The sequence below is a fragment of the Ostrinia nubilalis genome, chromosome 11 (genome assembly GCF_963855985.1).
Source record: "Ostrinia nubilalis chromosome 11, ilOstNubi1.1, whole genome shotgun sequence".
Lineage (NCBI taxonomy): Eukaryota > Metazoa > Arthropoda > Insecta > Lepidoptera > Crambidae > Ostrinia > Ostrinia nubilalis.
Genome location: NC_087098.1, coordinates 1,530,928 through 1,675,106, shown reverse-complemented (window position 1 = coordinate 1,675,106; position 144,179 = coordinate 1,530,928). Strand labels below are relative to the sequence as shown.

Genomic DNA, 144,179 nt, shown 5'->3' with positions numbered 1-144,179 from the left:
AACTATTAATGAAAATTAATCGCTGTGTTTATTTCAATAACCGTGTTCTACACCTGTCTTTTTAGATTTTAGGATAACGCAGTGCAAGACAATATTTCGCTAAGTAGTGCAGTTTTTGCACGGTAAGCGGCAAACATACGGCGATTAACTTATTTGATATTAGTTAGATCAGAATTTTAACGCTTCATTAGAATATTTTAAAGGCTTGATGTTTTAAAATGGATGCATGTTATTTAAAAAATGATTCCACATTTATAACAGTCATTTTATAATACATTAGCTTAAAAGAATTAAGTAAACCATTTTATTTAAAAAGTCCTTAAAATATGTAACTTGAGTTCAAATACTTATCCCAACGATGGTTCAAACTCTCACGATGGTTAAAGAACCATCGTTGGCAAGGAAGGTTCTATTAAATATTTTCAGATTTAAATGTCTTCGGTAAACGTAGATTTTCAAGACTTATTAGGTACGTAAAATTAAACAATAGGTAGTTTTGAGTCGTCATAACTAGATGGTTCTGAAATCTAGCTTAGTGGAAAGTTTCCAGCTAAACTAGGAGAATGCCGTGGTACGTTTCCACCGCGAGGTGTCGTCGTTGCCACCTTGTAACGTCGCCGTAACATTGTCGCGCGGTATGCGACCACAAGCGAGAATGTTCGTGGTGTGAACGGGAACGTTTATTAAATGTGGTATGAATAACGTTTACAGTACACACGGCGACACAAATCAAGCTTAACAGTGTGGGATCTTATACAGTTGAAAAAGATAGTAATTTGGTAATTAAATACAGTCTGAAGTCTTCTGTACGCTGCAATCCAGGCAGGAATAAAGGCTAAACGTAAAAGTACTTTGAACGTAAAAACCTAAAAGTAACTTTGCTCGCACTACTTTATGCAATGCAGGTTTCATGATTTATTATGAAGTGGACATCTTTTTTTCCGGCAATAGAGGAACCCTAAACGAGACATGTTAAACTATCGAATGTAGAGACGTTTGAAAAATAGAGTTCTTCCTTACATTAGGGACGAGTGATTATGTAAGTATTTACTTACACTACGTTTGCTCGTTTGCCTCCTATCACATAAAAAAAAAAAAAACTATAATTGAACAGTCTAAAACTCTACCACGACCACACTTATATTTATCACCTTAAGGTTGAATTTAAGCTCCACTCCTGTCACCCCTGTACAAAACACGCATTTATCATCAACTCGCATCAGAAAATTACGAAGCAGTGCGAGTATGGCCGCAATCGTAGTGATACTGTATGGCACTGATTGTGCCACACTCACGGGATGAACGTTCGAAAAGCATTTTATCTGACAACTTGCAGTGAAAGTAATATTGTATGTCATTTCTAGAACATGGGAAAGGTTTCTTACTCTACCTACCTAGGATTTTTCAGTCTATAAGGTTGTATATGAATAAAGAAGAGCTTATAATAAACCCCCTTTAAAAAATCCGATAGGTTGTTATAAAGCGCTTATGAGTAAGCCAGTTTTACCACTATCAGTTGCTATAGTTACAACAGTCAATGGAAAATAACCAAACATCAATATTCGCGTGTCCATTACACGTGTGTCGATTTCGACAACCAGTTAGTATCAAAATGGGCACTTGCGAAATGTAATCGACAAACAAATAGCTCTATTATTCGTATGCAAAGCGTTAGTAAACTGACACCCACATTAGCCTAACGGCACAATAATGACAAATGCTCCACTTTCTACGCGAAACGATTCACGTTGCATACATGAATACATCGATTAATCGAACACGCAATGATCTCGCAATAGATTAGCTAGTTCTGCGAGCGGTGACCGCGGCTATATGTCACAGCGGACAGTTTGCGTGCGGAACTGGTCGGCAGTGTGTCACGTAAGCTACCGTGCCTGGACACGGCCACAGCTAAATGAAAACAACCAAGCTGTCTGTTAATAAGTTCATTAAAACTTAAACTACGTGTATATTACTAGTCTAGAGTTTTAAAATAAAACCATCATTCTGAATCTATCTCGTCAAATTTTGATTAATCAACTGTGAACCTTAGCAAATAAAAGGTTTTAGGTTTTGAACTGAAACCCTACTCAATCCAGTACTATGAATAGATAGTACTTATCATGTTTTTGAATCTTGTTGTAGAGCCATCATTATCATCATTTCAGCCACAGTGACAGGACGTCCACTGCTGAATATAGGCCTCCCCTAATGATTTCCATGTTGCAGTCATGTTGCTCTAATTTTAATATCAATTCAAAAGGCCCACCGATTCACGAACTGAGCTGTCTCCTCTCGTTCGACTACTCCTGAACAAAACTTAACGTATATGTCATTAATCACGCTCGTTTTTTATGTGTAAATGCGATTTTTATTGTACGAGTCGTGGATCCATTTGTGTTAATGAGTCGGCAAGGTGGCCTTCCGATTAATTCAGTGTCGTTTCATAATGATACAATGGGACCTCGTGCAGTCAGTCCAGGTGAATGTAAAACAATATCGTCAAAAGGAATACAATGATTCCCTGTCTGCAACCCTTATGATTGCTATCCATCAGGTTACAATGTTACAAAACAAAAGGTAAGATACGTAGATGCATTATCAAGAATTGGAATTGGAAGTTCTTGCAGATATTTTAGCTCATATTTTCTCTTAGGATAAAGGGATGAGAATGAGCAAAATGTATCTTTAAAAAACATAAACCGCTTCAGGCGCAGTTGGGTAAAAATATGAGTTTTGTTGCTTTCAAGTCAAGGATGATTTAAAGCAGCACGGATATGATTAACACCGTGAAAATACCGGGATTATGCTGCAAACCCAACCAAGAATTTAGAAGCTGAGAAATCTTTGATTTTCCCTAGTCTTAAGCTGGAAGTAGACCAAGTGGGGAATAAAATTTTGGATGTGTTTTAAGAAAGAAAAAAAAATAGTCTTAAATCAGATATTTTCAACATTACATGAGCATCAATAGAAGCGCTGTGTACCTACTAATTCCTTGACTGACCTTCACTGATTGGGTTTTTATTGATGGACAAGCTGTAGATCCTGGCTATACATGAGTTGCAGCGGTGAGAACAAGTGGTGGGAATAGTCCCGTACCTACTTTTCCACTCTCTACTGTGATACTCAGTGATCAGGGCCCTCTGTTTTTTGCCACCTCTCACCCCAAACGTTTCGGAAGAGCGTGTGAAATGGACAGTTGCGTCGGAATGCGTTGTTTTAGTTTAATCCGATGTTTTGAGTTACGAAGACGACATATTGAGTCGAATCGAAACGTCTGCTGAAAGGCTATCTTGTTACAGTATTGTTTCAAAGGGCCCTTTGTTTGTTTTTCTTAAAACCTAGAGATTTCTTCTTAACGCGGTTTTGGACAAAATACTTTACGCAAGCACATCACTCTTGAAAGCTTTAAGCTGCTTTTGATTCCAGTAAAAGAAAGCCTTCTTTGACAAATTGAAATCATATTTTATGGGTACAGGCCACAGCATATCAGACTGTAGGTACTTGTTGTAGGTGTTTGTTGTAAAATAACTTACTTTTAAGTTACCACAACCACCGTTCATACATTGATAATTTTAATCATGCTCACTTGCGCATTTTTGTCCAAAGTCGGTATCTATTTTCATCATGAGCAATCTTCCTCATCACAATTAAGTCGTCAACATACACTCGAATTGGACATAACAAGCAAATTCCTATTACCATTCCCGCTATCAACAGTATTGCAAGAAATTACAAAAGTAGCGAATAAGCGACATCTGTCGGTTATCCCGGTGTAATTATAAAACTGCTATCGGACATGAGCGGCGTCACGCGACTGAGCGGAGCAAAAAAAGCGAAAAAAGCAAAAAAGCGAAATAGCGACACGATGTATCGGACGCTTAGCTTAATCGTCCCGGCAATATCTCTAACACGGGGAAATTATACACTGCGGAATTTAAGCACTTACCTTGTGTGTTTTCTTCATTAGGATCCGTTAAACAATCAACTTACTTACCTGGGTACATACAGCCTACATTGTTACAACATGGCTATGTTATTCAGATTAAAAATAATTAAAAGTTTCGCAACTGTAATAATTTTAGGTATCCACTAACATCATACTACATACTTATACTTTTAAATGCTGTTAGATATCCTCAATTACCGCCCAACCGCCCATACTTTTTAGTTATTTTTGCATCTAACTGTCTTCCTCCTACCCATGGGCGTAGCCAGAGAGGGGAGTCGCTTTTAAGGAGCTAAGTCAAACTATCTGACCTAAAAAATCTGACTTGTCTCCCCCTAGGCCAGAATCTGGGTACGCCCATGTTCCTACCTATCCCTATCTGTTCTGTGAGTAACGTTTTATTTCAGGGATATCCAAACAATCCTTCTTTCAAAAGAAGAAATGAAATTGCAGCAGGTACCTATTAATTAGTTTAAGGGGCTCTAGGCACTAAAATATTTTATGAAATATTCTACTTACATCGTCTTGCAGCCGTAACGTCGTATCTTGGTGGATTTGACCACCAAGCATTTTCGTCTGTATCTCAACACATTTACTTCGGCGCCATCGTCGAATCCGCATAGTTCATGGCACCAGATGATAGCAGTGGACGGGGCGTCTCAACGACATAATCACCGCCCGCGCCTGCGCAGCTTCCGTATAATAACCCACCTTTTTGCTGAACAATCTATCCGTCCCACTCACCACAAGCCCGTCCCACTCACACACGTCTAAATCCGACTTTTTGTATCTAACCACCGTGACACTGTCATTGTAGTCAAAGTGGGCGGAAATTCAAAAAATCAGGTGACGAAGGGTTGACTTGCATTTGTCAAGAATGCTTTATTGGTTAATAACACGGGCAAAAAAAGATCCCTTTTGAAAACTTACTTGTGGTTGATCTGTATTCCAAATGGTTTTGAGTATTCAAGAAGTAAGATCTTTTCTGATTAATTCACTAAACAAAATAAAACACCAATAGTGTTAATTGTGCATAGTTCAAAGCACATATGAAACTGTTACCGACTTTCAACTTAAATTATTGTCGACAACAAATAGAAGTCTTGCGTGATCGCAAAATAATTACGATACTTCACCACGTAAATAATCAGTAGAGGGTACTTTACATTATCTATGTAGTATGTATATCCTTCTGTGTAGTGTGTTCTAAACATTCCACTGTTCCACAATGATTTCCGATCAAAAACGAACCGCTTACATATTCAAAAGAAAATAAACCTCCCAAGAAGTCCATAACGGAATACCCATCAATTCTTATCCAATATAGCAACAACTCCGACCCCAAATCGAATCAATACCGGGCCGTCCCCGTCGTCCCCCGGGACGTTGTTTTCAACCCCTGTTATTGTTTCAATCTCAAGAAACTCCGTAATGGCGAATTGAAAAAGTTTGAGCGCCACCTGTCGGTGGGTTGGAGCGATTGTGGTCGGTGATTGCGGGATGTATGATTTTTGGAATCGAAAACACCTTTATCAAACAGACAGTATTTCCATTGAGATGTACGTTTCTATTTAGACGATAAACTATGTTCAATAAGTAAATCAGATCAATAATTTTAAGTAGAGTGATAGATAAGCATTGCGCAAAATTTTGCAACTATGAAAATGATGCTGAAACTGGGTGAAACTCAGATATTGATGGACAAACAGGTAAGTATGTCAGGTATCTTAAGGTACCTCCTTATTGTATTCTATAGAAGTAATATTAGGAATTACTCGCCGCAAGTGTTCTCGAAGCTACTACATACTTACTACTACAAGATTACTTCAGAGATCTGTTTCTGAAATTCAAGCAAAACCGTAGGCAAAAGCTATAGCAGTAGGTACATAGTAAGAAAAAAAAAGAATGGTCTGGTTTATAAGAGCCAATTTAGAATACCAATGGTAAAATGACCGCAAGCGTCGTTCGCACAATAACATTTCATAATGGAGGCCTAAGTTGCAATTACTGTTGCCAAAACCACGGCTCTAGCATAAGAGCGATTACCGGCGACCTTCACGCGATCACAGTTTAAAATATAATCAGCTGGGGGCCGATTCTGTAACAATAATAACCACTTCCATCTAATATTGAACTATATTTGTATATGTTGACATTTACCTATAGAACTCCGCTGAATAGGGCAACAACAACTGCGGACAATTTCTGAAATAAGAAAATTACATTTTCCGTTACAACGGTGAAAAATTCATTCTCAAAACTTGACAAAAATAACAAAACTACGATTCTGGGAACAGAAACCTAGTAAACAACGTTTTAAATAAAACATCTAAAAACTGTGTTCAAACGGCTCTTATTTCTTTAAAATGAAATAATTGTCACTAATCGTCATTCTAAGAAAAATATATTTCTGACATTCTTCTGACCGTACCAAATGGAATATTATGGGTTAGTTACTTACTGGGCATTTATCACAAACAAACCTGCATTGCAGTACGTAGTTAACCGCCTGAAATCTCCATGTAAATGAAGGCTTGAGATGCACACCGGGTCTAATAGCTATAAACGCACAGTTGGCGATAAATCTAGGCTACAATACAAATCCAATCTAGACTAGGCCACACCAGCCCCCCTAGACGAGTGGCAAACGTGACAGTAGGCTAGTTTCCTAAAAAAACTTTTAGGCTGGGTTGCACCATCTTACTTTAACTTTGACAAACGTCAAAAATCTGTCAAACTCCATACAAAAAGCATCGGTTATCGTTATAGTTACGGTCAAAGTTAGGTGGTGCAACTTAGCTTTATTTGTCAATCAAAAAAGTAATTATGAAGTTATGTTGCGTTGAATTTCCGCGTGATGTCACAAAGTTAACCGACGGACTAATTCAAACTCTTGCTTTTTTACCCAGGAAACATTCCTCTTGTAATGTCGAAAGACCTTAGCGCCGGCGTATATTTGTATAGACTTACGTACATCGCTCCGTGAACGGATTCGATTTTCGATTCTATCCAAAAGTGCCACTTGTCTGGATCTACAGGAGGCTTAGTGTGAGTTTACATCAAACATCTTCACTAGCGACTGCGTAAAAAATCTTTGAAGATATATAGTTCTTGAAAGTTTCCGCTAGGGGAGCTGTACAATCCGTCATATACAGTGTGAGTCACGTTAAAGTGTAAATATGAAAATAGATGAAACTAGACCTATTTTTATCGACAAAAAAGAGGTCAAATTTTTTTTGAGATTTTTTTTATTTTTTTTATAGAATTTTTTTCTTCCAATTACTTATTGTAAAGAAAACGTAATAACTTTTAAACTAAGCGGTATATCCTGATAAAATAAAAACAGTAATAATGCTAAATAACAGGCAATACTAAAAAAATACATAAAATACACAAAAAATGCCAACAAATAATAAAAAATTATACTTTTTGGAAAAAATCTGCTTTTAAATTCGTGTTTTTTGGTTATTTGATAAATTTCTTCAAAAAATGCCCCTATAACCGGTGGTTTTTATTACTTTGTATTATTCTCTATCGTATTACCTTCGTAAAACCAAAAATCGCATGTCTCTATCCCTATCACAACATTTGCTATGATCGTTTGAACAAAGGCCTGCCACAACATTATTCTCCGCCACACCTGTGGCAATTGTGGCAAGAGACAATTTTAATTTTAACTAAAATGCTTATTTTACTTCGAAATCTTTTGTTTTTATTTGAAATCTAACTTGTCTTTGTCAAAATTGCAAATCTAGAGCCATTTTCAATTTCGTTGTTAACAAAGCGTTGAATGGCGCGCCCGGAGAGGCTTAGTTCAAACGATCATTGCAAACGTTGTGATAGGGATAGAGACATGCGATTTTTGGTTTTACGAAGGTAATACGATAGAGAATAATACAAAGTAATAAAAACTACCGGTTATAGGGGCATTTTTTGGAGAAATTTATCAAATAACAAAAAAAACACGAATTTAAAAGCAGATTTTTTTCAAAAAGTATCATTTTTTATTATTTGTTAGCTTTTTTGTATATTTTATGTATTTTTTTAGTATCGCCTGTTATTTAGCATTATTACTGTTTTTATTCTATCAGGATATACCTCTTAGTTTAAAAGTTATTACGTTTTCTTTACAATAACTAATTGGAAGAAAAAAAAATTTCTATATTTTTTTTTAAAAAGTCTCAAAAAAATTTTGACCTCTTTTTTGTCGATAAAAATAGGTCTAGTTTCATTTATTTTCATATGTACACTTTAACGTGACTCACACTGTATTTAATGTCACTTTTTTAAGCAGTCGACATCGAATGCGTTTGTCGTAAACTCACAAACGCATTCGATGTGATAGGGTAAAAAGATTATGAGACATGTAGAGGCTCCTTAAGAGCAAAATGACGATTTGTAAGAACTATTTATTAGTCTAAACAAATAAAGAAATTTTGAGTTTTGACTTTGACTTTGACTTTGACACACTACGCCCCGTCTTTGGCGTCAGAATCGCCGCCCAGAGGCGTAATGATCGGGTTCTAATGTGCCCGTGAAGGTTGTTGACATCATTTGGCTCACACACGTCTCACCCTTGACTTTGTTCACTAATTCTGAAACGCATTACTCCAAAACATTCATGAATTGAGGTTTACCGCAAAAAGGTTTTCAATATCATTCTTAATTCTTAGCGATTTTAAATCTTTCGAAAAGCTTTCCAATATGGCTGCACTCGTGGGCATAAGATAAGGTATTACAGTATCCTATTTGGGTTAAGTAATATTGGAAAACAGGTTCATGCTTAAAATGATCATTTTTTGTACGCGAAATGTTAAAAGGTATGGAAACTATGGAAAGTAACTTACATTGTTGAAATTAAATATTCATAAGATTTTTCGGGCATTTCCCAGCTTAGTATGATGAAGATGGAAAATGCCTGATATTTAGAATGTAGGTAAGTACGTCCAACTCATGGAAGAGTCGATTTCACGTTCATTTTGCAACTGTCACTTCAATCTTCAACAAAATATCATCATTTCCAAAGTAACTAATACAGTGACTTCTTTGACGAACTGTAGAAGTTTTATCAGTTCAAATGTCGAACTGGCATTGAAGTACTGGTAGTTCAAATCGATTCGATTCGACTGATCCAGTTGAGGTGTTGCGAGCCGTGATTCGTTTAGAGCCGTGATAGACTGAGCGGGGGTGTCGCCGGAAGCGCGGGCGGCGGAAATGCGCGAGATTGGACAAAAATTGGCGCGCGCGCTGATTCCGTTATGAGCTGCCGGTTTGTTTTCGTTTTTTAGAGTTCCGCGACTGTAGAAAACCCTGGGTAATAAGATTTACTTGGTAAATATGATGTGACTTGGCGCGTGGATTTCAGTCAGCATCTGATGTCCTGCGTTGATAAAATGAATATGACACTGTTTATGTACAAAATCGTGAAATATAGTGCCACGGTTAAAAGGAAATAGGGCATAAGCGACATTTGGGTCAAAAATGAGTTATATATGCCATTTGACTTAATTTTTTTTGCACTTTCGAATGGCATATACAGGTTGTTAGGTTAGGTTAGGTTAGGTTAGGTTAGGTTAGGCCTCCCACAGTTCCTTCCCACTTAAGGCGAATGATGGAGCACCGGGGTCTTTTAGTGGGTATGCCTTGTCCTTCTGACTTGGTGAGCCCCACATAACCTACCCTGTCCCCGTAGGGTAGGTATGCAATTCAATGCATTTTTCCCCGAAAAAAAAAAAAAAAAAAAAAAAAAAAAAGGTTAGGTTAGGCCATGTTAACATGGGCTAGTGTCGGCTCATATACCCATTTACCTAACACCCTGTATAACTCATTTTTGACTCAAATGTCGCTTATGCCTTATTTCCTTTTAACCGTCGAGTGGTATTCAGTGAATATACACACTTTATGTTTAAAGCTTAATAACAAATGTAGGACTATATCGTGTGTGTATTTAAAATTATATAAAATATCCTTGTCCTTAATAACGTAAGTGCGCCTATTAACGACCCCCCAAAATTTGTATTCTATTACCGCCCTATTTTTCTTTCTTTCATAAAATACATAATAACAGGTTCCAGAAAACACGTTACCTAAAAAATATCTAGATATGTTTATTGACTATCTAAGCGATTAAAGTTTGTGTTCGTAAATAACCAGTAAACGGAGTTATTTGACATTAAATGGGACGCGCCCGCAACGGACGCACTTTTCATACTGACGCGCTCCCAGCTACTTAAGGTGCACCTTGTTATTAATTAGCGATTTTAACACATTTAAATTGAGTATACCAACATGTTTTTGCATAACAATATTAATTCGTACTTGAGTTTTCTTAATAAACCCTCAATATAGCCCTCTCGCTGTATTTTTGTGGCTTAAATACAATTTTAAATAAGGGCGGTAATAGAAACACTTTTCATAATTTGGTTCCTAATAACGACCCATGGCGTTGTTAGAATTTTGATTAAGTTTTTTATTTTAGTATTTATATCTTTAATTACGCATTTAACCTCCATTTTGTTGTCTTGATCGATTCATAAGAATATTTCACATAATTAAATCTATTAACGCCATACGTTAATTGTCATAGGTTTGGCATAAAACTGCAATGAACATTAAAGAATATCTCTAAGAATGTATGTGGGAAACGGAACGTTGATGAGTGAGTGAAAGGTTTGAATGAATGAAAGAATGGAATGAATGGATATAAATTCAAATAATCTAAGATGGCGAGACTCTGATTTTTACTGCAAAGACGAGCGTGTGGTTTTTCAAATAAAAGACGATATTTTCCAAAATCAAGTGTTCATATTTCGTTCACAAGATCCCACAACATTTTTGGGGGCTCGTCCGGGATCTCTCAAGAATATTGGCGACGGTATTCCTTGAGCGTGAACGAAAAATACGTGAACAACTTGTGCACGACGACGACGGCCGGCACGTGGCGCGAGTCATCGCGAAATTTTCACCGTGGCGACCAAGAGGACGCTCGATTTTCTGCTGCGACGGGTATCCGGCGACTTCCTTACGATTAAAGACGACGACGACGACGACGAATGCAAGGAGGAACCTGTTTCAAGTCGGAGCAGTGAAACCGACCACGAGGACGACCACGCGCACGACGATTACGACGATTACGACGATCACCAGACGACGATTAGTAAGCAAACGACGACGCCAAGCAAAATGAATTCAGGTGCAGTAAATCTAATGTTCGTGGAAGAAGCCATTCCGAAATTCTGTGGCACCGACAAAACCTACTCTGTCTCAAGATGGGCGCAGGAGATTGAAGACAATACCGAAATATTCGGATTGACGTCAACACAGCAGCTTCTGATTGCTAGAAGGTCGCTCACTGGCACGGCGGCAACGTGGCTACGATCAGAAAAACCCTTCAAAACCTACGATGACCTGAAAACGGCGCTAACCAGAGAGTTTCCAGACACCACGAACACTAAAGAGATCCACGAATTAATGGCGAGTAGAAAGAAGAGGAAGGATGAAAAGTGCTACGATTACATGCTTGACATGAAAGCTATTGGGAAAAAAGGCAAGCTGGCCGATTATGTCGCAATCCAGTACATAATCGAAGGTATAGTAGATTCAGAGTCGAACAAAATCATGCTATACGGAGTCAAGACGTACTCAGAGCTGAAAGAGAAGCTACAGCTGTACGAAGCCTTCAAGGAGAAGTCTCGAAACAACTACGCGGCAAATAGACGTCAAGAAGAGCGAAATAGGAACGCAACACCAAGAAGAGGGCCGAGTGTACGCTGTTTCAACTGTGGCGAGTGGGATCATACATCGAGTGCGTGTCCTCATCGTTCAAAAGGACTCAAGTGTTTCCGTTGTAATTCGTACGGACATATTGCTGCGCAGTGCAATAGCAACGACGTGAACATAAGTGCAAGTGCCAAAGTTAAACGTCCGGCAGGTGGCGCTGATGACGGCGGAAACCGCAGCCATCTTCGTGACGGTCGAGAAATGTCGGCAAAGCAGTATTGCGTATCGACCAATGGCGGCGCGGGCGCGATTGTCTATGACGGAATGACGGCTACATTGACAGATGACAGGAAGATGGCGTCCGGCACCCAAAATTGTGTCGAAAAAGTAAACAACAATTTAAAGACTCTAGTTATTCAAGGTTTAACTTTTAAAAGTTTGGTTGATAGTGGTAGTGATGTAAATTTAATAACATGTAAAGTATTTTTCACTTTAGGAATTACGAAGTTTACCCAAGAAAATGTAATGTTTACTGGGCTCGGAAAGAAACAAGTAAGTTCTTTTGGCAAATTCACTGCACCAATTGAGGTAGACGATCATAAATTTCAATGCTTATTTCACATTATTCCCGATGACGTAATACCCTACGATGTAATTTTAGGGCAAGAGTTCTTGAGAGACGTAATAGTGGTTATGAATAAGGGGTCAATCAAGGTTTTTTCCCCAGCTGAAAGTAACTCTGACGATTGGTTAGGGCAAATATCGTGTGTTGTAGGCTACGAATCCCCATGCTATGCTTCTAACCCACAGGTCAGACAGGAAGTTGATGATTTGGTAAACAGTTATGTCCCAGTGCAATCCAAGGAGGCACCCATCGAGATGAAGATCATACTTAAGGACGACATTCCAGTTGCTCAGCGACCGAGACGATTATCTGTGATGGAGACCAAGGAAGTGGACAACCAAATAGGTGAGTGGCTCAACGATGGGATAATAAGACCTAGTTTTTCAGAATATGCTAGCCCGCTTGTTTTGGTAAAGAAGAAAGATGGTGGGGTAAGAGTTTGCGTAGATTATCGTAAAATTAACAGTAAAATTGTAAAAGATGAATTCCCTTTACCTGTGATAGAGGATCACATCGATAAGTTGGCCCACACTAAAGTATTTAGCAAAATAGATTTAAAAAACGCATTTTTTCATTTGAACATTAGTGAAGACTCAATAAAGTACACATCTTTTGTAACACCATCGGGCCAATACGAATTTTTGAAAGCTCCCTTCGGTTTATCGATATGTCCAAAATATTTCACCCGTTTTATCAATATAATCTTCAGAGACCTCATATCTAAAGGATTTCTTTTAATATTTATCGACGATTTGCTGATTTTATCTGACAGCTATCAGCAGGGATTAGAGCGCTTAAGAGAAGTTTTGAAAGTTGCTAGCGAGTATGGATTGGTAATTAATTGGAAGAAATGTGAGTTACTTACCACTAAAGTCGAGTACTTAGGTCATGTGATTGAGAATGGTCAAGTCACACCAACACCCGACAAGATTAAAGCCGTAGCTAACTACCCCGAACCAAAGACGCTGAAACAATTGCATTCTTTTATAGGACTTACCTCTTATTTCAGGAAGTACATCGAGAACTTCGCATTAATTGCTGCACCACTGACGACGTTACTCCGGAAAGACCAACATTTTGAATTTACTGAAAAGGAAAGAGAAGCATTTCATATCCTGAAACAAAAGTTGTGTGAGAAGCCAGTACTGAAGATCTACAACCCAGAAGCACCAACAGAACTGCATACAGATGCATCAATGCATGCATATGCAGCCATACTAATGCAACTATGCCCAGACGACGGAAAGATGCATCCAGTTTATTATTCCAGCTGCAAGACTACTGACAGTGAGAAGAAGTACACCAGTTACGAGTTGGAAGCATTGGCAGTTGTTCAAGGAGTGAAGAAGTTCCGCAAATACTTGCTTGGGATTCCCTTCAAGATTGTCACCGACTGCGCTGCTTTCGAGATGACCCTAAAGAAGAAAGATCTGGTCACTAGAGTCGCACGCTGGGTACTGCTGCTGCAAGAGTATGATTACACAGTGGAGCACCGACCTGGAACTAAAATGAGGCATGTGGACGCATTGAGTAGAGTGCAGTACTTCACAGGAATGATAACAAGACAACTACACGAGCGAATCAAGAGAGCACAAGAAAATGATGAAGGGCTGAAGGCCATCATTGAAGTATCGAAGAAGGAACCTTACTTAGACTATTTTATAGAGAATGACTTACTCTATAAAACACAACAAAAGCTGCTAGTTATACCAAAAGATATGGAAACTGAAATTATCAGCAAAGCACATAGTATTGGACATTTTGGTAAAAGAAAGATGATTGATTACATAAGCAAAGACTACTACATAAAAGACTTGACAAAAAAGATAGAAGACTTTATTTTAACTTGCATACCATGCATTTTAGCTACGAAGAAGGAAGGTAAACAAGAAGGTTTCCTTAATCCTATCCACAAAGAAGGTATACCATTGTCTACATTGCACATAGATCACATAGGACCGTTCACTGAAACAAAGAAGCAGTACAACTACATTTTGACAGTCATCGACGCTTTCACGAAGTTTGTATGGATCTATCCTGTAAAAAGTACGACAACAAAAGAAACTTTAGACAAGCTCAAGATTCACCAGCAATGTTTTGGCAACCCCTCGAGAATTATAAGCGACAGAGGTACCGCCTTTACGAGCAATGACTTCAAGGACTACTGTGACGCAGAGAACATTCAACATGTGACCATCACAACAGGAGTTCCACGAGGAAATGGGCAAGTAGAGAGGGTACATCGAGTAATTGTGTCTGTACTTACCAAACTGTGCATTGAAGAGCCAGGGCATTGGTACAAGCATGTTAGTAAGTTGCAAAGAGCATTGAACTGTACTTACCAGAGAAGTATTTCCACCACCCCATTTGAACTGATGATTGGCACGAAAATGAAGATGAAAGAAGATGCACAGATAATAGAATTGTTGGAAAAAGAAAATCATGAAGAATTTATCAAGCAAAGAGAAGACTTAAGAGATGCTGCGAAGATACAAATTTTGAAAATTCAGGAAGAAAATATGCGAAGCTACAATAGAAAGAGGAAGCAGAGCAAGAAGTATCAGGTAGGAGACCTAGTTGCTATTAAGAGAACCCAGTTTGGTACGCATTCTAAATTAAAGTCCAAGTTTTTAGGACCTTACAAGGTGGTAAGTATCAAGGGTAGGGATCGTTATGATGTCTCAAAGTTGCATAGCATGGTGGAGGGTCCCCACAACACTTCTAGTTCAGCAGACTTTATGAAACCGTGGCCAGAACCTTGATTGATTCTTTTTTTCATATTCGCAGGTATCTTTTTGATTTAACTTAACTTAAACAAGACTTAAAATTATTTTATGTTAAACTAAAGCGTTATTTATATATTTCTCCATAACAACAGTGGTAAGAGTAAAATATCTATGTTTGTATAATTTAATAAAATAGCATAATGATGTGTCAAGTGATACTTATCTTGTAACATTTCTACATTTGATAAAATGTTGTTGTTTAGTATTGTATACTGAATTAAAGTCGTTTTCGATTTGAAAGATGGTAATTTACCAGAGTTATTGTATGAACTTACTAATTTTAGTTAAATCAAAGTATAATGTAACAGTGCGCAGTAGTAGCACTTGAAAGTAAAGTTTAGTACAATAAGTGTTTAATATTGTATAATTGCATTATAGCTTCATAAGCATTCTGTAATTGTTTTAAGTGTGAAAGACGATGATGAATGACCTGGTATGACTGAGGACAGTCAGCGAGCAGGATGGCCGAATGTGGGAAACGGAACGTTGATGAGTGAGTGAAAGGTTTGAATGAATGAAAGAATGGAATGAATGGATATAAATTCAAATAATCTAAGATGGCGAGACTCTGATTTTTACTGCAAAGACGAGCGTGTGGTTTTTCAAATAAAAGACGATATTTTCCAAAATCAAGTGTTCATATTTCGTTCACAAGATCCCACATGTATGACAATAGATTTTATAAAAACCTGTTAAATTCTAATTAGTACCTATTTGATATAAAATAAAACCTAATAGAAATGATACTTCACTGATCACGTCTTCATTAAAGTAGATATTTTAGCTGGTTACTGTTTTTTTTTACGGTCGGTAATAGAATAAAGTAATTTTCATACTTAATTCTATTACCGCCTCATAACTATAACGCCACCTGCGAAGACTTATAAGCCTGTATTTTGTATATAACTAACATTTATGACATGACACCAAACTAATCATGCGTTATCACAACTACTATGTAACTTTTTAAGATCTTTTGGATTAATAAAAAAATAATTTAAAATAATTATACAGACAGTGTCCAATTGTCCATAGTTTAAATTAAAATACACAATTACACAAATTAAAATCAAAAACATCAGTCAAAAACGAATTAAAAATTATAGTCAAATTAAAAATAAAATATTAAATGAAAATTATTTTTTATTAAAACTCAAATATAGAAAAAAATAATATATAATGACCCCCACTACTCACTAGAAGACCGGGTATCGCGTAATCAAGTAAAATTGAGGAATTTATTATTCTACTATTTCTGCTTGATTATTTATTTATTTTCGAGAAGCGTGCATTTTCTCTTTTAATAATAAAAAATAATAACTTGAAAAAAAAAACAAATTTAACTAAAACTAAAAGCAAAACAAAGGACATCATCCATTTTGGTCCAAAATCAAAAGTGCCGGCCAAAAAATAAAAGTGCTGTATTCTGATAGAATACGTCCGCCTTAGCATTTATTACTATGGCACCAAAGCTGTAGCACCACTGTGCATCGTAGTATTTGAGTTCTAAAAATATATGAAACGACTGACTTTGATCTCAAATACTACGACGCACAGTGGTGCTACAGCTTTGGTGTCATAGTAACAAATGCTAAGGCGGACTTATTCTGTCAGAATACAGCACTTTTTTTTTATTGGCCGACATTTTTGATTTTGAACAAAAAATGTATGAATCGTCGATGAATTTTAGATCTCAAATACTCGACGCACAGTGGTGCTACAGCTTTGGTGTCATAGTAACAAATGCTAAGGCGGACGTATTCTGTCAGAAGACGGCACTTTTTTTTTTTGGCCGACACTTTTGATTTAGAACAAAAAATGTATGAATCGTCGATGAATTTTAGATCTCAAATACTCGACGCATAGTGGTGCTACAGCTTTGGTGCCATAGTAACAAATGCTAAGGCGGACGTATTCTGTCAGAATACAGCACTTTTTTTTTATTGGCCGACACTTTTGATTTTGAACAAAAAATGTATGAATAGTCGATGACTTTTAGATCTCAAATACTCGACGCACAGTGAAGCTACGGCTTTGGTGCCATAGTAACAAATGCTAAGGCAGACGTATTCTGTCAGAATACAGCACTTTTTTTTGTTGGCCGGCACTTTTGATTTTGGACCAAAAATATATGAAACGTGGATGATGTCCTTTAACTTGAAAAAATCAAGTGGTTCCCGAGCCTCTGAGTGGGAATCGAACCCGTGCCTCTTGGAATATACCCAATTGAAGAGCAATATTCTTAGCGGTCGGTAATAGAAACAGAAAAAACGTTAATAGACACACACCTCGTCTATAGGTCGGTAATAGAAACAACTGCTTTTTCAGATAAAATTGCTATTTATTAATTATTGTGTGATTGAATACTCATTGTTACTACTTGAATGCAAAGATTACTTCATCATTGTTATAAATAAATTAAAGTGACTTTTCTATCACCACGTCTTATATCTAATTTTCTAACGTTTATCCGAAGTCAGCTTAAACTGGCGGTAATAGGCGCATTTACGTTAGTCTTCTAGAGCAATAAAGCTGCTCTTGTAGAGTTAGAGAGCGTAAAACCAATTTGTACATATCTAAATAAACTAACTAATATCTAAATAAACTAACTAATTTCAATACAGATTAGCGAAACTTCAACACGGTTAGCGTTTAAACCTTGACATTTGCCAATCAATCAACAACAAAACACTCCGGTCAGTTGGCACCAGCAAAAACCGGACGGAACCGGAGTAGAAACAAAACACCAACACGAAAAGCTTCCAAACAAAAAGCTACAACATTCATCTACATCCAACTATGTCACGATAATAGAGCTTTTTTGAGGCCACATAATTATAGTTTATGGGGGAATTATGCAAAGGTTACCCGATATCCCATAGCTCATTGAATTTAATCATGTTTTTCTATTTATGACTTAATAAGCGAAAACTTACCGACCAATTTTCATATTAACATAAATGTCAAACAAAATAAAGACCAACAATGTTCTACGTGTCTCATTAGTTGGGAACTGATCGTGCAGGTTAATTTTGCGATTAAATAATGTTATTATCTTACTTATTGTGGTGTGTAACTATTTTACTAAACAGACAAGGCTAGGCGTTGAACATTTATGAAAAAGCTAATTATTAAAAATTTATTTAGAGGCAGGATAATTATTGTAATTATCAGCATTTATTTACACCAACAAACGAAAGCTGTAATTAGTATTACACGTACTTTAATATCACGGAACTTAATCCATTTTTATGAAGGAAAAGGTTATATTAATTTGCTTTTACCAAATATAGAAGATATAAGTAGATGAAGGTGAAATTAAAGTGTTGAAGAATCCGTGTTTATAGAATTTTTAAAAGGTCGGTTACATTGACTGAATAAACACCCTTAAGGAATCTATATTATATTAATTGTATCTATTATTTATTATGTAAGTTTATCCATTATCTAGCCCAAACTCAGCTTAATTAGAGGCTAAGTAGGTAATTGGTTTGATCGTTGAAACGAATTACTTATTTAACTTTTAGGAAACCATGTAAAAACGTATCCATAAGAACCATACTCATTGAGTTATCGGCCAATAAAGCAAAATGCCTTCTGTTTGTTCAAATGACCCCATTATAACAAACACTTGAAGTGTTCGGACAGCATATGTAGCTAAACACTGTGGTACTTTATGTAGTTGGAATAGAGGATAGTTTGCAACAAAATTGTAGAGTCTGATGACTGTACATTCCTTACTTTATCAGGAGCCAATCGCCATATTAAAGTCAAACGACCAATAATCTTGCTCATTTTCTCAAGTCCATAACTCAATTGTATTAATAAACTCTATTAATCGTAATATATTCGTCTTCAGCCCATCACTCATATTCATGACAAGGTTCACTCGTATTGGCTGTTGCTGACTGACGATTATGAATTCTATTATCACTTATTATGGCCCTGTATGACAATTTTAACAGGTAGTCCTCCATAATTTAAGTTACATTGTCAGTCTTTATAAGTTCTTAAACTAAACTAAAAAATACTAAGAAAAGGCACATTCACACACAGATTATATTTTCCCCTAATGAGACCTAAAACGCAGAGTTGATTACTTATTTGAACTGTTTATAGAAATAGAACCTCAATTAATACATACAATGAGAAGAAAGACATTTCTTCACACTTAAAAGTATTTGATAACTAACTACAATCATTCCTGAAAGATACTTACCTACTTAAAACAATAACAGATAGCTTAAAAAAATCAACCTCCATTTTTATAGACTGCCCAAATTCACTCATTATACGGCCCCAAATTCCTCCACAATGCGCTCTCAATCAAATTTCCAAGTTCCATTATTGTCACAGAGTATCTCAATATCGTAATATCGCGCAGATGTTAATAAGCGTGATATTAGATGTAGCGGGGGGCAATATCCTGGCGCCCGCGGCTGTGGGCCACGGGGCTCTGTGGGTCAGCTTAGAGGGTCGATTTTCAGTTTTACGAGTAGGTACGCAAGATGAATATGAGTAGGATATGCATGATTTGTTATCTCTCATATTTTTAGACCTTGACATTCGATACAAATTATCCAGTAAATTTCTGTTTTAACAGGTAGGTAGGTATCTCTACATTTGATGTTTCCTGTGCCAAAAACATTATCGTTTAAAATATATGCTTGTATAGGCGCGGGTTATGTAATCATCCATACTTAGTTTAAAAGGAAACAATTTCTTTTGCATTTCAAGATCGACTTCAAAATGTTTTACAGGCCGTCTTAATTTAGACTGAAGAATGATCTTCTCGTATTTCAATTAGTGTAGGCCTATCAAATATTACGTTGCAAGTCTCTACAAAATAATTTCCGAATCCTCCTCATTAAAGAGGCCTCCGTTTTTTCATTCAATTTCGCACGACGCACGTCTCGTCTCACTAATTTGAAATATCCCATAACTTTATATGGTCGCACGCAACTCCATTAGCCTCACAGCACCTATTCATCCAAATAAAATTGCGTTTACATATTTTAACACCGAAAACAATAAAATTGTCATGAAGGCTTATTGTATTACAGTTTAATTTGACATCCCCAAGGGCCCCGACGGAGGAAGTGTCGGCCCTTGCAGCGTCCCTGGAGAAATCCCGTGAACACTTCAATAAGCTGGTACAGTCAGACTCGCAAGCGTCGTGACAAGATTTAGTGACTTTTATGACACGTAATTACTTAAATATTTGAGTAGAATTTTATTGGTATGTCAGATTATAAGTAAAATTTCTTTTCTAAGTAAAAATATGGGTTCATTCGAAATTAATATAAAAGATGTATGAATATCAACACGGCATTTATATCATTCCGCAGATAGATCCGTGGCTATGTGCTACGTATACCGTATCAAATATCGCATGTGGATATTTACACTTTGCAAATCGACGCTTGCAAGCTCTATACAGGGCTAAATAACATTGTGTTAGATCACAAAAACTAATTTAAACTCACCCAAACCCAATCATATTTACAAGTTTCTACGTGGTCACGTAACATTGACCATTTTCATCTTCTTTCTTAAACTTAACTACCTTTTCTCGGCTCATATGATGGAAAGGACGGAATACTTTGTCAGGTAGATCACGAAGTAATTTTCTAATCAGCGACCAAATAAATAAACACCTCTTTTGACAACTCAAACCTTTTATCTTAGTTTACTCATCATCATCATCATCATTACAGCCATATGACGTCCACTGCTGAACATAGGCCTCCCCCAATGCTTTCCATGATAACTAATTTTAAAGTTTTTAATAACACCCAGATTCTATAGCAAAGATACTTTTACATAGCGCAAACTCTCCTTAGTTAGCTAGTTAAAAGCGAAATACTAACCTACTTTTATTGCAGACTCTACAGTAGAGTCTACTCCTCAACAAACGTCGTGGTGTTGGCTGACACTCATAGTCTCTTTTGACAAATAGCGGTTAATTGAAAACGGACCCTGGAGGTCCAAGCGACAGATGTAGAGCGATTGTAAGGCTATAGGGCCTATTTTACACAACACTAGCCCATTATCTACTGCCATTACATGAAATTCAGTAACAACTGACTTACCTCTTTCGCAGTAGCAGCTCTGATAACAGTTATCAAAGATTTGTTATTTTTTTTAGCGACCTACGCTTGGTTATTCTCTACAACAACGTTTTAAATGGAGTCAGAGTATGCTGCCAGTAATCATACGAGTACCTAATATTGGCGTGCACATGACGTTATAATTATTTTGCCTCGACATTGACTACAGCAAAAATAGCCCAATGAATCACGCTGTTAAACATACAAATGTAGGCCCATTACACCGATTTGGAAACGGCCGATTCCTCGTACTAAAAGCCAACCAAACTATCGGCCGATAAAAAAGTTTATAGTCTGAGGAGAATCTAAATGACAGAACAATAAGGCTGTATTGCACCATCTTACTTTAACTATGGCAAACGTCAAAATTCTGTCAAACTTCATACAAAAAGCACCGGTTATTGTCATTGTTACGGTTAAAATAATTTGGTGCAATTTCAGCCTCTTTTCCACTTATTAAAGCCAGCGCTTAAAGCTCGCTCAAATTCTATGCTAAGTTTAACTTTAGTTCTTACTTCTTACATTATAAAAGAGAACAACAAACTCTTGTCACTCAGACCACCCCCTTGAAACCCGCGTTAGAGTGTTGCTTGTAACAACACCGCGCCCCCTAGCGTACAGGCTCGAAGCGCATTTAGCTAAATAGCCCTCTCCACTGACTAAACATTTCCACAACAAAGTGTTGTCATGGAAAATATTGGAAATTAAGGGCTCGATCCACTTGTTGAATTGTAAGGCATTTTGCTATTCAGAATTTGAGGCTACCCAATGCTGGGGTTAGCTAGGTCAAAAGGTCTGGAAAAAATCAGAAATATAAAAAAAAAACTAAAACGGTGCCAAATAGGTCTAGTTGTTTGATCTCCGGAGTCTAGTACTCCTAGCTAAGAGTTTATGATTCGAATCCTGAACGATGAAAATGTCACAACAATGAAATTTTAGAAGGGAGTATTACTAAAATAACAATTCATTCTAAAAAAAATACACTAATATACTTTCCTAGCTCTGTACTGTATATGCAATTTACATACAAATTACAGCTTAATTTTAGGTTAGGTAAATGATGTTATCTAGCCATATTTTCAACCGACTTCAAAAAAGGAGGAGGTTCTCAATTCGACCCGTATGTTTTTTTTTTTATGTTTGTTACGCGATAACTCCGCCAATTACGAACCGATTTGAACAAATCTTTTTTCGGCGTATAGGTAATACCTCAAGGGTGGTCCCATTTAAATTTAATAATAGAAAAAACAACCCCCAAGGGTGGAAAATTGGGGATGAACTTTTTTATACGCAATATCTCCGCCGATTATAAATCAATTTGAACGATTATTTTTTTGTTGAATAGGTATTATCAAAAGGGTGGTTTCATGCGAATTTGAAGAAAATATTTCACCCCCAAGGGTGGAAAATTGGGGATGAACTTTTTTATACGCAATATTTTTAATTTTTAGTTTTTTTTTTGTGTTCACGCATTTGAAGTCGGTTTTATTTTTTTTAAAAGTTAATTATATATCTAAATTATTGGTAAATTGAACCATATAGTGTATGTCTTTAATTCCTCGATTTAGTAGTAAATACGAGTAAATATAACATAGATTACAATAATTATTATTTGCGGGATTGCTACCATGTACCTTAACTTTGAGTTTCCGATATTTCGGCACTGTTGCAAGCACCATGGTAATAGCAATAATATGCACCATAGCAATCCCGTAAATAATACCTAATTATTATGTTAGTGATCATGAAAGTTTAAAACAATATAAATTCCTTAGTTATACAATACAACTTAGATTTACAACAAAGCAGTTAACACACTAGAAAATTAACAATATAGCAACTGCAAGTAACACAAAATAGTAGGTAATTGAATTTGTGCGAAAGTCTTACATTTCTATTCAAAACTTTACAGCTCACTCAAGATATCCAATCATTCATCATACACATAATGACAAACATATCTCCACCGATCATAGAACTAACCCCACAGCTGGGCATTGACGTAAACAACGTCAATTCACGTCAAACACACTCACGTTCATAATTGTAGAGCCGTCAACGGACGTCATTGAGATATTGATCTTAGAGGGAATGAAAGTCCTCCCTCCTTCTTATTTATAAATGTTTCTGTTCTTATAAAGTTGCTAAAGGACTTCATAGTTATGCTGATCTCTAATAACAAAGAATAGTCGCTAAGTATAATTATGCTAGTTATACTTATTACATATCTTGTAAATTGTATTTTGTTAAGAGGCTGTCAAAAGATTTTTTCGTCATTTCTACTTATCACAAGCGATTTGCTATCATGTGGTGGAAGGCTGTATGTCCTGAAAAGGCCCTACGGATCATCGGCCATCAAAATTATCACTCTGGAATATTTTTTTGTTGTAATTGGTGTGATTTTAAATCCATGGTTTGCAGTCCACTGTATCACCCACCCTAGACTGCATCTGCAGTGAACTAGACGAGATTACCGTCTCTACTATTTGCTTATTAATCTAATGGTAGGTAAGTAGGTGAAGTACATATACTTTAAGAGATGGAATAATTCCCGTTTACACCATCAATGCTTAACTTTTAAGTGACCCCTTTGAAAACAAAATTCCTGTAGTGTTACCACAGGGGTCACTTATAAATTAGGGATTGATGGTGAAAACGGGCGTAAGTATCTCACATGGCACAATAGAATCGTGCACGCTTAGGGGCACATTACATTTTAGTAAAATGTGCTAATGTTATTGAAGATACACCTAATAATGTGGGTTTTAAGTGTGTACAAGTTCTTTAATTCTAAATTACTATTTTCATAATTGTTTCATTTGAATATAATCTTAATATGATCATTACATTAAAATCGCCTCATACTTAACGCTTTAACTTAATATTTAAAACTGCAACCAATAAACTATCAGATCCGACACTATGTTACAATGTTAATTGGGAGGGTTAAGTAGATGCAAGTGGGATGATAACGCGGAACAGGTGGATAGTGTGCACGGTTCATTAGGGTTAACCCGTAACTGCCGACTTAACGTGTTAACATTAAAGGCGATTACGAGCCGATTAGTCAACGACGCGATTCTGGGCGCTAAACGCTCACATTGACAGCTATCTATCAAGGAATATCCTCACTTCATTATAGAAATAAAACAGGTAAAATTTTTCCCAAAAAGGATAATTGCTACAAATAACATTTAACCACTTGTCTATGCATGTTGTGATCTTCAATAGATTAATCAAATTAGCTTTTATTTTAAACTAGCTCTCCGCCCGCGGCTTCGCCCGCGTGGAATTTTGTCTGTTACAGAAAAACTTTATGGCACGCGTCCCTGTTTCAAAAACCGGGATAAAAACTATCCTATGTCCTTTCCCGGGACTCAAACTATCTCTATGCCATCGATTCAGTGGTTTAGGCGTGAAAGCAAGACAGACAGAGTTACTTTCGAATTTATAATATTAGTATAGAGTATAAATTGCACGTTACATAATATAACCTAAGTAATATTTACAATAACTTAAAAAATATAGTCAACTAGCGGCCGCCCGCGACTTCGTACGCGTGGATCCCGTTTTATCCCCTTAAAATTTTTCCTGAATTTTCTTTACTATAAACCTTACGGAGCCCGAGACCTTTCCAACGAATGCAAAACCGTGGAAATCGGTTTGTGCGTTCTGGAGTTATAGCGTCAGGGAGGAAAACCCGACTTATTTTTATATAGTAGATGACATCTGTATCATCTTTATTACACAAGATATTTTACAAACAATCTAATTCAGAGCCTCGGAGAGGGAGGGAACCTTTGAGAGTCATACCGTACCTAATTCCATTTGAATATGATGGTATACAAACTGTTCCTTTATCATTCTTACAACTGATATAAAACAAAAAAAACAAATTTAAGAAGCAATTTCCAGTCTTGTCCAACTAATGTCTAAGTTTTAAAACTAAACTATATCATATATAAATGTAACCACATACTGTTACGTGATTTCTGAAAAGCCAAACTACTTGTGAACAATGCGTCCACTTAGCGTCGGCGGTAAATTGTAGAGTCGCGCGGGTTATGAATTTCATGAGAGGACGATTTTGGCGCATTGTCGTTAGTTATTCTTATCGGTACACTGTCGTTGCAAGTTTAAGGTTTTTAGCTGTGAATTTACAATTTAGTTTATACTAGCGCCCCAGCTTCGAACGGGTGCTAAGTGTAAACCTTCCTCTTGAATCACAATTATTTAAAAAAACCGCATCAAAATCTGTTGCGTACTTTTAAAGTTCTAAGCATACATCGGTACAGACAGCGGAAAGCGACTTTATTTTATACTATGTATGTATGTAGTGATTTTAGATATACGAGTTCCATAAAATTAATTTGTTTTCTGAGAGTTGGCCTTTAAAGAGCGCTTTTAAACGTCACAAATGTTTGTAACACTATCACTGCTTCAGGACAATAATGCGGGCCAATACTGAAAAAATAGCGCAAGAAACTCAACAAGCAACACTGTTTTATAACGAAGACAGACGGAAAATCCAGGAAAATTAAGAGGGAAATTTCCTCTACCATGCACAAGCGTCGTTGATATCGGTCACTCAACTAAATAAACGAAAAATCCTAATGTGGTGGAGCAGTGAAACTATCACATAATGTCACCAAGAGTTTGTAAGTTTCTAAAAATGAAAAGTACTAACAAACATTTTGTCACATCAAAAAAGTACGTTTAACTTCTTCAATTCCGCTGTACATTCTCGCTGATATAAACGTCACATGGGCGCATAAACATGGCGCTTTATGGGGGCCGTGACGGGCCATGTGATGCCATGGTGAGCAGCGCGCGATTTACGGTGCGGTTTGACACCACAGGACACGGCAGACAATCGGGGGTATAGACAGAAGGTGAGAGAATCCGTGAAGTGCACCAGGTCATGGTGTAGATAACTATTGCTGCTATTATAATTATTAGTCCACAGAGTTTAAATGAATAAATAAATGGTATAGGCAACAGCACATCAAGCTAATACTTGCATTTTGCCTAATACTTGTTTAATGTTGTCTGCTGGATTACAGATTGTATTGTATGTAGTATACCCACTCCTACGCATGGATATGTTTCGTTAACTTGGAGGGTTTAACAGTGATATTAATATAAGATGATTTCCAATATACTTTGTGATTTGGACGACACAGTCAAAATAACACAATTGAGTTTCTCTGTAAGAAAGAATTTATTCTTTAGTTTACAAATTACACATGAAATGGATAATAATATCTTTAGTAACAGAATTTTAATTCTTACGTACCTGTAAGAAAGAAACGACATTTAATGTTATCAATTACAATGTCGGTTCCAAAACCACAATTAGAATATCCAATGGTAATTGGTATTTCAATTCTATAAAATTAAATATTGTTTTTTCAGAGGTACGAGATGCTTTTAGGTTATGGCCATAGACTTTTCCTCCCATAGATTACAAATTCATTTTTTAAATGTCACGGTCTGGCTTAAAGATGTTTGCCCGCAAGAAACTTGAAATAGTTAAAGAAAATTATATTTTTCTTTACATTAATAATTTGTTTATGGCAAAAATGTTATAATTTTGCAAAAAAAATGTCTAATCTTTTGTCGACTCTATAATGTCTACAGGCGAATACCTATATTTATTAGGACAAAACGTAATTAGTATGCTTTATAATAAAATTAAATTTATTACCTTAACTACTATAGTTGTATTGTATTTATAAATTCTGCTTAACTTTATTAGAAACATTAACGGAGTATTCATACTGAATTTGAAAATACAGAAACTACGCTTTTCGCATGGCGTGTCTAAAATCTTTGTAACCTATGGTCGCAACCTTACGACAATCGGTCCAGTTTGTCCTGATGGACTGTCGGGCGGTTTAGTGTTGTCAGACGTCACCCGAGGAAGGGCTGCGGTTCGATTATTACTTCTTATTAGTCATGTTAGCGAGTGATTTATAGCGCGGTTAGTATTGCAATGTTGTATAGTTGAACATATACTCGTAGTATTCATTTGGAATTATGTTTGAAACCTTTAGTTTACTTGAATAGTTATTCTGTATTAATTTGCTATTTCAACTAACCTAATATGTCGACTTCTCATGACAATCACTGGTCACCTAAAATAATTTCAAATCACTCAGAGAATATAACGTAAATTAGGTCTAATAAAATTTCAGCCACTATTTCACAAAAGATAATATATGATTGTTATCTTGACAATGTCTTGGGATAGCCTCTCTAGTAGTCTAAAAAAAGTCTTTGAATCTAACCGAATTCGTTCCAACCCCCCAACCGCCCCCAGCAATCCAAGAAACAAAACACATGGCTAATTAGAAAAATAATTCACTTGTCATTTTGTTCCCGAATTCGCGCCATGACGGATGGCGGACATCAATCATCCCCGGGCAGGGGCTTAATTTGTTTTTTGAGCTCTAATTGACGGTAATTGTGGAAAATTGAAACGCGTGCTTGTGGGCGGATTGTGGGTAGTAATAGAATATTTTGTGATTAGTATTAGATAATTAATTTTGAGCAAAAAACAGTTTGTGGTCTGTCTTGTCTGTGTTAATTAGTGAAAGATTGAGATTTTTATACTCATAGCTCATTGGATTAAACTCTCTACTCATTCTTAGTGCTTAATATTGATCTACTAAATGCATTTCTTCAGTCTAAAAACATATTATTTACGTTAATAAAGAGAAGAGTGAATTATGTAATGTAGAGTTAGGCTACAGTCTATCATTCTTTGAAACTCATAGAGTTAAATTAAGGTAAAGCAGTAAAGACACCTTATTTATTGGTGTAAAAAATATTAGTGTTTGAAAATAAAATAGAGGATTTTTAAAGTTTGTATGGTTTATTTTGTATTATTCAGAAATACAGGAGAAACTGTACTTTATATGGTAGAGCGGAATTAATTATTACTTAATTCGCCTGGTACTGCAACATCATATTGTTACAAAAACGCTTGTTTTATTATTTTCTATACCTAAATTCAAAACGTTTCAACGTTAACTTAAGCAGTAGCTTGACGAAGAAAGGAAAATCTTCTAGAACGACTGTTATCAAACTTCATTACAGTAACAAGATCCAAATCAAAATTACGATAAACCACTCAACGTTCGAGAGTCCTCCTATCACAACATGTATTGTACGAGTAATTTGTACCCGCATTGATACAGAAGAGTCAAACAACTCGAAGATTTCATCTGGCAGAAAAACAAACATCTAAATCAACAGTCAGCGTCCAAAGAGTTTTGTCAACTAATAAAAATAAAAACGTGGCTGGATAGAATTGTTTAAAATAAGAATCGAAAAAAGTTGAACGGTTACAAGCTGTCAAACTGACAGCCCCGGCGCCGGGAGGAATCCGAGCCGATGGAGACGTCAATAGGGCTAAAAATAAACAATCGAGTTTCCCAATGTTTTTGGTAGGCACGCACATTTGGAGGTTAATTTGTTTGTGTGGATATTTAAGCCACTGTTGCAAGGTAAGGTAATGTTAACTTTGTACTTATCCAGTTATTATAATAAAAAAAATGTCTAACGGTGCAAAAAATATTTACCCGTCTTCAAAGTTACTTTTAGCTAAAAAAAATAAATGTTGCACTAGAAACCCAAGGAATTCAATACTAATTCTAAGCAGGGGTATTACAAGGTGCTATGCAAGAGTGTATGAAAAAATATGTACTCATAATCGTTGTTAGTAAGACTTAAACAAACATGCTAATTGATCTTATTACGTTTGACCAACTAACGTCAAAAAACTATTCCGTGGACGACTTAATAATCCTCGAACAAGATAAGCAGCTGCTCAAAAATGGAGTCCAGACAGTGCGATTATCCTCCACGTACAAACGTCAGCCATCACCCATTCGAGAGTCATTAGCTAACGATATGTCCGTTAATTTGTTTGAGTTGCAATTAACGTGTCTAGCTCGACGGTCGACTCCATTTTTTCCTTATTCCATATTCAAAAAAAGACAACAGAGGTTCGTATTAAAATTTGACAGGCCAGGCTTACTGATTCTTAAAAAAAAGTAAATCTATTCATACGATTTGTAATCTTATTGCCGTGATGTAAGGCTCTTTGTCGTATTAATTGAATGGTTAGTTTCTTTTTAAATTGATATTTATGTTAAGAAAGGTGTTTTGAATTTGAGTCATTGACATAACTAGCAAAGGAATAAGGTTTATAGCAGACAGTTTATTTCATAATGTCTGCGTATTTATGATAAATGGTTTGAAATAATCATCTAAAGACTCAATGGGGATAAATTTAAGTTGTGATTAAACAGTTCTACCGATGCTGTAACAATCTGAAGTGAACGGAGTGTCCGTCATCACAGAATGCAATACCCATTCGTGATAAGTTTTTAGTTTTTTTAAGAGTCATACAATGGCCCGTCGGACTTGTGCCATTACTTAGGTATTTTATTTATACCTTTTAATACTCTACTGAAAATTATTATTTTTACATGTAGAGACAAGCTTAAAATATTTTCTTTTCCATAGCTTTCCGAGGATAAAAGGTAAATCAATAAGAATCCATTCAAGATCAATGGGTTTTTCCAGTCTAAATACGATCGATAGATTTATGTACGTAAGTAATGCGCGATTTTCAATCGATTACCTAAAGCCTTGATTACATGCCTTATTAATTGTCACAAACAGATAATTACACCCGTGTATGTATATGATAGGAATACTGTTGTCATTATCCTGTCAAAATTTGATTTACTGGCATTCTATTGAAGAATAACAAATGGCATTGCACGTAATTAACTGATTCCTATTTAATCGTGGGATCGTAAGTTACAATATCCTATGTCACATAGTACAAATATATTTACAAGTTTATTCTGTAGACAATCATTAAAAGATATAAACATTGCTTCCGATCTCTCATTTATAACTTTTCTAAAACGCAAGCAATGAAGACTTTAATAAGTGACCAATTAAATCAATCTTTCCTAAATTAACAAAACTGTACCTAAGTAAATGTATCGTTTAAATACGAGTAAAAAATAATATTTAATTGCGTACTCGGAAAAAAACAATGCTCCCGTGAAAAGGACCATTTTGGGATAATAACACTTTCGATCAGAGTGTAGTAGTCGAATAATTTTAAATGATTTTTAGCCGACTTCCGATAATAATATGTGTAATTTGTATTTCGAGATAATTATTGTAGCAAGAAAATCATGTCAGAATCGAATATCCTAAGATTTTCCATTGCATTCATTTATAAAAAGAAATATTCATTTCATAAAATGTAAACTGTCATGAATCCAAAATTTATTTCATTATGACTCTACCTTACAATGATGAAACTTGGTACATAACCGTTATCTACATTGATGAATGTATGATAATGAACAGATAAGAAATGGAATTGTGTAAATTAATGCCTTTTGTGGCTTCAAGTGGAAGCCATCTTGCGAGCAAAGTTTCACACTAATCATTATTGGCTTTGTATGTGTTGACTGTAAAAAGCTTTACGTTGCAATAAATAGGGTTTTTTATATCTGTATTAGAAATAAAGAACATTAATTATATATCCTTTAAGAAAATTCCATTAAATTCCTGAGAAAATAGAGCCGGTTTTCATTAATCCCTTTATATTGGTGATGAAATCTTTAAACAAAACTTAAACTTGCGGCCGAAGGTACGTTAACCTAAACAGTCTTTTTTTAATCAAAAAATATTTTTATTAACGATCGACTCTACATAAAACTAACTTTTTGGTTGAAAAAAAGCGTCGTTAATTTATATGAAGTTGTTTACAAGGGTGATAAAGGCAGTAAGTGCGAAAAACTACCGTAAGTGTAAATAATTGATGTCTAACGAGGTTAATCACTGCAGACGCAGTGATCGCGCTGATCCGCGCTGATTAAGTGATTACCGCGCTCCCTATAGCTGCAATTACTAAATGTCTTCGGCTTGTAATTATTTTATTTCCCGTTATAACGGCCTTTTGTATTTAAAACTAGCATAGCATTCGCCTATGGCTCTACCCGACTTGTTGTTATTGACAGACATTTTGTTCAGGATCACACAGTCACACTGACAGTTTCTACATGTACAGAAGATACCTACTGGTATTTCCAGAATTTAAAAACACCATAACTAGTAAAATTGCTTGTAACAAAACTTGAAACCTGTAAAAGAAAATTAACAAGAACAAAAAACGTCTCTATCAAATATTTAATGATTTAATAATGCGTTTACTATCATTAAATTATTATAAAAGTTATGCACTAGGTACCTATTGTTGATCACATCGTTGCAAGATTGTATGTTTGTAATGAATAGGCTCAAAAACCACTGAACGGATTTTGATGAAACTTTACAGTATTATTGTTCATAATCCAGAATAACATATAGGCTATAATTTATGACGATCTGTGACAAACGAAATTTCACGCGTGCGAAGCCGCGGGCGGAAAGCTAGTAGTTGAATAAAGAAGAAAAAGGGTGTTAAATTATGGTTCTAATGTTTCACGATGATTATTCCTGACCTAAATAAACTTCATCACGAAATATGATACTTATTTTAATCTCTGCAAAGGATAGGTAAGCCTTTTGCTTTCTACATTTATTTTCATGACTACTTAAAATGGTTTAAGATAGTTATTCTTAATCTTTTTCTTATCAGTTTAGAGAGATAAGCTTACTTGTGTCTACTGTGGACGTTGACATTTTTTACTCACGAGTATTAATGTTTAATTAAACTCAAACTACTCGTATTTACAACAATATTTTTTCTTTCGGGAGTAACTTTAATATTTCAGCTCAATTGATTTTATTCGTCAATTTCGTTTTAATTTATTTATTTTTTCATTTTCTTCGTGAAATTTGAAGTATTTTTTTTATTTACTATAATATTATTCTCATTTCTACCGTAGCAAGTTCTAAGTGATCATAAAATGAAAACAAACCATTGAATTTTGTGTTAGTCTCAGGGAAAAGATAAACTGTCAATGACAACAATATAAATTAAAAAAAAATTGTTCATATCTGCTGAAAATAAATATTAAGTCCTACCCTAGATATCAAGAAGACTAGAAGTATTCAATATCAGCTATGAAAACATTACAAAACTATTCGTAGCCGTTACCCGAAGATACTGGTTAAAGAACATAAATTAACTACAGTTGTTGATACAAAACTGTGTTTAAAACTCAATTATTGCAGTGTCCGTTACTACTAGGTCATCGGTTCAAGTTTAATTCCCGCTAATCGGCAAGGCGTGACGACAATTTACTTAAATATCCATCTAAATCGTTGTTAACCGCTATTGATGACTCTATTATTAAACTGATTTTGTCATCTACTGCATTTTTTGCATTACGTTGTGTTATACTTGGTATCTCTACATAATAAATCTTAGACCACTCTTATGATGTTCAAAAATACATAAATTGTGCGATTTACAAATTATAAACGAGACGTTATCAGAATTTCATATACAAATCTCCAATTTAGCTGTAACTGACAATTACTTACTAAAAAATTTATTTTAAATTCAATAATAATTTAAATAATTCCGATGCATTTAAGTTATTAAACGTGTAAAATACTAAATTTTGGAGGCACACGGGAAGTAATAATACAAGAAAAATGTTTACGAATATAATTTTATTAACAATTTTAATTTAATGACTGTAATGTAAGTCGATATCATATTTACAATTTGCATTTGTTTATATTATACATTTTTACAATCTCTCCCGCGTCTATACCTATAGCCTACACTACCTAACGTTTTCAAATAACGTTTATTACATATAATGCACAAGATTTTGTAGGTATGAAAACTACTTAAAATACAATTTCAGTAAATTCGCAAATTCTAATTGAAAAAATATGATCTGATCAGATTGCAGAAAGTAGGTACAAGATTAAAGAAATGCTGTAAATACTGTTATATTCATATCAGTAATTAATAGCCTCTTTGAATATTATTATATCGTATGTAACTTTCTATGTTGCCAATATAACATTATTCGCTTAAAATTAATTCAGCCCTAAAAATACTCTAAGAAAGAGGAACAGATTTTTTTTTTGTAGTAACTAAATTGAAGAAATATAATTTTGAAAACAGTCGCATTAAATCAATGCCTAAATTAGGTGATAAGAGTTAAAACAGATAAACATTATAACACGGTTTAAATAATGGACACAAGTAACAAACAAATATCTGCACATTGCAAATTGTACGCGCGGCTCAGTTAGGCCTAAAGGTGCAATGGAGAGCAACATAGAGTTGTTACTGCTAGAAAATGAATAAAACCAATTTTTACAGCATTTCCAAAGTATTTTCTATGGAAACATACCATGTACCGCAATAAATAAATAAAATAGAAATAGTTAAATACAATTTGGTTGCAACAAGTTCTAAATCAGCGAGTGTACGAAGTCGTCCGTGCTCAGGTACAAAACTTCGAATATCATAGTACATATAATTTCTATTCCTCCATCATTATCAATAATTATTTTAATGTTTAACTAAAAATGTATACGATAAATAAAACTATATTTATTGGTAAATTAGTTAGGACAATACTAACCTCAAATATTTAGGTAAGTAAATGCTTGTCGGAAAAAGGCTTAATATGTAGATCTTATAACTTTACCTAAAAGAAAACTAAATAAATAATCGAATATCCTCACTGGATAAGTCAATAGTGATTCGAATAAAACTTTGAAATAAACCCTGTTTAACCGAAATTTAAAATTTTCTCTTGTTGCTAGAAAAATGATGGAATAGCCCGAAAATGCTTAATTTATGAAACCCAAGGCAACACCTACCGAAACTTCACTACAAAGTAGAGAGGTACATACCTGATGCGTAGAAATGCTGATTTTACTTCAAGCACTCGCTTTACACTTTCAACAATAAAATTATGCCCTAATAAACTTGTTTACCATGCCTTAACATCACATACATCACGGACTTTGTGACTCTAACTGGGATAATGAATAACTTTGTCTATATTGCATCGTCCATTTGTCACTGAGAACGTTCGTGCGACGGCCGAGCGGGTCGGTGGAGTCGCGCTTATAAAAATTGTATCACCGTGATTATTTACACTATCAGTCTGTACACGGGCTCGGCCTATTCTTCGTCCACGTTGATCTCGGAGTCGACTGAGTCCTCGTCGTACGTGGAGGAGGAGGCGAAGCCTCGGCCGAGGAGAGCAGATCGGTTCTTGGCCGCCGCAGCGCGGTCCCGCTGCCGTCGGTTTTTGAACCAGTTGCCCACCTGCGTCGGCGTCAGCCCCGTCGCAGCCGCCAGCTCCCTCTTCTTTGTCGGATTTGGATACGGATCTTGCAAATACCACTCCCTGAGGAGAGATCGTGTCCGTTCTTTGAAACAGTGCGTCTTCTGTTCACCATCCCAGATCGTTCGGGGCAAAGGAAACTTCTTGCGGACGCGGTATTTGTCGACGGGCCCGAGCGGGCGCCCTCTCAGCCTCTCTGCTTCCTGGTAATGGGCCTCCAGCCACAGGGCTTGCAACTTTGCATGGCTCGACCGCTGGAAGCGGTGTCTCTCCAGTATGGAATATAGCTCTCGGTGCCGTCCCGCATGGAAAGCCACGACGGCTCGCGCTCGAAGTACGGCCTCGCATCTTTCGAGTTCGGCCACATTTGGATGTGCGACTGGCAAAGACCACAGAAATCTGGCGAGCCGTTCGACGTCTCCGCTTTCTTCGAGGGTTTCGCAGACGGTGGCGACTTGCGCGGCGCTGAAGGAGAGCGTCGGGAGCGGCAGGAGAGGCGTGGGCGCAGCCAGCTCGACGGCGTTGATGGACAGGCCGGGCGGCGGGTCGGCGCAGGGCGCGGGCTCGGCGGCGCGGTCGGCCGCGGGCCCGCGGTGCGCCTCCAGGATGCGCGCGTGCAGCGCCGCCGTCGTGGACTCGTCCCAGGAGCCGCGCATCGGTGCGAGTGCGCGCGGCGGAGTCGCGCGCGGTGTGAGCGCGAGCCGGCCGGCGGCTGGGGGCGTGCTGACGCGGCGCGCGCGATTGGCTATCGGTTACGGTGCGCGCGGCGCGTCGGCCAATCGCGAGCGCCGCCCGCCGGGGGCCGGATAGCTTTCAACCGCGCCGCGGCGCGTATCCGGCGGGCGCGTTTAACGAGGGCGGCGGGGCGCGGCCCCCCCGCGCCGCCATGATCCGTCACGCACACCCGCCGCCCGCGCCGCGCCGCCAGCCGACCGACACTCTATGATCCCTCGATGCACCTCGTGCTCACCTGCAAACGTGCAATTAATAGCCTGCAGCTTCCATATATTCACCCAACAGTGTTTTAACCTCTTAATATCTTAATATCAATTTTTGACAATTTTAATCACTCGCTAAAAACGTCGTTACATTTAATGGATATTACAAAAGCATATCATCAAATTCAATTCAAAAAGGTACCCTACATTATTCATAGAAACAATACGTCAATGTTGTACTTACCAAAACACTCAATGATAGTGTAATTTCCAAAACCACTTCTTTGTAATACCAACACATTTCCAATTTCTTCTATGTCTTCTTTCAAAATTAGTCATGTACATGGATGGCATTATTATATTTTATGGGATTTCTATGAGAACATAATAATTTGCATCCTTGCAATGCGTTCTTATTAAGATTACACTTCGTTAAGAACTCTTAATCATTGATCTGAGCCTTGCTAATATGACAAATCACTATTCTAAGCGCTCTATTTATGCCTGAAAATAGAGATGTTCATTTTTGCTTTTTTACCGAAGATTTAAATCAAAATAATAACTTAAAGTATCAAAACCTCCCATTCCGAGTACACTTCAGCGAGATTTAAGCGTGAAAGCCTTTCCAGAGTATTAAGTTATTGAACGGCAAACCACACCCAGGCGGCTGTAACGCTACACAGGTGCCCCCATCCCCCTACCCCCTCCACCCTCCCGGGATTGTGGGTCGAGTTACTCGTATATTTACAAATTACGTGTCTCGATAGTAATAGGTTTTTTATTACAGGCTTGGTATAGCCGATGCGTTTGTGGAATAGTGATTTTGGAATATTCGGCATTTTAATAATAACAGTGATAAATTAAATGTCAGAGAACGAAATGTAACAGAAAATAAAACATTTTTAATCGTTGAGGTATAATTAATTGTGCTGTTAACCGTATGTGTTGGCAATAATTAGCGTTTAACTTGTGATAAATAACATAATTACTCTACTGGTTTCAATTTAAATTACCATTTACTATACAAATAGACATTTAATTACTGCTCTACATAAGTAAGTAGGTAGGTATATGGTAAAAGTGATGATTTTCTGGATACTTATAACTCTTTTTGATAATTTTATTTGTGACTACTTGCTCCTTTTTGCGGTCTAAAAAGCTAAAGAAATAAATCATCGTCATCTTCTCAGCCATAGGACATCCACTGCTGAACATAGGCCTCCCCCAATGCTTTCCATGTTGCCTGGTTGGTAGCGGTCTGCGTTCAGCGCTTTTCTGCTACATTTATGATGTCGTCAGTCCACCTTGTGGGTGAAAGAAATAAATACAATGTTACCTATAAATGCCAGGAAAAATACATAGCTCTGTAATTTAAGCTCAGTTATGTTATAGAAAGTCAATTAAAATAGATCTGCACAGTTTGAAGAAATATAGAGTTTTGTGAGTATTTTACCTACATATAACCCGAACACGGCCAACATTACACCTATTTCAATGTGTCCGACAAAAAATATTTCAAAACGAAATATAACTCAAGCAACTCTAACAAAATCCATTTGCATTACATGGTGAGCTTGATTTCTATCACGCATATTTAAGGCGATTAGAGTCCTCAATGACCTTGGGCGTTTGACCTTCACGCCGCGAGCAACACCCGCGTACCCCGCACCAAAAACTCCGATTTGACACCGATCAAAAATACACGGGCATAGGTAGATACAGAATAGAAGCTCTTTCTTCATACATTACTGCCTATTATTTTAAACTTAAATTGATGAACCTTGATGTCGGTGTCATTTAACTCAGGCGTAAAGGTATTTAATAAAAATAACAAAATCCATGAACATTTTGTACGGGATAAAATTTTATTTTATTTTTCGTAAATTTTCTAATGCTTTTGTCGGTTCAGTCGTTCTCGAAATTTGAACAAACCCGACTTTATTACAAGCTTTTATTTAGCTTGCAATTTATGATGTATGTAGGTAATTACATAAATGTTTGTTCGGGTGGAATCTTGCAAGCTGAATTAGTTAGACCAACTTCCTGACGACAACTAGGCTAGATGACAAAATTTCAATTATTTGTCCGTCAGACAGATAATTAGAAAATATTAGACTCATATTTTTTATTTTCTTTCATAATTTAATAATAACAGTGCTAAGTACATCGAGTTGAAATGGCGCGATACGCCACGTTTGAGTAGAATTTTTACTCAAATGTGACGTCACGCGACATTTCAACTCAATATAATACTCTAATTATTCGATTATGGAAAAAATTAAAAAACTCATATTTTTTAATTATCTGTCTGACGGACTAAATAGAATTTCGATTTCATTACCCAGTCATCATCCCTATTGGAACGCATTAGTACCTAGTATTGTCTGTGGCCTAAAAAAGCAAATGTTTCTGCTTTTGTCTATTGTCATTCTCTCTGTGTCACTTATGAAGAATAAACTGAAAATGTATTTGTCTTTTTATTAGAAATCCTTCATCAATTGATTGAGTTAAAATTTCGGATATACATGTAATTCGGGTGACAATGCAATATTGTGATGACATGGAGCTGATCTGATGGTAGAGCTGGAATGCCAGTGGCCCCATAGCAACTCCGGGATTAAACGATTCCATCGAGTTTAGGCTCGTTTGATTTGTTATTTATTTATTATTATACCTAAATAATTTCATTACAATTTTCTAAAAATGCACAAAAACTTAAAAATCTTGAAAACGGTGATATTTTTACTGAGGTCAAAATTGGACGTTAGGGAGACCATGGCGAGGCCTATCGATGGTTGAAGGGTTATCCATTGTTTTTGGGACACCCTGTATAAGCAAGTACCTAATGTTATGTAAGTACGCTACTTTGAAAATCATGAGTCTTCAATTCTCTATGGTAAACTGCAGGGTCTGATGATGGAGCTGGAATGTGGCCATAGGAATAGGCTAGTTTCTTAAAAAAATACTTTTGGTCCGTCAATTTTACATTATCAAAAAATATTGGACACAGGATATTTTTATTTGTCAATTAAACAAGTAATTACGAAGATATGATGCGATGAAATTCCGCGTGACGACACAAATCGCCACATTTTAAAGCATGCCTTGACGTCATGTGCCTCATCTTATGTTAATAATTTTCATAAGTTTAAAAAAGTGAAAAATACATTTAGAGTTTTTTTTTTTGGTAAGTTCACCGACGGACTAATTCAAACTCTTGCTACTTTCTTGCTTTATCCACGAAACATCCCTATTCTTCGAAATTATTACGATCTACAAACGGAAAATCTCTGCTACTACGCCGCAGTAAATTCCCCATCATAAATAAAAAGATTTTTTTTAAAACAAGCTCTTGTACCTATGCTAATAATTTTGGTTTCATGACATGCTCCTAAAATTCATCACCTTATAAGAGGATTTCAGTTTTCACCAAAAGGTAGGCTGCCACCGACTCCGAAAATGGCTAATTTTGTAATCAGTATCCAAATTTTTTAATAAGCTCTATAGAACAATTCAATACCACTTTATCTTAATTTTTTTTAATGTGACAGGAGGCAAACGAGCAAACGGATCACCTATTGGTAAATGATTACCGTCGCCTATAGACACCCGCAGACCCAGGGGCGTTACAGGTGTTATTTTTAATTGTGGTATTTTCGCGAAGAAACATATTGAAAATCTAATTCTAATAAGTATAAAAAATATAAATTGTTTTCTTCACGTAAATCGATTAAGTTACAGATTCTGACTAGCTCCTAATTTGGATACTGATTGCAAAGGCCTAGTAAATAAATAACGTAATAATTTTTCTACTTGTATTTATCTAGTGCAGTTGTTTTGGAGTCAATTATAGTTTTTTTACACTAATAGATTCTATTCAGGTAGAAAATAGCGTCTGAGCGCGTCATAATTCAATTGTATCGTCTGACTGCACGTACTCTATGAACAATTCTGACATAAAATCTATTGTCGAACAAAAGCTGGGTTGCACCATCTTACTTCAACTTTGACAAGCGTCAAAAGTCTGTCTAACTCCATACAAAAAACACCGGTTATCGCCAAAGCTACGGTCAAAGTTAGGTCACGTCAGGTGGTGCAACTCAGCCAAAGAAAAAATTCATTTTGATCGCTAATGTCAGTTTGCAGCGAGTGACACAACCTCCCCGTCTGAAGGTCAGCGGCCGACTGCCGCCCGCACCCCGCGAAGGCCCCCTCAACAGCAAAACGTTCGGAATTTATCAAAAGTAAAATTTATGAATGAAAGTAATGTTCGATTGAAAAACGCAACGTGTCATTTAAAGACTAAAGAATTCCTAATCTTTTCGTGCAAAAATCTTTTAAATTAACATAGCCGTTTTGGAGGAGTAGGGAATTGAAGTAAAAAATCGATGTCCCGTATTTATTTTTTTAATCAAAAACAAAGAGACGTAGCGAAAATTCAAACGTCACAAATGTAGTCCTTGAACTGTTGTATAACATATATTTTTTTCAACTATTTCTGTCCAGCAGTAAAAGAGGAGTAGGCTTTACAAAATGCCCATTTGGCGCGGATTGAGGACTCTAATCGCCTTAAGTTACAATGAGTTTGAACAAGCAACGCACACAGTAACACACCCGGCTGTCAACCGCACGGCGTATAATTTCTATGACTACCCGCGCGGGGTACAAAAAAACGGTCCTACATAATTTGATATGTTAAATATAACCTTTCAAATAATAACAATGGACGCATTCGGTTAATCATCATCATCATCATCAACAGCCCTTTACAGTCCACTGCTGGACTATGAGCCTCCTCCACTATAGTGGAGGGTTTTGCCATAATCTCCACGCTAGGCAGGCGGGTTGGAGATCGCAGTTTAAAAGATTGATGTTTTTCAGAGAGCGCTGCTGTCCATTCTCTGTTTGATGTGTAGTCCCTAAGTCGCCTCTTACGACACCCGCGGGAAGAGTAGGGGTTGGTGACAAATGTATTCTACTCTGCCGTCACCACACGGCTTATAATAACAATGGACGCATTCGGTTAATATCTTTTGTAAATATTTAAGACTCGTTAAATAATATTAATACTTGGTTACGCTTTTTATTGAAATTATAATTTTTATTTCAGTAAAGTGATCGAATTTGATTTAATCGGCTTATTATCACTAAAAGGAAGACTGAAGACTTTAACTGTAACTATAAACATAATCGGTGTTTTTATAGAGCTTGACAGATTTGTGACGTTTGTTACAGTTAAAATAAGATGGTGCAGCAACCCAGCCATGATATTACTTTAAGACAAATTGGTAGATATTTTTCGCACTAAAAATAACTTAAAGTTGTTTTTATTAGTTTATGAACATGTCCTTAATTTCAACAAGTACAAAATGAAATATGTTTAGCATTAATAGCCATCCAAACTCTATAGAGCCACAGACACGTAATAAGCCCCGTCCGGGAAAAGTGTTGCCGGGATTGCGTTGTTTCACGGGATTTCGCACAATTTGCATTTTTCGAGTTTGCCGGTTTGGCTTAGACGCCCCGCATTGATCACTGCGCCCGCAAAATCTACTTACAACTTCCACGAATTAATTCCGAAGTGCTCAATAGAATATGCAAACAATAATAAAGAACAATACGAACTTTCGGATGTCGAAGTTTACGCCAGTTTCAGTTTTTTTGTTAAATAGGTACTTATTTAAATATGTAACCTTTAGATTCAATTTGAGATATATTCGTGACTTTTAACGTTAAATAGTAACGGCACAGATAATATGGTACTAGTAACGGCAAACCAAACACATAATTTATAATTTGTTTATCATAAAATTGGTGTTCAATTTGCCATAATTGGCCTTATGAGAAATTAAAAGAACACACGTGCGAAGATATTTATGATAGCATTATGATACGTGAAAATATGTGATCGGTCACACATATTGAGGAAGAGTTTGACAGCTGAAGTCACTCCATATCATAAAATAAATCTACAACACCTTTGTAAAATGAAGATAATTATTCATAGCTGTAAATCTCTGCCAAGGTTCAACACATTCGAGACTGCTTAATTTCCCCAATGCTATTACTTATTTCTATTTTTAGATGACCACACCTCAAAATACTAGTCTACACTTTTAATACAACCAACTAATTATAGTAAGACAGAAAACATTCCAAACATGAGCATCTAACATCAACCTGACGATAATGACAGCAATCATTGATCATTTTCCTGCAGTCACGCGAGTGCCACCGCGCTACCCAGTCTAAATCCAACGCCTGTTTGACACCTGCACTGTCCAGACTGCCTATTTATTTAGCCCATGTTAGTCTAATAGCCCTGTCATTTGTATGTGACACGTCTGCAAGCGTCATGCAAATGATGACAATAATTGGAATTTATTTTGCTTAAGCTGGTTTAAACGACTTCCAAAAAGGTGGCGCTTTTGTATCTAGGACTTTGCATATTTCTTGCACCTGGTTTGTGGTTATTTATGAAGATGGCGTAAGTACTTATCCGATAAAGAAAGTGAGTGTAACTATGATATGCTTGAGTAATTTAACATCAGACTTGTGTAGACAAATGTGCAGCTGCCTTAACCCAAAACGCTGAAACCTCGCCTCCTAACCCCACCGTCTTACCGTTAAAACACCTCCTTGGGTCATATTCATTAACCGACAGTTTGCTAAGTGGCTCGCGTAACATAAATCTCTCCGTAATTCGTACGAACCCCCCCTAGGTGGGGGTTGGCCCGGTCGATAAGGGGGGGCCTCGGCCCCTTTCAGTATCTTTGTTTGATATAAATTCTTCAGGGGGTGGGCCCACAAAGCACGTCATCTCCTGATTGCTGTAGCATTGTGGCGCTCCATTACTATGATTTATCACCGCCCTCTATATATTTTTCTTCCATTGTGCTGCTACATATTATTTGATAGTACGTTTGTTACGTTTTGTCGCAGATGGAATTGGAAACGTGAAAGGGCCGTATTTCAGGCTAATCTAAGTGTATTAGTAAAGAAAATGTATTTGTGTCACGCGCTGAGCGTTTGTGGACAATGCCCGGAGAACTATTTGTCACGGGCTAACGAGCAGTCCGAAAGTAATTTGGTAATGGTTATAATATTACTTCGTATCAATAATATTAGAAAGGCTTGCCTTATCTTTCATATTACGTAATTTATTATTATGGCATACAATTTATTCATACCGCCACATAGGTACAACAGCGGAATAAGCCATTCTAAATAATAAATTCGAAAACAGTTCAACATCATTATTGATACACAATTACTTTATTGATCCCTACCACAATAAAACGAAATATTCAGACAATAGCCTCAAAATTTCCCTCATTCACGAATATGAGCCTATTCACGCAAATCCGGAATCCATTTTGTCCTTTTTCATACTTTCATTGCAATACGAGACCCGCCACAATGTCGACACGTCTCTCCAAACTATGGCATTACGCGGCATAGACGAGCACGGGCTCACAATGGCCTATTGGGACTAAATTTCGCCATAACATTCTGTCCCACGCGAAGAATGAAGAGTTCGATCGTCTCCGACTCTCCGCTGTTAAGCAACGCAAAATAATAAAACTCACTAAAACGACAGCTACCACATCCAATACAATATGCTATTTTGCATTTGTAAATTTGAAAGTAAAGTCTGTGAAGCTACTGTGTCGCAACAGAGTAGAGAACGCGTTTACTGCCCATAAAGAAAACACAAGGAACATTCGACCTTAAATCTAGAGTTTAACACTCCGAATTCCGTAGGAGGTCTCTCCGACCGGAGCGAGTAAGTTTGTAAAAGAGACAATGCGTCATACGTCATGAAACGCAGTTTACGGTCGCAAGGTATCGCTAGCGGTTTGACACATCGCTTAGCGAGAATGATTTGTGAAGGGTTAAGCCCTCGAGAGGCCTGATCGTTTAAATTGAACTGTAGCTAGATGAAAGTGAAAACACCGACGGCTAATTTGAAGGTGTTTGAAGTGCTAAGACTTATTGTCGTTTGGAGAGCTGTGAAATTGTAAAACTCCGACTGAAGCTGGCCCGAAGGATATTATGAACGTTTTACTATCCATACAATTTTAAAAGGTATACCTACCTAGGTAGAGATGAAGACCAAGAATCCAGAAAATACTTTGAACTACAACAATGATAGCTTAAAGATGAGTTATTTTAATGATATTATGTATTCAAATATCAAAAGAAAATTAATTTGAATTTAATCAGAGCAAGCAAATCCAGCAAAAAAATTTTCGTCTTATTTTATTAACTCTGAATTTGGAGTACTTTATTGTCCATTTTGTGTCAATTTAAAACCTATCTGTATCATCATCAGCGAGCCAAATAAAAGCTTCAACCCTCAACCCTTCCAATTGCCGTCGAATGCCGATAGAGCGCGCTCGGCCGAGCAACAAGAATAACAGAAATGAAACTGGCGAGCTGATCACAGGGCCCAGCCCTTCGCACGGTTAGTTACGCGGACCGCGGTCCAAGAGACCCGGATGTCCTGGCAGCCGGTTAAGAAACAACAGTCCATTTTGTGCGAATTTCACTAGTTTCATTTGCTACAAGTTCCCAGGTTTGACTGAATTTATGTAATTCAGTGGTTTGTACTTCTTTTTCTTTTCTCTTATAATCTTTTCCTTTATCATTTGGAGTCGGTTCTTCTCATTTTAAGTTGCCAAGACAGTCTGTCTTCTTATGTGTAGTGGTTCAGTTGTTTATGCGTTGTAAAATACCTAAACCTTTGTTATTGTAATGACTTGCTGTAAGGGTACTGTCATAAGACCCAACTATTAAAAATTCGTTAGTAGTAAACCAATATACATATTACAGTATCATCATCATCATTTATTTACTCAGAAACACGGTACCTAATACAACATGATCAATAAGTCCAACATGTTTTCAAATAAAAGCTTGTAAAACAAAAGCTAATTCCAAAGCTGACTCTAGACAACAGAAAAAGATAAGAGCTTTTAGCTAATGGGATTTCAAATTGGTAAATTTAAATTCAAATTCAAATATTTATTTGCACAATTTTGGGTAAACATAATGGTAAGTTTTGTATTTGGACTGGCTGTTATCGCTACACTAACCTCGACCGCGCCCGCGCATAGGGTTAAGAGTAATCGCACATGAAATTACTGGCATGCACTTAACTGCATTTCAATAAGTCATTTCGCGACATCAAAGTTGAACGGCAAATTAGTTTTTGCTCTTTATTTGTGTTTGGTTTCCTTGATAGTCTTCAGTAAGGTCATTTTTGCTTGAAGTGATAGAGACATCTTAGAGACATGAGTTATTAATGTATTCATTTCTCATGAGGTTAATCCTTTTGTCTTCGCAATTTAATGACTAGGGAATGTCATCATCCTATCTGACCATCTACATAAGCTCGCACGTTGTTTCATTTACCTACTATCCGTCATTCTGTAACCATCTCAGTCGCCGCATCGTCCGAAATAGCCTACGGGCGTATTCATATTCAAACCCACTTCCTGGCGATGGAAATATTCAGTGCTTGAGTGTTACGTGGCCATTGTGAGGACACCCACAAAGGGGCATTCGGGAGTATCCGACAGCCTTCCGTAGTTACGCAGTGTTTTGTTGCCAGGGCTTGTTTAGGGCATGGGATTAAGCGGGGAACTAGGCAAATTCTGATTCTGCAATGGTAAATCCCGTTTTTAGGGTTCCGTACCTCAAAAGGAAAAACCGGAACCCTTATAGGATCACTTTGTTGTCCGTCCGTCCGTCTGTCAAGACCCTTTTTCTCAGGAACGCGTGGAGGTATGAAGCTGAAATTTATATCAATTACTCAAGTCTACTGTCCCTTGAAGCTGTGAAAAAATCAAACTTCTAAGCCAACGCAGTCAAAAGATACAGCCGTTTATGCCGCAAATTTTCGACACTTGCAAGGGAATCAAAACCTACAGGGTGCTTCCCGTGAACTCAGAATCTTGAAATTTGGTACGAAGCAACGTCTTATAGCATAGATAAAGGAAAAATTACGAAAACCATAAATTTTTAGTTACATCACATAATATATATTTTTTTAATAATTTTAAACTTACTACCCATTTCCTCATAAACGCGTAGAGGTATTAAATTGAAATTCATACCAAATACTCAGGTCTATAATACCTTTAAGCTGTAACAAAATCAAACTTCTATGTCAACGCAATCAAAAGAAACAGCAATTTAAGCTGCATATTTTGAAACTCGCAAGTACTCGCAAGGGAATCAAAACCTAAAGGGTACTTCCAGTCGACCTAGAATCTTGAAATTTGGCATGAAGCAACGTTTTATAGCACACATAAAGGAAAAATTCCGAAAACCTTAAATTTTTAGTTACATTACAAAATATATATTTTTTAATAAATATAAACTTATGAATTTCATTTTGCAATAAAAATACCATAGTTATGACTCGATTGTCGTAATGAACGAACTTTGTAAACCTTGCAGGTTTGTACGGAACCCTCGGTGCGCGAGTCCGACTCGCACTTGGCCGGTTTTTTTTTGTTGAAAAACTGCTCAGATGGATGACGTCACATGTTATAAGTAGCTACTTGCATTGACTGCTGCAGCAGCAGAGTATTGCTTAACTTAATGATTGGATGGGTAAACAACATTGTCATTTTTTCATCTTCTTCTTCAATAACTTCATATTGTCAATTTCGTCACGCCACTACAATTAAAGAGCATTTTTTTTGCTGTTTTTTTTTGAAGAATTAATTGCCACGAGATGTCTCTTGTCCGCAGTACTGACGGCTGATGGGGCAGCAAGGTTTTGGGGTGGAGGCCGCGTACCGGAAAACGCAGCGTGGGACGTCCACCCACAAGGTGGACCGACGACATCATAAAGGTAGCAGGAAAGCGCTGGACGCAGGCATGGAAAGCATTGACATGATGATGTCTCTTGTCCTGAAAGCTCATCAATTAGAGGCGTCTGAGCAGCATCTGCTTGCAATATCTCTCTGCATATGTCTCTAGTGCTTACTATGTTATTACCTACATTATGCAGATCTCTTTCTCTTATGACTTGGGCCACTCTTTCGGCTCACCGGCAGCAGCCGTCCTTTGTTCATGCGGCAGTTTAGCGAAAGCAATTTGGTGTTTTACGCGCAGCAACAGATACAAGCGTGGCCTACGTGGGCGATCTAGTGGCTTACTATGTAACCAAGAGACTTGGAGATGAAATTGATTTAAAGCAGCTTCATGTACGATTAATAAAGTCATCCTGAGAAAAAATAGGATCATAAAGACATGATCACCAATACCTTTCTTTAAGATAGAATTTCCATTACAATTTCCAGTATTTTTGGACTACGCAAGATCACTCATACACTTTAAGTGTAACATTATGGAAGAAACTTGACCATAACCTCCAATTGTGATTGCAAGTGCACTTGTGATAGCAATAGGTATACAAAAAAAAACAAGTGCTAAGATCTAACCTATTCTACAACCTATTTGTTTTTGCTCTGCTCATTACGGGACTTTGCTATTAGATGAAAGTAATGCACGAAGAAGTCACAATGTTTCAAATAGAGGACCAAATGTACCTATCGTCCAGTGTGACATCTTCAATTAGATTAATATTAATATAGGCGATGTCACACTGTCGTCGCAAGAGGACGCTATTTATTTGTAAGATTCAAGATAGGAGCAACAGAATCACCTTCTCACCAAAGAAAACTATGCAGAACTTGCAGATCTTAAACGCATCTTGTCTAACCATAAGAACTCCATAAAAACGCACATGTCATAAGGGTCATAATGAGGTCTCTCGCACCGACCGCAGCGCAGTCGTCCTAAATCAGCCCCGATTAGTTTACGCGACCGCGGACCTTGCTGGACTGGTGCAGGTTCTTGTGAACTCCCATCTAAATAATACAACTCAAAGGTGACTGACTGACTGACTGACTGACATAGTGATCTATCAACGCACAGCCCAAACCACTGGACGAATCGGGCTGGAATTTGGCATGCAGGTAGATGTTGTGACGTAGGCATCCGCTAAGAAAGGATTTTACGAAACTCCACCCCTAAAGGGGTAAAACGGGATCCACGCGTACGAAGTTGCGGGCGGCCGCTAGTATGTCGTAAGGCTCGGGCGCAGTCGCCCTAAATCAGCCCCGATTAGTTTACGCGACCGCGGACCTTGCTGGACTGGTGCAGGTTCTTGGGAATTCCCATTTAACAATATAAGCCACTGACCTAGCTAAAAGAAAGAAAGAAAATAACTTTATTTTGGCAACAAACTCAGGCAATAAAGGTAAAATATAGGTATTTTGTTTGTTTGTTTGCCATGTATTAAGAGAATTAAGTAATTCTTCATCAAACTCAAATTCTATATTAGACATTAGTTCTCTTCGCTAACTGTACAGTCAGTTTTCACGCTATCTATACAAAGAGTAAATTGTAGTAACAGAGGTTAAAACTTTAAGATAAACCATCTAAGATTTATTGGGTTCAACTCGAAAAACCATTTTTAGAGGATTTAAGAGTGAATAGGCACTTACAGGGCAGATATGTACCTACCATCCTAGACTCACTGAACAACAGGTGCGATTGCGGTCAAATACCTGCCTTGTCTAGCATAAAAAAAGACACTATTTAAATCAAAGATATAAAAAAATTACAGTTTGCTGATCTTAAACGCATCTCGTCTAACTATAAGACCTCTCCATAAAAACGCATATGTCTCTCGGCACCGACCGAAGCGCGGGCACAGTCGCCCTAAATCAGCCCCGATTAGTTAACGCGACCGCGGACCTTGCTGGACTGGTGCAGGTTCTTGTGAACTCCCATCTAAATAATACAACTCAAAGGTGACTGACTGACTGACATAGTGATCTATCAACGCACAGCCCAAACCACTGGACGGATCGGGCTGGAATTTGGCATGCAGGTAGATGTTATGACGTAGGCATCCGCTAAGAAAGGATTTTACGAAACTCCACCCCTAAGGGGGTAAAACGGGATCCACGCGTACGAAGTTGCGGGCGGCCGCTAGTATGTCATAAGGCTCGGGCGCAGTCGCCCTAAATCAGCCCCGATTAGTTTACGCGACCGCGGACCTTGCTGGACTGGTGCAGGTTCTTGTGAACTCCCTTTATTTAACAATATAAGCCACTGACCTGGCTAAAATATAGGATGATGTCATGTCTTAAGACAATTAAGCAATTCTTCATCAAAGTTCAAACTTAAATTTAGTTTTCTTCGCTACTCTACCACCAGTTTTCATGCTATGTTTGCAAAGAGTAAGTTTTGTAACAGAAATTAAACTTCAAAGCCATCTTAAGATACAATGGGAACGACTCGCGTCCGATTAACATGCTCTTCTCTCCATACGGAATCTTTTTTTCTTAACAAACCTGCAGCCACACAAAACCAACTAATATTAAGCCTCTATTTAGGTTGAGTTGCACCATCTTATTTTGACTTTAACGAACGTCAAAAATCTGTCAAACTCCATACAAAAAGCACTGGTTAATGTTAAAGTTATGAACAAAGTACTCGTAAGTTGGTGCAACTCAGCCTAAGTTTTTAAACAAATGGTTAAATTACTTTTTTTTTGGTAAAAATTATCAAAATAATTTTAATGTAAAGCTTTTAATTCCCACCGAGAGTTAAACGAGCTCCAATTTCCCCCCAAAACACAAACTTACAAAATACGCACTCGCCAATCCCCTTTTTACTTCGCACATTTGCTTGTACAGGGTGTACGGAGCTGTCAACTGTCAATCAAGCGGTAAGCGGATTGAACGCCTCTCGGTGTTGCCACATCCGAGGGATCAGCCGGATCGCGGACTGAGTTGCGTGTTTTTAGCTGAGTATATTATTAATGTGTAAAAACATCGGATTTGATAGGTATTGTTAATGAAAGAAGCGTCAAATTGCATTGCTGTGTGAAGAGTGTAGAGCTAGGTAGTCATATTCAAATTCATTTATTATGATAGTAGGCTTTTAAAAAGCTCTTTATTTACACGTCCCAGTATTGCTTTAATCTTATCACTGCTTCGGGCACAAAAATGGACTGAAAAACAGGATAATTAATGTGAGAATGTACCTATATACCGCTAGTATTATTATTCTGTGCTAAAGCGCTATTTAACATTTCAAATATAGACGATGTAACGGCGATTCAAGATATTCTTGGAGATCTAAACTCTCAACTGACTAAAACCGTTATTAAAGTATCAAACATATAAAAAGTAATAACTAACTATTAAACACATTATTAATGTAGAGTCAGCCTATTCATCAATACTAAAGTATATTTTGCATTTACGTACCTCAAGTACATAATATGACCTCCAGGCGCAGAAAAAATCTCTCCAATACCATAGACAATACCTTATAATAAACTCTATTATTAAAGCTCACAAGCATCTCTACTGCAAGATAATAGGGTTGAATTTAGTAACTTACTACTTATTGGGTTGTTTATTAAAACATGGGGCGAACTAATCGTTTGTGGGAGCGCACTAACTCATCGGGTTACTAAAATAATGTTTGTGTTTACTCGGCTTATACAGCGGGGATTAAAGCTGTATAACTAATAAAATAACAAGCCTAAGTGAAAAAATACCGAGAACGGATTTGCGTGCGTTAATCGGGGCTTTAAATAAATTAAAGTATTACACAGTAAAATGTTGGATAGTTGCTGTAATGTGAAACTTGTTGGTCTAGTTTAATTGAATTCTGTTTTAATTGACACCGGATTCCAAAACGTAGTTCTGTTTTTTCTAGTAAAATTTTCATTTAGAGCATCACATGTTACTTTTAGCGACGCTTACTACATAATAGCCTTGAAAAGTAGCAGAAGGTAGATCATATTACCGTATTTCTTATTCAAATGAAGGTTATTGTTTTCGCGTCATTATTAAGGCACGAATAAATAAAACTGACGAAGGTGAGTCGGACAAATGAGCCGTATCAATGCGCCTTTTGTAAGCTGTGACGTGTCGCCAGCTACGAGCAAAGCTCACCGGACTTAGCACTGGCCCAAGATATAAACGAACGAACAATTTAAACATAGTTAAACAAAATACTAAGGGCCAATTTTTCAATCATCAGATATCTTTTAACTGAAGAATAAGCTTATCAATTTGACATGTTTTCTATACTGAAACGGTCAATGTGCCAAACTTATTCTTCAGATAAAAGTTATCTGAAAAATCAGCCTTTATACAGGCAATTATGTAAAAAAAAAGGTTTTAAGTAGTTTCTTGCAAACATGATCTTGAATTTTCAGTAACTATCCCATGGCATACTCGTATTAGGACCTAACAAAGTTCCTGCCTGTGAATTCAGAGCTTTCACTCTACGACTTCAATTCCTGAAGTACTGAGCCAGGACCTACTTGAGGATCAAGAAAATAAAACCATGTAGGTAGGTAGATAGATATCTCCTTCGTTAAAACATACAATGAATGAGTTTGAATGCAGTGTTTTGACTAAACGCGGTTTAGGTAGGTAGGTATATTACATTAATAGTCACCAAGTTTTTTTTTACAAAAGTTAACAAGTTAGTACATAACCAGTGACTTCGCCGCCCAAAGGCATTCCAAAAGTTTAACCACTACTTAAATCTAAAAATAGACATTTTAAAAACATTTTGATAATTATTCTGATTTGCTTTCAAAACGGTTTCTCACCGGTACCTACACTACTGGAGTACTCTATAAATAAGTATCAGAGTTTATTTAATATCAGAGTAAACTTACTCTGATGCCCGCCCATATTATATGACTCATCCAGTATCAGTATCCGCACGATGCTAAGCGGATTGTGTTGCGGCCATTATCCGCTGCGCGCGCGTCGCTCCGCTAATCTCCGCTTGACAGGTACGCGACCAACACTATCCTGTTTATCTGACTGTCCTATCAATAGATTCATATTAATAGTAATTAGAATGACATTTTTGATCTACGTTGTTGGCTATAAGTACGTCACACTTGTTTACCTACATAAATGTTTTTTATGACTGATGACTGCCATATTACTGTTTTCATATTCATGAGCTTTAGCCTATTTAGTTTCTTTTTAGCCATGTTTACCAAACTGTAGAGGAAAATTTGCGGCGAAGAATTTCAAGAGTAAGTATAAAAACATATCCCCAAACCGTAACTGAAAATTAATTCATTGGAGATAGCAATGCTTTATCCTCTACTTACTTATAAGTTTGGTTAAGCATTGTATTTACAATAAAATCTAAACTCAAAATACAGCTAAATCCGCGTGCAAACTCCAAATTCAGGTGTAGTTTCCACAAAAAACAAATCTATCTGCTCCACTATTATCTGGTTTGGACTGGAATCATCCGGAATTATCCGCTAATGGGCGCAATTGGGCGGAATAACCGCATTAGGTGTAACCCGACCCGCCTTGTTTAGTAACGATCGGCCGCATCGATTCATAATCGACAACTCAATTATCTAATTAAGAGCGTTTTTGGTTACTAATTTTTAATGTGGAATGATGGTGGCTACTGACTTGCCAATATAACGTTTAACGTTAGTATTTCCTTTACCTACATTCTCATCCCGCTAGAATTGAAAGTTAAAATAGGTATCTTACCTGTATTCTTGAAATGCTTAGAGTAGGTAAAATATAGTAACGTTAGAAAGATGGATAGCAGCAAGAGCAAAGGAACTAACATAAGTAGTTCTTACTCTGTCTCTACATTTTTAATTGCGTAAATATTTAAAAAAAAATGCTCCATTCTTGTGACCATTCAAATGTGTCCTACAATTTTGTTAGCAAGACGTAAACTTAGTCGATTTATAGTATCTGAATCAAAGAATAATAGGAATAGGACTTAGGCTGAGTTGCACCATCTTACTTTAACTTTGACAAACGTCAAAAATCTGTCAAACTCCATACAAAAAGCACCGGTTATGGTCATAGTTACCGTTAAAGTTAGGTGGTGCAACTCAGCCTTAGTGTTCGGACACAATCGCAATAAAAGTTCCCCACCTAAAAAACGTCATCGCTACAACTGTGACACCCTGCACAACATGGCCGCCGTACATAGCCACATAATTACGGGCACAATGGCACAATGCAGACGGAGGATTAGGGCGCCAGCTTCCGGATGGAACTGGCTGGAACCAGATATGTAAAGCTCTGTGGGATACGTGGAAGGGCGATTGCGAATAATATAGGAATCGTTACGTTTTAGAAATGGAATATTCATGAATATTGGAAGATCAATTAGGCTGGATTGCACCCACATTGTAACAAACGTTAAAATTCTGTCAAACTCCATACAAAAAACACCGGTTATGGTTACGGTTAAAGTAAGGTGGTGCAAGCAGCACAGTCTTAACTCAAGTCGAATCCTCGTCATTGACAAATGCACAAGGCACAAGCCGTGAAAAAAAGGAAAAATGGAGTGAGCCGAATGCTTTTCAGTGACCGAAAGAGACTCAGCGGTCTTATGTATTTTCAGAATGTTACTCTGGAAATCTAAATGCTGTAATTTACTTCATAGAGCGATGCAAACATTCAAGACTTAAAATTGACACACCGGAAATCGTGAAATAATATTAGGTAGAGACTCTTCTTCAAAGGTTACGTCGAGCAGATCAACCGAATAGATTAAAAGTTACACAAATCTAAATTTACAAAATGACTCCTAATATCACAGTCCATTAATCATTCAACGCTCCGATTTCGTTAAAATAACGATTCGAAGCAGATACAATGAGCATTGTGATAATTGAATTTTATTACACGCAGTCACCCCCGTCGGGGCTGCAGACCCAGGGAGCCCTAGCTGCACCCTCGGAACGGCCAATATGTAACGACATAAATGTAATGTAATTATACTCCACGAATTGTTATGTAATACGAAATCTGGATGGGGGAGGTAATATTCTGCAGGCAAAGTTAATTCTGACAGTTTTTATTTTGAATTGATATTTTCAGAATGTTACGTTAACTGATTCTTGAACTTTCGCTTCCGTCTTCGGCCTGATCATCATTAACCATCAGGTGAGATACAGGCCAAGAGGTTCCTCGTTGTGGATAAAAAAAACTTTAAAACTTTGTTTTTTTTTTAAATAAAAGTAAGCACAAAATAAATGCTTTAAAAAGTTTAAGGGCCAGTCTGAAAATCAGCGCTTAGCTTGTAGCTCAGCATTATGCTGAGACTGGTACCTTTGCTTACCTATAAAAGTGTAACATCATAAGATTCAAATTTTTGTTTATAACTTTTTCTTTTTTTCTTTATTTCTGTGTAGGTACCATTCACATGTAAGTAATTTATTTTTTAGTGTAGCAATAAAAAATTTTCATTTTCATATTCATTTAAACTTGAAATAAAATCGTTGAAATTGAAAATAAAAAATAAAAGCAAGATAGGAAAAACACACTGGCCGAAAATTTTGAACCAGAAAAAAACTTTTTTTAAATCAAAGCCATCAATAGCCATACAGCCACAAAAATCGAGATAGACATTTCGGATAAAATAAAATCTCTGCCAGTAATAATTGGTGGCACATGCAAGCCTCTCATGTTACGACACCCGACACCGCTCGCTGATTCGCTCACAATGCTGCGTGTCCACAGGAATTATATCGAAAAAGGTACAGCAAGATAACATTGAGGTGTTTTGTGGCCGAAAGAAATAGAGGCGATTTGAAAAAAGAGTCTTTATTATATTTCGTGTTATCAGATTTGCAGTGTGTAAGATCTGTCTGCAGATTCAGTATTTTTCAATTTTTAAGTATCTTTAGCATTTTTAGCATCGATACCTTTATGATGTGCTAGATTTAATGTTAGTTCTACAAACAGGCATTAACATTCAAAATCAGAAGGCTAAATAAGCCTAGTGTATCTTTTGGGTGGAAACAAAGTCATTCAAATCATTAATTTTAGGCTTTTTCTTTTACACTTCCGAATATTAAGCTTTATCTCTACCACTGCTTCGGGACAATAAATAGGCCAGAAAAAGAAGAGTTTTTATAAAGCACGTTATAATCGTCGACATTTCCCCACTTTCTACGATTCGGTTGTGTCCCAGTAAGATTCGTGTTACAGTCAGAAGTGATTGTTGTACATTTACATTAATGTTTATGTAACGCGGGAACAAAGGTCTGACAATCAGCGCGCGTGACGCCCATCAGATATGCTGCGATGCTGACTATCACTATTGTCAGAAGTGGTGTGCTTCCCAAACTGTTGGCGATAGCCCCTCCCCAAAATGGACTACGTATACCTAATAATTTAAGCTTATTTAAACGATTCAGGGCTGTTCCTTTACATTATCATTAATTACAATCTTGTAATTACGTAGCCACATTAATCGTTAGAGAAAGAATCAAGAAGTTCGTAGAATTTAAATAAAAATTTCGTAGCTTGTGAAGTCTTTAATATTTTCGAGTAAGTATTCGACATCGGCACTTTTGATGAGACTGAACACCCAGTATTTTAAATAAATAGTCATTTGAGATAATTAATAATGTGGATCTTACCTATGAAATCACCAATCTTTATATACGGTTTGTAAATCGTTGTTAGATAGGAATTTCATTTTGACCGTAAATAAAAAGGTTTCGTACTCAGAGGGCTGAGTGTGAGTTTTTTTCAAACGCGCTCACTAGATTGTACAGCGCCCCTAGCGGGAAACGTTCAAAAACTAAAATTTTCATACACTCACACTCAGCCCACAGTTCATTTTAACGTGTATGTTTTAGAATCACTGTCTCCAATTTCGTATGCTGAATTTATTAAGTGTTTTTGATGGGATTGCATCGATGATAGGTTATGATATGAATGCAAACAATACGTTATTAAAAGCATTTTAAAAGCAATTGAATAAAATAACTCAGAAATAATATATGTAGATTGATAATTTTTTACGTAGGTAGAAATGAGTAGATAGGTATTTCAATAAAACTAACCTTCATTATTTGTGTTCACCTAACTCGTGAGTTGTGGTTGTAGAGTCCCGGACTTCAATGCCGTTCTGCTAGACTCTATGAACAAACTTTGAAACTTCATAAATTATAAATGTTTTATGATATCAATGTTTTAAAGGTCTCTTTTGTTTTTTAAAACCGTAGTCTATTGTGGAATTGAAATGGATAAAAAACAAGCTTTTTGTGTTACACTCGTAACATTGTTGGTAAAACGATCATCTCGCAACATTTTACCATCATCGGCATAAGGTAACTTTGTCCCTAAACAATGAAGAGGGGTCCCATAATATCGCAAATGCAAGACAATGGGGGTTTGCGTAATGCGTTTATGTAGTGAAAGTTGGTGAAAGCTTACGCAGTTGAATAACCATTTGGATGACGTTTCAAATGTTGGTATTTAAATTGACGTGATTTACAGTTAGGTACTTGGGGAGGCCTTTGTCCAGCAGTGGACGTCTTTCGGCTGAAACGAACGAACGAACAGTTACTTATCATCAAGTGATAAAATCGTATCATACCCACCGGTTTTTAAATTATGATATTTTTCGTTCGATCCACGTCATAAAAGTTATAGATGGGTTACTCGAGCAAGGGAAAAGGAATCTTAAAAATGACACGAATTTTTTGCAATCAGGTTTTTACAGGGCACTTTTGCATCTAAAGCTTTAATTTCATTTTACCATAAATCTTAAAAACTTAACTACCTACCATGGTTAACGCAAAACAGAAGCGTGGAAACGACTGGAAACTGCGCAGTCAAAATCTGGAGGCGAAATAAAATAATCACTTTACGTGCCGGTAGCCACGAAAATGAGATAACGTGTCATTGTGCTGGCAACACCGGCTAAAGAGCCATTGTGAGGAAATACTGCTGCCGCAGATTGGACAAGTTCAACAATAGATTTAGTGTCAGTAAGAGCTCTACAAACGGGGAAAACCAGAACCCAGACCATTGCTAGACAAATAGACCCTTATACCAGGCTTTTTTCAGTAGCATCTGTTCAAAACGCCTGATATTTATTAATGAGGTACGGTTAAGTATCAGTTTATTCGTGGAGCTCTAATTACAAGTTAATCTTCAATAAATCCAATAAAAAACCTATAAATAGTCCCTCTTTCTAAGCTTGATAGGTAAAAGCTCCCTACATAAGTACTATTGCAATGTTGAAAATGTGTCTTCAAATGTCTTCCTCAGTCTCGTGTCGATACGCGTACGAGGTAGCCGCTGCATTCGTGCGTTGAGTTGTTTACTAAGCGAGTCGAAATCGTAGGCGCCGTGCGCCGGGCCACGCGAAACCGGTTTGCTACCGAGCGAGGCACAGCGATGTTACTTATCTACGCGCCGGGCTTTCTGTTATTATAATGAGCGAATTCAACGCGCGCAAAGATTCAAGCGATAACTCTTTAGAGAATTCGTGTAACAGCCCTTGTATAGAGTATAATATGTCGAATGTTGAGTTGGAGCAAGTTCAGGAGGATGAAATTATATCTCAAACACAAATGGATAGCGAGATCAATTACTCAGGACAGACCAAAAGAACTAGAGAAGAAGATAATGAATGGACATTAGTAAAAAGAAAGGAAAAAATAGTGAAGATGGAGGCCGATAAAATTGAAGTTTATATCTCAAGTAATGAATTATTACCCAAACAGTTTTCTTTAGCTAAGACGTTTAAAGAACAAGGAATTGCAGACGTAATCAGGGTTAAATACCTAAACCCCTACAAGGTGCGTCTAGATATGACGAATGAATTAAGTGTAGCCAAACTGGAAACATGCGAGGCTTTCATTGATAAAGGATGGCGGATTCAAAGGGCAATGGAGAAAAACCTGTCATATGGAGTTATTCGAGATGTAGACATGGAACTATCAGACAAAGATATCCCATCAAAAACAATACTTGTCAAAAAAACCAAGTCTCGCAACTCAGTTGTTCTACGGTAAAAAGTTGTGAGATCCATGTAATACCAAGTCCAGGCCAGGAAATCTTTAACGTTTTACATAAATATATTGACTTGGCCATCGCACTAAATAATTTAATTTACACGTGTTTTCATGCGATGGCCAAGTCAATATATTTATGTAAAACGTTAAAGATTTCCTGGCCTGGACTTGGTATTACATGGATCTCACAACTTTTTACCGTAGAACAACTGAGTTGCGAGACTTGGTTTTTTTGACAAGTATTGTTTTTGATGGGATCTCATTTCTTTTTGTATTTTGTAGACAGCAGTTATGTATCTAGAAAACTCGACCGAAATTGAAAAATTTTACTCGACTTGGCGGTTGCACTACCGTGCCCCCAAATATCATTTCTTTTGTATTTTGTAGACAGCAGTTATGTATCTAGAAAACTGGACCGAAATTGAAAAATTTTACTCGACTTGGCGGTTGCACTACCGTGCCCCCTAATATTTTAGTTTTTCCTTGATTCATATGTTACTGTAAAAGCTCGAATTGCAGTAAATCCTAAGATATTCCAGTAAAACCTAAGATCTACCAATTTCTAATGGTAAATGTCCCAAAAGGTTTGCGATGCGAACTCTTACCACCATTTCGTTGGTAAATCTTAGGATTTACATTAATAGCACGGTAAATGTTGAAAAACTCAGCGCATCTCATCGTCATCATCATCATCAGAAATTACTTCAATTGGAAAAAATCGAATCAATCTTAATATTGAAGTTGCCCTCTTTGTATTTCTACTTGCTCACTTAGTAATGTAGTCGCACGGACAGAATTTTAATATCTAAAATGGATTAAACATAACCCACTTTTTGTAAGCTCGTTGGTTCTGCATTTGATTATATTAATCAATATTCGTCGTTAGTTAAGTTAATTTTTCGCTTACTCAATTAATTCATACCGCTCAAGTTATTAAAAAAGTAAGTATGCCATCATCAGTCGCTAAGTTATTTTTTAGTCGATCGTGTTATAATTCCCCATTAAGAATTACTCATTGTTTTATTCCTAAAACCAACATCTACCAGCTGACAGAGGTAAAACCTAGCATATACTGAATTCGAATGGTAAAAGCTCGAAAAAATCGTCGTATTTTCAGAAATACTTACATTTACCAACTCATGTCGGTAAATCCTAAGACTTACACTTAAATCTTAAGATTAACCGTAGTTCGAGCTTTTACAGTAACACATACACCAAACACTACTTATATTCCAAATTTGAAGCTTCTAGGTCTGCTAGAAGTGCCTTAGAGTTTTGATGATCGGTGAGTCAGTCAGTGAGTGACAAAATTAAGTAACTTTGACCCGTTATAATTCTTAAACTACTGGTTCAAATTGAATGAAATTTTAAATATACCGTGTCTTTACAATGCCTGCATAGCTAATGAAAATTCAGCCTTCTAGTTTTATCCACAACGAAGTTACAGGCGGTCGAAAATGGGCTGAATTGCTTCGAGAAAAGGATGGTACGGCCGTGCCGCTTTTTAGCTCGACTTGGTGGGGGCACTGCCGTGCCCCCAGATACTGAAAAACATCACCTGTCCTAACAACGCGGAAATTATTTCGATTAATCGTTTACAAAGGAGAAATACAACTGGAAGTGGATGGGTGCCTAGCGAATCAGTACAGCTTTGTTTTAAGGGATCCTTCTTGCCAGCGTATGTATTTGTAGAAGGTTTAAGGATAAAAGTGGATCCATACGTATTTCCGGTTTCACAATGTACACGATGTTGGAAACTAGGTCATACTATAAAAAAATGTCCACATAATAAAATAACTTGCCCAAAATGCGGGGATAATCATGAGAATTGTAATACCAGTACATACAAATGCGTTAACTGTTCAGGTAACCATATGTCCTTACCTACTTAAAATCTGCCCTGTACATAAACGGGAGAAAAGAATTAGAGAACTGATGGCAGAATTTAATTGCACCTATAGAAAAGCACTCACGATTCTAGTGACACCTAGCTCCCCAGTACCAGAAGAGAACAATCCAATCAGAATGACAACAAACTTCACCCCTATAACACCGCAGGGCCAATCTACCCCATACTTACCAAATCAAGAGGATAGCCGTCCTACATTTGCGCAGGTGCTTAAGACAGAGGCAATAATCCACACAGAGGCTGAAGCAAAACGTAACCTTCCTCGGAACAAGAAAACACGTCGCCCGGCTGCCAAGTATACTCCAGCACCTGAGATCCCACCAGAATACGATAATACACCAATTGTCGAACCGACAGACACTAAGCTGCCACAAAAAAGGGAGGTAAAGTTCAGTGAATTGCTCGAGAGACTAAAAGAGATTATATTTCTAAGAAGCGAACCTATACAAGATAAAATTAAAAATGTGATCAAGTGTTGTGTTGAATGGTTGATTTTAGTAGTAGTAGATAATATTTCGGATTGGCCTATGTTAAAACTAATATTGGACTTTATAAATGGACAGTAACAACTGGATTAAGCTAAATATTATCCAATGGAATTGTCAGAGTCTCAAACCCAAATTAGGTACATTTGAACAATTATTATTGCAAGAAAAGATTCACATTGCGGCTCTGACTGAAACCTGGTTGGAACAGGATAGTCCATTATCTATAAGTAATTATAATATACATCGTAGGGATCGTATAGATGCCTATGGTGGAGTAGCAATCATTACACACAAATCAGTCAAATGTAGCGTACAAAATATACATAATACCAACTCCGGCATAGAAGTAATTAATTTAAAACTGTACAATTGTGCTGATATAAAATATATAACGGCAGTTTACTGTCCCTCAAGTGTTCATACCACTATGAGTGACTGGGAATCTCTCCTATCACATAATGATAAACAGTCTCTTATACTCGGGGATTTCAATGCACATCATGTTGCTTGGTCAAGGAAAACTGACTCCAGAGGTAGTCGGATATTTGATAGTCTGATGAGCAATTCACTTATAATACTTAATAATGGATCTTCTACACGTACCAAGCTAGTTAATGGTTGTCTTCAAGAATATTCCCCTGATATCTCTTTTGCGTCAGCAGACATTGCGCTGAAATTTGACTGGCGTACTTTAAATGAAACATTAGGCAGCGACCATCAAGTTATTAAAATATCTTCAAATATCGAAAAACGTAACGTAAAGATGTTAAAACGCAACTTCAAAAAAGCTAATTGGCCTAACTATAAAGAGTCTCTTCAAAATAAGTTTTCTGATATTACATTACCTGCAAATCTGCAAAAAGCTTACGATACATTTATTGAATGTTTAAACGAATCAGCCGATGCACATATCCCCAATATTAAGATAAACCAAGACCCTTGTAGCAGCTTTAAACCCAAACCTTATTGGAATGCCACATTATCCAAAGCAGTAGCCGAACGTCGATTGGCCCTATCTAAATTTAGCCGTAATCCCACCCCGCAAAATTTGAACACACTGAAAGACAAAATTCACTCTGCACATAAACTTATACGAAAAGCGAAAAGCAGCGCATGGCAAGAATTTTGTTCTTCGATAAACTCTACGACCTCACAAAGTGACATGTGGCGTAAAATGAAATGGCTAAAGGGTTATAGAGTACACAACCATATTATTGACAAAAACTTAGCTTCAGACCTAATTAATACTCTAACACCTGATTTTGTTTGTCCTATGAAACCTGTTGCTATATCTAATAACCCAAACCTGGAAATTAATATTTCAATACAGGAGTTAGAGAAAAGTATTCGGTTATCAGACACATCTCCTGGGATAGATAATATATCTTACTCGATGATTAAAAATCTACCAAAAAATTCGAAGTACATATTGCTCGATCTATATAATGGTTTTCTGTTAAATGGTTTCGTCCCGAGTCAGTGGAGAGAAATAATTATTGTACCAATCCTGAAACCGGGGAGAGACCCCAACCTGGTCTCAGCATTGAGACCTATTTCTATGATGTCGTGTGTATGCAAAATATTTCATACTATTATTAAAAATAGATTGGAATGGTTCATCGAGAGAAACAACTTTTTGTCGAATAACACAATAGGCTTCAGAAGGTGTCGTTCAACCCTACAGAACCTTTTAAACTTGGTCTCTGAAATACAATTAGGCTGGACACAAAAGAAAGTTACAATAGGTTGTTTTTTAGATATCCATAATGCTTATAATAATGTGGATATTTTAAGTTTAATTAAAATAATGGATCAATTTGGTATAGGTTCAGTTTTATGCAACTACTTATGGAATTTCCTCAGCCAAAGATTGTTAAAAATACAAGTTGAAGACTCTTTCATTTGCCGTGAAACCAGTCTAGGTTTGGCTCAAGGGGATCCACTGTCACCATTGCTATTTAACATAGTCACTGCACATATATGCAGGAAAATTAATAATGTCCACATATCGCAATACGCTGATGACTTTGCACTATACATAGGTCAAAGAAGTGTGGTAGATGCTGTCAATAACATTCAAGAGGCTCTGAATATAATAAGTAAACTCTTATGGAATATAGGATTAGAACTATCACCTCTCAAAAGCAAGGTATGTGTATTCTCTTCTGGATTTAGACGCGAGGTGGTTGATCTCAAAGTTAATGACTTCCCTTTACAAGTAGAAGACAATATTAAATACTTGGGTTTATGGATAGACCGTGGGCTGAGGTGGGGGAAACACATAAACGAGCTTAAGGATATAACGCTTAAATTTCTAAATATTCTCAGGTGTTTGGCTGGGCCCTCTTGGGGTCTCCATCCATCACATTTGAGACGTTTATACATCACAATTGTACGAAGTCGAATTGATTATGCCGGATTTTTATACGATAGTAGTTGCCTCACTCATCTTAAAAAACTAGATCGCATTCAAAACCAATGTTTACGTATTGTAGGTGGTTTTTTAAAAAGTACACCCATTCACGTAATGGAAAACGAACTTGGCATTGAGCCACTCCAGGTACGAAGATACTATCTTGCAGGAAAGTTTTGGCTCAAGTCAAAATCGATCTTAGACAATAAATTAGTTAATATATTGGAGGATCTGGATGAGTATAATGATACATATCCAACACGCAGGAGAAAGAAACCTTTGTTGCAAGTCGTGCATAGCAATTTCAAACAAGTTCAAGTTCATACTTCCAAACAGCTAGAAATGTTTACTTTGGACACCTGGGTTAGCAATGTGAATCTCTCAGGCATTGTAGTGCCCTATATAGCAAGTATAGAGAAAGCTAAACATAGATATAATAGTTTGGTTTTGAGACAGATGTGTTCAAGATTGATTGATGATCACTATGCACAATGCTATCAGATTTATACAGATGGGTCGAGAGATAAAGATCACATAGGAGCTGCTTTTTTTGACCCTCAGTTAAATTTATCCATGAAATTTCAAATTGCTGCAAAAGTGTCCATAATGTACGTCGAACTTATAGCTATTTCCGAGGCCTTGTGTTATATAGAATCACTCAACTCTCCTCACTATGTGATTTTTACAGACTCTAAGAGTGCCCTACAACATCTGGCTCGATGTACCTCGAATTTTCGAGGAACACCGATAGCCTACACCATATTAAAGTCTATTGATAGACTCACAAAGAAAAATATAAGTGTTGTGTTACAGTGGATCCCTGCTCATGTTGGACTGGTCGGTAATGAAGTGGCGGATGCACTAGCAAAGGAAGCTTCCACTGATGGCATTGAGCTAACTATTAAGCCTTTCTATTCGGACCTACAATATAAAATAAAAGAAAAGTGTACCAGTATGTGGAAAGAATACTTTGACGAAAGATCTTTATCGAAGGGAATATGGTATAAAACTATTCAACCAAGTGTTTCGCGGATTTCATGGATTGATAATGCCGATATGGGCAGGGGTGATATTGTCACAGCCTTGCGCCTTCGATCGGGTCACATACCTTTGAATAGCTTTGCATTTATGATGGGAAAAGTGCCATCTCCTAACTGCGCAGAATGTGATTTACTAGAAGATGTTACACACATTTTGACGGAGTGTGACCGGAACGAGGTCGAAAGGGCTGAGTTCTGTGAAAAATATAATATAAAAAGGACAGATGTTGGATTTTGTAATAGCATTCTCGCTTTTCCATTGACCGGGGAAGCCAGAATGCTTTACAAAATGGTAGTTAAGGGTATAAAACGTAGATAATTTTATTGTATTTAAGTACCTACTTTATGTAACCTACAATGAGGGTGGCATGTTCATTAATTTACAAAACCCTCTATAAATAAATAAAGAGAAAAAAAAAAAAAATGTCTTCCTAAAATAAGCTGTTATTACACCCAAATATCAAAACGATTCTTCTACAAATTCAGATTTTTCTACAAAACCATACCCAAAAAAGCTTTCTCAGAAGTGTCGAGTCGTTAAAACATTACGCTTCGACAAATTTGAGACAATCTCGCCATCTCTATACAAACATCTTCAATTAAACTGCGCAGAGACCTCAACGAAGCTTAGAGAGTTCCAAATGTCTTCGAACGTATAATCCCGAGTACTCACACCTTCGCGGTATCTGAGTGCACTGGTGTAATCAAAACATCGTGAAATCTCCATTGTGGGGCTGGTATCGACCTGACAAATGGCGTGGACGATATTCGCCCATAATACGCTGAACACATTGTCGCTCGACACTAGATCTGTATCGCGGAATAATTTGTCGTATGTCCACGCTTTTGGCTATTGACGGACAAAATGCCATTAATATCAACTTTGTCAATAATTGCGACTGGCGGCATAATCAAATATTATTTATTTTGTAATACTTAGCTTATTGTATTGCAACAACATTAAGCTACATAAAGTACTTAAATGCACATTACGGCTTCGTGGGATGCAAATGAGATGTGATTGCTAATATGTAATGGCAGTTGATCACTTGTTTTGCGAAATCATATAAGGAATGAAATAGCAAATATAATGCATGCAAGCAAATTAAGCAATAAGAATAATACAATTTTATGTTCAACTCAAGTTGTGCCCAAAGGTAGCTCTATAGAAAGCAAACGTCTCCCGATGACGATGTGATGTCCGCTAAATTTCCAGTATTTGGCCACACTCGTCTAACACGTCTGGCGTTAATTTTGACACCAACGGCTCCCAAAAAAACCGTGTATCCATTATTTGTGTATTCACTGTAAGTAAATAGAGTGGGACCGAGCCATGCATTGTCATCGCGCCATTGTCGCTCTTTGTGGGGTGTGATAATGTTTTTATATCGAAAGCTGCCTTGCGGATTAGCGAGTATCGGTCTGTGATTGCTTTGGACAAATATTTGCGGTGATGGAGTGATAGCCGGCTATTATTATAATACAGTAGGCCCTGTTTTTTAGACATCATTAACGTGGAGTGTGTGCTTTCTGCAAATGTTATTACGGAGAGCTAACAGTCGTTCCCAAGTGCTTTAAGCACCCGAGCATCGAGCTGGTATAATAGCATCACGATAAAAGTTTCATCTGATATTGCGACTAATATAATAGTCACGTAGTTACCTATTTCTAAGTAAGTAAGTTGATGAAATAGTAGCCGGCATACTGAGGTCATGCCAGGCTATCATGTTTAAAGTAATAAGTGTAGAGATACTTTTTAAATTCGTATTTTCTTATACATATAGAACATCAAACTATAAGGTATCAATACAAACAGTGCTTAATTTGAACCGATTATTTACATAACTAGTAAAAAAAATACAAATTTCCCGAACCACATTATAGAAATAGATTACAAAATAAAGAAATGTCATCCTCATTTACAACTAAACCGGTCCATCCCGTTCTGATTCATCGCCTTTGAGCTTTATACAATTTTGTATGCCTTCAACGACAAAAGGAATTATTTTGTCCCCGGGATACGTCTATGCAAAAGTCATGGCAAATCTTCCCAGCCGTCAACACGGCCTGCCACAATCTTATCTTCATTAGCCACTAATCCCTCGACGAAAGAAACGTAATGCCGGATAATAACTCCAAATCCCAAGCACAATGCCATTCTTATGAATGAGGTACACTTCGGGTTCGCCTGCTACGTATGCACACAAAACCTTCCAGTCCCCAATAAATGCTACCCGATTTACGACTTACTCCACAAAATTTTAAGGTCTACAAAATGTCCAATAAGCACTAGGTTAAGATCCAATGCAAACAGGAAATTTCTTCGAAAGTTTCTTTGTGACAAATAGCAATGGTAGATAAATACTAAATCCAAGCATATCCGGGATCGATTACTTGCGTATACTGGACAAAGAAAAGTTTTCTTAATTCCAAAAATATGCCAAAACACGCTTTTGTTCAGTCCGGAAGGTCTTTAAATGATTATCGATGGATTAGGCAGATAAAATTTTAATACGCAAAAAACTTGGCTTTGTTTCATTTGAATTTTTATCTTGCACAATATTTTGTTCATTGTGACTCCTTGCTACCTAAACATTTTCTCACAGCTACGAGATAAGACAAGTTTTAGTCACGATGCCTATCTAAATTTCAACGAGATAGGAAAGTAACTAGTGTTTAAAAGCTATCAATTATATCTGACAAATCTTTGAACAGACCGGCTGATAATACGAAAAATTAAATGAACGTGTAGCTAAATGTAAATATGAAGTTTTCTAGGTCTCATTGATAGTAAAGTGCGTTTTTAACTAAAAGCCAAACGCATGTATAATTTTCTCCAACTTCCACACAGTATTGTAACTTGAAACTGTCGTCGACACTCCATAGTATCATTAACGAGAACGTATAATCCGGTAACACTACGGCCGTCGTCTCCAACATCGCATGGATCCGCCATGATTAGTGGCTGCCGTTTCGCGCCATTTCGTAATGGCGACATACACGACACAGATTATACACGAACGCGTTCTGTTACACAGAGGGTGCAATTACCTTTGACAGACGACCCGGGGGTTAAACTAAATACAGCCTTGCTCTGCTCCGCCATTCTACGCTAGATAATGTTACAAGTTATTAACTTGTTAACGTGCCTAATTAGTAAGAAATCTTACGCTTCGACGTTTCGAGTTTGTAAAGCAATTACTGTAAACAAGCTCTAAAGTTTTAAGCAAAGGTAGGTTTACCTACCTACTTAATAACTATAAGGTATGGTGTTTGGTTTGGTTGATGTACCTAACCCGACTTTTTCGTCGCTACGTTTGCTTACATAACTCTAGTCTACCTTATCTAGACGAAAAAATAATACATTAAAGCTGATATTAAGATCTAAGCACTTACCTTTGAAATAAACTGATGTTCCTGGATGAGTCGGTATCGGTGTATCAAGTGGTATCGGTCACTGGATCAGCTGTAACAAAAAAATTATTAATAAACTTATTACAAAATGTATTATGATGCTCTTAATCATAATACATTTTGATGCTACTTAGGATTCGAACCCGTGACTGACTTGGATCGTTCGATGCTTTTTGCTCTACCTCTACAAGTCTACACAGTGCCTCAGCACAGTGCAAACCGTTTGAGACGTATTGAACTTATGTAGGTATACAATATTTTTTTAAGTAAGTAAGTAGGGTTAGGTAAGTAAGTACTTACTTTAGTTACTTGACTGATTGCCCAGTGTTTTAGCAGCCACTTTCCCATTTTTTTTTTGTAGAAAGTAATTCAAATATTATCACTAACTTTTGATGTGACATTACATTTAAAACTAAAAAAAAACCAGTTGTTTTATGAAAAATAAATGCATAGAGAATTATTATTGAGGGTATCCTCAAAAACATATTTTATAAATCGAAACTTTTCACTTCTCTACCAAAACAAAACAGACTATGCCATCTTTTGAATTTTTTTAGAACTAAATTGGTAGCCATTTTGTTTCTAACGTTCCATTGCAAGAAATTATATTTCCTTGCAGAGATATTTATGTCTTAAATTTTACTTTAATTTATATAAACAAAGTAAGATAAAATAAATTTAAATCACACAAAAAAGGCAAACCACATGCATTGTTTCTAAGAAATTATAATCAGAAAATAATTGAAATATGATTCACGTGCAAACCACAAGAGATGCAACGAAACAGACTTGTCAGTGTCACAGATGTTTTGTTGACAGTTTTGACATTTCATGGTGTTTGGTATTTTCGTTTACGTTTTGGTATCGTTTTCTGAATAAAAATAATATTACGCTGCTAAAATGATTGGTGTTAGGCTGAACACGTTTAACGACAACTCGGGAGAACCTGAGCAAGATGCTAATTCAGCTCTGACTGAGCTCGATAAAGGTACGCCGACATAACCTCATGCATAGTCAAACTTATTTGTTTCATTTATTTTTAACTTCCACGTATATTTCAGGTCTGCGTTCTGGCAAAGTCGGAGAACAATGTGAAGCTATCGTGCGCTTCCCTCGGTTGTTCGAGAAATATCCTTTTCCTATACTTATCAACTCTTCGTTCTTGAAGTTGGCTGATGTGTTTCGTATGGGAAACAATTTCCTACGTTTGTGGGTGTTACGCGTCTGCCAGCAAAGTGAGAAGCATCTGGACAAGATACTTAACGTTGATGAGTTCTTACGGAGGGTATTCAGTGTTCTGCATTCTAATGATCCTGTGGCTAGGGCTCTAGCATTGAGAACTCTTGGGGCAGTGGCTGGTATTATACCGGAGAGGCAAAACGTCCACCATGCTATAAGGAGAGGGCTGGACAGCCATGATAATGTTGAGGTGGATGCAGCTATCTATGCTACAACCAGATTTGCTGCTCATTCAAAGTAAGTACTTCATTATTTTTGAATCAGATCTTCTCTCCTGTTCAGATTCTCTTTCTCAGACATTTCTGGGTCCATAAGGTGCTTACCCCATATATGAAATTCATAATATAGGATTTTATTACATGTTTTTACTTATTTTTTTAATATAAATCACATGTATTGCTTTATTTCAGTGCCTTTGCAGTAGCCATGTGCAACAAGCTATCAGATATGGTTGAATGTGAGAGCACCGGAGCCGAGAGACGGGCCAAACTTGTCAGAGCATTGAGGAGTGTCCATGGTGGAGGTATGTATTTGTATTATACTGCAATAAGTAGTTGACTTCAAAATCAATGTAATTATTTAAATATTAGACTGTACATAAGATATTTTCTAGGTACTGACATACCATAAATGAGAAACTTTTTTTACAGCTGTTAGAGCCCAAGGTGTCTTGAAGCTACTTCGATCCCTACTGGAGAGGTTCCCTTCATCAAGCTCAGTCCGAGCAGCTATTACAGCTTTGACTGCCATTGCTGCTGACACAGTGGTGCATGTGCCTGACCAGGTAGAGTGCAATCCTTGATTCATTGTTTAAAGTTAATGTAGTTCGTAACTTCTTGAACACTGAACTTGTTAAAAAAACACTGGAATTGAAGTTTCGATTCTTTTGGCTTTTCATAACTAAAAAGAAGTAGTGATGGAAGCTTGCAAGCTTGTCTAGTTATTGTCAATCACGACAATTGTTTTTATGTTCATATCTGCTTTATATTCCTCATTCCACTCTGAAGGCTCCCATGCTAACTAACAATAACTCTAAGCCAGAAATACCATGATTCTTCTTTTACTGGCATGTTTAAACTTAACTTACATGGACAGCTGCTGTGAATGTCATAATAAGTCTTAACAAGGATATAGTTCCAAAATACTGAACTGTCCTAACGGCCATGACATTGACAGTGGGGCGCCACCGTCAATACCGGATCGCTGCTTCCGATTTTTGCCATGTTGGAAACCATATAGTTGAACGATGGTAGCGCCCCCCTGTCATTGAGTTTGGTGGGACAGTTCAGCATGGGTCATCTATACTTCTATTATTGTCCAGAATACTGTTCACAAAATGTGTTCTATTTACTAAAGCCCGGTCCGTGAGCACGTAGAATTTTGTCCAATGACCCCTAGCTACCCACCCTTATCGCTCGCGCGTAATTATATTGCTGTCGCGACTGTGCGACTGGCACCGGCAGTGAGTGTGCGAGCGCGATAGCAACATAATTACGATAAGGATGGGTAGCTTGGGGTCATTGGACAAAATTCTACGTGCTCACGGACCAGACTATATATGAAAACCTAAAGATCCTACAGCTTATGAGATGACAAAAAAATATGCTCCCAGGTGGAACTGCTCCTAAGCTTGGCCATGAACGACGCGCGCTCCGCCGTGCGCCGCGCCGCGCTGGTAGGGTTGAAGAAGCTGGCCGAGCACGCCGCGCTGTGGCCGCTTCAGTGCATCCAGGACCTCGTGCGAGCCGCCACGGACAGCCAGGATCAGGAGCATACCATGCTCTGCTTGCAGGTTATGGAGGTTAGTAGTGAACAGATTCTTATTAAGCTCACTTCTTTGTTTCTCAACTATGTGATTCCAACAACAACCTATTGCTGAATTACAACGCTAAATTTAGTGAGATAGACATCTTCATACTGTTTAGTATTTCAGTATAACTACTCGTGTTACAAGTAATAAACGTCATCTAGATCTGACAAGACAATAATGTTATCCCTTATTTTGTGGATGTGATTTATTTATTTTGATTCACTGGATCAAAACCCAAAATAAAAAATAACCATTTTGTTTATCACAACAATTTTTTTTAATTTGAAATATCACATCCTTGGGTGACACTGGGTACATAACAGCTTTACCCTTTATGATGCAAAAGGGTATGTTTCACACATTTTTACTTGTCATGCTTTTGTATTAGATCGTTTCATCCACGAAGACGCACCCCACCATTCTTCCGCTAATGTTTGAGTGTTATCGGTACACGCTAAATTATCCATGAGGGCACACACATACTACAATAATGACGCTCGGATTGTTCGGATCAAACTCCCCGCACCACGCGCTTGCCTCGACCAAAAAAATTGGTGGGGCGCGTCTTCGTGGATGAAACGATCTATAAGGCTGGTTTTAGAGTCACGCTAACGTAAGCTGACCGTCAACGCTGACAGCCGAATAGGGATGATGACTGGGTAATGAAATCGAAATTCTATTTAGTCCGTCAGACAGATAATCAAAACAATTTTGAACACATGTTTTTTAATTTTTTTCATAATCGAATAACTACAATATTATATTGAGTTGAAATGTCGCGTGACGTCACTTTTGTGTAAAAATTCTACTCAAGCGTGACGTATCGCGCCATTTCAACTCGATGTAGCACTGTTATTATTAAATTATGAAAGAAAATAAAAAATATGAGTCTAATATTTTCTAATTATCTGTCTGACGGACAAATAATTGAAATTTTGTCATCTAACCTATTGTATGAAGCGTCGGCGCCGAGCGATCAGCGTCACTCATGCGGTCAAATTCTAGTGAACTGTCCTTTTCAAACTTATACTATTAACCTTCCTATCAGATCCTGGTGGAGTGCCCGGCGATCTGCGCAGCAGCAGGGCAGCAAGCGAGCGCACTGCGTCAGTACTGCGCCGACGCAGCGCTCAGCGCGCACTTGCCACAGGCCGCCACCGCGTGCGGCGTGCTCACGCGCATCGTGCTCCACTGGTACTTATCAGGACGTTTGCGCATCATAGACATAGACCGTCTCATTCGCATTTTGTCACAAATTGAAAAATGGTCAAAGTCAAAGTCAAAATTTCTTTATTTGTTTAGACTAATAAATAGTTCTTACAAATCGTCATTTTGCTCTTAAGGAGCCTCTACATGTCTCATAATCTTTTTACCCTACCAGCGCTTCGAGACCAACATTTGGCAAGTGCTGAGAAGAAGCGCCGCAACAAACTCAGTCACCACTGTCTGCCGGTTAATATAAATAAATATAAATAGTAGTAGTAGGTACATTCGATTCAGGAGCAGTTCACTGAATTTACCATGCATTCTTGTATGGTGTATCTTATAAGAATGGGTATACAAGATTGCGTGGTATATTAAACAAGGTAGTGACGTGCTAATATCTAGACTTACATATTAAGATACTAGTAGAAATGACTCGCATACATAAATTTGAATAACTTGGATTGACCAGTCCCCGAAAGCAGCGCCTGTTCACAGACATGACGAGTGAACCAGCCATCGCTTCACTCGACCATATTGGAGGGAATGTAACGACCCGCCTCACTACGCCACCACCCCAGAGACATTTTAGTGAGAATGACCATTCCAAGTTATCTCTTTAAAAAAAAACTAATAATAAAGCTAAGTAACAGTCCAGATTGAGAAGCATGACACTATAACATTTGAGAAATTATTATTAGTTTATACATTACTTTCCATTTTAATTATTTTTAGTGCGAGCATGAGAGGACCATAATCCTACTCCCAGGATGACTTATCATTAAGAAAATCTCGAGTTGTATAATAGGCTTTTTTAAGCATGTGATCTTTAACTATACCTTTAAATTTATTATACGGTAGCTCTTTATATTTATCAGGGACTTTGTTATAAAAATGGATACCTTGTCCCATAAAAGTGGCAAACACTTTATTAAGTCTAAAAGCGGGTATAGCCAATTTATTTTTATTTCTAGTGTTAATTTGGTGAATATCACTTTTCTTTTTGAATTCATTAATATTTTGTTGAATAAATAGAATACAGTTTAAGATGTATTGTGAAGCGGCCGTGAGAATGCCAATTTCTTTAAACAATTCTCTAAGGGACGCTCTTGCTTTCATTTTATACAAGTATCTTATCGCACGTTTTTGCAAAATAAATATTGTTTCAAAATCTGCAGCTTTGCCCCATAGCATGATTCCATATGACATTAGGCTATGAAAGTAGCTAAAGTAAACTAAGCGAGCTGTTGAAACATCGGTTAATGACCGTATCCTTTTTATTGCAAAAGCCGCTGAGCTGAGCTTTCCCGCCAGAGTTTCTATATGGGGGCCCCACTGGAGTTTTGAATCCAGGGTAATTCCCAGAAAAACAGTAGAGTCTACCAGATCGATGGCATTATTATTAAGTTCTATTTGGGTACTAACTGTTTTTACGTTAGGCAAAGAGAATTTTATACATTTTGTTTTCTTTGCATTAAGTTGTAAATTATTTGTAGTGAACCAACTTAAAACTCTTGTTAGTGCATTATTTACATCGTCAAATTTATTTTTACTTCTATCAATATTAAAAATCAAAGATGTGTCATCAGCAAATAACACGATTTCGCAAGAGTCCTTAACAAAATATGGTAGATCATTAATGTATATAAGAAACAAGAATGGACCCAGAATTGACCCCTGCGGAACTCCCATTTTCACAGGTGACCCAGAAGACAAAACACCGTTTATGTCAACTTTTTGAACTCTAAAGTTTAAATAGGATTGTATTAAATCCAAAGCCGAGTCCTTCACCCCATAAAAGTGCAGTTTGCGAATTAGCGTTTGATGTTCTACGCAGTCAAAAGCTTTTGAGAGATCACAGAAGACCCCTAGTGCATTTTGAGAATTCTCCCAAGCCTCGAAGATATGTTTAAGTAGTGCAACCCCGGCATCGGTGGTGGAACGACCCTTGGTAAAACCATATTGTTCACTATGAAATAGTTTATTAGAGCCAAAGTGAATCATAAGTTGCTCCTGTATGATTTTTTCAAAAATCTTGCTCAGAGCGGGCAAGATAGAAATGGGTCTATAATTGCCAGGGTCGGTTTTACTACCAGACTTAAATAATGGCATTAGTCTACTATGTTTCATGAGGTCGGGGAAGATTCCCTTCTCTATGCAATTATTGAATATTATCGCTAACTGTGGGGAAATTATATCAATAATGTGTTTGACTATCTTGACAGAGATGCCCCAGATATCAGTTGTACTCTTTACATTTAAAAGATTAAAAGTTTTAGTGATATCTAAAGGAGTAATATGTTTAAAAGAGAAGTGCGAGTCACAGGGTGTCACGTGGGTTTTCAATATTTCTTCAGCCTCGGAGGGAGATGACTTTAAGTTGGCAGTTGTTGCTGAAGCTATATTACCAAAAAATTTATCAAAAGCTTCCGCTACATCTTTATCTGCAGATATCAAATTATCGTGAACTTTGAGAGAAAAGTCATTATCTCTTGGTTTTAGTTTACCAGTCTCTCGGTTGATAACATTCCAAGTTTCTTTTATTTTATTACTGGCGTTCCCTATCTTGTCCCGAATATAAAAAGACTTAGCCATGAAGCAAACTTTCTTAAAAATTTTTGAATACTTTTTTACATGCTCAAGAAAAGATATACTATTATTATACTTTTTCATGCCATAAAGTTCATATAACGTATTTCGACTTTTGTATATTCCCTTAGTAGCCCAGTCACTAAACTTAGATTTGGTATTTGGTTTTAATGGCTTTACCGTAAAAACTTTGTCATGTTCGGTTTTAATACATTCGAAAAGGTTATTGTAAAGAGCATCTGGGTCTCCCTGCACATTCGGTCCCATTCGCATTTGGTCCCATTTTGCAAGTGGCCAAAAAGTTGGCAAAACAACCTTATGTGTCACGAACTATTTGACGCTGACTGTACGACACTCCACAGCTGCCTGCACTTTCTGTGAGAGTTAGAGTAGGCGCACACCGTTGATTTTTAGTTGGCCGGTAGTTGTGCCCGATTTTAAATTGTATGAAGAATCGGCCAAATCGAATCGGCGTAGTGTGCGCACTCCCATACATGCCCATACTGATCAACTGCCCGACTCAACTATCGGCCGACGAAAAATCAACAGTGTGCCAGAGATTCCACTCTTTCGAGCTGTCCATTGCATCGTTTCAGGGACACTTTAAAAATAACTGTGTTAATTTACCCTGTTTAATTCCAACCGCTTATTAAATGACATCGAATGTTGCTCAATGCTCTATCGAGTCCAATCTTCAACTATTCTCCTCCCAAACCAATATATTCCAAATGGCATTGGTTACAGCTATGAAGAATCATTACCTGTAGATGGTTCTGAGTTGATGCTGGCACTGGAGTCGCTAGTAATTGCCACAGGCGTCGACAACGACCCGACCAACATCAAGCCGCTGCGGATTGCTCTACGCTGTTTGGTAAGAACATCCTTTAAAATCAGCTTAACTTTGCCGTCAACAATTTGGTAGCATATTTTTGATGTTCAGAAAACATTACAATGTGCCACAAATAAGCTGTAACGGCTAATTACCCGAATGCGCCAGGAGGGTTAAGTTTTTAAAGGTTATACCTAAAGTCATCCCAAATAAAGATTGTCTTGTCCTAGGTTAGGGACAACATATTTTTCAGACTAAAAGGCGGCGGAAAAATTTCAGCCACCTAATATTAACTTTTGTAGAATAAATATGGGCGTACCCAGCTTCTGGCTTAAGACCAGGAAATCAGATTCAGACAGGGTTTCCTGGGCTTAGACACTTGAGTGTCTTATACAATCCACAGCACATCAAACTATAAATTTTTTGTTCCAAAATAGCCTGTATTACAATGAGATAAGACGCCACGGATGTGCTGTCGTCCACACATACAAAGGACATCATCCACGTTTCATATATTTTTGGTCCAAAATCAAAAGTGCCGGCCAACAAAAAAAAGTGCTGTATTCTGACAGAATACGTCTGCCTTAGCATTTGTTACTATGGCACCAAAGCCGTAGCTCCACTGTGCGTCGAGTATTTGAGATCTAAAAGTCATCGATTTATTCATACATTTTTTGTTCAAAATCAAAAGTGTCGGCCAATAAAAAAAAAAGTGCTGTGTTCTGACAGAATACGTCCGCCTTAGCATTTGTTACTATGGCACCAAAGCTATAGCACCACTATGCGTCGAGTATTTGAGATCTAAAATTCATCGACGATTCATACATTTTTTGTTCAAAATCAAAAGTGTCGGCCAATAACAAAAAGTGCTGTCTTCTGACAGAATACGTCCGCCTTAGCATTTGTTACTATGGCACCAAAGCTGTAGCACCACTGTGCGTCGAGTATTTGAGATCTAAAATTCATCGACGATTCATACATTTTTTGTCCAAAATCAAAAATGTCGGCCAATAAAAAAAAAGTGCTATATTCTGACAGAATACGTCCGCCTTAGTATTTGTTACTATGACACCAAAGCTGTAGCACCACTGTGCATCGTAGTATTTGAGATCAAAGTCAGTCGTTTCATATATTTTTAGAGCTCAAATACTACGATGCACAGTGGTGCTACAGCTTTGGTGCCATAGTAATAAATGCTAAGGCGGACGTATTCTATCAGAATACAGCACTTTTATTTTTTGGCCGGCACTTTTGATTTTGGACCAAAATGGATGATGTCCTTTTCTCCGCAGGTAAAACTCTCCATCGCTGAGCCAACGATCTACGCGGCTCGCACGGCCACCGTACTGGGCATACAGCTACAAGAGTGCGACTGGAAGCAAGGCGGGCCGCGCATACTAGCGCTGCTTGAAGCGCTGGGAGCGCTGGGCGGGTCTACGTACTGTCCGCATTCGATCGCTCCAGCCATGCCCGCGTTGCTGCAAACGCTTGATGCAGCGCAGAAAGGGTGAGTTGCGAGATCAAAAGCTGATGCTTTGACCCTTTGTTTACTATGAAGTTTTTTAATGCTTTTGGACCATGCTTATATCCCTATAGTTCTAAAAGCTAAAACACCATTATCTAGCTCTACACTCTACAGTCATATCTTCAGAATCATCATAATCATCATCATCATTTCAGCCATAGGACGTCCACTGCTAAACATAGGCCTCCCCCCAATGCTTTCCATGTTGATCGATTGGTAGCGGCCTGCGTCCAGCGCTTCCCTGCTACCTTTATGATGTCATCGGTCCACCATCATATGATGTCATCTTCAGAATAATCGCATAAAAAATACGCTTCTTAAGATTTTAAATCGCACTGTGTCATGATGCACGGAGTCCAAAACAATAAATTACACACTCTTCTTCTTTGTGGGAAAAAGAGTTTTAATATCAGCAGCCCAATCCCATAGCAATAGGCCAGGATATCCTTTAGGTGCAGAAGATCCAAGATCCAGTTGTTTTGCAAAGTATATTTGAAAATTATTCGTCTTCCTTCAGCGAAGCACCAACGGACAGTTCCAACGACGGCACAGCTCTAGTTCTGCTGTGTACGGTACTCTTCCAAGAGCGGGCAGGCACAGCCCTGACGTACAAGATCAACTCTTCGTGGGAGCAGAAGATACTCGACACCATCCGAGGAGTAGATGGCTGGACTAGATACAGGGTGGCAAGGGCTGCTTTGAGGTGAGAATTAAGTCCTCTGTCTCTTGTATAGTCCTAAGACACAGCTCTAGTGTTGCTTTGAAAGCTGTTCTAAGAGCGGGCAGGCACAGCCCTGACGTACAAGATCAACTCCTCGTGGGAGCAGAAGATACTGGACACCATCCGAGGCGTTGATGGCTGGACCAGATACAGGGTGGCTAGGGCTGCATTAAGGTGAGTTTCTCTTCTGTCTCTTGTATAGCCCTATAGCACAAGCCTGGTGCTGTATAAATTCTATTCCAAGAGCAGGCAGGCACAGCCCTGACTTACAATATCAACTCTTCGTGGGAGCAGAAGATACTGGACACCATCCGAGGAGTTGATGGCTGGACTAGATACAGGGTGGCTAGGGCTGCATTAAGGTGAGTTTCTCTTCTGTCTCTTGTATAGCCCTATAGCACAAGCCTGGTGCTGTATAAATTCTATTCCAAGAGCAGGCAGGCACAGCCCTGACGTACAAGATCAACTCCTCGTGGGAGCAGAAGATACTGGACACCATCCGAGGCGTTGATGGCTGGACCAGATACAGGGTGGCTAGGGCTGCATTAAGGTGAGTTTCTCTTCTGTCTCTTGTATAGCCCTATAGCACAAGCCTGGTGCTGTATAAATTCTATTCCAAGAGCAGGCAGGCACAGCCCTGACTTACAAGATCAACTCTTCATGGGAGCAGAAAATACTCGACACCATCCGAGGAGTTGATGACTGGACTAGATACAGGGTGGCTAGGGCTGCTTTGAGGTGAGATTTAATAGATCCTCAAATTCTATTCGCACTTCCTTGGATGTGTTTGAAAGGAAGATTCCGATATTGATCGCATACAAAAAGTTGTTGTGTTTAAGAAGAATCAGAATCAATCCAGTGTCCCATATCAGTATATTCATGCACACAAATGCATTGGAAAGATACAGTTCAGGGGTGGCCAGCCGGTCGATCGCGACCATTAGTCCAGTCGATCGTAGCAAGGCAAAAAATACTACATGATTGTGTACTAAACTATGTTGTTTCATTTAAGATTTCAAGAAGTATGTAGGTGGTAGATCGCCCAGGGTTTCGTTAGTAAACAGTAGATCTTATGTCTAATCAAGTTGACCACCCCTGATATAGATAATCCGAAACGTTGCCCAAGTATGTACCAAATATCAAAATAATATAATTCTCTGCAGATACGGCCACCAGAACCTAGCAGCGGATATTCTGAAGAGGCTCGCAGAGGAGGCGCCAAGTGAGTCGGCGCAGCGCTGGCTCACGGCGCTGCACAGGGCTGCCTCTGCCGACGCTTTGCTGCTGAAAGAAGGTAACTTATGTTCTGCTAAATTGTTGTCACTCAACTGGATTGTTTTGGTTTGTTGTAATGACGTCATCGGCTTAGATTTCATACAAAGATTAGGATATTAAAAAAATGTCAATAACCTTATTGTTTGGTTTTCCAACATAAATATTTTTATACGTGAGAGTGGAATGAAATAATCAATTTTTCAATATTCTTGAGTTGTAATAGTGTGATTTTGTCTCTCTTTTCGTCAATAGACTAATGCCTGTTTTCACCATCAATCCCTAATTTTTAAGTGACCCCTATGAAAACAAATCCTGTTGTCACCACAGGGGTCACTTAAAAATTAGGGATTGATGGTGAAAACTGGCGTCATAACGAGGTTATAACCAAACCAAAATATCTATTTTCGGTGGCAGGCATAAGCGGGCTCGAAGCTGCCAGCTCCGGCTGGGAGGTCAGCAGCGGCTGGGGCGGCGCGGGCTGCGGCTGGGGCGCCGGCTGCGCGGCCGCTTGTGCCGGCTGCGGCGGCTGCGCCCCTTTACCCGCTGCCGCTATGGGGGCAAGGGCCCAAGCGTTGGCTGCGTTAGCAAGGGCTGCGGTCGCTGCAAGGGCTGCTTGCACGCAGCCGCCACCGGCGATCGCACATGCTCACGCGCAGGTAAGATTCTTTCTTTACAGCTCTTCATATTGCACACACACACATGGAAGTTTCAGTGATGAGAACGAGAGGTAGGAATATTCCCGTAGCTCTTTATACATGTAAGTATTTAGCGGACTGCGGTCGCTGCGCATAGCACATGCTCACGCGCAGGTTAGTTTGATTAGAATCCACAGCGTTATCTACAAGTATTTGGGTGGCTGGGGCGCCGGCTGCGCCGCGGCTTGTGCCGGCTGCGGCGGCTGCGCCCCTCTCCCCGCTGCGGCTATGGGGGCAAGGGCCCAAGCTTTGGCTGCGTTAGCGCGGGCTGCGGTCGCTGCAAGAGCTGCTTGCACGCAGCCGCCGCCTGCCATAGCACACGCTCATGCGCAGGTTAGAGCAGTCATCTGTTACAAATCCACAGCTCTATGTTACCAAAAGTAGCGGGCTGCGGCTGGGGCGCCGGCTGCGCGGCCGCTTGTGCCGGCTGCGGCGGCTGCGCCCCTCTGCCCGCTGCCGCTATGGGGGCAAGGGCGCAGGCTCTAGCGGCCTTAGCAAGGGCTGCGGTCGCCGCAAGAGCTGCTTGTACGCAACCACCGCCGGCTATTGCGCATGCTCACGCGCAGGTTAGATTCTTTATTTACAGCTCTTCATATTGCAGACACACACATGGAAGTTTCAGTGATGAGAACGAGAGGTAGGAATATTCCCGTAGCTCTTTATACATGTAAGTATTTAGCGGACTGCGGCGGCTGCGCCCCTCTTCCCGCTGCGGCCATGGGGGCTAGGGCGCAGGCTCTAGCGGCCTTAGCAAGGGCTGCGGTCGCCGCAAGGGCTGCTTGTACGCAGCCGCCGCCTGCGATCGCTCATGCTCACGCGCAGGTAAGAGCAGTCATCTGTTACAAATCCACAGCTCTATGTTACCAAAAGTAGCGGGCTGTGGCTGGGGCGCCGGCTGCGCGGCCGCTTGTGCCGGCTGCGGCGGCTGCGCCCCTCTGCCCGCTGCGGCCATGGGGGCAAGGGCACAGGCTCTAGCGGCTTTAGCAAGGGCTGCGGTCGCCGCGAGAGCTGCTTGCACGCAACCACCGCCTGCGATCGCGCATGCTCACGCGCAGGTTAGAGCAGTCATCTGTTTCAAATCCACAGCTCTGTTACTACAAGTATTTGTCTCTGCCCGCTGCCGCTATGGGAGCTAGGGCCCAAGCGTTGGCGGCATTAGCAAGGGCTGCGGTCGCCGCGAGAGCTGATGCTCACGCGCAGGTTAGTTGGTTTGATTAGAATCCACAGCTCTTGTGTTACCTACAAGTATTTGGGTGGCTGGGGCGCCGGCTGCGCGGCCGCTTGTGCCGGCTGCGGAGGCTGCGCCCCTCTGCCCGCTGCCGCTATGGGGGCTAGGGCACAGGCTCTAGCGGCCTTAGCAAGGGCTGCGGTCGCTGCGAGAGCTGCTTGCACGCAACCACCGCCGGCTATCGCTCATGCTCATGCGCAGGTTAGTGGTTTGATTAGAATTCACAGCTCTAGTTACCTACAAGTATTTGGGTGGCGCGGGCCGCGGTCATGGGAATTAGGGCCCAGGCACTAGCGGCCTTGGCAAGGGCTGCGGTCGCCGCAAGAGCTGCTTGCACGCAACCACCGCCGGCGATCGCTCATGCTCACGCGCAGGTTAGATTCCTTATTTAGGATCTACAGATTTTTATTGCGAACAAGTATTTAGGCTGAGCGCCGCAATGGGTACGCGTGCGCAGGCATTAGCTGCGTTAGCAAAGGGCTGCGGTCGCTGCGCATAGCACATGCTCACGCGCAGGTTAATTTGATTAGAATCCACAGCGTTATCTACAAGTATTTGGGTGGCTGGGGCACCGGCTGCGCCGCCGCTTGTGCCGGCTGCGGAGGATGCGCCCCTCTGCCCGCTGCCGCTATGGGGGCAAGGGCCCAGGCTCTAGCGGCTTTAGCAAGGGCTGCGGTCGCCGCAAGAGCTGCTTGCACGCAACCACCGCCGGCTATTGCGCATGCTCACGCGCAGGTTAGATTCCTTATTTAGGATCTAGATTTTTATTGCGAACAAGTATTTAGGCTGAGCGCCGCAATGGGTACGCGTGCGCAGGCATTGGCTGCGGTCGCTGCGCATAGCACATGCTCACGCGCAGGTTGGTTGGTTTGATTAGAATCCACAGCTCTTGTGTTATCTACAAATATTTGGGTGGCTGGGGCGCCGGCTGCGCCGCGGCTTGTGCCGGCTGCGGAGGCTGCGCCCCTCTGCCCGCTGCCGCTATGGGAGCTAGGGCACAGGCTCTAGCGGCCTTAGCAAGGGCTGCGGTCGCCGCGAGAGCTGCGTGTACGCAGCCACCGCCGGCTATTGCGCATGCTCACGCGCAGGTCAGATTCCTTATTTAGGATCTAGATTTTTATTGCGAACAAGTATTTAGGCTGAGCGCCGCAATGGGTACGCGTGCGCAGGCATTGGCTGCGGTCGCTGCGCATAGCACATGCGCACGCGCAGGTTAGTTTGATTAAAATCCACAGCGTTATCTACAAGTATTTGGGTGGCTGGGGCGCCGGCTGCGCGGCCGCCTGTGCCGGCTGCGGAGGCTGCGCCCCTCTGCCCGCTGCCGCTATGGGGGCAAGGGCCCAGGCTCTAGCGGCCTTAGCAAGGGCTGCGGTCGCCGCAAGAGCTGCTTGCACGCAACCACCGCCGGCTATTGCGCATGCTCACGCGCAGGTAAGAGCAGTCATCTGTTTTAAATCCACAGCTCTATGTTACCTACACAAGTACATATTTGGGCGGCGCGGGGTGCGCGGTTATTTTGTTTGATTAGCATCCACAGATCTTTTATTACTTACACGCGTTTACTGGGCAGCATTTGCGCGGCTTGTTAAGAAGCGTCAAAGTATTTTAGTAAATGTGTCGGCAGCTAGCTTCGTTTTATAGCAATGCACAATGCCACATAACGCCGTGAACAATGTTAGAGTAGAGACACAATGTAGAGGGGAAATACCCAACCGTCTCCACTGAGGCTGAGCAGAGCTGAAACGTATTCATGAAATTGTTTTGATTCATCATCATCATCATTTCAGCCGAAGTTAGGCTTCCCCAAATGACTTCCACATCGCACAGTTGGTAACTTGGTAGCGGCTTGCATCCAGCGCCTTCTTTTGATTGCCTATAACATTTTGTCTCCGCTTTGGTTTGAAAGCTTCCCTTATTAGTGACTAAACCAATATTTCCCACCAGGCGGCGCGCGACCCAGCAGCCAAGGCGGGCGCGTGCGCGAGCGCGACGCGCAGGGCGGCGCGTGCTGTGAGCGCGGTAGCACAGCGCTATGCAGCCATCGCGCGCACTGCATTCCACGCCGATAATACTACGCTGGCGCATCTTCATATGTATCCTTTACCAAAAAGAAACTACTGCAGTTGCTTGAGACAGAAAGGTCGGACCAAATCTCCACAGTTTCATCGCATACAGGTCTTTAGCCATGACATATCCAGCTGTGAAACAAGAAACTAGGACCAGGTTTCATGAGAATACTTATTGATCCCGCCTCTGCTACTTCTTACAGCCTGAGTTTTCGGTGGTTTCTATTTAAAATACCACATTGCCACCACATGATGTTCAATAGAACATACTAAAACACGTGTCTACTTTTTTTTTAAAATTAAGCCGTTTTTTCTGTTGCATTACATTTCTGTTGCAAAAAAAAAACTCGATGAAATTGGGTGATGAAGTATTTGGAACCAATTTCTCGTGTTAGGCATTTCGAAAGAGACATTTCCTTAACACACCTTCTTAGCGCGCAGTACACATACGCTCAACTAGCCCACTTCCTGGACCGAGTCACGTGCAACCAGCAAGACAAGCCGTCAGACATCGTAGCCAAGGAGATCCGGCCCACTTGTCTGGAGGAGATGATCGCGTTGGCTCCCAGCGCCGCGCTCGCCAAGATCTCTGCCAAGTTGTTTGACAACCCTACGACGGGGCAGGGCATTACACATAGGGTGAGTTGTGGGATTCTGTCGCTAATTTCTCTAAGATAAACCAGGAAATTACACAGAGGACTGATTCTGCGTTGCCCGCAATTCAGGTGCTTCTCGCGACCGTCACCAGATTGTTATTCCACCGAGTGGGAGGACTCTTTTGATACGTGGTCGCCACGTGACTTTTCTGCCTCAACACCCATTAAAGCCTGGTCCGTGAGCACACTCACTGCGGGCGCCCGTCGCACAGTCGCGACAGCAACATAATTACGCGCGAGCGATAGGGATGGGTAGCTTGGGGTCATTCGACGGGATTCTACGTGCTCACGGACCAGGCTTTAGTTCTACGAAATATGTCCCCCACTCTGCCAATGCAAGTCGCGAGTAGTCAAGGAGATCCGGCCCACGTGTCTGGAGGAGATGATCGCACTGGCTCCCAGCGCCGCGCTCGCCAAGATCTCTGCCAAGTTGTTCGATAACCCGACGACGGGGCAGGGCATTACGCATAGAGTGAGTTACGGGTTTCTGTCGCTAATTTCCCTAAGATATACCAGGACATTACATACAGATGATTTTTGTATCCACATTGCTCGTTAATCTCTGCAAAGGACCGGTCCTGCGCTGCTCGCATTCAGGTGTTTCCAAAGAACTTTACCAGATCGTCCGTCTACCGAGTGAAAGGTGTCTTCATTACGTCTTCTGGTACATGGTCGCCACTCGAGAACTTTTCTTCTCTAACAACCGTCAGTTCTACGAGCTATGTGCTCCGTCTAAATAAGCCGTCAGACATCGTGGCCAAGAGATTCGGCCCACGTGTCTGGAGGAGATCTCCGCCAAGCTGTTTGACAACCCTACGACGGGGCAGGGCATTACGCATAGGGTGAGTTTTAGGTTTTGTTGACGGATTACTCGCTTATTTTCTTAAGATAGACCAAGGAACTACACATAAAAAGGATGAGTTGTTGGAAAATTGCTTGCTAAGATTTCCACGACTGGTTCTGCGCTTCCCGCATTCAGGTGCTTCGTTACGTCTTCTGGTGCGTGATCGCCATTCGACAACTTTTCTTTCTCACTGCCCGTCAGTTCTATGAGCTAGTAGTATAGGGTGAGTTGTTGGTTTCTGTTGGCAAAAGGCTTGTCAATCTCTTCAAAGGACCGGTCTTGCGCTGTCTGCAATTCAGGAGTTTCTCGCGACCGTCAGCAGATTGTTATTCCATCGAGTGTGAGGAGTCTTTTTGATCCGTGGTCGCCACGTGATTTTGCCTCAACACCTATCAGTTCTACGAGCTATATGCCCCGCCCTCTGCCAATGCAAGTCGCGAGTAGTCAAGGAGATCCGGCCCACGTGTCTGGAGGAGATGATCGCGTTGGCTCCCAGCGCCGCGCTCGCCAAGATCTCTGCCAAGTTGTTCGATAACCCTACGACGGGGCAGGGCATCACGCATCGGGTGAGTTGAGGGATTCTGTCGCTAATTTCTCTAAGATAAACTAGGAAATTACACAGAAGGTAAGGCGAATTGCTTGTTAATCTCCCCAAAGGACTGGTTCTGCGCTGCCCGCAATTCAGGTGCTTCTCGCGACCGTCACCAGATTGTTATTCCACCGAGTGTGAGGCGTCTTTTGATACGTGGTCACCACGTGACTTTTCTGCCTCAACACCCATTAAAGCCTGGTCTGTGAGCACGTAGAATTCCGTCCAATGACCCCAAGCTACCCATCCCTATCGCTCGCGCGTAATTATGTTGCTGTCGCGCTCGCACACTCACTGCGGGCGCCCGTCGCACAGTCGCGACAGCAACATAATTACGCGCGAGCGATAGGGATGGGTAGCTTGGGGTCATTGGACGGGATTCTACGTGCTCACGGACCAGGGTTTAGTTCTACGATATATGTCCCCCACTCTGCCAATGCAAGTCGCGAGTAGTCAAGGAGATCCGGCCCACGTGTCTGGAGGAGATGATAGCGTTGGCTCCCAGCGCTGCTCTCGCCAAGATCTCCGCCAAGCTGTTTGATGACCCGACGACGGGGCAGGGCATCACGCATCGGGTGAGTTGCGGGTTTCCTTAGCGAATTGCTTGCTGAACTTTGTCAAAGTTCGACAACGACACGCTGCCGTTTGGACGTGGAGACAATCCTAGCTGCTAGTGCGTTGATGTCATGCGGCGTGTGTGCAGGCCGTGCTGTGTACACACGTTGTGGACTTTATTCCTTTTTTATAAGGACGTACCATATTGCAGCACGCGTTGTGCCGCGTTTGTTGCACTGTGGGTCCACAGTGCAACAAGGTCCACACAAGTCGTCGCTATAAGGTCGTCATGTATTCCAGCACGCCGAAGATATTCTGGGCGGGGTGCGCGCTGTGCCGCATGTCGCTGCACTGTGGACTTTGTGTCGTTGTTAAAAGGTCGTCGTGTATTGCCACGGTCCGCCCACGCAGCGTAGCCTGTTGAAGTCACGCGGCGTATGCGCATGTTGTCGCACTTTAGGCTCGCCACGACAGGATTTTGAACCTATTGCAGCATGCAGAAGCTATCTTAGCCGCGGGCCGCGCGTGCAGTTTGGGCTCTGTATGGGCGCGCGGCGTTTGCGCAGACCATGAACTCGCCCAACGAATATTGAACCTTATATCTTCGTCACAAGATTGTTGTCCATTGCAGCACGGACTGTCCCGCATGTCGCTGCACTGTGGACCTTAAGCCATTGTTATAAAGCCGCTTCTATTCCAGCACGCCGAAGCCATCCCAGCCGCGGTCCGCGCTTGCAGCGTGGGCTCCGTATGGGCACGCGGCGTGTGCGCAGGGCGCGCGGGGGGCGCCTTGTGTCGGGTGTCATTGACCCCGGCGTGGCGCGCGCCGCGGCACTGAGGACCTTATGCCTTTGTTATAAAGCCGCTTCTATTGCAGCACGCGGAAGCCATCCTAGCCGCGGTCCGCGCTTGCAGCGTGGGCTCCGTATGGGCACGCGGCGTGTGCGCAGGGCGCGCGGGGGGCGCCTTGTGTCGGGTGTCATTGACCCCGGCGTGGCGCGCGCCGCGGCACTGAGGACCTTATGCCTTTGTTATAAAGCCGCTTCTATTGCAGCACGCGGAAGCCATCCTAGCCGCGGTCCGCGCTTGCAGCGTGGGCTCTGTATGGGCGCGCGGCGTGTGCGCAGGGCGCGCGGGGGGCGCCTTGTGTCGCGTGTCGTTGACCCCGGCGTGGAGGGCCCCGCCGGCGGAATACGCGGCGACGTTACCACTGTCGCATCGACTGGCGCTGAAGCTTGAAGGCGTTGTGCTGCCGGCTGTGCCGCTCAGGTAATAGAAAAGATGTATTTACTTGGCACACAGAATAGAAAGAACAGTTCAAAAAGAAAAAAAAAACAGTATAAAACAATATGTGCGCAATAAAGTTCCCCAACTCAGCATGAGTCGTAGCAGGGTATGACACGACCCTTTTAAGTAACCAAACGATTTGGCCCAAAAGTGAAAAAAATTGCCATATGATATTTAGTTCGCCTTTTGTACTTTGACATTGTGTGAAATACTTTTAAATTCCTTCCCAAACTTCAAAAGCTGCCTCAAGCATGTATTTTATGCAATGTGTATTTTATTTTTTAGCAAACGCCAGCCTCAACGTCAAGTGAAAGGAGTACAGATCACGGTCACTGCCACACCTCACCCTCGGAGTAATGAAAAGGTAATTTATATCACCAAAAGTGGAAAAAAGTCAAGCTACGTACGTCATAGTGACGTAATTTTCATATTAGCTGTTTAAAAACTCATTTTTATACTCTTGAAGTATTTTTTTTTTTGCAATTGAGTTTTCAAAAGCGCTTGTACACATCCCAGTTACACGCGGCTTTATGACATTAATGTTAATCAAATGTAACAGACGGTGGAGCTGACAAACATCCAGCCAGCGTTAACAGCAGTTCAAACAGTGACACCGGTGCGCGACTTCTTCGCGGCGCAACAACTGGTCGGCGTCAACGCTGCTGGCCTCTACACTGTGGCTGTGGAATGCGCCTTCGTGGATGAACGCGGGGAACTGTGGAACACCGGCCCTAGGACTTCTATTGTCATCAAGGTAACTACGACCAGCCTGAGGGACCCCCACTAATGCCTAACTAGAATAAGCCTAGCTGGAATGTGTAAAGAACAAGCCTGAAGTTCCTACCCCCTACTTGTGACGTCACATACGTACGCAAGCGAGACCGCTCACGTACCGTCTGGGGTGTGTAAAGAAAGAGCTGTGGTACACCGGGCCTAGGACTCTATCGTCATCAAGGTAACTGGAACAAACCTGAGGTCTCCACCGCCACTCATGCGCAGGTCACGTGCACACGCGAGTTTACTCCCGCACCGACTAGTAAATATGTTAGTCACACTACAACCACAACCGTAACCACTTCTCTAAACTAGTTAATACTACTAATTTAATTTAAAAAAGATAAAAGCTACATAATATCTTACCGTTTACTCACGCTACAGTATTTTACTGAAAAATGACGGTATAGAAAGAAAAAAATAAACTGTGTCCTTTTTGTCTTACAGGCTCACGAGGATCCAACTGCGAAAGGCATCGTCCAAAACACACGTAGTCGTTTCTGACTCGACCAAAACGACTTCCTTTAAATATTAATCTCTGCGAGTTAATTTAAACAAGTATTTTTAAGTGGAAATTAATAAGCTTGTAAACTGTAAATACATACAATATGTTTTTTCTAATAAATTATGATATCTTGTAATTATTCAACGCCATAATTCTGATTTATGATTATAATATCTGCTTGGCCAATGATTGACTGGTATTAGTATTAAGTCTATCATTTGTATATTACAACAGTAACTTTACGTGCAAAAACAGTGAAATAAATGTAATACATTAAGAACCTATTGTTTTTATTAATTTAATTCCATATGTATTCCTATTCTGTAGTATCTGTGCGGATTTTAATTTGAATAAATACAAATGTAAACCTTTGTCTAGAATCTAAATCCATAATATTTGAATAAGAAAGGCGACGTCACGTGCCGTGACGCCATGTCAATAGAGTCTATTATTATCGGTCCGCGAGAAGTGTGTCATCAGCGCTCACCTTTATCAGGCGCGCGCTAGTAAACAAAGCAAAATGACCAACAAAAGGAATATCGATATGATAACGTTATCACACGCCCGGCTTTGATAACAATTTCACTACGTATCACTGCCTCCTAGCGAGCCAACGGAAAATGAAACCCTTCATAATAATCACCTTGATCATCAGTTATAATGTTATTAGTGCAAACATTTGTGCAGACTGTGTGTGCCGAGATAATGTGCAAGATAATCAAGACTATCTAGGAGAAAATGTTGACTGTTCATATTACAACGGTAGTGCGAACATTTTTAGGACTAAATTGAGCCTCCCAAGTGTTGTGTACTCCTTGGATCTGTCGTCAAACAACATCACACAGCTGGAAGCATCTAATATCCTAAAGTCGACTACACTGATCGAGCTAAGTTTAGATAACAACGCAATCAAAGAAATAAGAGCCAAGATATTGCGTTTTCCTCGAATGAAATGGTTGGATTTGAGTCACAACAGACTGGAATACATAGACAAAGAAGCGTTCAGAGATATGAATAAATTGGAGTATTTGAATTTGGCTAACAATAGATTAACGACTCACGAAAATCTCGCATTCCATCGGCTGAGTAATCTGAACGAACTCGTTTTGGACAATAACGTCCTAGGGCCCGATCTGATGGACACTAGTTTGTTTGATAGGGAGGGGTTCGGATTGACGCACAAAATACAGCGCTTGAGTATAAGCGGCATACATTTAAATGAAGTTCCCGACAACTTTTTCTCGGACGCTTACGACATAAGAACACTAATCATTTCGCACAACAATTTGACGGACACGTTCGAATTCCCGTTTACGTTGGAATATTTGGATTTGTCCGACAATCCGATCACGGAAATCTCTGAAGAAGATTTCTCGGAATTACCTGGACTGAAAGTGCTGAAACTGAATAATTTACGAATCAAAGAGGTCCCCGAATATGTTTTCGCGCCTTTACATGGTCTGGAACATCTAGAACTGGAGAGGAATAAGAACTTGACCGTATTTAGCTCCCTAGCTTTTGGACAAGAGGTTTTGGATGACCCGGATTATTTTGTTTTGGAAAAACTGTCCCTGAAAGGATCAAGATTGTCGAAGCTGGAGAAAGATCTGGCGGTGCCGTTCGGGCAGTTGAATCTGCTGGACCTTCAAGGCAACCCGTGGAAGTGCGACTGTGACTTGACGTGGTTAAAAACGCTGCAGATACAGCCAGAATATTACGAACATTTGAGGTAAGTGCTCATGAAATCATATTTGTCTATTAAAATACAATAACAAAGAATAAGATAAGGACAGGCCTACCGGTACAATGACACGACTATCTCAGATTAGCTAATTAATTATTCGAGAGTACCTACCAGCCCTATAATTTTGCATTCTTGAATTAAAAACTTTTTGTAAAGCAAGAAAACCAAGATATACACCAATTTTTGCCGACATTATTGTAAGCATCGCAAATGTGATCTTCTTTATCCGACGATAGTAGTTACTAAAGAAAAAGAGAAAGAAAACACATTCCAAATTAACAAAAAATAACTTTTTCAGGTGCGGCTCGCCAAAACCTTTCTACAACAGCAAGATCTTTGAGCTCGACTCCAAATACTTCTCTTGTACCCTGACCGCTCACCACATAGGGCTGGCCATCGCCGTCATCGCGTTTTGCGTGTGTCTAGCATCCATAGCCATCTGGCTCTTCGTCTATGTACCCAAGTACCAGTCTCGAGGTGGTTTCATAACCCATATGTATGCGGCACCGACGGCTGCATACACTATGCTACCTATGAACAGTCCTGGGAATAACTAAAATCCAGATTTTTGTTGTTATTGTTTTTAATTTTAATATTACGGCTGTGCTCGTAGTTTAATGTATTTAAGACCGTCTTTGTTTGATTTTGTTAAAATAAAAGTTGTAGATTCTCCTGATTTTGTTAGAAAATTTTATGACATCACATTAAATATTGTAGACAGACTGAAACTGTATTAAAATGAGTCGGCTTAATCTGTTAACGCTAATATTACAGCAACGCCATGTTTTGTTTTGTTTCACGTGATTAATGTGTGTATTTTTCAAAGTATTATTATCGTTTAGTTATTACGGATTTGTGCAATAATTATATTCATGACACCATTATACTTAGAATTAAGATAATTATTAAATAACAATTATAATTAATTAATGTTGCAAAATAAAAGATTCAGTGCAAAATTCACTTTATATTTAAAAATACAAAAGTGTACAAATTGTTTTACAAACGATTACAATTTAAGTTGTGCTTATAATTTCCTAAAGGCAAACATTTGTGCTGATATTCCTGAGTATTCAGTCCTTGCCAAACTAAAACCGACTTGTGACAAACAAACACGTTTTTTGCATATTGAATAAGTACTATACCATTGCATTTCGTAACAGGAGCGTATTATAACAGTATAAAAATTAAATAATATCATTCTAAACAATATTTGTGATAGATATAGTATAAACCTTCTGCTATGATTTATATAAAAATTTCATGAACACCACTAGTTTGAAATTATTATCCTAGACAATCCTCCAAAACGTTTATATCTACAATTCCTTACGTTCCAAGCAGGCACAAGCATTTTACAAAGGCAATTTGAGCATTTAAAGTTTCATATAAAATTGATACTAATTTATTATAATATGTCTCATTCCTTCGTTCCATTTTAAAGCATGGGTAAAAGAGGGCAAAAGACCCGACTTAGTTCTTATGCAGGATCTTAATCTTAAGGCATTCATTTGTTTTCAAAAATGTTATCTTATATTTTTCTCTTGTTGATATGTTATCAGTAGCAATGGAATCCCATTGGTTTTGGGTTCATTTTGCTATGATCTATGGTTTTGAGTCTCGCGTCTGTCTATGCACAACCGTTCTTTTTAAAAAGGTTTAAAAATATCAAACGTTTTTTTAGTCTCATTAAAACACTCCGCAGTTTTGGCTTGCTTATCAATATTAAGTCATTTTAAGAATATAATTTTATAAAAGTACATTTTCTTGTTACTTCACTGAATATTTTTTAAAAAGATTAAATTTTGCATAGCTTTTGAATATTTAGACTTTTCTTAGCCAAGTTTTGCGCTTTACAGCATTTTTATTTTCCTAATTAATAATAATAAATATCATAAATTCTATACTATGATATGGTAATAAACTAAGTTACATAACACCTATACAAAATACTGTGATTCACTCATAATACGATTTATTAACTTCAAGCATTAGTTACTTGTTGCATCAAAACTTACGAACCACATTGGTCCGTATTTTTATTTATTTCACTGGATTTTTGTATGACACGAGCTTTTCTTTGTGCTGATTATACACAACACATATAAGTTTTATCAAAATTGTGGCAACCATACAAGCTATCTAAATTTGTGCAAATAACTTACAAATACAATCAACATCTACAACTAAATCATACTAATATATGACACAAATATACAATACTTGTAAAAAATCATCAAAACAAATTGTAAAAAATATCAAAAAGTAAATGCGCTCGAGTCTTTTAGAATGTCAAAATGGCGGTTGCCTCCTTATTACAATACCTGGAAGAAGTAATACACATTGCCGTCTCTTTTCCTCATTGAACTTGAAGATTAAAAAGTGATAGCTGCCAAATAAGTGTGACAGAGACGACAATCTTCATAGCCAGGAACTATTACCTAATATTCTTTAGAGATTCAATAATTTAGATTGCACTTGTACTGTGGAATTAACTTAACCTATATTTTCTTGCTGCCAAGTCAGACTTTCTATAATTCAGATCTTTTTTTAACTGCTGTAGAGTAATTGATTGATCAAATAAATTAATAATTTAATCAAATGTCACGATTAATTGATTGAACTACTAACTAAAATATTAATTAAAATTACTGATTCTGTCATGTATTAAAAGTCAAATCAAAACAGCAGCCTTATCAAACTTCCATATTAAATACTATTTCAATACTAATCTAGCAAAACTAACTAATTATTTCTACAGTGCTAATAAGCGAATAATTTTATATAAGGTGGTGAAATTAATTTGCCACACTGCAAATTAATGAGCTAGCTCTTTATCACTAAGTTAGGCGTCTATTAGTGCGCAGAATCGAATTTAGGTTGCATTTTAAAATCTAAGAGCTGAATTTTGAGCAAAGCTTTTAATTGATTTAAGACCATTTCATTAGAAAGTCACAATATTGGAATAGTATGAGACATTTTGACATAAGAAAAAAGTGTACTGTAAACAATTACATTTCAACTTTCATTACATTCACATTCAGTAAGAAATCAATTTACCGTAGATTCACGGCCTTTATTGAAATAAAAGAAATGCGATTCGATTCTGCGCCCTTACACACCAGCCTTAGCTTTTCAGTCGTGGCCGAGTCAACACTTCCACCCAACTAAACAAAGTCCAACTGTCATACGAATCTGTGGCCGTCGCGGGCGCTGCCCTCCTGTCAAACTGACGTCTCAGAGTTTAACCGCAAGATGAACCTGTTGCTCTTAGGGTCAACCACTTCCTCAGACAGACTAAACTTGGGCAGCTGTTTGATAGAGCATATTAAAGACACGTCACCTTGGCGTAGTTGGAACTCCACGGACGAAGCCAGAGGCCTTGCTAGAAGTTCGTCAGAGATTAGAGCCCAGCGTTGTAGAGGCCGCGACTCCTGTTCTGCGGATAGGACCGGGCCTTCTACGAAGAAAGGTTCTAGGAAGGCTCGCGGCGACGCGTCTTGGGATAGGCAGCGGGCTAGATGCGCTAACACCTGGAAAGTTTTAGAAGTGAAGTTAGGTTTTGTGAGAGTGATGATAAAGTTCGTTTTTCTTCTTTTATTTTGGCAACAACTTGGTTTTAAGAACCACGATTTCGCCAATGTAAACAGCTTGGAAAGAGTTTTTGCCTGCAATAGGTTGTCATATTTTAAACAATGGACTTTTATTGTCTATCGCCGTATAAAAAGTTAGAGCGCTTTCACATTAGGGCCGGGCGTTAGAAGCGCGACAGCAGCGCGGCAGCAGCGTTTTTATAATGTGAAGGCATGCATCCGCTGTCACATAGTATGAAATTATCAGAAGCGCGTCTGTCGCGCCGCTAAAGTCGCCTAAATGTGAAAGCGCTCTTAAAGTTCTCATTTTTTGCCTGCAATAGGTTGTCTTTGAAAAAATTTTATATACAAATGCGCTTTTGTTTAGCATCGTCTGTCACATACACATCTAATGATCAGATTTCAACACTTTTTATAGTCTAGGTTCTAACTAATTATCACTTTTTAACACTATAACTTTCTATGAGTAATTATCGTTGTAAATGTGGCACTGACACGCACGAGACGCATGGCAGAATCAATACTACAGGCACACTACTTAACTGAAAACTATAGCAGCGAGAAATATAACGGAGCTTTGTGGGAATTGCGGAACCCGTGTTTATGGTAATGGTTGTGGGATATGATGCTCAACCACAATAAGGAAGCTAGATGTTAGTGCTTCCTTCCGAGCGGGTGTTGTGCTCGGGGACCAAGGTCCAATTTACACCATCTTGGTTTGTCTACATATACTTGGCAGGATATAAAACTCCGTCACCGCGATGCAGATTTGTATGAGCGGCGGAGTGTGCCATAGTGCCATAGTAACAGCGCCATCTGTTGGTCACTAGTTTGTAGTGGCGTGTCGCCACATGGTCATGGTCAACTTACGGAGTCAGCGGAATGCCTGGGCTGCTGTCGCGTGGCACGCAGATATTTCTGCAGCGCACGCGCGAGTGACGGGAACACCGCTTGTGCCGCCTCACGCGGACCCAGTGCGCCTCCTGAGAACACAAAGGAAATACGTTTACTAAACGGAATATAATAATAATAAAACATTTTTGTCATGTGCAATGCAGCATTTGAAGCGGCACTGCGCTGCATTGCGCGGCCGTAAACGTAACCGAAACTTTCGGATATCCGAAATAAAAAATATTTCGGATATCCGAAAAAAGTTTCTGATAGTTTCGGATGTAGGCAGTTTAAATTGTTTTTTTGTATACCATTATTATGAAAAGGCATAACAGCCTGATTTACCTTTATAATGCCATCTAATATCAATTTTTATTTTTTTATTACTTTTTATTCGATGTAAAGTGTGCGGCCATGAATGAACCGTGTTGGACAACTATTGCGAATTGCATTCTAAAGCACAGATATCCGTAATCGTAACAGTGTCCGTCAAGTTAAAGGTATTCCTAATGTGAGTGACGACAAAGAATTAATATTTGCTATTGTAACCTTGAAAAGAGTTAAAATCCTGTGTTGTGTGGTATATCTACCTCCTAACTATAATGACGATCAATATCTAAATGTTTTGACATGCATAGAAAATGTGATTTGTTGTAACGATAATATGAATGTACTAATTTTAGGTGATTTTAATTTAAATTCATGTAGTGCTAACGTGAAAAGTCAATTTAATTATTTCTGTGACTTCTGTTCGCTTCGCCAACACAATAAAATTGTTAATAATCACGGTGGTATGTTGGACTTAGTGCTGAGCAACTTTGAACCTGATTGTTTGGTGGTATCGGTTGGCATGGATCCCTTGGTGCCTATAGATCAGTATCACCCTCCACTTGACGTCATGATTGAACTTCCAGCTATCGATATGTCAGATGAGCCGTTTATTTCACAACAACCATCCCTTCGCTCAGAAACTAGTCCCGAATGGAATTGGCGTAAGGCAGACTTCCAGGGGTTGTACGAAGCACTGGGTGGCTTAGACTGGTCCGACTTACTGGCATTGACTGATGTTGACTGTGCTGTTCAGCTGTTCTATGACAAATTAAATGAATGTGTTAGACTTTTTGTACCCGCCAAAAATCGTCCCTCTATTAATGGCCAGCGATACGTCTATCCAAATTGGTATAATTCGCAAATAATTGAAAATATTAGGTACAAACACTTCCATCACAAAAGGTTTAAAAAGGAAGGCAAAGATTTCAATAAGCAAATGTTCATATATTATAGAGATAAGGTAAAAAAAATGGTTGACTACGAATATCGTCAGTACATTAAGTTAGTGCAAAAGAATATTATTGATGATCCATCCAAATTTTGGGAGTACGTCAAGGATAAAAAAAGAGATAGGAGGCAACTAAATACGTACACATATGAGGATACAGAGGTCAAGGGTCAAGCTGCAGCTGACGCTTTTGCCACTTATTTTGCCTCAGTATTCCACAATGATGTTCCCATATTAGATTATGTTCAAGCTGCTCAGGCTGCTCATGATTGTCGTGATGCAACCACAATTTCCATCATGACAGTCGATGAGACAGTTCTGAAGAAAGCAGTTAGACGGCTTAAGTCGCGGTCATCAACTGGGCCCGATGGCATTCCCGTGTTTCTGGCGAAAGACTGCTTATCAGCTCTAGCCACGCCTCTCCTGTATGTTTATAATCTTGCCTTAACTTTAGCGGAATATCCGAAAAGCTGGAAATTATCTAGGGTAACCCCAGTCCCAAAGGGTGTAGGAGGGTCAGAGGTTTCATCTTTTAGGCCGATCGCAGTTCTGTCAGTCTTTGCTAAAATCTTTGAGTCAATCCTCAACGAACAAGTTAATAACCAGATCAGTAACATGTTACATAATAGTCAACATGGATTCCGGCATGCCCGTTCTACCACTACTAACTTGGTTACACACGTAGATTACGTGCAATGTCAAATGGATAGTGGTAAACAGGTGGACACAGCCTATTTCGATTTTAAAAAGGCCTTCGATTTGGTTGACAACGACAAATTGTTAGAGAAATTGGCATTGATAGGATTCACACCCAAATTCCTTAAATTTTTCTCAAGCTACTTGAAGGATCGTTCGCAATATGTACGTTTAAGTGGCTTTGAGTCTTGTCAATACTTTACGAAATCAGGGGTAAGTCAAGGTAGTACGTTGGGACCTACCCTTTTCCTGATCTTTATCAACGACTTGCCAGAGATGGTGTCTGCCTCTGAGTGTCTCTTATTTGCCGATGACTTGAAGATATCTCTAGGAATCAAAACTGAAGTGGATGCTTTGGCTTTGCAGAGAGATATTGATTCTGTATACCAATGGAGTCAAGAGAACCATCTTCCATTTAATACTCTTAAATGCAAGATTATTACATTTTCTCGCAAATCCAAACCTTTATTACATATTTATGATTTATCTGACGCTCCTATGGAAAGAGTATATGACATTAAAGATTTAGGCTTAATATTAGATAGTAAATTAGATTTTCATGCGCATATAATAAATATATGCAAGATGGCACATAGGATGCTAGGTTTTGTTTTAAGAACAGCATCACAGTTCGATAATACTACAGTAGCAAAAGTATTATTCTATGCATACGTGCGCAGCAAGCTCGAATATGGTTCGATTGTGTGGAGTCCCTACGAGGAAAAATATATACTCATGATCGAAAGAGTACAGCGCAAATTTGCTAGATGGCATTATTTGAAAAAATACGGCTATTATCCCTACTTGTATCCATCCCTATTCGTTTCGGGAATGGTCGACATGGAAACCCTAAAACTTAGACGAGCAATGCTGACTATAGTACATTATCTTTCCATAGTGCACCAGAGAATTGACAGCCCACGTATATTGGAGCAATTCCGTATTCAAGTTCCCACAATCTCGTGGGACGCATCGGGCCTTGTGGCACCTCGCCGCCGACCGCGCCTACTGGCCCTGCCTGCCGTGCGCACCGAGCGCGCGCGTCATGCGCCCACTACCCGCGCTCTGCGAATTATCGGGGACATTCTTGCTCGGCACTATGAAATCGATCTATTTGCAGATAGTTTAGGACATCTCTTAAATCAATTTTGGATTAAATTAAATGACTTGTATACGTATTGACAATTTGACATTATTTTATTGTTTCTATTTTGACTTTATTTGATTGATTATTAATTAACTACTTTATTATGACATTATTTTTATAATTTATTTGTAATTTTAAATTTATTGTTCTATTGACATTCGGTAATTTGATTTAAATCTATTGTTTTTATTTAATTGACTTTATTATTATTATATTGACATTTAATTATGTACAATTAATCTTATAAGCGCTTTGGAATATATTCTGTTAGCTTGTAAGATGTTTGAATAATAAATAAATAAATAAATAAATAAACAGAAACTTTCGGATATCCGAAATAAAGAAATATCCGTGACCGTAACCGAAACCGGGATAATATTATTCCCATATCCGAAACCGTATCCATAACCGAAACATCCCTAATTATGACTCGTTGTGCGCCGAGCCCGAGCTCTAGACTTCTTTAGAGATGAAACGGATAGTTGTTTGGCCGGATACCGGATACCGGATATCCGGCCAGCTGCTAGGCCGGATAGCCGGATATCCGGCGGCCGGATAGTTGGCCCATTGTCTCGTTACATGTCGTGACGAGTTTAGCGCCGCACAGGTGCTTCGAACGCGACCAGTGGGTCTATTAGTAATGTGCATGTGGATTGAGTGATCCTTGCTTCAATCTTAACAAAAATCGAGGAAGTTTTACTTAAAATATGTTAAAACATTGCGATGAAGTTTAAAAATTTGTTAAACCTAAGATAAAAATGTTATGGCCAATAAATAGGAGCACTCATACCGCACGCTTTAAGAAAACGTCAACATGTTTATTTCAGAAAATAAAGCCTTTCCACTTCTTTTTATAGTATTGAAAAATTGTTAAGAATATGTTAAAACTATTAACAAATTCAGAAATTCCTTGCACGTCCCGTTCCAAAGTTATGACGATTATTTAGGATCACTCACACCGCACACGGGCCGTATGAGTGCTCTTCAAAATAATGACTTTTTATTAATAAATACGTTTTATTTCTGTTGGGAAATGTGTGCAAACTGACGAGCGAATTTGTTAAAGAATAAGTGTGACAAAACTTAAAAGCTGAAGGAAGAAATTAACCTTTATTCTTTCCTCCAATATGCCGTGTGAGTGATCCTTACTTTTACCTCTATCTGCTCATATGTAGTTCGTAGGCAGACTGAGATAGTATCTAAAATTGTTAATTGTTTTTAACAATTATTTGGCATATATTTTGCTTTTATTAAGGTCATAATTTAAGAAATATCAGGCTTAGATGATTCCTAAAGGAAAATGTTGATTAGGGTACGTATGATTTTTTATTTTGAGAGACTGTTTCGATTCATCAGAAGTTTACATGTGAGATTTAATAATATTATTTTATCGTATTTTATAGTCCAACCAAAAAAAACAGTTTTGTTGAGAAATTTGTAATTTATTTAAATAAAACCGTGAGTATCTTTCTCAATTCATATTACAAGTCAAATTTGAATTCAATCCTATAAACAATTGTAATGTTTCTTTATTTCTATCATTCAAGATGTAGGGGTAAACCACTAAAACTCGCGCTACTGCCGACCGCGGCGACGGACGCCCCCCGCGAGTTTTAGCGGAGGCCCCTAAACCTACTACATATTAGATTGCATTGGTTTTGCATTGTCACGTCTGACGAATCGGAACAGTCTCACAAAATAAAAAATCATATGTACCCTAATCAACATTTTCCTTTAGGAATCATCTAAGCCTGATATTTCTTAAATTATGACCTTAATAAAAGCAAAATATATGCCAAATAATTGTTAAAAACAATTAACAATTTTAGATACTATCTCAGTCTGCCTACGAACTACATATGAGCAGATAGAGGTAAAAGTAAGGATCACTCACACGGCATATTGGAGGAAAGAATAAAGGTTAATTTCTTCCTTCAGCTTTTAAGTTTTGTCACACTTATTCTTTAACAAATTCGCTCGTCAGTTTGCACACATTTCCCAACAGAAATAAAACGTATTTATTAATAAAAAGTCATTATTTTGAAGAGCACTCATACGGCCCGTGTGCGGTGTGAGTGATCCTAAATAATCGTCATAACTTTGGAACGGGACGTGCAAGGAATTTCTGAATTTGTTAATAGTTTTAACATATTCTTAACAATTTTTCAATACTATAAAAAGAAGTGGAAAGGCTTTATTTTCTGAAATAAACATGTTGACGTTTTCTTAAAGCGTGCGGTATGAGTGCTCCTATTTATTGGCCATAACATTTTTATCTTAGGTTTAACAAATTTTTAAACTTCATCGCAATGTTTTAACATATTTTAAGTAAAACTTCCTCGATTTTTGTTAAGATTGAAGCAAGGATCACTCAATCCACATGCACATCTATTAGTAGACGAGACAAACTTTTTGAAAATCGAATCCGTCCGAATAGAATGTCAGATTGTGCCACTTGTCTAGGGGGCAGATCAATTCGGGCGATTTCGGTTGCCATCGTGAGTGTGTGGTTGAATAACGAAAATTAAATTAGTTTACTTGCTGCATAATTTGACTGAACTGCATCATGTCATCAGACCATCATCAGTGAAAAAAAGATCGCCTATTTTATTTAGTGATAGTACAAGACTCGAGGCGGAATGGCAAGACTCAGTGAGCTCGGTAGGCTCGGTGCCCCGAGCTTAGCCGAGCTGCGAGCTCTCTGAGCCATGCCTCGAGGCTTTAAAAGAGCTCGAGCTTTCTAAAGAGCTCACACCCTTCAAGAGTTCAAATCTTCGAAAAAAATAAAAAAAAACATCACGTACATTGATTTTTGTTATAAGATTCTTAAAATTTACTTATATTTTATTTTGTTGGGAAAAGTTATAATTCTAATTGTATTTAGTCATTGATTTGTGTCCTTTTATGAAAAACGATTTTCAAATATGTATTTTATTGTAGGTATCAGAATTTCTGCAGTTTTATTAAATAGAACGATCTTAACACAAAAGTGGGCTTTCAAAAAGGCTTGAGCTCTGCGAAAGACTCCAAGCTTCATACAAACGAGGCGAGCCCCGAAAAAGGCTCGAAATCTAAAAAAGACTTCCGAGTCGTCGAGCTTCATACAAACGAGACGAGCCCTGTAAACGACTCTGAGCTCTCGGCAAAAGGACTCGGAAGCCTCAAGCCTTGTACATCACTAATTTTATTTGGCAATATTTCGACATTAACAGATAATTAATATTTATGTATTTGTCACTAGAGTGAATAGCTCAGAAAAAGAAATTAGTTTTTGAAAGGCCTTAATATTAATATGGCTTTTTTGTAAATTTTTGGACTTTAAATAAAAGCCGCCATTATTATAAGCCATTTTATTGATATTTACATCAAAGATTAATGTATTTTATTTTATTAATAGGAAATTGTCGTAGTTTTTTAATATCCGGTATCCGGCCGGATAGTGAGCTACTATCCGGTATCCGGCCGGATAGTAAATTTAGGCCGGATATCCGGCCTACCGGATAGTTACCGGATATCCGTTTCATCTCTACCTAGAAGGATTGACGCACACTGCCAGAAGCAGAGGATGCCGACACCACCCAGCCTGCTGCGCCTGCGTCCGTCTCCACAACAGCTGTCACAGCACCAAGGCCCCGCTTCAGGATCGTGACGGCCCAACGCCCGCACCAACCCAACACACACTTCACTGACCATAACCCGTACGACGGGCGCCCGCAGTGAGTGTGCGAGCGCGATAGCATCATAATTACGCGCGAGCGATAAGGATGGGTAGCTTGGGGTCATTGGACAAAATTCTACGTGCTCACGGACCAGACTATAATTGATGCACACTGACCGTTGGCGCTGGAGAGCCGCACGCGGCGCACGTGCGCGAAGGCGTCCTCGGCCGCGCACAGCAGCCGCGCGCGCCGCTTGCGCACGCGCCGCGAGCGCTCCGCCTTCTCGTAGTAGCGCTCGTTGTGCGCCGAGCCCGATTTAGACCTAAAGCCCGGTCCGTGAGCACGTAGAATATTGTCCAATGACCCCTAACTACCCATCCTTATCGCTCGCGCATAATTATATTGCTGTCGCGACTGTGCGACTGGCACCCGCAGTGAGTGTGCGAGCGCGACAGCAACATAATTATGCGCGAGCGATAAGAATGGGTAGCTTGGGGTCATTGGACAAAATTCTACGTGCTCACGGACCAGACTATAGAACAGTGGTTCCCAAACTTATTTAGTCTACTGCCCACTTTGAGAATAAATTCTTTTTAGCGCCCCCCATTTTTGTAGTCAAGAGTCGAGCTCAGTTGATGTCTAAGAGTCCTCCTAGTAGATGACGCCTCCCAAGCCTCTACACAACATCCCGATTTTTTTTCTGCGTCTCTTACCGCCCCCCTTTAAGCCTGCAGCGTCTACAAGGGGGCGTTATCGCCCACTTTGGGAAAGACTGCTATAGAAGGATGCACACTGACCGTTGGCGCTGGTCAGGCGCACGCGGCGCACGTGAGCGAAGGCGTCTTCTGCTGCGCACAGCAGCCGCGCGCGCCGCTTGCGCACGCGCCGCGAGCGCTCCGCCTCCTCGTAGTAGCGCTCGTTGTGCGCCGAGCCCGAGTTAGACCTAAAGCCCGGTCCGTGAGCATGTAGAATTTTGTCCAATGACCCCTAGCTACCCATCCTTATCGCTCGCGCATAATTATATTGCTGTCGCGACTGTGCGACTGGCACCCGCAGTGAGTGTGCGAGCGCGATAGCAACATAATTACGCGCGAGCAATAAGGATGGGTAGCTTGGGGTCATTGGACAAAATTCTACGTGCTCACGGACCAGACTATAATTGATGCACACTGACCGTTGGCGCTGGTCAGGCGCACGCGGCGCACGTGCGCGAAGGCGTCTTCTGCTGCGCACAGCAGCCGCGCGCGCCGCTTGCGCACGCGCCGCGAGCGCTCCGCCTCCTCGTAGTAGCGCTCGTTGTGCGCCGAGCCCGAATCGCGCCGGCCTCTGCCGCTGCCCGTACAAGACCCGGTTGTAGACCTGGAAATAATTTATTAACTTAAAATAAGTTTTAATAAGCCGGACGTACGCGCCGCACTAAGGCCTCAGCCTCGAATTTCGCGGGCAGCGGGGCGGCGGCGGTGGCGGCGCGGGAGCGGCAGGATCTTATGCGTAAAATCAAATAGACCGGTTCTCGAAAACAGCGGCGCGGCAGCGGCGCCGGAGCGGGCAACGAGCGGGCGGCGCACTCCAGTCTAGCGGCGCTCACTTCTTCTTTTGCCCACAGTAAATCGAGGAATAAATTTGAATCGAAATAAAATTGTCGCCATTGTTCAGACATTTCGTTCGCGAATAAAAACAAATATCTCGACAACACAACCCCGAATACAAAACTTCGCCGCTAAAGTGCCGCGCGAGCTACCCGCTTGTTTGGAGAATGGGTCTGCGTTGCCCGCCCCGCTCCCGCGCCGCCGCCGCTCCCGCGCCGCTGCCCGCTAAACTCGAGGCTGAGGCCTAAGGCCTCGAAACAGGAAGTGCGTACCACACTAGCGCGTCCCCGGCCATCTTCGAACCAACTCTCGCGAGACGCTCACTTTTTCCACTTTGTATTTTTTATAGTGTAAAACCTTCAACCTTGAAGATTAGACTAATCCTTATTAAAGGACTTTCATTTAAAATCCTAAACATGCATTTTTCTTTAAGTCTTAACTACTCAGTTTAGTTGAGCAGTGGGGAAAAAAGAGTCACATTAACATAAAAACCAGAAAAAAAAGATAAAGGTAAACTTATGTGTCTGACCTTTCATTAATTACACACAAGTGTGGCAGAGTAAGAAAAAGAGTTGAGATTTTTTCTTCTAAAAAACCAAGACATTTACAAAAAATAAAAGCACCCAAGAACTTGAAATTTCCTTACCTGGCTTGACCCGACGGTGCATTTGTATTGGACCCATCCACATCATAAAACTTGATGCTTGACTGCCCCTTCCTCTGAGATTTTGATATAGATATCTTCTCCAAATATGGATTGTATATCGGAAACTCTGTGTAATACTTCTGTAACACCCAGACAGCTGCTCTTTGAATGCTTAACTGTCCAATAGCATAAGACCTGCTTTCTCCATCAGGACTCCTTACTATTTTAATATAGTACACAGGCTCTAAATGCCTAATCTCCATCAATATTACAGCTATATAATGTATAAAAAGTAAAGTATCAGCAAAACTTGATACATAGGAAACTAAAGAATTATAATCTATGGCCTCTTCTCCCACTGCTAAAGCTTTTGTGGCTTCAGTAATTTGCACTATATAAAACAGCCAATATGAAAATATACAAACTGCCAGAATGACTAAAGTCATTGCACGGAATACAAATATTCGAGGCAGAATGGCATTGCGGGGCCGTAAAAACACCGCCCAAACTCCAATGGCTAGCAAAACTAACTTAAATGCTAATGATAGCAGAATTCCTTTACATTCAGCAGTGCACGAGAGCAGCTGTATCCTTTGGCTTGGTTGTATTGCTATGTTATCAGTTAGTCCTGGAAAGAATCCAATTTTTGGCAGCACTACCATAGCAAGAGGGCTCACAAATGACACAAATGATAGGCCAAGTGCAATGGTTGTTCCAAAATATCTGGAACAGACAAATCCAATTCCACTGTCAGACTCCATGGGCCAGTTACTGACATCTTCCATAGACTGAGAGCCTTCTGAAGTGTTCCCTGTCACAGCAGTGGTATTTTCTCCCCAATTTTCGTCTTGGGGTAGGATTTGAACTTCTATCACTTCCTGACCATCTCTGCCCATTTCAGGGTTGATATTTACACTTGTTTGGAATGGTGCCATATCGCTGGATTCTTTTCTCTGTGACTTTGAACTCCTGCAAAGAATTATTTGTAAAATTATTAAAATTTAAGGTTTGTACACAAGTTGCAACAAATATGTTTAAATTGCAGCACTTATTACTCTTTACTTCTTAGATTTTAGTCCCAGTTTCACTAAATGTCACGTTTACTTGTAGGAATGTACACAAAAATCATGTGCACACAGTAACATGCCTGACCTATTTACAAAATAACACAAATACTGTTACCACTGTACTCTTCTAGCTACCTATTTAACTTTTACAGCAGCTGGTGTAATTCCCAGGTTTAATTACTAATCAATAGCTCACCGGGTGCTCCGATGGGTGTGCGATCTGTGCCTGGAACTCCGCCGCGACCGGCTACTCAGTTCAGATCTTACAGACTCCGTCTCCATCATTAACCACACATTCGCACTGGCCCGGTCTCAGCCATCAGCTAATGCCCAGTTAAATCTGCAATCAGACGCGTTCCAGGCAATCAAAAGGATAATTCAGGGCAATTAAAATACTCGAGCTTCACGGAACCATGAACACGAAGAAAAACACTGTACCATCCAGATTTACACTAATTTCCATGCACCAAAATTAATGTTAGTTCACTTTGTTTCGTTTTATTTGTAAACAAATGGAAAATACCTTTGCATTATCGTAAAATTGTAAAATTTTCTAATAGGAGCGTCGTTTACTGGACCGATCGGAATAATTCATTATTTGTAATGAGGATAACGAAAAGAGGTTATAAGAAAAAACTGAAACTGTTTTGTCTTTTTTTTACTCGTGACTGGATGGATACTTTATCTCGCTCTAGCACCAAACTTCATTTTGAAGGAGATTCTTTGAATGGGTCGCGTTATAATTTGTAGCAGTTTTTGAGAATCTGAACGTTCAGAAATAATGACAAGCTTTTGTTTTGATTACATTTTTGTAATTTTTAGGTAAATGCTAAATATTTTTAACGTACATTTTTCATGTGTTTTAAGTTAAGGTTTAACCTTAATAAAATTAAGTTAATTTGCAGTTTTCCATTCGTATTATTTTTTACATTGACCACACCACAACACTCGCGCGGTGATTTTTAAAATGTAGAGCAAGAGATTACGAGAAATGATAAATGATAAGATAACACACCCATTCTCTAGTAGATAATTCATTTGCTGCTTAGTCAATTTAGTCATGATTTTGTTGTTTATTGTGTGAAAACCATGGATAACCTTGGAAGTCAGGAAGTTAACCGAACAGAACGTCGCGAAACTCGTGTCCAGGATTTACATTTGGACAGAGTAGTGGCGACACAGCCCGAAATCGGACCAACTCCTCCCGATGGAGGCTACGGGTGGTTGATCGTAGTGTCTGCATCGATATACAACAGTACAATCCCGAGTTTACTTACTCTTTACGGTTTGGTGATCCTCAGAGCTAACAGGGATGAGGATCACGATGAAGAGGAATCGCGGAAGATATGGGATATGGATATAGCTTTAGTGCCGATTATTATGGTGGTTATAAGGCTCCTCCTGGAGTCGTGGTGCAGAGCGGTGGTGAAAATCTTCAACATGCCAAGGTTCATGGGTCTGGCAGGGCTGTGCCTTACTGTCGCCGGGGTTCTGTTATCTAGTTACTCAACAGATACTTATAGCAATGACCACATAGTGAATATATTCTCAGGGATATTCGCAGGTGAGTTATTATGATCAACGTCACGCACGACATCTTTATTAGTGGCATTGAACTTGTATTGTGTGCACAGGTGTTGTGTAGTTTGTTAGTTATTGTGAATGCTCACAACCACAGTTAAAAACTTGTCTACATAAATTATCATTCTAACACTAATTTTATGACAATCGATTAGTGTAAGTTTGCATTATTATCAATTTTATGTCGGGTGAAGGAGTTCATTGGACTGACTGATATTCATTGTTTAATTGCACATACAAAATACTTCAATAAATGCGGCAAAAAATAGAATAGAAACAACAATGGACCCAAATATGTTCCTTGAAGGACACTTTTTAGTACGTCGTTATAAAGAAGCTGTAGGTGCTTTAGTAGGTTTATCTTCAAAGAAGAGACGTAGGGGGGAGGGGGTTTACCAACTTACGGGTTATTCATTGTTTGCAGTCATTTCAAAACAAAAAGTAAGTAATCAATTTGATTTAACTTTACAGGTACGGGATGGGCTTTAACAGGACAACAGACAGAAGTTATAATAACTCATTACTTCCGAGAAAATCTCACGATAGCTCAGAGATTAGTTCGCATGGCTCCATCCATAGGCAACTTCTTGGCTCCCCTCGTGATCGGCTACCTTTGCACTGTGTATAGTGGCGACATCATTGTAATGATATATGCGGCAATTCTGATGCAGAACTGTCTCTTCCTTGCTTCCTACACCAGGCCAGTCTACATAGAGAAAGTCATAAGAACAACCTACAACATGCTCCGCGACGCAGCTGAAGATGAAGACGAAGTCATATACTCCAATCAAAACCAACCCAATCCAGCACCTGCTGCACAAAACCCTCCACAGAGCGCAGCCCAGGATGACGACAATGATGTCGTCGTTTTCAAATCACGGAATAATGCTAGAGAAATTCTAGACCCAGCTGTACAGTTTAGAGAAAGTAGCGTTGCTACAGTAAACGATCAACAACATCGGTTCTCTTCAGACTTCAGCTCGATGTTTGCCGAAACTTCTTCTAACAGATTCTCATCCAACTTTGGGTCTATGGATATCATGAACTATGCCGGAAGTGCCGGAACTCACAGATATCAGGAACTGGAAGACATAGACAGGGATAATCAGAATCCTCAACCTCTGTACAGGGAAACTACAGTAAATGCACCTCAAAGCAACGTAGTATTTGCCACTGAACCGACGGCCGGGACAATCAGACGAACAGCATCATTGAAGAAGAATTTGATCACAATAGCCAACATGCTGATGGACGTCAACTTTTATTTGTACGCGCTGCTGCACCTTTGCACGACGTTTTCAATCGTGGTCTTGGGAGTTTTCTTACCAGCGTTTGTTTGGGTGCAGGTCCCTCAGAATATTTGGTGGGTGCGTATCAAATTACTTAACCGTTGAAAAAATAATCCACAATAAAGAAGATTGATTAGGATGTAGCTGATAAGCAGATTAGTTTAACCCATTAACGCCCTCTGTACACACGTGTGTACACTTCTTTAAACTTTATTTCTGAACGCAACTTTTAATGTTAAGTCAAATTACTTGATAAAACCTAATCTAGATGTCGATACAAGGTAAGAAATATAAAAAAGTTGGAGGGTGGTGTAAAAATAAATGTCTAATTAACATTTTTTTCCGACCTTTTCTCAAAGTGACTGGCGCCGGTTGTGAAATAATACTGATATAATATATTTTAGCTATAATTTGATTCAATTCTACGTTTCAAGGTAAGTTTACATTGTACATTATTATTATAAGCTAAAAAAATAATAAATATATACATATAACATACCAAAAATTGTTCATGAATGTTGGTGTACACGCTTGTGTACAGTGGGTGAATGTATACTAAGAAAAACATTTTTTTCAAGATAAGATTGATAATTGAAGATGTCACATAGATAACATTTATCATCTCAAAACGAGTTTCAAGACTAGAGGAAGCCATCGAATCCATTATGGCAGCTGAAGATGACGATACGGAGCTCAAATTGATCATCGTACCACCTGATCCTGCTGTTGTTAGTGATGAAGAAGAAGGTGCATAAGATGATTTGACTTCCTCGGTACTTTGAGATATACCAGGTACTATCGAGCTATTACGCCACCAACCTTCAGATGAAGAGCCGGAGTGGGTCAGTAGCGATGAAGAAACTCTTTCAAGCCTTGGTCCGGCTCAAAAACGTGCTCGTAACGAAGTTGCTGAAAATCCTACTTGGAGAAAAATATCACCCATTTTTTCTACTGCTCAAGAAATCACCCAAACTAGTGGATATGGCGGTCTCAAATGCATGGCGCTTATATGTACTTACCATGTAAACCAAAAACACAACGTACTTGGATCAATTGGCTTTTAGGCGATCTATTGCCAGATCGTATTTACCCAATAATAAAACGAAGACGCGGCCATCATCGTCAATATCATATTTACAGTCAAGCAATGGAGGGCATAACCGTATTGTAAACCCTCTTAGGTGTGTTATTTGCCATAGTAGGGGCGTTGGCGTTGCTCTAAATGCCTGAAAACGCTTTGCGTAGAGCGACCTTGCTTCGGGAAATTTCTCACCTGATCCGCCCATTGTACACACCTGTGTACAGGGTTTTTTTTCAAGGTTTTTTTTTTTTTTTAAATATTTTTTTGTGTTTATAGATTACTTGTAATCCATTCAGTAGCAATAATAAAAAATATTATGAAAATATATCGTGGTTTCACTATGGGCGTTAATGGGTTAAGTAGTAATAACAGGGGTGGCTAATGATAGGAGCACCTAAATACATAAAGTTATACTAATTGCAGTCACGTGACAAACAAACGTAAGCTGAATCACCAAGTCCTATTGGTTTAATCTAATTTATACTTGAATATTATGACTAACATTTGATTGCAGTAAATGGGTCGATGCCTCGAATATCCGGTAAATCCAATTTTCTTTAAGAATGTGGTAATTTTTAGTTTTCTTTCACTTTCCTCAGGTTGCAACGACGATCGCGATGGGACACGGCGCCGCTCTCTGCTTCATAATGCTTTGTCTCGCCATGCCCAAGGACATCAATGAAAAAACTCGCCTCTGCGCCTTCTTCTGTGTGGTTGGCGCACTCGGATTCTATGGTAATAAAGCCCCCAAAAAGTGACATGTTACCTCTAGTATCTCAGGACTTTGTCGGCTTGACCCCGGTCACAGTGGAAGTCGAAGAGGCCTCTTCATAATATTCATCTGTCAAAGTCTTGGTGCAATGTCAAATGATGATGTAAAATGATAGCTCCCTCATTGCTAAGTACTTAGCCCTCCAAATAACTATGTAAAGAAGCAAGCTGAAACAGAATAGGCTGCTTTTATAATCCAAAGGTTTTCGACAATCGACTGTCACATTGGGATCTTAGGTTTAACAGTCATGATTTTAAATCTTTTTCCAGGAATCACCTTATCAGGGAACAGGAGCTTGCTGATCCTCTGGTGCATGTTCGCCAGCATTTCCACCGCTTCCTCCAGCATCCTCCTACAGCCGCTATACAACAGCACCCTCAACGAGTTCGATACAACAGCCACCATCACCGCAACTAACCTGATTGTAGCTACCTTCATCCTCACCTGGTCTTTGGTCAGGAACTACGAATACAGAACCTGCTTTTTAACAGCTGCTATTCTGCAGGCGGTCACCGCTGCGATGTTCTTGGCGTTTTCTTTTAGAAGACGCAGATAGTGCAAGATAGTGCTTATGATCAGTTTTGTATCGTATTATAGGCGTAGTTTCTGCTAAGGGGGTTTGACGAGGAATTTGACGTGTGCTCCAATATTGTACGTACTTATTGCGATGCTACATTGTTTCATTAGATTTATACGCGTCAGAAAGCACGTTACGTCTAAAGCCTGGTCCGTGAGCACGTAGAATTTTGTCCAATGACCCCAAGCTACCCATCCTTATCGCTCGCGCGTAATTATGTTGCTGTCGCGCTCGCACACTCACTGTGGGCGCCCGTCGCACAGTCGCGACAAAATTCTACGTGCTCATGGACCAGGCTTTAGTGCATCCCCGTCGAGTTAACTGCGCATCTCGCTCTCGCGACTCTCCATCGCACTCACCCGCACACCTCCCCGCGTTCGCCTCGTCCATACCAGAGCGTCGATGTGACGTCACGGCTGCCAAATGCGCAGTTAGCTTGACCGGGCTGTACAGTATATTGAAACCTGTGGTATACCAATCTATTGTAGATCCGTCGCACATGGTGGTATATGTTTATAAATTATATGGCCATAATAAAAACCCACCTCCTAGCTATCTGTATAAGTGAGTATGTAAATTACATTAACTACCAGTGGCTCAGTCGAGACTCAAGATTTTAGACTGAAATAGAAGCGCTTTAAAAAGTTAATCATGACGAAGAATAGTTAATTTTTATACAACTTACTTTAGAAATAAGAAAAATAATGTTACCATAAAGAAAAATATGTTTTCCATTAATCTATTTATTAAGAGATCAGTTTTCCTAATATAATAATGGAGTTGATAGATAAAACGATTTTATGCGACTATTCATTAAATTAGTTACACTAGGATAATTATGGACAAACATACATGTCGATCAAGATTATACAAATAATAATAAATATCTGACTGCACTATCTTTGCCGCATTAAAAAAAATACTTTATATTCTGTACCTACTTTTGGACTAAAATAGCAGAATTGGGCTAATAAGATCCAATATTTTTATCAATAGTGATGTTGCTCTTAATTAAAACAACCCAAAGAATATCGACAAAGTTATTGCAGTCAGGTTTTACACTTTTCATAGATTAAAACGTGTAAACAAATCTGCTGAAACATCTAAAAACAATAAAAATTATAGCACCACCAATTAAAAAACGTAATTTTCAACAAATTGCGTGAAGTTTGTGTATTAAATATAACAGCAGATTCAAACAAAATAATTGTAATTCATTATTTAATAAAAGCTATTCTATTTTTATGTAAATTCGAATAAATAAAATATTTATACAAAAATGGTCAAATGCTTACGTACCCTCATTTCATTAATAATAATTTAAAAATAATAGGAATGTGCACATGATTTTCTTTAAAATGAAGTGTTCAGACCCTATTTCATTAAATAGTATTTTTTAAACTTGTAGTACATAGTGTAAAATCTGATACATAATAATTATGAAATAAGTAAATAAGTATACATGCTGATTACAGTCGTGATTTACTACTAGTGGATTTAATAATGATAGTATTAAATATATTCCCTTCTTGAAACTTGTAACTTATAGTTTATAGGAATGAGTTTGTAAAACATTTTCTATTTCACTTACCAGTCCAATAATTCTACTTTGTAAAACGGTTAAATAACGAAATCTCGAGACCCTGTTCTTAATCCGAGTTTAGCTCAGCAAATCCATCATTTCACTGTCAGTTAACTTTTTAACATTGTTATTGGTGGTCGGATTGTTATTGCTCTGACTCGGTAAAAGAGATTCGAAGGCTGACCAGTCCTGTTTCATATTAGTTTGCTGGTTTTGGTTATTGGCCCATTTGTTATTGAAATTGCCAGTTGATTGAGGATTCCAGCCGGTATTGGGTGGCAAAGCCAGTTGGTTATCAAACCCGGGGAGACTGTTGGGATTGGACGCTGGGAACTGGTACGGTCTGGGTTGGTTTACGTTATAATTGGGTCCTGTTTGGACATTATAATTGGGGCTTGATAGTGTCATGTTTAGGGGGGGATTGGTAGGGGCAGGGGAGGGGAAAGACTTGTGAGTGGTGAGCTGGGAGAGGTTAGATTGTAGGAGGGAACTGGTGAGGTCTACGGAGCGAGGAGGGTGCTTTGGAATGGCCTGGATGGCAGTGGGAGCCGGCTGGTTGTTGAACTTGCGGACTGTTTCTTGCTGCTGTGCTATCCTGAAATTAAATCAATATATGATTAGAAGAACTATTTTTATACAGTAATATTCAATTTAGAAATCTTACACAGTGAGAATAGATGAATGTTTATTACTCTTTCATTCACGCATGAATCGCGATTTAGATAAAATTTTGTGTAGGGATTAGAGACTCAGGGAAAACAGGACAGTTTTTCTTGGTGTCGGGAAGGCTTCACGCGCGCGATCAAAATTTTCTGACAGACCTAAATTCAAAAATTGGGCAAAGCCGCGGTCTAAAACTAATCTATCTATATAAATCTATCTATATAATTATATAAAAATGAATTGCTGTTCGTTAGTCTGATTAAAACTCGAGAACGGCTGGGCCAATTGAGCTGATTTTGGTTTCAATATGTTTGTCGTAGTCCAGGGTAGGTCTAAACGGTGGGCAAATAAGGAAAAATTACGATGGCTTATTTATTGCCTTTAAGGCGGAACAGAGTTCGCCGGGTCAGCTAGTAAAATATAAAAATATCTCAACCAACCTTTGTTTCTCTTCAATGCTAAGCGACCCGCTGTTGTCGCCCACATTTGGCATCGCCGGCTCGCCTTTCTCCGGTCCCTTCGAGTTTTGAAAAGAGAACGGATCTAGTCCTAAACCGGAAAACATTTTGTCTATGTCGGTCTGCGGCGCCGGCGCTGACACCAAGTTGTCTGTAGCTGCCAGTGAGTGCTCCATCACCCTGGAAAGTTAAGGATATTTAATTACAATTAGTAATTGAATAAAAGAGGATGGTTTTATTTGACGGCTTATCACTTTGACCATCGAACATGACTAGCTCCATAGATAGTTCATATCCGGCTCGAAGGACCATTAAGTTTGTTTAATAATCGTTCGTTCCTTCGTTATCCACTGCTGGCCAAAAAGGTCTTCGGATTTCCACAATGACCAGTGAAAGGGAAGGGGTAGTAAATTGTATTGACTTGAGAATGGCATACACTGTATTTGTTATTATTTTACACCTAATTTAGCTTATCCAAATGGCAGTGTTAAAACAAATTAGTAAATGACTTACTTTGACTCATTCTGGATGGAATTAAGTTGCTCCAACTTTGCTCTGTGTTCCGTTTCTACTTTAGAAATCATCTGTTTCACCAATGTGATGAGTGCGTTGAACTGATTTAATGTCAAGCCATTCTCAACACATAACGGAATGAGGAAGGGTAAGACTTTTGTTGCCATAACCTCCTTTGTGATGCCTAGCTTCTTGTGGCTCAGAGCAAGCTTGTAAATACCTGGAATCATAGAAAGAAGGATTGAGAACTTCATTTTACCCAGTGACATTCTCATCTAAATCTTAGGCTGAGTTGCCTTACTTTAACCGTAACTATAACCTTCGTGTGTTTTTGTATGAAGTTTGACAGATTTTTGACGTTTGTTAACATTAAAGTAAGATTGTGTAACCCAGCCTTAATGAAATTAAAGAAGTAATAAGTACCTAAAATCCCCATTAACACAGCAGGCTCCCTAGATGGTATCTGAGGCAGGAAAGGTATAATCTCATCCAACACCAGCCATTTGTCCAAATGCTCCAGCAACTTGCCAAGACACAGCAAACAATTTACTCGTACTGAGATGTAGTTTGTGCTCATACACAGCTTCTTGATTCGCGGCAAAAGCGCATTCTTCATCGCCGGATAGTCAATTAAAGATGCAAAAGTGGGTAAGACAGATAAACAAAGTTCCTGTATCTGCTGGGCATCAGATTCCAAAGCCCGATACAACATCGGCAATATATCACTCTTAACTTCATCTCCTGGGGTCAGTTTCAACAAAAGCTCCATCTTTTGCATGAATATCAACAATATCTGAATCGGATCTTGTATCATCATGACTGGCTTCAACACTGGCAGGATATACTTTATGTATTCCTCCTTCGTAGAATTCTCAGCGATCAGCAAAACGTTTGGTAACACAAATGGCACCATAGGCGGGTTCACAAACTCTTTTGAGAGACATGGCAGGATTCGGTAAATGCATATCCGGTGTGGCATTTTCTGTATTATCTGCGGCAGGCCCTTGTAAAACTGTGATTTTTGTAAATTGTCCCATTGGAATAAAGAATCCAGGTAGTTGAGAGTTTTTACACCCACATCTTCAAAATATGAAATCTGTGAAAATAATTGATGATTGATTAGACATAATGTAAATAATAGATAAGGAAAAGTAGCTATAATTATGTTTAGTTTACAAATTAACTTACTTTTAAGAACTGATGTGGATCTGGTCTAAGCTCTGGAGTAGCATTCAGCATAAGTTTCACATAATCTCTGAGCCCATCAACTACACAAGATAACCTTGAAGAAGGCAGATTTCTTATCTCGGTGGCAAACCGTTTAAATTTTGAGTAATCATTACCAACATTCCCCAACGTTTGGTGTCCTGTGCTGTGCAGAACATAAATAACCATACCTAGAGAGAAGATGTCACTTGCAGGGGAATGTGTTGCTGAAAGGACGTACTCAGGAGCCAAATAATCGAGAACTGGCTGAGTCAAAGGGTGCATGGCCTGACAGTACTCAGTAAAAGGCCAGAACGGAGCTGCTCCTGGACCACTCTGGTTAGCAATACAAAAATCAAACCCAAATATCTTCCATGCGCCCTGCTGGTTCACTATTATCGACTCCGGGCACACATTGTGATGCAAAAGCTTCACATCATTGTGCAGAAATGCTAATCCTTCAGCTATCTGCATCAAACCATACTTAATTTCCAGCTCATAGAGCTTATAATTGCTCAAATGGTTGGGCACAGGCTGCGGCATGTTTTCTGTGTTGCCCAAAATGTTGGCTAAACTAGCAAAAACTGGTTCAGTGGCGAAAGCTAGACTTTCGCGGCTCTCCTCAAGGCTGTGCTGGACTGTAAGGATCTGCGGATGTCGCAGTTTCGTCAGCTGCACGATGCCACGCCTCAGTGTCTCCAGCATTATGTCTCTATCAGCCTTCGACCATCTCTCCAGATGTTTCTTCTCGAACACAAATATTGAAGCCTCTTGCTTGGTCGACTTTTTATACCCTTTGTAAATTTTCCATAATAAACCTGTAACAATGAAGCTTGAGTTAATATACTCAGTTGAATAAAGGAGAATAGAATAGTATGCAATGTAGTTTTATTGTATTTACCTGGACCAGCGCTGGCGATGAATTGCGTAGCTTCAAACTCTCTAGTCACTGGATTTCCCGGTAAAACTCCAGACAACTGTGAAACTGTATTGCTAACAGATGAGTATAATTTATTAAACACCTCCATTTTATTCTAAAGTTCTCAAATAAATTGTATTGGGAAAACAAAAATCATTACAAGGACCAGCCGAAATAATTGCAGTATTTTTTTTCTAAACTGTCATAGTGACATTACTGTGATCGTTCTGAAATAGATATAAAACATCACGAAGGATTCGTGACGAATCGTTTACCGTTAATTATTTATCCCGACAACAACGTAACAACACGTTACACGACCGATATTATAGGTCATGCAGCAAGAGTTGAGACGATGGTAATGGCGATGGCCAGTGGCCATGGCATCATCAACATTCCAGCCTCTTGATTTGAAATTATGTTTTATTTTATTGATACCGTTATTTGTTACCGTTGCTCAATATTTCTGAACTGAACAATGACTGTCAAAATTAGTCAAAACAGGAAGATTTGTCAACAAGAGATTTCCTGTGTTTGCTCTATTATAAAATATTAAAGCTAGCAGCTAAGAAATGGCTTGAAATTAAGAATAATGATAGGAAAAAGTGGTCTCATATTAAATATCTTAGTCCTTGTAACTGCCCTTCCTCGCGGTTCATCCGATAGCAATCCGTATGCAGACGAGCCCTATCGACCGCTAGGCCCACTAGTAAAATGCAACTTTCTACCGATGGAATTCTTGAACTGTGATCATCCCATCGACCATAAAGGGAACCAAACAGCCAGGGATGCCACAGGTCACGGCTGTGTAAAGTTTGGAGGTGTTTTGTATGAGAATGTTGAGAAGACTAAAGTACAGTGCAAGGCGTTGGATAATATCGAGTGTTACGGCAGCAGAACGTTCTTGAAAGATGGTTTTCCGTGTGTGCGGTACTCTGGACACTATTTCACTACAACTCTCATATACAGTATACTTCTGGGGTTCCTGGGCATGGACCGATTCTGCCTTGGGCAGACTGGTACAGCTGTGGGTAAACTCCTGACTCTGGGAGGCTTGGGCATTTGGTGGATCGTCGATGTAGTGCTACTGATTACTAACAATCTGCACCCTGAAGATGGAAGCAATTGGAATCCTTATGTATAGTCTATTTGCATCATAAAAATTGTAATAGTTCTAAGTTTTGTATTGTTGACTGACTTGATGAATAAAATATGGAAGGTTCAAATTTTTACTTTCTTTATTTAAATATTATTTGAGCAGAACTACTGAATCCTTTAGTTTTGATAATATTTTGAATGAAGTTCCTGCTTGGTATTATATTCCTATTTTGATTTGTTCAGGAATAGGAACATAGCCTAGAAACTTAGTCTGTATCTAAATAAATATAATAATCCTAATAAAGAGCTCAAATTAGTATTATTTTCAGGAGTTAAAATTGAATTGAGCAGGCAAAAAACATGCCATGTAAAAGAGTGTAAATGAATAGTAACATTAAATTTACAAATATTACCTACCTACAACTAAATTGTCCATAATGTAAAAATTATTGATTTTCAAGGAAATCACTGTTCTAAATTTTATCTCGCTAGTGTACCTTTCTGGGAAAAAGATAACAGTGATATGACAAGAAAAACTAGGTGCTTGAAAAGAAAACACAATGGAAGTTTTATAATATAATTAAAACTTAAGCCACAAGGGCTGAAGCAGTGCTCGACTCATATTTCCAGTTGGGGGGCAGAACGCTCTTTGTCTTGTAGTAGCGAGCTAGCCTGTGGATTCTGGACTCGACCAGGATAAGTCTGAATTTGCTGTCCTTGTCTTTCCTGTTGCGTTCCAAGTGCTTCCTCATCGCAACGGCCTTCTTGATGAGGTAGTATAAGTCCTCAGGTAGGTCGGGGGCCAGCCCCATAGCCTTCATGATTCTGAGGATCTTCTTGCCTGTCACAAATCTGACTTGGGCAACTCCATGTGAATCCCTGAGCATGACACCTGTAAAAAGGAGAGATTTCGTTTTGTAGCATTTACAAAAAACTAATTTTAGGATTGAAATACAACTTGTCGTCAACGTCAACGTCATATTATTTTCTTTTACAAATTCTTGTGATGAACATCAAAACAGTTATTTTTAAAACACTATAAAAGGCATGAATGAAATGACAAATTTTGTTATTTACTCATTGGATTTGGTTTGGGACTATGAGGGTGAAAAATACCACATGATGGAACACTGAGCAGATAGCACAAGTTAATTTAATACCACGATACGAGCTATAAACTAATCGTAAGTCCTGTCGAAATGACCTAAAACATGGAACGTTTGTAAGAAACTTACCGATTTGGGATGGAGTTAGGCCCTTCTTGCCCAGTTTGAAAATCTGTTCCTTTACATCGTCAGCAGTGAGTTTCAGCCAGGTTGGGACACTGCGACGGTACGGCAGCGCCGACTGGGAAATACCCTTGCTGAAAACATAAAAATCACACTTTTATCCTTTGCCATGTGGTGGTCGGGAGCGCGGCGTAGAGGTTATGAAGCTGTCACATCACAATTTTGGATTCACCATAACCCAAATTTATATTATGGTTGTAATTTACACTTTACACTGTAAAATTTAACAATAAAATTACCCAGGTGCGTGCATACGACCCATGGTTGCGGTTTTTAGAAAACTCGCCGATCTGACAACGACAACAAGGGAAACGAAAAAGATGGTGGCCGGAAACCGTTCATTCGTTCACCGCTTTCGTTTTATTGTCTATGAATGAATACTTCCTTGCTAGGGGTGTCTATTGATTGATACCAAATAAAATGTGATAATGATACCCTAAAAAAATGGTAACAATAGATAGAGAAAAAAAAATCAGACTTTTCAGTTTTCAGGTATTAAGGCTTTTTTTACATAAATCATTTTTGATCTAAAATAACCAGTTAAAAAAAACTGTTTCCCTGACGTATGTCATATGTTTTTTGACATCTGCTGTCAAATTACCACAACATTTCAGAGGTCTGAAATAGGGTTTGTGGCTTTTCTCTAAAATTTGTCGATTTGAAAGATCAAAATGGCAAATAATTACGGCATATCCGATGCAGAATTGAATTTGATTAAGCAGCAGGCTGCCCGCCGTGCTGGTTTACGTAAAGAGTTTCTGAAGCAAAGAACCAACCCTTGGAAACATGCCTCCGAAGCTGGTTATGTTGTGAGTATAATTACGTAATTTGATTTAAAAACAGTATTTATATTGTAAACAATGAACTAAAACCAATCTTTTTCTAATTTTCAGTTCGACAAGGGTATCCAACAGTTCATGTCGATGAAAGTGACTCAGTATGATCACTTTAAACCTAATATGAGAACTAGTTTATTTGGAATATGTGTTATCGTTTTACCTATGCTTGGATATGGTTACCTTTGTTTCAACGAACGGGCTCAACGCGAAGCGAAGATCAGGAGTGGTGAACTGCGCTACAGGGAAAGAACCTGGAAGTTAGCTTAATCAAAACAATTGAAAAACATAATAGTTGTATAGTTCAATAAAATAATTTAATGTCGAAATACTATACTTTGTGTATTAGTTTTTGCCTACTGACTGTACATAATATAACTGGCTTCAAACAAAAAAGTATTTTACAAGATACTGTAGATCAGACATATGATTATGACAACTTGTCAAATCTTATAACTTTGCAGTTTCTTGATCTGTCCTATACATAAATAAAGAAATAAATTTAATAATACATAGTGGTTTTATAGTTTTAAACACAATGTCTAAGCAGTGCTACTCAGAAATTGAGTGCAAAATCATCAAGGCCCAGATTGAGAGGCGGGCCAAATACAGGAAAGAGTTCTTGAAGGCTAGGACTGACCCTTGTAAGCACTCCCAAGAGGCTGGATATGTTGTATGTATCATTTTTTATGGAAAATTGAAGTTCTGGCCATTTCCTTAGTTAGAAGAAGTCATTATATATAGGTATCACAAATCCTGGTATTAGATGCTTAGATATGATGGTGACCACAGTTGTAACAGCCTATAGAGGTAACTATATAACTCCATAAGAGGTCTCTACAGCATCATGTCCAGAAAACATAATCTAGAAGTGGGGTTCACAACACAAGGGGTTGTAGGGCTAAAAATAGGCTATGCCTAGATGTCACACTATTCCTGAGCTTCTGAAATCTGTAAGACTCCTAGTCAAGCTGCCTAGTTAACCAAAAAATAAATACTATAGTTAATCAAATCATCTATTCGTGAACACAGGTAAAGCAGTTATTCAAGCTGCTGCCCATTTCATCATCATAGTTACACACATAACATCATCTATTTACGGCATACCTATTTTCTATCTTATTCCAGTTTGATGAAGCAATGCAGAGGTTCATGACATTGAAATGCTACCAAACATACTACTTCCAACCATGTATGCAAGCAGCCATTAAGGGCATTTTATGTATTGCACCCATGTTCATTTATGGGTACATAATATGGGAGAGCAGAAACAAGTTTGAAACTGCCTGTCGGTGCGGTAGTCTGAGGTATCGTGATAGACTTTTCAAATTACAATAAAAATGTAGTCATTTATTATGCTTTGATGATTAAAAAATATTTTATTGCTATTGAATTTCATCTTTCAATTATTACAAAAATCTTAATGCTAAAACTGTAGGCTACTGAGACTATAAAAACCATAACATAAAGCTTACAGATTTATTACAAGTATTTTAATTTAACATATTATAGAGGTAGCAGAGGAGCATATAATTAGCGATCATCCAGTGATTTGTCTCTGGATATGACTGAATCATCAAACTTCACCATGTAAGTGGTTCCCTTATGCCAGTGAGCTGTGACTTTTGCAGGCTGAAATAAAAAAAAAAGATTACATTATATAAAATGAATAGATAGAAAAAATCCCTTGTATTTAATAGTAAACAAATTGGGATTTTTTAAGTTAATGGGATGGGCAAAGAGAAAACAACATGAGGCAATGTGTAAGTCCAAGAAGTAGTTTTTGCCTATTGCAGCATCTGTATTGGACTTATTAAACAAGTATAATCAAATATAAAATAATTTAAGTACATAACAATATTATGCAAATTGACAGGTTAGATACTTACAAATCCACTCTTGGTTAGGACAGCTTCAATGATGCCAGCATTGAAAGTGGCGCAGTTGAGGGAACCTTTGTCCTTTGGCACACTTATGAATTTGTTAACCTGGAAAAATTACAATAAAATAAGAAGCCTTAAGTCTAAACTAAATGTTGTGGTATCCACATGCAGGTTATCCATGTAAACTAGAAAGCCACCCTTTGGTCAAATGACAATAATCTTGTTGAATTACTTGACACTCCATAACTTGAACTTATAGACTTGTTTTTTAAAGTAGATAATCCAAAAGGTTTCTTTCTTGGCTGACAGTTTCCTAATGAGGGCTATCGTTTTAGCGCTCACCAGTTAGCGCCACTGTAGAGTAAGGTCCTGTCACTTGCTAGTAGCGAAGACAGTGGCACCAACTGGTGAGCGCTAAAGTGGTAGGAGGACTATCACATTTGCACTCATCAAGATGGCGCCACTGTAGAGTAAGGTCCTGTCAATCGTCAGGGGTGCCAACTGTTAAGTATAAAAACGATAGCCCTCATTAGTTGATACTCACCAGTGCATCCTTTTCAATTATGTAGTAGGTTCTTTCATCATCATTTGCATGTTCCAACTTATCAGCTTCTTTTCCAAACAATACCTGTAATAAAAAAAGTATTCAATCAAGTATTAAAGTAATGTATCAACTAAACCCTTGTACAGAAGAATTTGATCCAAAGATTTAAATAAAGCCTCCAAAATTCATAGTTAGAATCTAAATACCTTCCATAATGTCGACTTCACAAATAACAGCATATTTAGCAGTTTAATTTCCCTTTTACTATTTCTTTCACGAACGAAATACAGATCGAGGAGTCTTGTGCCTACATCTTGACCAATGTCTGATAATCTGAAATCAGAGAAAAGTTTAAATGATTGATTACATCCGATAAAATTAATAGCAATTTTATCAAGGATAGTTTATCGACTTATTCTTCCTAAATCTGTGTAAGACTTACTTGTTTTGCAGCTCGTGAATAGAATGTGAGCGGTTCTGACAATACTGAACTATTTCGGAGAAAAGCAGGGCGTAAAAGGCCAAAGAAATCTCCCCCTTTCCTTTGCTCAGTGGCTTGTCCAGGATCGAGGATTTGGAGCGACTGGATGACATTGTGAGGAGAGGTTCTGATAGAGAACTTTATTCAAATCTTAAAGAGAATTCTCTCTTTTAACTTTAATTAATTTAAAATCTCAAAATTTAATGAAATTCTCGTCTCGTCAGCCATCGCTCTGTTGACAAACCAAAATGTCAATTGTCACTTTTGACGTTTATATTTTTAATAACTTTATCGACTTGGGTAACAGTTATTTAGCCATTTCTTCCCGCTAGACAAGTGGCACTTTTTGATCAACTGTCGCCTTTTGCCACTTGTCTTGGGACTTGGGAGGCAGATATTGATAGGTAACTAGCCCTTTGAGACAAGGTAAGCGTAACAAGAATAATACAGCGTTTGAAGTTGATATAGCATGTCTTCTGTCTTGCCATGAGTGGCAGAACTCAGCAGTAATATTAATGACTGGCTGGCCGCCAAGGCTGAACAAATAGGTAATTATTCATCGTCTGAATAACTCCGGTACCCCACGTTGGTAGCTGGCCTTAATCCTTGACAACATGCTAAATAATATAAAAATCGAGGTGATTTTCGGCGCACTTCTGCTGCCACAAGAGAGTTCATCTTAACCCCCTAATCCATCCATCGCCGAATTTAGGCTGCCCTGATGGTCCAACGGAATTTTAAATTCAAACAAACTAAGAGTAGGCAGGCTGTGATTCTGATTTTCATTTATTTATACGATCCGCTTACTCATTGATATCATTTAATGATTTGAATACATACTCTCTAATCTGTGATTTGAATTGTGGAATCGATTCTGTTAAGGCATGTAAAATTAAAATAGACATGTAAGCATGGCGATTCAGTGCGCCACTGACCAACGAGACTTTCAGCATTGCGTCTATATCTATAAATTAATTAATGGAATAAAACAACACAACGTATAAATAACAAAAAACTTTACTTCATATAAAGCATATTTTAACAGCGTTAAGGTACATCATTAAATCAAACCGTGACTTATAATATGAATCCATTATTCACATTACGTTACATTTGTGTGGCCGACAACCTGTCAACCTATTTTCTACAGTGAAGGTCGGTTCTGAAATGTATTAATTATTCATAATTATGATGCAGCTCCATTAGGTATGCTTTTTATACATGGACTTTCAATAACTACCTATTTAAATAAGTTTATGTACCATTAGCTCGGCTATCACGAATCTCGAACATTCAAAGATTATGGGAATGCTTGCCACTCATTTATATTGAAGACTGTACTTTTGGCGGTAGATAGAACAAGTGCGATTGCTCAAGTAAGTGTAACTACAAAGAATGGAGGCACATCACGTGATTTGTGGCAGAGCTGGGGCCTGAATCTTTTGTGCATGGCTTAAGCACTAGTCGAACACAAAACAGAAAAATTACAATGAAAACATTAAATCATTTACTTTTTGTATAGTTTTACACGTCAGTCCTTAAAATTACATAAAGTACTTAAAATGAGCACCCGTTCTTGGTTAACTGTATCAACAATTAAAACGATTCATTGAGTCAAAATTTAAATGCGCATATCGTATTGACCGACATTGTATTATCTTGTTTAAACTGCGTCGATACAGAGGACCTTGAATCGCTAATCGTCAGGTATCACCATTTGACCCAGCTAGATGGGTCTTGTGCCATTTTAAGTTACTCCTCGTGTACATTTACGATAAGAGTTTCCACGTTTTTAAATATTAGTAACAATAAGTGAGTACGCAGTTGCCATCAAAATGTCGAAACTTCACAACTTGACTCGGTACAGTCAGGCACAGAAATGGTAGGTAAATTATTTTTATTGTGTCGACTTTCATCGCGTCCGTTCTTGATTCTAAATGATTCCAATTCTGTGCCTGACTGTACTCATACATAACGCGCACCCGGTTAATCAATTTGTAATCAACACATTACTATTATATTCAAATTACAAGTTTTCAATACATTTCTTTTGTTCCCTGGCAATTATGGTAGTGAAATGTCTACGGATTATATTAAAAAGTCGTACAAGTGAAGCTAACGAGCGGAACTGTTAACTTACTTTCGTAATTTAATAATTGTTAATGTAATAATAATGATGTAACGTCTGACTAATACAGTGTGAGTCACGTTAAAGTGTACATATGAAAATAGATGAAACTAGACCTATTTTTATCGACAAAAAAGAGGTCAAAAAATTTTTGAGATTTTTTTTTAATTTTTTATAGAATTTTTTTTCTTCTAATTACTTATTGTAAAGAAAACCTAATAACTTTTAAACTAAGCGGTATATCCTGATAAAATAAAAACAGTAATAATGCTAAATAACAGCCAATACTAAATAAATACATAAAAAAGGCCAACAAATAATAAAAAAATAAACTTTTTGAAAAAAATCTGCTTTTAAATTCGTGTTTTTTTGGTTATTTGATAAATTTCTCCAAAAAATGCCCCTATAACCGGTGGTTTTTATTACTTTGTATTATTCTCTATCGTATTACCTTCGTAAAACCAAAAATCACATGTCTCTATCCCTATCACAACGTTTGCAATGATCGTTTGAACTAAGCCTCTCCGGGCGCGCCATTCAACGCTTCGTTAACCCTTCATTTGGCAAGACACAAATTGTTTGATTTTTTCAATAAAATCTATTTAGACCTAATTGTTACTATCAAATAAAGTTAAGAAAAATAGTAAAAAAAATATTTGGTTGATATTTTCGAGAAAAACGATTGTTGCTTATTTACCACATTGCCAAATAGGGGTACTTAAATAAAACATTGAGATATATTTTAGAATTAAGTTTTTTATATGAAAATCTTAAAAAAAACAATCGTATTTCACATTTTTATGCATTAAACTTGTTTTTGGCCATTTTCGCAAAGTCGACAATGACCTTTTTCTCCAACATTTGATAGATGACGTATGTCATCATACTTCACGATCAATATGCCGAGCCAAGGTTGGCTTTTTATTTTCTCTTTAGCTTCTGAAACTGGTATGTTACCGTTATCTGCTATAGTTGTTGACTTCAACGCAAGAAAAATGTGTTTATCATTTAAATCAGTTCAGCAGTATAAGTGTGAAGACAAACATCACAGAGACAGACAGCAAATTCTTCCTCTCTCCTAAAATGCTGTGCCCGACAGGGTCCATAATTGCATCAAAAGTAATTACTATACCATCTCTATAACATTATTCATGTAATACATGATTGATTTATTGTGTATTGACAGTCTTTTGTATTAACAAAAAACTAAACCTATTTTGTTAGATGTTTGGCACTGTTGCTTCTAGGCAACATCGAGGTTCGGAAGCATGTATTGTATTAGAAAACACAGTTTCTACGCCAAATATTGCTTTATATGATTAGTTTGATTTATTGTGAATTAAATTTAGACAAAACAAAAACAATCAGAGATGATAAAATAGTACAAAATCAGAAAACTTCCGTCTTTGTTATTCTCATTGCGCGTCATCTTGGCGTCTGACAGAAATATGGATATGAAATCACTCAAAACTCAGTCGACGACCGATTTACTAGTGTTTTGCTGAACTAAACTTTGTAACAAAATCGAATGATTTGCACAAAACTTATTATTTGGTGCTGTAGAAATATTCAAAGTGGCTGTTGCTTAAAAGCATCACTGCCAAATGAAGGGTTAACAACGAAACTGAAAATGGCTCTAGATTTGTTATTTTGATAAAGACAAGTTAGATTTCAAATAAAAACAAAAGATTTCAAAGTAAAATAAGCATTTTAGTTAAAATTAAAATTGTCTCTAACTGTAGCGGAGAAAAATGTTGTGGCAGGCCTTTGTTCAAACGATCATAGCAAATGTTGTGATAGGGATAGAGACATGCGATTTTTGGTTTTACAAAGATAATACGACAGAGAATAATACAAAGTAATAAAAACCACCTGTTATAGGGGCATTTTTTGGAGAAATTTATCAAATAACCAAAAAAACACGAATTTTAAAGCAGATTTTTTTCAAAAAGTTTTATTTTTTATTATTTGTTGGCCTTTTTTGTGTATTTTATGTATTTTTTTAGTATTGCCTGTTATTTAGCATTGTTACTGTTTTTATTTTATCAGGATATACCGCTTATTTTAAAAGTTATTACGTTTTCTTTACAATAAGTAATTGGAAGAAAAAAAATTCTATAAAAAAATAAAAAAAAATCTCAAAAATTTTTTGACCTCTTTTTTGTCGATAAAAATAGGTCTAGTTTAATCTATTTTCATATGTACACTTTAACGTGACTCACACTGTATACAAGGCAACTAAAACAACATACTAGCTAACTTGCAGCAAAACTGATAAATTCATTTGTTTTATCATTCCTAGCCCGCGTGATTAATGGACGGAGCGATCGCAGACACACAACATGATAGGCTTTTGTGGCGAACTTTGTCAACTTTTGGTATTCTGTAAGCTTATTATGTTACTCATTAAATAAATAAATAAAACTGAACTTTGGGTCGGAACTCTATTCAGATCGGAAGTCTAGATCAATTTGGGTTTTGATGAAACTGGGACACAATATGAAACGTACCAATTTTTGGAGAGGAATGCTTTGAATACTTATGTAAAAGCGAGGGAGCGAAATCAGCAAAAGAGATAGTTGACCACACAGTAGTGGACTCATTAGTTTTTAGTTATTATTGTCAGCTTTAAAAATGCGTTAGTTTTAATATAAAGTTTGCGAACATATCGTAAAACAATAAGAAATAAATATTTGTCGACTAAAGCCTAATTTTCGTAGTTATTAATAAGATGGTATAGCTGCTCAAAATAAAACTCAAAATGAAACTATCAGTTTTGTTATTATCTCTTACATAACTAATCGTGTGTGCTTATTGCACAATGTTGCAGGTACAAATTTAAAATTAGTTGTGTTAGTAAGTTAGTAAACTCTAATTACTTGAGAGATTAGCAGAAATTGTATTCTTTGGTTGAAGACTTTAAATACGTTTCTTTTTTCTAAGTGTTCATATTTACATAACTATTAATTATTTCAATAATTTGGCTGTATAAATTAAATTTCTGCATGAAATAAACAATAATAATTTTAAAACTATACTTATTATGGCCATATTACAAGAGTCTTTCATAAATAAATCTAGCATAAACTGATGTTACACAAAGATCATTGTGGATAGATTTTTAGATGTCAAATATAAAATTTGCAATAATTAAATAAAATTATCCATTAAAAATAGAAACAAAATATTTTATGTGCATAACATAGCCTGTCAAAATGTAACATTTGTCCCTTCCCTGTGCCGAAAACCGACAATTTTTTCATTATATCATGACTTTCATTATACCAAAATCTTATCTATGTCCAAATATAAAATTACGCTTACACAATGTTATTTATTAGTCTATTCTAACGAGTCAGTATGTACAATTATGGTGTTTAAATCTAATTCCTTTAACAACAGGTGGATTGGACAGTTTCGGCTTCAAGAAGATTGAAGTCCATGCCGTTGGGACGGTTGAAGCCGGTTTTGATGCCGTCCCAACCGTCCTCTACCTTATATTCTCCAGTTTGGATGCGGTTGTAGACCTCTTGAGCGACCAGAACAAAGGCTTCTTCAACATTCATACCAGTTTTTGCTGATGTTTCCACGTGGTGTAATCCTGAAAATCATACAATAATGCATGACAGTTTTGACAATATTAAATGACCTAGAAAAAATGTTTTAATCTACATAGAAGGTTCATATTTTTAAATTGGGTAATTTTCTAACTAGGTATGTTTATTAGTTAATGTGGTAGTGGTAATGGAATCAAAACATTATTTTTGTATGCACATTGACTTATCTATTATCAAATAATAATATCTAGAGACATTATTAATGACTCATTAAGAAATTACCCTTGAAAACATTTACAGATAATATTACCTATTTTTTATCATCTTTTTGTTATATTCTTTTTAATTTTAAGTAGAAAAATATTAAAAACTAAAAGATCACTTACCATTTTCTTCAGCAAACATCCTTGCTTCCTCGCACGTGACTTCTCTCCTTGCGCCGCTTTTGTTGTCAGTCCCTACTAAGTCTATTTTGCAGCCCACCAAGGCAAACACTGGCCTGTGAGGCTCAATGTGTCTCTTGGCTTCCATCATCCACAGGGGTATGTGTTCGAAGCTGGATCTGTTGCACACGTCGTACACTAATAACGCACCAACAGAGTTTCTGTAGTAAGACTTTGTAATGGATCTAAAACGCTCCTGCCCTGCTGTATCCCACAGCTGCAACTTGATCCTGGTTCCATCTTGCACTTCTATAATCCGAGCGAAGAAATCCACTCCCACTGTGGGGTCCGACAGCTAAAAAATAACGCGTAATTTACTAATGTTCCCAAAAAACCTTGTCTAACAACACGAAAACAATGAATTTACTCACCTCTGCAAACTTCCCATCCGTAAAATATTTCAACAGTGAACTTTTACCTACTGTACTGTCGCCAATTAAAATTAGCCTAAACTGGTAATCGAATATCGGATCAACCATGTTTCTAATTTCAGTATCAATAACATAAAATTAAAGCAACAAAGACCTCGTCAAGAAAATTACGTATTAAAATGACAGACGACAATGAATGAATGACAAGACAAACAGCAGGCAGCAAAGAACACGGGGTGGAAACGCCATAGAGTTTGACAGCTCCATAGAGAGTGAATTTTTTTGACAGTTCCGAGAGGAAGTGACTTTTTTTATAGTTGTCCTTTATGCGACAATGGCAATGGTCTTTTGCGTGTCTGGAATCAAGTTAGTAAACATTTTCGAATTACAACTTCAACTTTTATTTATAAATTATTTTATTGAATCTATTTGCATTCTATAAATGAAATGTTTATTTAAAAGTATATTAATTCAAAGTCGTAATTTTCACTTTAATCAATTTAGTTCCGTCTCAAGTCTGCAACTATGACATTATTAAAAAAAAAAACGTCAAAAATTTTCATCGAAAAAACGTGTTTTTCTTTAAACAAATTTTATCTAAAATCAATAATTTCTCAATCAATATTAATAAGAACTACATGTGCATGGATTGCCAGTTGGATTGATGTTTGTTTTAAGAAGAAATTTCTCTCAAGTAAGATATCCACTCGAGAAAGGTTATTGCAGCTTGCAGCAACATCATGTTTTATCAAGTATTGAACCACACAAAGGATTAAATCTTCATTACAATATCATTCATAACTCCATTTAAATCAATGGAAACTAAATATGGATCGTTTCATGGAGTAACAACATACTTTGGAGTTTGGACCCAAAATACAATACACGTAGGTACATTGCAGGCATAGATTGCAGGACACAGTGAATGATGATACGTGTTTTATACAGTGAATCTAAGTACCTATTTGTTTCAGGTTAATATCGAACTTATAAGGTGTTAAGCTGCAATTACAATAAAAGTGCTTGCTATGGAATCACCGGTGCTGATCATTATTGTCAACTGTTACTTAAAATCCAGATGAACCAACCTTTACTTCCTATTCAAATAAGTTTAGAAGAAACCTATATAAGTAATAAAACCAGACCAAGAATGCTTGATTACAAACGATGAACTCATTTCATTTGCAAGTTATGCCATGACATAAATGCATTAAATTAGGAAGATTTGTATTAGATGAATATTAACTTCTGTTGATAAGAACATTTGGTAAGTACCTTTAAAATTTAAAACACCCTCAAAATGATTCTAACACTATCCTCTGACGCTTTTCGACTAGGATCAAATAAAAGTTAATTATTTAATTACAGATTGGTGGAATCCAGATTCTGTGAATGTACATGTAATTGATTGACAAGTACACATTTGACAAGGTAAATTAATTTTATTTAACAAAGTAGTGCAAATCTAGAAACAAAACAGACAGTAAGATAGGTATGGTAGATAAGACAGATCACTTGTTCATCTGCTGTACTCTTTATAATATTAGTGTAGAATGTAGATGATGTAGATGATGTAGGAGATTACAGTCTTACGGTGACATGCGCATCTTTTTGCTCTTAATTTACAAATATTTCATATATTTTACAGGTGGTGAGAAACGTGTAGATCTGGCCTGCTTACAGTGGCTATTGGATTGGACAGAACCAAAGTGAGAGTGAACGTGTGAATTTATGGAGAACATTAAAAACTATTTTACTATAAGTCATAACGCAACTTATTTTGTATGAGTTACATACAAATGTCAAGCCGTGAGTACATTATGTAAAAACTAAAACAATGTACCTACTGTAATCACAACAGTAACTGTAATCTTTTAAAATCCAATAGTTTTAATGCTTATTGATTTTCGTAAACAAAATATTTCATGTTATATTTCATCAATAAAGTTTCATTTGATACTTCAATAGTTTTATTTTTAACCACAATACATGAAAAGGAACGGATCATAAAAAAGTATGACAGGTATATTTAATCTGTGGGCGGCAGACGCCATATTGTATTCAGCGCCACCTACTGGACAATCTAGCTCGGTACCAGTTTGTTTATCGTTTAACCAATACTAGGGCCGTTTCCTATCTGTCTTTAGACATACTCTCTAATCTGTGGCAAAGAAGTGGCATTTGACAAACAAATTCATATCATTGCCACATTAAAAAAAATGGTAATTCGGTATTCCTACATAGCCGTAGCATTAACAAAAAATAATAAAACCGGTAAAATACCGGTCGCTCTTTGCCCTGCGTATGCCTGCGTACGAACGAATGAATGAATGGAAGGACGCGCTTGTTGTCAGTTATTGTTTCACATTCGTCATTCATTCAAAATTGTTAAAAAGATTTATTTTACTGTTTTCGGAGTTGAGAATTCTAAAAACGATTGTTATTACTATAATTCAGTTATATGTGCATATAGTATATTGACGACACGGAAGCTTTATTTGGCACAATAATAATGTGAGATACATAATTGTTATCTGATAAATTATAACCTATGAGAAAGGTTACTATCACAGTTAAACCGGGCCTTGGGGCTGGTGCAGAGGAAACTGTTTAGAATATTGAATGTAAGCATACAATTTTGAGTGCAATTAAATTCATAGGCAATATTTGGTGTATCATTGTCCGTAGATCGTTGTTTTTCAGGGTAAACAAAATGAGCTACAGTTACAAAAGTAAGGAGAATGTCGAGTTTGGTGAAACTAAGGGGAAAGCTACACCGGTCGGTACGTGCAAATTGGGCCATAATAAACTTCAACGCAATAAAATAATGAATTGAGCATTGTTTACTACATATATTTAGCGGGCTACTGTTTATTTACACTTATCATGTTTCTTGATTACATGCCAACTTAATTAGTACATAAACCAATATGTTTTATAAACATAGTACATGTTAGTCCACATTTATTTCATAAATGTACAAATTCACATGACAATGGTGGACATTAAATTCATGCTGACACACAAAGTAGCAGCGGTGTAGTAGTATTGCTTAGTTTGCAGATTTATATTTTTAAAATAACAAAATAGCTGTTCACTGTGTAAGCAATTTTGGCAATTTTTTTAGTAAAATTTAAAGACACAACTACTTGATAATGTACTTTGAACATATTTTCCGTCTCCATTCAAACCAGCAATGGTGGCACCAGAGGTAAAGCACAATGCAGACGTGAAGGCGGAGATTACCAAGACATGTGCTGTGCTGGGCTGCGAAGACTCAAAAAATTTGGATGAGGAGTCATTTTTCAGGTAAACAGAAACTATACAATATAAATGTCTGAAATATAGGAAACAAATTGTTTATTTATCAATTTTCAAACATGTTTTATTTATTTTATTTTGGAATTTTTATTGTTTTTTGTCCCCTACTTTTATCTTCTTGTTATTTTAATGTTATTTAGGTCTAATCTACCATTACTGAAGTTGAAATGAAAATACTAAATTGTTTGTGTTTATTAAGTAGTAGATATTTGCATAGTTGATTATGCTGTCTTTTAACCGCGAGACTCGCGATTAAGTGTTATGTATGTAGTCTCATTTGATTTAATTTTAAGCATACATTGAAGTTTTCTGATTGGTTTAATTTCATTCACGTAATCGCGTTATCTCGCGGAGGCCCACCCACGCATACAGCCTGTTTTATACCAAAGGATCACATTCTCTATTGGGGGAAGTACACTATGCGGCAAATTGTCCAAGTCGAAGCGCTAGCTCGCACACTAAAGTATGGGCGACACACGCGAGGCGGAAGGAGTAAGTAACCGAGACGGTGTTCACACTATTACGTCTTGGCCAATTTCCCGCATAGTGTGCTACCACCATATCGTTATTAGGTACTTTGAATTGCCTCTGGGCAACAGCTGACGTCTGCTGTTTTGACCAATCCGTATCGCAGAATCGAAGAAGCGCGTCTGTATTGGAGACGTTAAAAATTAGCGTAATCGGGGCCCTGGTCCGCGAAACGTTATTCAAATAGTGTGAACACCATCTCGGTTACTTTCTTCTTCCCCGACCCGTGCGTCGCCCATACTTCGGTGTGCGGGCTAGCTGCATAGCGCTTCGACTTGGACAATATTCCGCATAGTGTACTTGCGCCAAAACATAAAGGACTGAAACTGGCCCACCCAGCTCAGCACTAGCCATAGGTACTATTTGTCCTCAAGCAGTAGGTTCATTTTGCGATACGATTTACCCGTCGCTTATTGAGGCGTTGTTTGACGTAAACATGTTAAGCAAGAGTTCGTATTAATACCCATCCATCATATTTTAAACTATGATCAGTCAGCTGACTATAAAACGTAGTTTAACTTAATCTAGGCTAACATATTCGTGTCACCAGCACTCGTGTCTAACTAAGGCGATAATATCTTACAACTAATTAACCGTAATTATCATTTCTTTCGGCGGAGTCTTACAAACAAAACAGAAAATAAGTAAATTGTTGTAAACAACTCTAAAGTTGTTTACAACAATTTCATCCCAATGGACTCTGAAGAACACCGTCAGGTCTTAATAGAATGGCCTCGCCTTTCTGGCGAAAAACACCCTGTAACTCCCATGTTACAAGCAAATTAATAAATAAACAAACCCCATTTCACCCTCCGGACCAGTGGCTGTGTAATAGAAACTTCATTCATTCATTCGTGACGTAAAAATAGGGTAAATGTGCGTGATGAGGACACATCGCACCCGATTTGTATTTGAATTACTTATATGTCTTTGTCTTTCTTTTTAACATGTTTATTTTCTGCTCATTCCTTTGCAAATACAATTTCCCGTCCATTCTTAATTGAATGTCCATCACTTGACAATAATTTAAGGGGACATAAAAACTAAATTCCATCCATTCCTTAATTGGCAGTTATCGTTCGTTTCAGCCAAATGACGTCCACTGCTGGACAAAGGCCTCCCCCAAGGTTTTCCACAATTAACGGTCCTGCGCTGCCCGCATTCAGGATATATCTAGCTTGGATTGGAAGTTATAGTGTTTATTAATTAATTTTAGATTCCCCGAAGACGCGAACCTCAAGCAGATATGGACAGACTTGACGGGTCGCAACAACTGGACACCAACGGACTATTCCTACATCTGTATACAGCATTTCTCTGTGGACTGCTTCAAATGCGACGCTTCCAATGAGATGGTCCTGGTGGAGAATGCGGTCCCTTCTCTGAAGCTGCCCAGACATGTTTTGGAGGTTTGTAGTCTTTTTATGTAGTTAGTGGTTTTCGTAGATAGTGGATATTTAGTAGATATTGCTTTAGTAGTCGACCTTTACTGGTTGGGTTTTATTATTTGTCTAGCCATGGATATTAAGTTTGGATAATTTGGCCCAAAAGTACGAATTGCGTGAAAAAATGACAATTTTCGCACTATACGTTTAGTTCCAATATTAAATCTGTTGATCTATAAATGCGGGTCATTAGACTCATTAGCAGCTATGAACCGATAGAATTCATTGTCGGTGTTACTTAAAGTTTATTGGAAAATAAAAGCCTTCGTTGAAATTTTTAAGTCAAAAAACGTCCGCGAAACAAGTATCAAAATTGATTTTCTTACAACAGGTCGAATATATAGATGAAGAAACGCTAGACAATGAAGAAGAGGAAGAAGAATACGATGAGGATTACATGGACTTTGAGGAACTGGACGACGAAGAACTGCGGCCTGTAAACGGAAACTCTCACGCGGACACACACGGCAAACCAGTAAAGACAGAAAAACCAGACAACACAGAACTGCTCAAACTATTCACAGAGGTCCAGAAAATGCAAAGACAAGCCGTCGGCCTCAGAGACAAGCTAAAGAGAAGCATGCGAGCACACAACCGCCAGAACAAGCTACTCCACCGCATACAAGACATGATCGAGAGGAAAAAGAAGATTCTAGATCAGAAAAGAAAGAAAAAGGCGCGGATTCTTCTGTCGTTGCAGGACAAGATAAACGAGGACATGAGCGGTTTAGTTTTAGCGATGCCGATCAGGCAAACGGATGATTTGAAGAACTTCGCGCTTAGTATATACAAGTATTCGCCGCAGGCGTACATATATGTTAGGAATTCGCTAAGAACAATGCTGCCAAGTACGGAGGTGCTTGATTCGTGGCTATCGGCCGGGTACCAGCCCAGAACCGCGTTGTCTAGTACAAACTTGGTTAAGTTAACCGCTGAGCAGACGGAGAAAGAGTTATCATGTAAAATTATGATAGGTTAAGGTTAAATCACGGCAAACATTTTACTTTCCAATTAAAGATACGTTATGGATTGATATACTGTTTTTTTACTTTACCTTTTTATCCTCAATAAGTTAGTAATTTCATACAATTTGGAAGTGGACTTCGAGTTGGTAAAAGGTATTTTAAAAGCATGGAAAAAATATAAAATATTTTGTTTTCACAACGTCTAATAAAATAATGAAAATATGGGTAAATACTCCAATATTCGCTACTAACTTGATTACAAATAAAAAAATGACTTGAACAAAATTGAACGCAAAAATTCACAGTCAAGTCTTGGAGGCTTCTCTAAAAGGCCGCCCTCTGTACGTTTGACGTAGGTACATTACGTTACAACAGCCTGTTGCTCGCGACCTAACGCCCCCGCCAGCGAATACCTCGCAGCGTGGACAGATGGCGCTGTACAATTTATGCATTCTAGTTAGAAAGGGAAGGCTAGACGGACCAAACAAACGGACGGTTCCGGCTCAGTGCCGTGATTCGCTGCTCACGGACGGCGGCTCGGCGTCTCCGAAGAACGCTCTCGTCGCGCGTGAACTAAAATAAATATCCTACCCATCTGTTCAAATAACGTGCAAGTTTTTATTATTTCCCCAAAAACAAACGTAAAAGATGTGTGTGTTTTACGCCCGGCCATATGTCCTCGCGCCGTAAAAGGCCCTAAGTTTGGTTCGAATTATTTTTGTGTTCGCAAAGTGCTTCAGTGGTTTTTGTTTTCGTTCCGTGTATTGTGACTGGATTTGAGAACTCGATTATGCCGAATGGTTCATAAAAAGGTATGCCCGAATTTTCTATTTTTGAAGCAGGAACTGAATTATTTTCGTGTTTCTCGTATGAATTGGAGTCTAGATCCACGGCCGCAAGTGGCCAGTAACTGGACTTTCGCAATCGCTATTCTACGTGCATGTGTGTACCTTAAAAGTAAAACACTGCCATAATCGGACCACGTCCGATCGGTATTAGAATACGTGAACAATTTAAAATATTCGCTTTAACGCTATAAACAGGTACAAATATAATGAGCTAATGTCTCATTCGAATCATGCCTCAATATTTCATTTCTCTTTCCACTTAAAAGGGTTTGAAACTATTAGCGACTCGTTAATGAAAGTGCTTTCTTTTGATTTAATTGTGGCAGTATGATTTGCATAGAAATAGGTTGCATTACATGAGCGTCGGATGCATTTCTCGAGTGAAAGTTGTGCATAATCAGTTGTTCCGTCTGAGATAGTGAGACGTAATTTGCAAAGGTCAAGATTGCTGACGGCTGCACGCTTCCTCTATTCATTACGTCAATTTATATTCCCTCTGTGGTCATCGCGGCCACCAATTGACGGTTTCCGGGCGGCCACCGTCCATCATTGCCTTTTCCCCTGCATCTACTGCGTATTTTACAATTTCAATAGCGTCAAAATCCAACATACTGCAGGAACACAACACAAGTAGTCATTCTTTTATTGTTGTAGTTCATTGATCCCACGGACAAGTAACAATGAGTCTAAAGCCGATTCTTATCAAGCAATACTCACGAACTACTATTTGTCAATCGGGTTGTGTCTTGGGTTTGTCAAATTGGTGTCCATAATTGGTCCCATGACCACAATGGGAGATAAAGTTCATTGAAGTAAAGAATGTGGACAGCTTGGCCAAGTTTTCAATTACCTCCAATCGTGTAGAAATTGTGCAACATGGGTAATAGCTTCTAGCGATTATTAAATTGGTTAAAAGTGGGTAGTTACGTTCGATCTTAGAAATCGCCCTTCCTGCTAATATCGATGCGATTAGCCGATTAATTCGCCTTCTTCACACCGTCACGTAATATTTAGATTCGTAATTGTTTTTGTTATGCAAAAAGAAAGAGTTATTAAATCCTATTACCTACATGTTGAACAGTTTTCCTTTGAAAACCAATACTAAATTATCATTGTAATTTTTTATGGTTTCGGATTTCTTTCATTCTATTCGTAATGAATACATTTATGTGCTTTAATTACGCACTAATTTTGCTAGGTCTAGCTTTAGCTATGTTTAAAATTTCGAGAAAATCATCAGCATCAGCATCGTATTTGTCATCGTAGCTAAGTATGGCCTTTTGTATGCTAAGAATTTTACGTTCCTTCCGTCCGATGTATTCGGATCTATTTTTAGTTTGTCTTTAAAGATAATGGTACAGCTACCTCTTGTTACGTTAGTAGGTAAGTTCCTTGTACCCGCTATGGTAGAATCATGGTAAAACCGTGGTCAATGATCTCCAAGTCACTGTGCTTTGCTTTCTGACCTTGACTCAAGTTACAATCTAATAATTTGACGGCATTTGCCCCACTTGACGGTCGTTCAGCAAATTGTTAAACACCGTAAACTGTGGCGAATTCTGTTATGACTTGTCGTAATAAGAAATTGGAGTTTTCTCGTAAGAATTTTATCTGATTGGTTGGCATACTTGTAGAAGAAACTCAGTATTAAAAATTTGCTGATCACTGCAACTTTTTACAGCGCTATATCTAGACGTGGTAGCTGTAGTGAGTGATACAGTCGCGGATACGCATGCGATGGAGCGTGGATACATAAAATACAATACGAATGAACGTTACTGTTCATGGGTAAAGTGATATAGAAGATGCAAAATGTTTAGATTATTTGGTTTAGTCATTGTCAGCCAAATTGCGAGGAGGAAACAAACAGGTTGTGAAGTTACGAATGCTTTAAAAACGCGACTGTATGATTCACAACACAATACAATCGTATGAGTTTGTTGATTCCTATGAGCAATTAAAACCGCGCGGTTAAACCGATAAAAATTACAAAGTTGCCTACAAAAGCTCTATTGTGTCGTGAATTCATGACCTTAGCTTATCGACCTGTCATATAAGTTTAAGCTTCATTTTCCCTGAAAACCTAAACGGAAAATTAAGAATAAATTTATAAGTCTGAAATGGTTTAGCCTAAATTCCCGTCGGTGTAAACGGTGACAAGTTAATAGAAGCTTGCTTATTAAGTTGGCGAGGCCTAGATCGCTGATAACCAGCGGTTAATGTTTTCGGTAATCGTTCTCGGAAATGTTCCCGCCACGATTAGTGTTCCGGAACGCATCTCAAGTTTAGCAACTGTTGATCGTATAAACGTATTACATGAGATTAAAATCGCGTTACCTATTTGGGTGTACGCCAGCTCTGGTTTTCGGTCTGATATAAGTCTAGTTTGTTTGATACTTTTGAGCAGATTAAACCAATTCAGTAGAAATTGAGCGAAGTTATAAGAAGTTGCTTTCTGTTTCAGTTGTTGGCAATGTTTTCCCAAGTAATTAATTTAGTAGAATAAGTACCTAAACTCACTGCTCTAGTGTAGAGGTATTTCGTGGAAAATTATGGGTTTCTTGAAATATTTTCTTTCCCGGGCTAATAACAATAAGTTCCAAGTCTCAAAGCTCGTTGATTTGCTATCTTTGATCAAGACTTTTAAGTCACAAGACCGATTATGCAGTTGTTATGCGACAAAGTAACAATTACAACAACATTAATTAGTAAGCAAGCTGACAATAGTGACTGAGTTTCTTGCGCTGCTTCTTCTCAGCACTGGCCCATTTATTGTCCCGAAGCAGTGGTAGGGTTAATACTGGGACGTGTAAAAGTGCTTTTTAAAAGCCTATTTGCAAAAATAAATGAGTTTTTATAACGTGAAATGTAACGGGTATCTGCTGAAATAATGACCACAGATACACTTATGGAGCCGCGCATTCTAGTATCTTTAATTTATGACAGTTATTCAGACCGATTATGCAGCTGTTATGCGACAAAGTAAAATGAAACGTAACTGTTACCTGCTGAAATAATGACCGCAGATACACTTATGGAGCCGCGCATTCGTTAGTATTATCAGGCACGCAACGGCAAGGACAGTGCGGTCTAGTTGCATAATGACCTATATTGGCTTCTAGCCTTTGCATGGCCTAACTGTGTAACGTGTAAAAAGTAGAAAGTCGATCTAAACGCGAATTTAAGAAGATTAAACTAGGCTCATGGCGGAAATCTTAACTTTAGTCAGTCGCGTTTAGGAAGCTTTTAATGTGATAGACGCAGTTAATATCATAATATTATGTTCATCGGAGCGACTGCGAGCGAGTATACGTTTATTGTCGCCATTCATACTGTGTTTTGATTGTTCCCCGCCTACTTACATTTGGTTAATTCTCAAAGGTATAAGTAGGTTACCAACACTTTGAAAGCGTTTCGTCACGTCATCCATCAACCCAAACAAATGAAACTCGCAAGTAAGGAGGAACTTTGCTTTTATGCAGGACGCCTGATTTCCTAGCTCACCGTAAGCGTGGGTTTATAATACAGGGTGTCTGGAAATTAGTGGCGGCGGACCCGTTAAGGGGAGGTAGGCTAGGGTTATTCTGACAGATATCACCTTAGAGACCTACCGTCCTTATTTATGTTTTTGTGTATAGTCCGGTTGCTGTACACGTAGAATTTCGTCCAATGACCCCAAGCTACCCATCCTTATCGCTCGCGCGTAATTAATTTATGTTGCGCTCGCACACTCACTGTTGCCGCCCGTCGCACAGTCGCGACAGGAATATTATTACGCGCGGGCGAAAAGGATAGGTAGCTTGGGGTCTTGGACGAAATTCTATGTGCTCGGCGACCAGACTTTAGCAGTTTTTGCATAAAATAATGACACTTACGAAGATTTAACAATTAATATTACTACTATTTGAAAATTTTTGGTTACACTCTTTAAGTAGGAATATCTTGGAAAGAGTTAAATAAGGACGGTAGGTCTCATAGTGATATTTGTCAGAATAACCCTAGACTACCTCCCCTTAACGGCTCCGCCACTAATTTCAAGTCAACCTGTATACATTTGGATGAATTTTATTTGCGTCCTAATAACAAATTGGAGTATTTAAATTCAAATCATCGAAAGGCCTATGTTTGCCCGTTTTAGAATAATCCAGAAAAGTTCATAAATATGAATGGACTAATGTAAGGTCTCATGCAATCAATCTGCAAGTCTGTTCCAGAATAGGAATGTATTCACAAAATTATAGGCTCAGCTGCAAGAAAACGTTTGCAATTCATGAAATGGATTTGTTACATTCGCTGCGACTGAGTTTCACAACGTTTCAATTTGAAAAACTTGACTGCTTTTTAAAGTGCTTATCTATACCTCATTTGGCACTAAGGCCCAGAACACACGGTGAAACCGGTTTCAAATGGTCGCGTCATGTGTGGTCTCTCAACGGAATCTATGGCAGAAACTTAGATGCAACTCAAAAGTAACTAGAAGTTGCAGTTTCGTTGCAATTGCGTTTCACCGTGTGTTCTGGGCCTAATTAACCTGATGAATTTGTTAGGAACCTCACATAAAACTTAAGGTAGATGGTAACTTTGCTGCTTCAATGTTTGTAAAGTTTTATTATTGTTGTTGAAGCAGACGCTTGCCCATTCTTCTTTGTTATGAGGAGTTTACTCAAGTTTTACACTCAAAAGATTTTCTCAAACGTTGGTGAACTTATTGTTTGTGAAATCATTTAATTATTAACACCCATGTTAACTTAAGCATACTATTAGCGTTCAAGAAGAAAAAACCATTCAAGAATAAATTCGTCTTTCTCTTAATTCTTATTCGAAATCTCAATTAGTTTTAGCTTGTTTAAGGATTCATTTTGTTATAGCAAAATTATGTTGATTTCGTTCTTTTTCAATAAAATGGACATTAATCTACAATAATACAAACGGACGTTCGTTTAAATCTCTCCCGCCTGTTCAAACGAAACCGATGTGGAACGTAATTGATTGCGTTGTAATTATTCCCCACAATCGCGTATTATACACAAACGCGCGTAATTGCAATGTAAGGACGTTTCAATTTGTATTTTTGTTTTACTCTTTTATTTGAAGTAGGTAGGTAATTTTTTTTTCTTTATCTTATGCTTTTCAATTTAAGCACCTCAAGCCGGTTCAAGGTGGATGACGTGCGTCATCATATCCAATTGTTTTAAAATGTCTACTATTATGTCTGGATTTTCTGTATGTTAACTTATGTAGGGTGTTAAGCAGGGTCAATGAATTAATCAATTTTGAAAACTTTTTTTTATCGCCGCAAAATTGGTTTGGGTAACTATCAAAGATTGGCATAGTAAGCTGAATTTCTTGCCTCCATTTTGCCACTGTTTGTGAAGGCATGCCAGTCAGTTGTACGAGTCTAATCACGCCCGCCTAACGGGCTGGCCATGCCACTGACAGTGATGTGAGTGACGTCACACTGGCACTCTGATTCGTTATTAAACATGTTTATAATCTGAGAATAATAATGCAACGTTGCACTGTTCGGCAATAAATTTTATTCGCGGAAATAATTAGTTAACAAGGTGCTTAATCAGCATGAAACTGATTTGAAAGAAGAAGCACTGTGCAATAAATAATTATGAGTTATTTTTTTTCCATTTTTTTTTCTTTTTACTTCATAATTATTTCAGTTTTTTTAATGGGTTTAATTGAACCATGCCAATAAGACGTCTCATAGTACCTGCATACTTATCTGATACCACGGTTGTCTTGTCTTGTCATACAACACACGATTCAATCACCATCATCAGTCATTTAATCTCCTTCTCTCTAATTATAATTTTTGATATCATAACAAATGTTTACTTAAGATTAAGATTAAGCTTGTCTTAAGTTTAAACTTCACGGTTCAAGGATGGAATGTAGTTTTCATTACAGCTTCTCTACCCTTAAGGGTATCGTGGGCGTTATTTAAAACTTATCAAGGAATATTAAACCCTTACAACCCCTTAAGCCATGTTATAGTTGATGTTATTAGAATATCTAGTTTCTAAGGAGCCAAAGCCGCCTACTGGAGCAGTGGCGTAGCTAGGTAACCAAGGGCCCTGGGGCAAATAAAAAGATAAGGCCCCATACTGCAATCTGAACTGGTTAGGTTTTATCAAATTTATTGACATTAAGCTTACTTACTCCTGATACAGCATTAATTTTTTTAACCGTTCTCTTCTCTTCACAATAAAACGCACATATCGCTATTCTGAGCTTTGTTACGTCTTGTTTGAATAGTGTAATTGGTACTACCGTTCTATTCATGAATAAATAAATAAATCGCTATCCGTCAAATTTACAACACTGCCAGTGCCAACACAGAAAGAATTTAGGGGAATTCCCTAGGTATAACTTTCGAATATCTCTATTTATTTTGAAAATGGGAGAAAATTTTGAAAAGTTCAGTTCAATTGAGTTTTTCTGGTAAGGATTCGGGGGCCCCCTAAGCTTGGGGGCCCCGGGGCACGCCCCGCCTTGCCCCTTAGTAGCTACCCCCTGCCCCTGTACTGGAGTAAGTTTCAGTGACATTCCAGATTCCAATTAAGTACGTGCGATGCCCGGTGCACAAATATGTGTGTGGGAGCGGACAGTTTGCAAACTATCCGAAATCTTAGCGTGAATATCAAAACTTATACCTCCTACCCCGTGCCAGACTATTTTGTATCTAGTGAAATAGAGATTAGAGACCAATTTTAACTTATCGAGTTCCTGGAGTGCAAATTTCGTGAGCTGTTTTATAAGGCGTATTCATTTATCTAATTAGGTGTCTTTTTAACGTTAATATGTACAAGAATTAACATCATTATCATCGTCTTCTCGTTCTGTTTGTACTACTCTGTATGTCTAATTTTCTGTGAATCTTAATAAGGCACATTTTGATGTTAAGTAACGCTTATTTTGTCGTAATTTGCGATAGTTTCCTAAGAATAAACAATGCCCTACGTTTTGCGCCCAAAATCGCCTAAGTTCACTTCCACTTTGATCACCTAAACTCTGATTTTTAATTCGACAGAATTTTGACATTTCAGAAGTGTTGCCAACATTGAAACATTCCCACTAAGAATGGAGAGCATTTTCACAAATTAAAAAATAATCCTTTTTGAATTTAAGGTTTCACTTGAAAAACTAAGGCTTAAAAATGTACTGATCATTTCGAAATGGTCATTTGAATTTTTATTATCATATTTTTGAAGTTACAAAAAAAATTGGGAAATTATTTTTCTATTACTGGACTCCCTGGCCAATAATCCATGGGTTACAAACCTTATTTATGAAAATCCTTTTGTTAATAAAATCTTAGCTTCATAAAATAATCAATTTAACAAGACGCCAATTTTATTAAGATGACGATAATGATGATTGATGATCAATACATATTTTCGTTTATGTTAATATGTTGTTTTACTGTGTTAAAAACACGTTTTTTTATATTTAGTCTCAAAATGTACATAATAATTAGTGTAAATTGAATTCACAAAACAAACAATAGTTCATTCTTGAAAGTTGTACTTGATGAAATTTCATTTCATATTATTTATTATTAATTCAAAGCAAAAAAGGCTTATTACATCTGAATTGTCAAAAAATGACAGCTGTCAGAATTCCGCTTATCCATGGGTGATCAAAGGACATCGTGTCGCCTGGAGTCCACTTTGATCACCTGAGTGATCAAATCCAGGTGATCAAAGTGGAATAGATCTAAACATAGCAACAATTTTACACAATATTATTGAGAATTTCTCCAATGTGTGTTATTTTCCAATAGTTGTGTTTAATTAGCATCTTTAATTAGAAGCTTGTTAATGTGTGCTTGTTATGTCTGAAGGTCTGAACATGACGTCATGGAAAATGCCGAAGTTGTTCGTATGTACAACATACTTACTTACATACGAGTATATTCGCGATGTACAAAATGGCTGTCTACGCTTCAGTGAAATTAATGTTCCCAGCGCGTAAATGCGTGAATTTCGGGTTATAGGGTTTTAGCAGGAGGCGGGAGTTCACTGAAATGATTTTCAAAGATTCGCCGACATTTTGAAGCGAGAAATTGTTTGTGGTTCATTCTATCGAGTGAACTAGGTGTACTTAGTAGTTAGACAGAATTAATTAGATTTGACTAGGTTTGGTGTCACATAGTTTCATTTAGTTTTCGGCGCTTATAGGTACTGAGGGCTGCGAGCACTTTATAGAAATATATGAACATTTTAGTTCTTGAAGGTTTCCGCTAGGGGCGCTGTACGGGCATACATAATGTCATTTTTTACGCGCTCACTAGTGGAGGACGTTTGATGTAAACTGACACTACGCCCCCTGATGTAAGTTGAAAAAGTCGATTGAGTCGGACGAGGGCTCAGGCCTCTGACCGTTTTATACCTCATCATTTCAGCCGTAGGACGACATAGGCCTCCCTCAATTCCATATTGACCGGTTGGTAGCGGCCTGCATCCAGCGCCTTCCTGCTACCTTTATGATGTCATCGAGATGATATGATTTCTATACCTACAACGGATAAATTTGTGAACCAGTGATTTTATCAAGAGAGATTCTTCTTGTGAAAAAAAGACAAGTTTCTTACTTCAAAGCGACTGCTTGATAATTATGCCATCGCAGCATTTCGATACATCTTTCTCGGAACTATAGTTAGTACGAAAGCAAAACACGGAACAGTTTGGCAATCAGTGTTCCGAATTGCTAACAAGTGCTTCCGTCTAGTTTGGGCGATAATTTCTGTCGACAGCTAAACTCTGCGGTGAGCGCCTTCGATCTTCACAGGGCTGGCATTAGAACTAGATAAGTGGATGCAGGCCGCGCAGAAATGGTATTTGTGGAAATCCTTGGTAAGGTCTTTGTGTCAAATGAAAGACAGTCTGGTCATTCGATATCTCTTACGGGACTTATCTTACCGCACTTTCCCACCACTGTAACTCCTGTATAGCCAGGATCTACAGCTTGGCCTCCAATGAAACCCAGCCAGTGAAGGTTGAGTTTTCCTGGGAGATAGCTAACATTCGATATCTCTACGTAACAGTACGTTTCTCTAGAAACTTCCTGCCTGTGGAATAGACTGTCGTCTGCGGTATTTCCGGACGGATACGACCTGCAAGCTTTCAAGAGGAGAGCGTATCTTCACCTTAAAGGCCGGCAACGCACCTGTAACGCCCCTGGGTCTGCGGGTGTCTATGGGAGACGGTAATCACTTACCATCAGGTGATCCGTCTGCTCGTTTGCCTCCTGTCAAATAAAAAAAAAAATCTCTTGGTGAACAATTTTATTGAATTGAAATTTATTTATTAGTGGCTTCTTTCCAATACGCTGCAGAAGCCTGCCCGCTACATTTTTTATTATTTTCCTTCGTTTGCCCGCACCCCAACTAATGACTGCGGTTGGCAACCCTGACAGTTAGGGGAGTAGGTACGGACAGCGGCAGATCAAGTTTAATACTGGAGCAACTTATTCCAGTTGAAATAGGGGCTATTTTGCATCAAAAATGTAAAGTTAGAGGTGCGGGTAGTTTGACGGCCGTTTGTGGAGAGTTAGTGATTCTAATTGTTGTTTCGAGTTGCGGATTCGTTTGGAGTGATCATTTATTCACGTCCCCGTAATTAAAGCTTTGGACGTGGTATAGGTAATTAGTGTCATTGTGATATTAATGATAAGGTATGGTCTAGTATGTAACGATAAACGCACATTTTCAGGAGTGATTCTACTACTTAAATGCAACAATATACAACTTACAGGGTTTATAAGATCACTACCTCATACGAATTGTAACATCTAACTGGTCATGATTTGATTTTTGGGATATTAACTGTTTGTTGGTCTTGTAAGTAGGTAAAAGTTGTTACATTTGAGCTGTAGAATCACCCTTATGATAATATGTTTTTTTTTTTCGTCTTTGTACTTACAGATTTCTTTAATCGTCAATTTCTTGCACTAATTTATAGGCCTATACTGATTCGACCTACTGTCACACCGTCTGAACATTAGACCACAGACTTGTCGATTTTTTTATAAGAGGTCATATTTATTTTGATATCATGATGAATATTAAATTTTAAAGTAAACAAAACGTCAAAGTAAATAATAACTCATGTGAAAGTTTAGCACCGTCTGTTATTTCTATTAAAATAATAACTTCCCACATTCCGAAATTTACTGCCGTAATAACGTTAGGTACGCAGTTGTATACCAACTTCGTTACGGTTGCGATCTTGGCATATTATTTTACATAATCCTCGTAATGAATCTAGTTACCTACTAAATGAAGTTTCATTTACATTAAAGCCTAGCTTACATAGATGTAGTACATCAAAGTAAATCGGATACTGTTCACAAAGAATTCCTTGGCTAACTAAGAAACAGGACATTATCCCTTAACATTTTCTTGTAACTTGTTGCAAAGACGAACCATATGGATCGCACTGTGAAAAAGTTGTCAGATCTCATGTAGAGCCAAGCTTTTAAATACGCCCTAGTTGTACACCGTAGTAAA

The 144,179-nt window shown here is 38.5% G+C and overlaps 11 protein-coding genes and 1 long non-coding RNA gene across 14 annotated transcripts; 6 read left to right on the top strand and 6 right to left on the bottom strand.

Moving 5' to 3' along the window:
* Window positions 1–33,791: 33,791 nt before the first annotated feature.
* LOC135075822 (homeobox protein SIX6) lies at window positions 33,792–35,152 on the bottom strand. Its single transcript, XM_063970282.1, has one exon. The coding sequence runs from the start codon at window positions 35,150–35,152 to the stop codon at window positions 34,331–34,333; it is 822 nt and encodes a 273-aa protein (XP_063826352.1). The 3' UTR covers window positions 33,792–34,330.
* A 32,194-nt stretch (window positions 35,153–67,346) lies between these two features.
* Window positions 67,347–87,173, top strand: LOC135076069 (integrator complex subunit 7). The gene is made up of 16 exons (XM_063970526.1): window positions 67,347–67,566; window positions 67,640–68,054; window positions 68,228–68,340; window positions 68,468–68,601; window positions 69,430–69,618; window positions 70,676–70,821; window positions 74,164–74,290; window positions 75,541–75,755; window positions 76,291–76,476; window positions 77,658–77,788; window positions 78,184–78,425; window positions 81,637–81,785; window positions 82,193–82,397; window positions 85,985–86,053; window positions 86,249–86,443; window positions 86,911–87,173. Exons 1-16 carry the CDS (start codon window positions 67,479–67,481, stop codon window positions 86,965–86,967), a joined length of 2,661 nt encoding a protein of 886 aa, XP_063826596.1. The 5' UTR covers window positions 67,347–67,478; the 3' UTR covers window positions 86,968–87,173.
* A 359-nt stretch (window positions 87,174–87,532) lies between these two features.
* On the top strand, window positions 87,533–89,982 carry LOC135076054 (leucine-rich repeat neuronal protein 1-like). The gene is made up of 2 exons (XM_063970506.1): window positions 87,533–88,697; window positions 89,011–89,982. Exons 1-2 carry the CDS (start codon window positions 87,589–87,591, stop codon window positions 89,267–89,269), a joined length of 1,368 nt encoding a protein of 455 aa, XP_063826576.1. The 5' UTR covers window positions 87,533–87,588; the 3' UTR covers window positions 89,270–89,982.
* Window positions 89,983–91,566: 1,584 nt separating this feature from the next.
* Window positions 91,567–103,884, bottom strand: LOC135076070 (vang-like protein 1). The gene is made up of 6 exons (XM_063970527.1): window positions 103,803–103,884; window positions 103,476–103,619; window positions 102,213–103,181; window positions 101,152–101,336; window positions 93,176–93,288; window positions 91,567–92,245 (listed from the first exon to the last, which is right to left on the bottom strand). Exons 2-6 carry the CDS (start codon window positions 103,562–103,564, stop codon window positions 91,937–91,939), a joined length of 1,665 nt encoding a protein of 554 aa, XP_063826597.1. The 5' UTR covers window positions 103,565–103,619; window positions 103,803–103,884; the 3' UTR covers window positions 91,567–91,936.
* A 407-nt stretch (window positions 103,885–104,291) lies between these two features.
* On the top strand, window positions 104,292–137,464 carry LOC135076051 (uncharacterized). Of its 2 annotated transcripts, XR_010258171.1 has the most exons (5): window positions 104,292–104,843; window positions 105,332–106,227; window positions 107,830–107,965; window positions 108,272–108,823; window positions 137,453–137,464. XR_010258171.1 is itself a non-coding variant. In XM_063970504.1 (4 exons), exons 1-4 carry the CDS (start codon window positions 104,369–104,371, stop codon window positions 108,556–108,558), a joined length of 1,794 nt encoding a protein of 597 aa, XP_063826574.1. In that variant the 5' UTR covers window positions 104,292–104,368; the 3' UTR covers window positions 108,559–109,873. The 2 variants fall into 2 exon arrangements, 1 of the variants encoding a protein (XP_063826574.1); XM_063970504.1 differs by lacking the exon at window positions 137,453–137,464 and having other exon boundaries at window positions 108,272–109,873.
* LOC135076049 (SCY1-like protein 2) lies at window positions 109,307–114,114 on the bottom strand. The gene is made up of 6 exons (XM_063970502.1): window positions 113,903–114,114; window positions 112,984–113,819; window positions 112,219–112,891; window positions 111,796–112,015; window positions 111,265–111,462; window positions 109,307–110,756 (listed from the first exon to the last, which is right to left on the bottom strand). The coding sequence occupies exons 1-6, from the start codon at window positions 114,027–114,029 to the stop codon at window positions 110,240–110,242; spliced, it is 2,571 nt and encodes an 856-aa protein (XP_063826572.1). The 5' UTR covers window positions 114,030–114,114; the 3' UTR covers window positions 109,307–110,239.
* LOC135075821 (TM2 domain-containing protein CG11103) lies at window positions 114,348–115,148 on the top strand. Its single transcript, XM_063970281.1, has one exon. The coding sequence runs from the start codon at window positions 114,513–114,515 to the stop codon at window positions 115,062–115,064; it is 552 nt and encodes a 183-aa protein (XP_063826351.1). The 5' UTR covers window positions 114,348–114,512; the 3' UTR covers window positions 115,065–115,148.
* Window positions 115,582–116,658, bottom strand: LOC135075820 (small ribosomal subunit protein uS15). Its single transcript, XM_063970280.1, has 3 exons — window positions 116,547–116,658; window positions 116,254–116,381; window positions 115,582–115,910 (listed from the first exon to the last, which is right to left on the bottom strand). The coding sequence occupies exons 1-3, from the start codon at window positions 116,567–116,569 to the stop codon at window positions 115,606–115,608; spliced, it is 456 nt and encodes a 151-aa protein (XP_063826350.1). The 5' UTR covers window positions 116,570–116,658; the 3' UTR covers window positions 115,582–115,605.
* LOC135076042 (trafficking protein particle complex subunit 5) lies at window positions 118,609–120,298 on the bottom strand. Its single transcript, XM_063970491.1, has 5 exons — window positions 120,013–120,298; window positions 119,777–119,903; window positions 119,571–119,654; window positions 119,033–119,131; window positions 118,609–118,775 (listed from the first exon to the last, which is right to left on the bottom strand). The coding sequence occupies exons 1-5, from the start codon at window positions 120,162–120,164 to the stop codon at window positions 118,677–118,679; spliced, it is 561 nt and encodes a 186-aa protein (XP_063826561.1). The 5' UTR covers window positions 120,165–120,298; the 3' UTR covers window positions 118,609–118,676.
* LOC135076040 (ras-related protein Rab-39B) lies at window positions 124,942–126,760 on the bottom strand. The gene is made up of 3 exons (XM_063970489.1): window positions 126,551–126,760; window positions 126,123–126,474; window positions 124,942–125,780 (listed from the first exon to the last, which is right to left on the bottom strand). The coding sequence occupies exons 1-3, from the start codon at window positions 126,656–126,658 to the stop codon at window positions 125,572–125,574; spliced, it is 669 nt and encodes a 222-aa protein (XP_063826559.1). The 5' UTR covers window positions 126,659–126,760; the 3' UTR covers window positions 124,942–125,571.
* LOC135076041 (uncharacterized) lies at window positions 127,080–128,509 on the top strand. The gene is made up of 4 exons (XR_010258168.1): window positions 127,080–127,437; window positions 127,525–127,817; window positions 127,919–127,981; window positions 128,199–128,509. It is a non-coding gene; the product is annotated as an uncharacterized LOC135076041 (long non-coding RNA).
* On the top strand, window positions 128,913–132,877 carry LOC135075819 (THAP domain-containing protein 1-like). 2 transcript variants are annotated; one of them, XM_063970276.1, is made up of 5 exons: window positions 128,913–129,174; window positions 129,254–129,333; window positions 129,745–129,859; window positions 131,616–131,808; window positions 132,176–132,877. In XM_063970276.1, coding segments are annotated over exons 1-5 (1,038 nt in total). In that variant the 5' UTR covers window positions 128,913–129,172; the 3' UTR covers window positions 132,824–132,877. The 2 variants fall into 2 exon arrangements, with proteins under 2 accessions (XP_063826346.1, XP_063826347.1); XM_063970277.1 differs by having other exon boundaries at window positions 129,239–129,333.
* Window positions 137,465–144,179: the final 6,715 nt, after the last annotated feature.

Coding starts and splice junctions, on each gene's coding strand:
- LOC135075822 (XM_063970282.1), bottom strand. CDS start 35,152: ATGCGCGGCTCCTGGGACGAGTCCACGACGGCGGCGCTGCACGCGCGC.
- LOC135076069 (XM_063970526.1), top strand. CDS start 67,479: ATGATTGGTGTTAGGCTGAACACGTTTAACGACAACTCGGGAGAACCT. Junction 68,055..68,227: donor AGATTTGCTGCTCATTCAAA/GTAAGTACTTCA, acceptor GCTTTATTTCAG/TGCCTTTGCAGTAGCCATGT. Junction 75,756..76,290: donor CTTGATGCAGCGCAGAAAGG/GTGAGTTGCGAG, acceptor GTCTTCCTTCAG/CGAAGCACCAACGGACAGTT.
- LOC135076054 (XM_063970506.1), top strand. CDS start 87,589: ATGAAACCCTTCATAATAATCACCTTGATCATCAGTTATAATGTTATT. Junction 88,698..89,010: donor GAATATTACGAACATTTGAG/GTAAGTGCTCAT, acceptor TAACTTTTTCAG/GTGCGGCTCGCCAAAACCTT.
- LOC135076070 (XM_063970527.1), bottom strand. CDS start 103,564: ATGATGGAGACGGAGTCTGTAAGATCTGAACTGAGTAGCCGGTCGCGG. Junction 103,182..103,475: donor CACACCCATCGGAGCACCCG/GTGAGCTATTGA, acceptor AATTCTTTGCAG/GAGTTCAAAGTCACAGAGAA. Junction 93,289..101,151: donor GCGCCTGACCAGCGCCAACG/GTCAGTGTGCAT, acceptor TTGTGTTCTCAG/GAGGCGCACTGGGTCCGCGT.
- LOC135076051 (XM_063970504.1), top strand. CDS start 104,369: ATGGATAACCTTGGAAGTCAGGAAGTTAACCGAACAGAACGTCGCGAA. Junction 106,228..107,829: donor TCCCTCAGAATATTTGGTGG/GTGCGTATCAAA, acceptor CACTTTCCTCAG/GTTGCAACGACGATCGCGAT. Junction 107,966..108,271: donor TGGCGCACTCGGATTCTATG/GTAATAAAGCCC, acceptor ATCTTTTTCCAG/GAATCACCTTATCAGGGAAC.
- LOC135076049 (XM_063970502.1), bottom strand. CDS start 114,029: ATGGAGGTGTTTAATAAATTATACTCATCTGTTAGCAATACAGTTTCA. Junction 112,892..112,983: donor ATCCACATCAGTTCTTAAAA/GTAAGTTAATTT, acceptor TTATTTTCACAG/ATTTCATATTTTGAAGATGT. Junction 112,016..112,218: donor TGTGTTAATGGGGATTTTAG/GTACTTATTACT, acceptor CTATGATTCCAG/GTATTTACAAGCTTGCTCTG.
- LOC135075821 (XM_063970281.1), top strand. CDS start 114,513: ATGATAGGAAAAAGTGGTCTCATATTAAATATCTTAGTCCTTGTAACT.
- LOC135075820 (XM_063970280.1), bottom strand. CDS start 116,569: ATGGGTCGTATGCACGCACCTGG. Junction 116,382..116,546: donor GGTCGTATGCACGCACCTGG/GTAATTTTATTG, acceptor TTATGTTTTCAG/CAAGGGTATTTCCCAGTCGG. Junction 115,911..116,253: donor CCTAACTCCATCCCAAATCG/GTAAGTTTCTTA, acceptor TCCTTTTTACAG/GTGTCATGCTCAGGGATTCA.
- LOC135076042 (XM_063970491.1), bottom strand. CDS start 120,164: ATGTCATCCAGTCGCTCCAAATCCTCGATCCTGGACAAGCCACTGAGC. Junction 119,655..119,776: donor TGAAGTCGACATTATGGAAG/GTATTTAGATTC, acceptor TTTTTATTACAG/GTATTGTTTGGAAAAGAAGC. Junction 119,132..119,570: donor TAATTGAAAAGGATGCACTG/GTGAGTATCAAC, acceptor TAATTTTTCCAG/GTTAACAAATTCATAAGTGT.
- LOC135076040 (XM_063970489.1), bottom strand. CDS start 126,658: ATGGTTGATCCGATATTCGATTACCAGTTTAGGCTAATTTTAATTGGC. Junction 126,475..126,550: donor CGGATGGGAAGTTTGCAGAG/GTGAGTAAATTC, acceptor GTTATTTTTTAG/CTGTCGGACCCCACAGTGGG. Junction 125,781..126,122: donor GATGTTTGCTGAAGAAAATG/GTAAGTGATCTT, acceptor TATGATTTTCAG/GATTACACCACGTGGAAACA.
- LOC135075819 (XM_063970276.1), top strand. Junction 129,334..129,744: donor GGGGAAAGCTACACCGGTCG/GTACGTGCAAAT, acceptor CATTCAAACCAG/CAATGGTGGCACCAGAGGTA. Junction 131,809..132,175: donor TGCCCAGACATGTTTTGGAG/GTTTGTAGTCTT, acceptor TTCTTACAACAG/GTCGAATATATAGATGAAGA.